The sequence below is a fragment of the Primulina eburnea genome, chromosome 5, assembly GCF_022965805.1.
Source record: "Primulina eburnea isolate SZY01 chromosome 5, ASM2296580v1, whole genome shotgun sequence".
Lineage (NCBI taxonomy): Eukaryota > Viridiplantae > Streptophyta > Magnoliopsida > Lamiales > Gesneriaceae > Primulina > Primulina eburnea.
In genome coordinates this window covers 10,601,947-10,746,125 of record NC_133105.1, presented here as the reverse complement: position 1 = coordinate 10,746,125, position 144,179 = coordinate 10,601,947, and the positions used below count along the sequence as shown (strand labels likewise).

The 144,179-nt window shown below is 35.1% G+C and overlaps 6 protein-coding genes and 1 long non-coding RNA gene across 17 annotated transcripts in view; 2 read left to right on the top strand and 5 right to left on the bottom strand.

Annotated features, from left to right (window-relative positions):
* LOC140832984 (auxin-responsive protein IAA14-like) overlaps positions 1–892 on the top strand; it is a 2,509-nt gene extending 1,617 nt beyond the window's left edge. The window contains exons 4-5 of one of the 2 annotated variants that reach the window (XM_073197334.1): positions 1–36; positions 307–687. The exon at positions 1–36 is cut by the window's left edge and continues 107 nt beyond it. In XM_073197334.1, coding sequence (XP_073053435.1) covers positions 1–36; positions 307–341 — 71 coding nt within the window. In that variant the 3' untranslated portion in view covers positions 342–687. Of the gene's footprint in view, positions 37–306 lie in introns of both variants that reach the window. The other variant, XM_073197335.1, reaches the window with a different exon arrangement.
* A 12,925-nt stretch (positions 893–13,817) lies between these two features.
* On the bottom strand, positions 13,818–16,347 carry LOC140832983 (DNA-directed RNA polymerase V subunit 7-like). 5 transcript variants are annotated; one of them, XM_073197328.1, is made up of 2 exons: positions 16,162–16,347; positions 13,818–14,540 (listed from the first exon to the last, which is right to left on the bottom strand). In XM_073197328.1, the coding sequence occupies exons 1-2, from the start codon at positions 16,315–16,317 to the stop codon at positions 13,977–13,979; spliced, it is 720 nt and encodes a 239-aa protein (XP_073053429.1). In that variant the 5' UTR covers positions 16,318–16,347; the 3' UTR covers positions 13,818–13,976. The 5 variants fall into 5 exon arrangements, with proteins under 5 accessions (XP_073053429.1, XP_073053430.1, XP_073053432.1 ...); XM_073197329.1 differs by having other exon boundaries at positions 16,192–16,347; XM_073197331.1 differs by having other exon boundaries at positions 16,214–16,334.
* Positions 16,348–34,725: 18,378 nt separating this feature from the next.
* On the bottom strand, positions 34,726–37,102 carry LOC140832982 (small ribosomal subunit protein uS19). Its single transcript, XM_073197327.1, has 4 exons — positions 36,969–37,102; positions 36,745–36,890; positions 36,206–36,263; positions 34,726–35,256 (listed from the first exon to the last, which is right to left on the bottom strand). Exons 1-4 carry the CDS (start codon positions 36,969–36,971, stop codon positions 35,008–35,010), a joined length of 456 nt encoding a protein of 151 aa, XP_073053428.1. The 5' UTR covers positions 36,972–37,102; the 3' UTR covers positions 34,726–35,007.
* Positions 37,103–49,488: 12,386 nt separating this feature from the next.
* LOC140831357 (uncharacterized) lies at positions 49,489–51,680 on the bottom strand. Its single transcript, XM_073195109.1, has 3 exons — positions 51,551–51,680; positions 50,340–50,960; positions 49,489–50,258 (listed from the first exon to the last, which is right to left on the bottom strand). Exons 1-3 carry the CDS (start codon positions 51,678–51,680, stop codon positions 49,489–49,491), a joined length of 1,521 nt encoding a protein of 506 aa, XP_073051210.1.
* Positions 51,681–68,405: 16,725 nt separating this feature from the next.
* Positions 68,406–77,333, bottom strand: LOC140832981 (TNF receptor-associated factor homolog 1a-like). Of its 4 annotated transcripts, none has more exons than XM_073197322.1 (13): positions 77,269–77,333; positions 76,276–76,497; positions 75,839–75,950; positions 74,582–74,670; positions 74,434–74,502; positions 74,218–74,347; positions 73,515–73,673; positions 72,487–72,835; positions 72,015–72,127; positions 71,261–71,408; positions 70,425–70,894; positions 70,141–70,342; positions 68,406–70,010 (listed from the first exon to the last, which is right to left on the bottom strand). In XM_073197322.1, the coding sequence occupies exons 2-13, from the start codon at positions 76,454–76,456 to the stop codon at positions 68,616–68,618; spliced, it is 3,417 nt and encodes a 1,138-aa protein (XP_073053423.1). In that variant the 5' UTR covers positions 76,457–76,497; positions 77,269–77,333; the 3' UTR covers positions 68,406–68,615. The 4 variants fall into 4 exon arrangements, with proteins under 4 accessions (XP_073053423.1, XP_073053426.1, XP_073053425.1 ...); XM_073197325.1 differs by having other exon boundaries at positions 70,150–70,342; XM_073197324.1 differs by having other exon boundaries at positions 77,211–77,276.
* An 18,495-nt stretch (positions 77,334–95,828) lies between these two features.
* LOC140831746 (uncharacterized) lies at positions 95,829–96,646 on the bottom strand. Its single transcript, XR_012117924.1, has 2 exons — positions 96,121–96,646; positions 95,829–95,963 (listed from the first exon to the last, which is right to left on the bottom strand). It is a non-coding gene; the product is annotated as an uncharacterized lncRNA (long non-coding RNA).
* Positions 96,647–126,687: 30,041 nt separating this feature from the next.
* On the top strand, positions 126,688–130,232 carry LOC140832980 (dual specificity protein phosphatase 1). 3 transcript variants are annotated; one of them, XM_073197321.1, is made up of 6 exons: positions 126,688–126,826; positions 128,289–128,441; positions 128,513–128,648; positions 128,927–128,987; positions 129,481–129,626; positions 129,826–130,232. In XM_073197321.1, exons 2-6 carry the CDS (start codon positions 128,340–128,342, stop codon positions 129,840–129,842), a joined length of 462 nt encoding a protein of 153 aa, XP_073053422.1. In that variant the 5' UTR covers positions 126,688–126,826; positions 128,289–128,339; the 3' UTR covers positions 129,843–130,232. The 3 variants fall into 3 exon arrangements, with proteins under 3 accessions (XP_073053422.1, XP_073053420.1, XP_073053421.1); XM_073197319.1 differs by having other exon boundaries at positions 128,867–128,987; XM_073197320.1 differs by lacking the exon at positions 126,688–126,826 and adding an exon at positions 128,099–128,122 and having other exon boundaries at positions 128,867–128,987.
* The last annotated feature ends 13,947 nt before the right edge of the window (positions 130,233–144,179 follow it).

Sequence of the window (144,179 nt, the reverse complement as noted above, 5' to 3'; positions counted from 1 at the left end):
TGCATAATTCATATCATAAATTCGGAACAAATTTATGTGAAGATAATTACAAAAAATAATCGATTTAATTATATATATAAAAGATTATATCAAAATTTATTATTCAATTTATTTAAAAAAGTTCCGAGTTTCATTTCTTCCACTCGACTTAGTCTTATCTAGTAGCTTTTAGATTTTGTGTCATCCAAAGAATTTTATCATCAATTTAAATTAAACCCTCCCTTCCATTATATATGTGTTCAAAGATACATACTACTCAGCAATAATTATTTTGCAATACATTTCAAAAATTCGGAATTAGTTTAGTTTTAGGAAAATCTAGATACTTAATCTTCGCGTGACAAAGATTTCGACGTATGATTTCCTTAATTTCGGTTTAGTACGATGTTTTTATATGACATATATACTGATCAGTTCCTAAATAGTATATTACATACATGTAGGAGTATTGAAAATTAATGAACAAATAACTAATACTAGATGCAAGGCACACCTATCGTGTGTAACATAATAAATAATTTTTTTTTTTGGAATTTCAAAAAAATTTCATGAATATAGATGCATAACATATTAGGCTATTTTTTTAAAAAGTTTTTTTATTTTTGGAATTCAAATTCAGCACCAAGAGCCATGGAGAAATGCAAGAGCAGGTGCTGAAACTACTTGTTCAGCATGGTTTGATCGAGCTCGAGTTCGGTTCGATGTTGTTTTTGTTTTGTTTTTTTTTTTTATATATGTTGTTTTTGTTTTTCGGTACGTGTCCAAAAAACTTGTACTTTATTGTAGTAATTAAGTAAATAGTTTTGGGAATTGTGGAACGAACAAGAAACAATGCAGCACTGATCTATATTGCCTAGTTTGTTTTATTAAATTTCTTCCATTTTTCTTTTCTTTAAGTGCCTCTAATTTGATGTAAATTCACCCTCTTTAAGGGAATATTTTATGTGATATATTCAATTAAATATAGTATATATATATACATACACATATATATAATTAAATCGGTAGTTTTTACGAAACGAAACTTATAATTTCGAATAAAAGTGGAACAAATATGTTGTATTCATAAGAGTAGGGATCTTGTGAACGGAGACGGTCTCACGAATCTGTGAGATTAGTTAATCATACCGATATTCACAATAAAAAGTAATACTTTTGCATAAAAAATAATACTTTTTGATGGATGACTCAAATAAGAGATCCGTCTCACAAAATACGACTCGTATCTCACATAAGTTTTTGCAGAGAGAATATAAAATTTTGTGAAAACTAAAGATATTATTTTTTTAAAAAATTAAATAAATACGTAAAAAGTATTGATTTCCATTAATTATTAAGGTGACCAACTAGATCATTATTGGAGGGAACAAGGCCATGTGAATGTTCATGTGATTATTCCTTTCTTTGCATTTTTTTTAATTATTATTACTCATTTTTATTATTTAATTTTAATAAATTAAATATTGTAATTTTTTTTATTTAATTTTATATTTATTTTGGCTTGTTCAATATGCGATGGTGGCCGATGCTGATAAATGTAAGTCAAAATAGATGGGCCCTTTGATGCGATGTGATATGATTTTAATTTTATAATGCGTGATGGTGGGGAGCATGCATGTGCATTATGTATTTTCCAGATTCCTCGAGCTTCATTTATTTTTACAAATTAATTTATGAGTAGGTTTTTTGTGAGACGGTCTCACGAATTTTTATCTGTGAGACGAGCAATCTTACCAATATGCACAGCAAAAAGTAATACTTTTAGCATAAAAAGTAATATTTTTTTGATAGATGACTCAAATAAGAGATCTGTATCGCAAAATACGAATCGTGAGATCGTCTCACACAAGTTTTTGCCTTAATTTATTGGGCAGATTTTGTTTCTGGTTTTATTTTTATTTATTTTTAGTAAAGTTATGTGTGGATGAATATTTTTGGAAAATAAAAGTTATAGTTATTTTCTGAACGAAAGTTTTCACTACGGAATTCAAATAATATGAATCGACAAAAATGTCCCTCTGCGTTTCGAAGAATTTACCTTTCGTCGTTCGTCGGTGGATCTCTGGCTTCTTCTCACCCACGATTTTGTTTGTCGATAGCTGGGAAAGTAGCCACGATTTATTCTTATAAGAATCGGTTTATATATATATATTTCGAATTTTTCATATTTAAACGTTTATTATCCAAATACCATTATTATTTTTTATTAATCATGATAGTTAAAAAATTTACTAAAAGCGTATTCATACACATATATACATCGTCTTTTACTTTTCAAGAATTATGCATATTATTATTATTATTATTATTATTGATACAAAATAAAACTAAGTGGACCGCCACATATGCATCTTTCTTTATTTTTTATAAAACTGAATCAACATATATTTAAATATATGTAAAATAATTATTTTAGAAAGATAAAATGATTAAAACTTATTTTGAAGATATATTATAAAAATAAATAAATTTTGTAAAAAATATAATTTACCGATTCACCACAATTTTGAAATTGACGTAAACCCTAATGAGACAGTTTCACGGATCATTTTTGTGATATGGTTCTCCAATCTGATCCAATTTATGAAAAATTATTATTTTTATGTTAATTTATTTTCACTGTAAGTATGGACCTTTTCGACTAGCCTTACCAATAAATACTTTATTTGTCTTGCAAATTAGTAAATTCCACATGTTTGGCATGTGACCTCACATCTCAATTTATTAAATATATAAACACGGCATTAAGTAAAAGAAAAACAAAAAATAAAAAATAATAAGAATAAAATGTCGCAATGTTGCAGCGTCCGCTATTGGTGATGGTGTTTTGTAGCATGACTCCAAAACGCCACCACTTGCATTACTTTCGAAAAAAATATATTTTTAAATTATTATTAAAAAACTCGTGTTAGTGGTATGCAGTCGTTGAGCTACCAAACTTAAATTCTTATCCTCTAAGTAAAATGAGTTTAATGGTGAATATGATCGAATCCACAAAGAACAAGATGTTTATTTCTTTCGAGAAAAGACAATTAAAAGAGGGATTTTTTGATAAAAACTAAATAAAATTCTAGAACTAGTTTAACATGTAAGAATAAATAGCTAATCAAAAGAAATATTTAATGAAATGTAAAATTTAATATTACCAAGCTTTGATTCAAAGGAGTTTCACTATTCAATTGTATCATTGTTCACCAGCTAACATATTATTTATTCATGTAGTTACAAGTAATTTAAATTAGAATTATAGGGATAGCCGCTAAAATTCTTGTGTTTTCCTAATTTAATTGACCAAATCCAGCATCTAGTCAAAACTTATCAATAACCAAACGGGCACGATAACGTTCCATATTAATTAAAAATGACATTTTCGTTTTGTGAAAACAGTCAATCCTAAAATCTAACAACTGAGATAACTACAATTGATAGATCTGAGTTTCGTGACTTATTTGGATTACATATGTTATGGTAGCACAACACATTTCATCTATCGCTACCCACGTTCCAATCATTTATGACAATTATGGATCACGAAATTTATGGACATCGCTATAAAATTATATATCGAATTAAATTGTCAGATTAGTCAACATACAATTTCATATAAATAAATAATAAAGCAACAAATACTTGAACAAACAAGAATATTAAATTGAAGTGCAAAAGGTTTCACAGTGAAAAATTGAAATAATAAAAATATATATTGAATTAGAAATAAAACTTAGCTTAAAGTTGTAGAGAGAATATAAGAAATTCTTGCGTCTCCTGAAGAGAGAAAATGAAGAATGAGAGTGGAATTCTATTTCGATCGATCAATTGTATGTCTCCTTTTGTACGTGTAGTGCTTATTGGTTTATGGAGAAAAGCCTACCAAAATTAAGGAAAACCTAATGTACATAAAATTCTACCAAATATATGATAGAGTTTTTATAAAATAAAATTCTGTCTTATCTGTATTTCTCCCTATAAGAAAAACCTCTCTAATTATTTTTCATAAATCAAATATCATTATTACGAGTCTAAAACTTGATATTATCTTTACAGTTTCGAAATTCAGACTCAGTTGTGCCAGCAGCAGAGGAGTAGTTACAAAACGTGATCACGCTTTGCGGAAAGTCTTTTTCTGAAATTTTTCTGCTTCAAGTCCTCCACAAGGTTCATATTGACAACTTTAATTGTGATATAAAATCATTTTATTTAGCTCATATTTATCTCAAGAACAGAAAAATTCCTCAACAACAAAATAACACAAAAATGTATCAATTTATCACGTAGGAAGTAGCAACGATGAGAAATATGACAACAAAAATATAAATTATTACGAGCCTATCAAAATCTCCCACACCTAAATCGTGTTTGTCCTCAAGCATAAAAAAGTCGAATTCATTATCTCAATTCTTTATCATTCTTCTGCTTTCTCTACTTATCCGTAAAAATTATCATACATCAGAACAATTTAATCGTTGAGCATTTAACATACCAACATCATGAACAATTGCTTCCATCAGAATGTGTAGACATTAAAATGCATTGGATCCAAACACTTCTCACAAGATTCGCTCATTTCACTCATAAGTGTCTGGATATATATCAAAGAAACGCTCATGTCAAAACACTCAAGATTTTTTAGCATAAACTTGCAAATATATCACATTCTTCCACCAAATGAATTGATTAAAATGCACAAACAATGACGATAAATGAGTTGTACTATGGCTACAGACCAGGTCGGAAGAAAGGCACAACGGGTTTATGAAACTAAAGAAAACATACACTTTTCACAAAAACAATCGCATCTGATAACAACTTCTTCAATCTAATTATAACATCAAATAATGTAGAAGAATCATTTCATTTTTTTTCTTTGCTCAATTTTTTTCTTTTTTTTTTGTTATCTTTCTTCTTTTTCTCTTTTTATTTTTTGGATGCATTATAGTTTATGGAAGTTCTAACCATCGTTCCGTGACAATATTGTGGGGACCCAGACGCTAATCAAGTTCTTAATCATCATTGGGACTAATTAATCAATTAAAACAGGGTCTAAAATTTTTTTTTTAAAATGCGGAACGTAGTGACATACAAACCTATATACATCTCAGTATATAAAATACAATACAAGTCTTGTACTGCATACATTCAAACTAACTACGGTTTAAACAACTAATGTCAAGTGTCCAACCCTATCTACAATCCAAGTCCGGAGCCTCCACTCTAATCTCGATCTCTCCTCATTTCCTGGACCCTGATCCTGTTCCACCTGTTATCAAGTACACATACAGACAAGACAACAGCCGGATAACTCCGGTGAGAATAAATCCCAATATAAATCAATGAAACATGCAATCATATAAACAATATAAAGCATGTAATCAGGTAACATGAATATGAATCCAAATCTGAAACATAAACAATATTAAATCAAACTGTCGACACATAATTCAGACTAGACTCAATCCTAGTCTAGGGATCCCGGTTTCCAGATGTGGTATTCCTATATCGAATTCCGTAAAGGATGGAACCATAATTTCTATTACTCGATATAACCAGTGCCCTGGTATTCCTATATCGAATTCCGTAATAGAAGAATTCCAATACCCTTTACTCGATATAACCAAATATGGTGTTCCTATATCGAATTCCGTAATAGATTCCATTACTCGATATAACCACACATCCAGTGTCCTGACCTAACCGTCAAGGACTGTAACTCTATCGCTAATATCCTATCTTGAGACATCGTGCAATGTGCCGTGGCGATCCCACCACTATCCGGCACTTCTGTCACAAGATAACTAGTCTAATATCTGTCATCTAATTTCAAGAGAACAAGTACATTAATCAATGTAATGTAAATATCCATGCAATAAAATAAAGTATGTGATTTAGGGAAACCCAAGTCTAAACCGACTCAAGTCCATCTCCCAATACCACATTGACTTATACCTTTCGTTGCAGTCTCGGTTTCCTGCTCAGTCGAAGTCCTGAATTCACAGTCTGTCTGGTAATCACAATATCAATAATCTCATATCAATATACCTCCCAAATCGATAACAATCTGATCAATCTGAATTTAATTCAAAATCAATGGCATAACAGTATCATTTCACTATTCCCGTCAATACCATCTCAACATCTATCAATTACAATCTATAACCCATATCCAATATAAACTGTAATCGATTCATAATCCAAATCTGTCCGGTATAAATCAATATACCCTAAAAATTCATAACAATTCCATAATCAGTCCGTTTCTTAATCTGACTTCGATTCTATGATGTCTATGATGTCAAGAACGTCATATATGAATTCCATTCAATTCTGACAATAGCATAATTTCAAAGCATGTGAAAACGTAGTAAAACTTACGTCAAGTTGTAGCCTACGTTGCTAGGAACTCGATACTGAAGTCGGATTTAAAATCAGACGGACGGATTTCTCAGAAAAGGCGTAAGGATTTTTCACAACTCTACAGAGACTTTTCTCAAATCTATTCTCTCGTTTCTGAGGATTAAAACGTTGGTATATATATATATACTTCGCTCATGCATTTAGCCACCCGGCACAATTTCGCTTTGCATGCCTCGCGCTCGGGCGGTAGTAACTTACCGCTCGGGCGCGTGCTCGGCGCTCGGGCGGTTAAGACTTACCGCCCGGGCGCGAGGGGTTCTGCCCTCTCTTGATAGATGCTGGCACTCGGGCGGTCACAATTTACCGCCCGGGCGCCACACTTTCTGCCCGAGACATTTCCTATTGAACTTTGGCGCTCGGGCGGTCATTTCTTACCGCTCGGGCGCCACTTGTTCTGTCCAAAGCTTGCACCCTTCATATCTAATTTTATTCGTGTCCCGATTAATCCTTTCGTAATCATATCACATTATAATTCAATAATTCTAGATTACTAGGATTAAATTTCCGGGCATTACATTTCTCCCCCCCTAAGATACGATTTCGTCCTCGAAATCACAAACTGTCAATCGTATTAATAAGGAGTATATATACAAAAACTGTATAAATATTTACATCAGTGAAACAATGCTGGGAATTCTTGTCTCATATCCGATTCAGTCTCCCAAGTGGCTTCTTCAACACCATGACGAGTCCATTGAACTTTCACAAGAGGAATCATCTTTGTTCTGCGCTGTTTTTCTTTACGATCGATAATCCGGATCGGCTTCTCGACATAACTCAATGTCTCATCCAGCTCAGTCTCGTCTGGTTGAATAACATGGGAATCATCAGGGAGATATTTCCGCAGCATTGATACATGAAAAACATCATGTATTCCAGATAATGAAGGCGGTAATGCTAGTCGATAGGCACGGTCTCCTATCTTCTCGAGAATCTCATAAGGACCCACGTATCGTGGAGACAATTTCCCTTTCTTCCCAAATCGCACAACACCCCTGAAAGGAGAAATCTTCAGGAATACTCGGTCTCCTGCCTCAAATACCAACGGTCGTCGTCTGAGGTTGGCATATTTGGCTTGTCGGTCCTGAGCTGCCCTCATTTTCTTCTGAATCAACTTTACTTTTTCATTCATATCTCTGATCATGTCAGGTCCAGTCTCAGGAACTTCAGAGATATAATCCCAGTAAAGAGGCGATCGACATTTCTTTCCGTACAACGCTTCGAATGGAGCCATCTCAATACTTGTTTGATAGCTATTGTTGTACGAAAACTCGCAAAGAGGCAATGCATCTTGCCAATTAGTGCTAAAATCCAGCACTACAGCTCTCAGCATATCTTCTAATGTCTGGATTGTACGTTCTGACTGTCCGTCAGTTTGTGGATGATATGCGGTACTCAAATGCAACTTCGTACCGAGAGCTTGCTGCAAACTCTGCCAGAAGTGCGAAGTAAACCGAGAATCACGGTCTGAAACAATCGACTTCGGCACTCCGTGCAGTCTGACAACTTCCTTGACGTAGATATCGGCCATCTGATCGTATCTGTAGGTCATCTTGTATGGAATGAAACATGCCGATTTGGTCAATCGATCAATCACGACCCAAATCGCATCATAACCTCGGGAGGATCTCGGTAATTGTGTCACAAAATCCATGGAAATATGATCCCATTTCCATTCAGGAATAGACAAACTCTGTAACAATCCTCCTGGTTTCTTTCGTTCAGCCTTCACCTGTTGGCAATTCAGACACTTTGATACAAATGTAGCAATGTCTGCTTTCATTTGTTGCCACCAATATTGTGTCTTCAAATCATTATACATTTTCCTGCCACCAGGATGAATGCTAAATCGACTGTTGTGTGCTTCTGTCAGTATCCGCTGTCTCAACTCCGAAACATTCGGTACAACAAGACGATTATTCACATACAAAGTACCATTTTGGACCTGATATTCTGACCGATGTCCAGCTTTGACCAAAGCAATCGACTTCTGCACATTCTGATCAACTCTTTGAGCCGCTTTAATTTTCAAAATCAGCTCTGGTTCCGCTTGAATAGTATATAATCTCATTGGTCTCTGATCTGTCTCAAATACTAATCCAGACAAACAGCAGTTTTCAATCAAATTCGAAACACCTATCGTCGATAAGGATAGTGCACATACCTTTCGACTCAGCGCATCAGCTGCTGCGTTGGATTTCCCTGGATAGTATTTAATCTCACAATCAAAGTCTTTCAATAAATCCAGCCATCTTCGCTGTCTCATATTCAACTCTGATTGGGAAAACAGATATTTCAAGCTTTTATGATCAGAATAAATTTCGAATTTCTCACCGTACAGATAATGTCGCCATATCTTTAATGCAAAGACTATAGCTGCCAATTCAAGATCATGAATTGGATATCGAGTTCATGGGGTTTCAGCTGTCTCGAGGCATAAGCAATCACATGCCCCCGTTGCATCAATACACAACCCAATCCTCGGTGAGATGCATCGCAGTAAACAACAAATCCACCAGTGCTTGAAGGAATCGTCAACACATGAGCACTGGTCAATCTCTTCTTTAGCTCAAGAAAACTGGTCTCACATTCCTCAGACCAGACAAATGGAGCATTTTTCTGAGTTAGCTGAGTAATTGGTTTGGCAATACTCGAGAAATCTTGAATAAAGCGGCGATAATACCCCGCCAAACCCATAAAACTACGAATTTCTGGTACAGATGTCGGTCTTGGCCAAGAAATCACTGCCTCAACCTTACTGGGATCAACTGATATACCATCTCCGGATATAATATGTCCCAAAAATATCGCCTGTTTCAACCAGAACTCGCATTTCGACAATTTAGCATACAATTTCTCAGCCCTCAAAATTCTCAACACAGTCCTCAGATGATTAGCATGTTCAATCATATTCTTCGAATAAATCAATATATCATCAATGAATATGATAACAAAATCATCCAACTATTTCTGAAAGACGCGGTTCATCAATCCAATAAATACCGCTGGTGCATTCGTCAATCCAAATGGCATGACAAAAAATTCATAGTGTCCATACCTGGTTCCAAATGCAGTCTTTGAGATATCAGAGTCCCTGACTCTCAGTTGATGGTATCCCGATCTCAGATCGATCTTGGAATATACAGATGAACCCTGCAGCTGATCAAATAAATCATCAATACGAGGCAATGGGTATTTATTCTTTACCGTTGCTTTGTTCAGCTGCCGGTAGTCGATACAAAGTCTCATCGACCCGTCTTTCTTTCTCACGAACAGTACTGGAGCACCCCAAGGAGATACACTCGGTCTGATATATCCCTTGGCCAGTAAATCCTCCAACTGTTCTTTCAACTCCTTCAATTCGATTGGTGCCATCCGGTAAGGAGCCCTCGAAATCGGAACTGTTCCTGGCATCAATTCAATGCTGAAGTCTATTTCTCGAATCGGAGGTAATCCAGGAATCTCATCCGGGAAGACATCAGCAAATTCACACACCACTGGCAAATCCGCCAATGATGGACTCGGTTTCAGTAAATCAATTGAATATACCAGGAATCCTTCCGCTCCTTTCTGCAATAATCGTGTCATATTCATTGCAGATATCAAAGGAATTCTAGAACGAGAACCCTTACCATAAAATTTCCACTCTTCAGCCCTCTCAGGTCTGAATCGAACTATCTTGTGGAAACAATCGACTGTAGCCCTGTACTTGGTCAATGTATCAATACCGATAATACAGTCAAAGTCAGATATCCCAAGCACAATACAGTCCAACTCAATTGTATGCCCATCGTACTGCAGTTTACAAGATTTAACAGACTTCACTGATATTAATCCTGTCCCTAACGGAGAAGATATCGACACTACCGCAGACAATGACTCAATAGGTAATGCACGACTCAATGCAAACCTCTCAGAAATAAAAGTATGCGATGCACCAGTATCAATCAAAACATATGCAGGATAACCAGAAATAAAACAGTTACCTGCAACTACATCATCAGGTGCATCCTGTGCCTGCTCCTCAGTCAGGGCAAACACTCTGGCCTGCTGTCTCGGAGGCTGGCTCGCGCTCTGGCTTCCTCCGGGCCTCTGCTGTGACTGAGTAGACGGTGCTGGCTGAAAAGTATGGACAGCTGAGGGTCGTCTACCTGTCTGAACTGCTGATCCAGATGACTCAGCTGCCTGGGATCCCTGGGTACTCCTCTGTGGGCACACTCGAGCAAAGTGTCCCTGCTGTCTACAGATACGACAGCTGCCAACCACTCCTCGGCACTGATCTGTGGAATGCCTCCCTCCACAAGTACCACAGTACGGTCCTGTATAACTCTGGCCCTGACCGGTCTGTCTAGAGCCACTCGAACTAGACGAGCTAGTTCCTGATTTCTTGAATTGCTTTCCTCTGGCCTTCAAGAAATCCTTCTTCCCACTACCACTGCCGCTTTCAAATCGAGGAGCTGGTTGTTGCTGTCCCTGTACTGGAAGCACAAAAGAAGCCTCTCTCTGTCTCATCAGTCCTGCTTCGGCTCCCTTGGCTCTATTCAAGGCATCGGTGAAATTATTTGGCCTTCCGGTATTCACCAGGGTAAAGATTTCTGGATTCAGGCCATTTATGAACTGGTCTGCAACGGCCTCATCATGCTCAGCGACATGGGGAGCGAATCGAAGTAGTGTAGAGAACTTAGCCACGTAGTCCTCAATGTTTAATTGGCCCTGTTTCAAGTTTGCAAATTCGGCTCCCTTGTCCTTCCTATACGATACTGGGAAGAACCGCAGATAAAATTCAGTCTTAAACACATTCCAGGTAATGGCCGTACCTCGTTGTTCCAATGCCCGTTTCGTCGTGATCCACCAATGTTTAGCAACGTCATGCAATTGGTGTATTATCAGTTTTGCCCTCTTTTCCTCCGTATACTCCAACGAGTCAAACAGTGATTCAATGTCGTCCAACCAACTCTCACATTCCACGGAGTTCTCCGTACCTTTCAAGGTCGGTGGATGAAATGACTGAAACCTTTTCAGCAATTTCTCCATTGCTGTAGGTGTCACATCCATGGGAGGATTTGAGGTACTCCCCTGTTCTGGCATTCTTCTCGGAGGCATATCTGATAACCAAAAGGGTTAGCAATTCCAACAATAATCCTGTTTCAAGCCCCCTCGGATCATCTTACAGCTGATCCATTCCAATAATATACAATACCATATCAATAGCAGATAAGTCAGATAACATGTATTAAAACAGGAATCATGCTAGCAATCAAAAGCAGGAAAGAAAATCAATCTACCCCGCTCACTAGCTTCTATCTCAGTCTAAGGGATCTATGGCTCTGATACCACCTGTTGTGGGGACCCGGACGCTAATCAAGTTCTTAATCATCATTGGGACTAATTAATCAATTAAAACAGGGTCTAAAATTTTTTTTTTAAAATGCGGAACGTAGTGACATACAAACCTATATACATCTCAGTATATAAAATACAATACAAGTCCTGTACTGCATACATTCAAACTAACTACGGTTTAAACAACTAATGTCAAGTGTCCAACCCTATCTACAATCCAAGTCCGGAGCCTCCACTCTAATCTCGATCTCTCCTCATTTCCTGGACCCTGATCCTGTTCCACCTGTTGTCAAGTACACATACAGACAAGACAACAGCCGGATAACTCCGGTGAGAATAAATCCCAATATAAATCAATGAAACATGCAATCATATAAACAATATAAAGCATGTAATCAGGTAACATGAATATGAATCCAAATCTGAAACATAAACAATATTAAATCAAACTGTCAACACATAATTCAGACTAGACTCAATCCTAGTCTAGGGATCCCGGTTTCCAGATGTGGTATTCCTATATCGAATTCCGTAAAGGATGGAACCATAATTTCTATTACTCGATATAACCAGTGCCCTGGTATTCCTATATCGAATTCCGTAATAGAAGAATTCCAATACCCTTTACTCGATATAACCAAATATGGTGTTCCTATATCGAATTCCGTAATAGATTCCATTACTCGATATAACCACACATCCAGTGTCCTGACCTAACCGTCAAGGACTGTAACTCTATCGCTAATATCCTATCTTGAGACATCGTGCAATGTGCCGTGGCGATCCCACCACTATCCGGCACTTCTGTCACAAGATAACTAGTCTAATATCTGTCATCTAATTTCAAGAGAACAAGTACATTAATCAATGTAATGTAAATATCCATGCAATAAAATAAAGTATGTGATTTAGGGAAACCCAAGTCTAAACCGACTCAAGTCCATCTCCCAATACCACATTGACTTATACCTTTCGTTGCAGTCTCGGTTTCCTGCTCAGTCGAAGTCCTGAATTCACAGTCTGTCTGGTAATCACAATATCAATAATCTCATATCAATATACCTCCCAAATCGATAACAATCTGATCAATCTGAATTTAATTCAAAATCAACGGCATAACAGTATCATTTCACTATTCCCGTCAATACCATCTCAACATCTATCAATTACAATCTATAACCCATATCCAATATAAACTGTAATCGATTCATAATCCAAATCTGTCCGGTATAAATCAATATACCCTAAAAATTCATAACAATTCCATAATCAGTCCGTTTCTTAATCTGACTTCGATTCTATGATGTCTATGATGTCAAGAACGTCATATATGAATTCCATTCAATTCTGACAATAGCATAATTTCAAAGCATGTGAAAACGTAGTAAAACTTACGTCAAGTTGTAGCCTACGTTGCTAGGAACTCGGTACTGAAGTCGGATTTATAATCAGACGGACGGATTTCTCAGAAAAGGCGTAAGGATTTTTCACAACTCTACAGAGACTTTTCTCAAATCTATTCTCTCGTTTATGAGGATTAAAACGTTGGAATATATATATATATATATACTTCGCGCATGCATTTAGCCACCTGGCACAATTTCGCTTTGCATGCCTCGCGCTCGGGCGGTAGTAACTTACCGCTCGGGCGCGTGCTCGGCGCTCGGGCGGTTAAGACTTACCGCCCGGGCGCGAGGGGTTCTGCCCTCTCCTGATAGATGCTGGCGCTCGGGCGGTCACAATTTACCGCCCGGGCGCCACACTTTCTGCCCGAGACATTTCCTATTGAACTTTGGCGCTCGGGCGGTCATTTCTTACCGCTCGGGCGCCACTTGTTCTGTCCAAAGCTTGCACCCTTCATATCTAATTTTATTTCGTGTCCCGATTAATCCTTTCGTAATCATATCACATTATAATTCAATAATTCTAGATTACTAGGATTAAATTTCCGGGCATTACAAATATGCAGTTATTTACTAATTGAATATTTTTTTTGAAAATATTATGTAAAAGATTTACATATGAAAAAATCAAGCTACCAAATCAAAACAGAAAAAAAAATATATAAATGGGAAATTAAAATCGAAGTTAACGTGTTGATAATAAATATATCTTGCTGTGTTATGCATACAACCTTTGCTCTTTACAATATACGACATCAGTACAATATTCCAATACAATCTTAAAATATTAACTCAATCAACAATGGAGTAAACCCTGAATTACAAGTCTAAACCATCTAATCCATTCAACGAAACCGGCCCTAAACCATCACCTTTTAAAGTAGCTAGAACTCGAAAATCCCTCCACATATCCTCTATCCACCTCACAGCATAAATCATGAAACGAACCACAACACCATTCTCAATCTTGGATGAATCGTCCCTCTGGTAAAGGTTTTCCCCCGAAACATAGTGGTAATCCGGCATCAACTGAGCTGACAAATAAACTATGTTCATGGGTCCGCATTTTAGAAAGATACCATTATGTTGCACTGATCGAACGATCCCAGTCATTACTTCTCCTTGCACGGGTATGAAGGTCCGGCAGTGGAAATCTACCGGAAAAAGGACGTGCTGCGAAGAGAAATTAGTATCTTCTTGCCCTATGCTACGTAGTTTGGTTACTGCAAGAAAGTATCCATGTTCGGATGCCTTAATATTAGATAGCTGCTTTAAAAGGCGATTTACAATAACACTTACTAGAACCTCTCTGTTTTTGTCCAGGTTGTTAACTGGAACCGCCACTTTTAAGGTAAATATCCCTTCATGCAGCATACTGGTGACCTACATGAACAGATACTATAAATGAATAAAATCCCCGGGCGGTAATGTATTAAATGAATAATATTAGTCGACAACAAAGTTCGGATGCTTTGTTATGTAAAATCTTCCTATTCAAGTTGAAAAACATAGATATAGACACGGGCAAAAAAACACTGCTTGAAATAGTCATATTAAAAACAATGTGAATTCACGCAAGAACGTCGTCAAATTTCAAACATTTAAAAAAGTCACAAAAGTAATGATCCACTTTAAAAGAGTGCCGATAGATATGTGCTCCCAAGTCAGCTGTTAATCAAGGGAAGTAAATTTGTAGATTTGCAAGTGTAAACCCAATATTCTACTGATGTACCTACAGCTGTAAATATCATAATCGTGTAACTCAAACATCTTAAAGTGTACAATGGATCAAGTATTAGCTGAGAGCTTTAACATAGTCCGAGGGAAGAACATTAATTGGTCGTGTATTACGCTATTAGCCGATGATATATATATGGGCACACGGTGTATTGCTATTATAAATCAAGACATTGGGATTGGACTTGTAAATCGATTCATAACCTTTCGAGCACAACCATCAAAAACCATTGAAACTAGGACCTAACCAGTGATTTTGACTCAGGTTATCAACCATAAGGTAGGGTCGTGTCCATATAAAGAACATTACAGATTGAATTACCAGCGTAAAACAAATCTTTTATACCGTATAAGAGCTCAAACGCAAAGTTTTCATCGCTGTCACACTGACACATGTTCGATATTATTTATCATCACAACCCAATAAAAAAGGTGTGGTCATTTTGGGATCGTTCGAATTTGACTAAGAAAACTCCAAAAGATCAACAGCTATAACTAGTTAAACTGACTCATTAGAAGATATCAACTGCCAGAGGCTTATGATTCAAAATATAGAAACAACCAACTTATTCTATGAAATATATATGGCTGATCTGAACCAGGGAAAATTCGATGCTGCCCGTGCAGGCACTGCCTGCACGGGCAGATCCAAGGGCCAGAAAATTTCTGGCCCATTTTATTTTTTTTTTAAAAAAAATTCCACCCCCATGATTGAATCTTGACTGCCCCCACACCCAGGATCGACTCTACCCTGAACCAGATTTGATAAGCAAAAATTCGAAACACTGCACAATTTCTTGTTCATCTTCCTAGGAATCAATTTTTATTTTATTTTAGTTTTACTGATTCATAAAGCAGAAGAATTAAAATCCTCGATTTAAGCAATCACATAAACAGTGAAAACAAAATCAAAATTATATATGTATCCACACCAATATGAAACATAGTTCGAGACTAGAGCACAATTCACACGACCACATCAAAGGCAAATCAATACAGGGGATCCATGGATTTTGTTGAGAAAGATGAATTCACATCTTGAATCCACGATTTAATAGAAAATAATTGCTCAATAAAAAAAAACAAAATTGCAAGCAATTCCTCATAAATCTACATGCCAATTGAGAAACAAGATAAAATTATAGCCATAAATGAAAAATCATCGATCACCCACTAAACGGAATGAAGCAAAATCCATGAAAAAACAGACAGGAGATCTAAAATCTCAACGAAATCAGCATAAAAAAAATACTCGAAAGACGCATACTGAGCTACTCTTACACGTGTAAAATCTTACTCCGATGAAGAAACGACTGTACCTGAAATGGAAATGCGGCTGAATTTCTGACAACAGACTCAGACTCAGACCCGTTAATCTTTTGAAGGGCGTGTGGCTGCCCGACCCGTTAAAGTTTAAATTCATGCCCGACTCAAATAATTCCCAAAATTTAACGAGTTGAAACCATGTTTTCATAATCTTCAATCGATCGGACCAAAAATCATTATATTATATAAAATAACACTATAATATAATAAATAATATATTTAAATTTTAAATATTTTAAACATGTATATATAAATAATAATATTTATTTAAATTTAATATCTAAACCATGTACATATAATAAAATGTAATAAAAATCATATATTTTTATCAGATCTAAAACATTTATTTTTTAACTTCATATATTTTATCATAATTTTTAATATTTTGTACTGAATTTCGTCCGGAAAAATACACGTTGGCCCAAAGAATACATGAACATTTTTTAGAGCCTAGTACTGTAGAAAATAACATATTTAACTATTACGATGAGGATTTATTGATTATTTACAATACAACCGATTCTGATTTTCATTTTTGAAAAACGGAAGTTGTCCACACCCGGCGGTGTTTATATTTGGTGAAAAACAAGTTGTATATTGTTCATATTTGAATATAATATTAAACTTGTCAACTTAAAAATAAATGAGTAGGTCTCTTGTGAGACGGTCTCACGAATCTTTATCTGTGACACAGGTCAACCCTACCGATATTCACAATAAAAAGTAAAAAAATTTCATGGATGACCCAAATAAAATATTTGTCTCACAAAATACGATCCGTGAGACCGTTTCACACAAGTTTTTGTCAATACTAGTGGATATGCTACATAATCGAGAATATATTGTTCATAACAGGGCTAAAAAATTTGGAACACTAAGATTAAACTTGTCAAACTTAAAATAAATTAGGTTCGAAGTGTCCAGATTCAGAATCAATATAGAACAATTTCGGATATTTGCGACACAAATACATAGGGTTTTGGCCTTTGGGTACGAAAAACTCATTTTGCGCATACGCCGACAATGTTATACTGACATGGGGCAATGACTGTTGTCACAACATGTGATCTCATTGAATAATGAACAATGCATTATTTTCTTATATTTTTCAAAGTAGTGCAAATGACATTAGACGAACAAAATCAATGAAATTGACAAATAATTCACACGACAATGAGAACTCATTAGAAAAACCATATTGTTTGTTGTGCATCAAATCATAACATCTTTGTATCTGTGCGCAAAATGAGTTTCTTGTACCCTAAACCATGTGTTTGTGAAGCAAATATATGAAATTTTTCTGTGATGATTATGAATTTTTCCGAATCCGGAACACTTCGAACCTAATTTATTTTAGGTTGTCCATCTTAGTTGCCCAAAATTTTAACCCAAAACTCTAAAAATCGATGCTCAATTATGTAGCATATGTACTTGATATTGTTAATGTTGTTGGTTTCTCAAGCCGAATTTAAAAAAAAAATGATATTTTACGGAAGCTTGGCATAGATCGAATCGTATAAAACAACATTTTCCACCAAAATGTTGAACGATTAATACCTATATTAATTTAATAAATAATCAACAAGAGAAAAGATATATCTTTGTCGAATGATGTTGAAAATACTTTGAGTTAAAATACCGTAATTCTTCCACGCCTACTCTCTCGAACCAACGAACTGACGTGTAGAGGCCCGGAATTCGTATTTGAAAATTTGCGGAATAATTTAAAATTTTCTCTTTAAATAAATAAAATGTATCTGTTAGACTTAATTTTGTTGTGGAGATGCTAGTAAAAACCAATATATGCTGGCTTAAGTACAAAACCGTAGATGTAAATAAGCAGAACTAAAACCAGTAGCAGCACTTATCAAGTACTGCTTAATGTACTTAACAAATGACTTCTTAGCTAAAACCAAAACCAGAAGGAATACAAAACTCGAAATAAACACTAGCAGAATTTTGCGAATCTCAAGTCTTTAAATAGTACCGTTGATCTATTAACGTAATACTAGCATTTATTGCTTCATTAAATGCCATTAATTGTTGTATGAGAATATTTAAGACGGCTTACCATTTTTGGTATGAACTGAGACTCATTGCTTTAATGTATTCTGCAGGGTCCATTTTCAGCAATGAAGCTGAACCACTGAAAAGTCAAAAGAGCCGTTCAGATTTTAGAACGTTGGATAAAGCCTATATATGAAGGCGAAGGACTTTTCAAGAAACAGAAGTGAACGAATCTCAATCAGAAAAATTTCATTCTAGCATCGCTAGAACTTTCAGTTATCTCAAAAGCTCAACACGCAGCACACGCTTCATTGCATACATTTGATCATTTGAGATCATATTGTGCTATTTTGTTATCTCTTCTTAAGCTATTCACTTCACTATCTCATTAATAGAAGAATTTGTAACTGGAAAAGAGTCATTTCCAGAACTTAAGATCATTCAAGTAGTTGAGTTATAAAACTAAGAGGGTAAGTCCTGTTGAAGTGGGTGTGTACAACTGCTGTACTGTATTCACCAAATTCTTTTAGTGATACCTTCTGGAAACAGAAGAAGGGGAGATGTAGAAGATTCATCTTCGAACTTCCAGAAACAAATTATGTGCCATCTACTACTTTTCTGTTTCACTATTTTTCACCCACCAACCAACAGATCGTTTCCTCACATTATCTTGTGACCTGGTGGTCTTTAAACTTGAACAAAAATCTGCTAGTATCTCTAACAGGATTCTAGCATATTATTCTGAAAAATCGATTAAGTTTGTCGTTGAGTTTATTCAACCCCCCATCTAAACTCAACCCGATCCTCAACAAGTGGTATCAGAGTAGGATATTCTTGTTTAGAAAAATATTTAACAGACATGGCTCACTTCAGCAAAATTCCAATGTTCTCAAAAGAAGACTTTGATGACTGGAAAATAAGAATGCAAGCTCATCTTGCAGCTCAAGATGATGACATGTGGTATGTCATCACAGATGGTCCATTAAAGATCTTAAAGCCAAATCCAGCTGTTGCTATCACCGAAGGTGCACCTCAGATGCTGGAAAAACCAAGATATGAATGGACAAGTGAGGACAAGAAGAAAGCCAATCTTGACAACGTTGCAAAGGACATTCTGTACAAGACACTCGACAAAAATACCTTCAGCAAAATCAAGATGTGCCCTACTGCCAAGGAAATCTGGGAAAATTTGATTCAGATCTGTGAAGGAAACAAAGAAACTAAGGAAAACAAACTTTCTGTAGCCATGCAGAAGTTTGAGAATATGAAGATGAAGGCTGGAGAAACTATGAATGAGTTTGATGAACGCTTCAGTAGCCTTGTCAATGAACTCTCAGCTCTTGGGAAAGATTTTGGCAACAGGGAAGTTGCATTAAAGATAATGAGAGCCCTACCCAGAGAATGGGACGTCAAAACGATGGCAATGAGATCTTCCAGGGATCTAAACAAGTTATAACTACATGACTTGTTCTCAGATCTGAAGGCATATGAGTTTGAACTTGAAGTTCGAAGTGGAGAAGAGCCCTTAGCAATTCCACCAACCAAAGCTCTCGCAGCTACTGTTAACTCTACTGCTACAGTTGCCCCAAGTTCATCTTCTGCTACTGCTATAGAAATTATTTCTGAGAGAAGCGCTGAACAGATAAGCAATGATGCAATGTCATGATTTGTTAAGAAGTTTTCCAAATTCATGAGAAAGAATCACAGAACATTTCAAAGTCCCAATCACAATTTCAAAATGGAATCACCATCTGGTGATAACGGCATGCTTTAACTGCGGAAAAGTTGGACATTTCATTGCTGATTGTCCAAAAACAAAGAACGACGACCAGAAGAAGAAGGGTGTCAAATGCAATGATAAAAAAACCAGAAGAGACAGAAAGGCAATGATTGCAAAAGAAAGTTAGTCCAAATGGGCAGACTCAAGTTCCGAATCTTCTGGTTCTGAAAGCCATTCAAGTGACAGTGATGAAGATGAGATCAAATGTCTGATGACAAATACGGAATCAACCTCGACATCCGGAGAGGTATTTGACTTTGACTCTGATGAATTTACACGCACTGATTTAGTCAATGCATTACACGATATAGTAGAAGAGTATTCAAGACTTTCTCAATCATTCGAGGAAGTTAAGATTGAAAATCAGAACTTAAGAGATCAGAACAGTAAGTTAACTTGCTTGCAAGTAAACATATGTAATGATTTACAAGTTGAGATGAGTAAATTAAAAAACTGAGAATGAAAGAGTAAAATCAGATTACCAGACGATGCTTTCTGAAAACCAGAAGTTATCGATACTGGTGAATGCTTGGAACAAGTCCTCTATTTCACTCGAAAAGATGCAAGAGTTACAAAAACAATCTGGAGACAGGAGTGGTATCGGATTTTGTAACGATGAAGGCACTTATGAAACGAATACTAAGCCAAAAATGGATACGTGCAAATGGAAGTACATTCATTTTGTGAAATCCAGTATGATACAGAAATCAGAAGTACCTACTGCTTCAATTGAAAGGAACGTAAATCAGATGAACAAAATGATGCATTATGGTTTGGGTTATGTTGAACATAAGGAAATAGTTTACCAGAGTTCTAGATCCAGTAGAGGATTCAACTCAGGAAGACAACCTGCTATGAAGGTTAAAAACTAATAGTACTACAATTCTAGACTTGTTCAGAAGAGATACAGGCCAGACAACAGAAACAGAAAGGAAGAACAACATTCTAAGATGCATAATGTTAGAAATAACAGACCCTTTGTTGCACACACCTCCATGGATACCCGAAGTAGGGAAATTGTACAAATGTGGGTTCCAAAGGGACTAATAAGGCTTGGACCCAAGTAGATTGGGTACCAGATACTAAAATTTGTGTTTGCAGGTACATGTGAAGAAAGCCAAGATCAGTAGCTCAACATGGTATTTGGACAGCGGATGTTCCAAACGTATGACTGGACAGAAGAGTCTACTATCAGAAATAGTGAGTTGTGCTGGACCAGAGATAACCTTTGGGGACAACTCAAAAGGTAAAACCGTGGGTAAGGGTAAGATTATCCATGGTAACATCACTATTAAGGATGTGCTCTTAGTTGAACATCTTTGTTATAACTTGATCAGTATTAGTCAATTATGTGATAATGGATTTTCAGTAGCTTTCCAGAAGCACACTTGCACATTTAAAAATGCTGATGACTCTAATGTTTTAACCGGAGTTAGAAAAGGCAACAACTATAAAATTTCATGGAACATAGATCATATCATTGCTCCTACATGTTTAGTTGCATCTCTAAGTGATAAACACTGGCTGGGGCACAAGAGATTGAATCACCTGAATTTCAAGTCTATCAACAGTCTCAAAAAGCAGAACTTAGTCGATGGATTGCCAGACATAAATTTTGTTAAGAATCATGTATGCTCTGCATGTCAACTTGGTAAGCAAGTAATATCTAGTTTCAAAAATAAAGGCAGCAAATCATCCTCAAGATGTTTAGAATTATTGCATATGGACTTATTTGATCCAATCCCTATCATGAGCTTAGGGGGAATGAGATACACCCTTGTTGTTGTTGATGATTTTTCTAGATTTACTTGGGTAATCTTTCTTGCTGGAAAAGATCAAACCAGTAGCCTCCTGATCAAAATTCTGAAAAAGATTCAAATTGAAAATTCAGTTTCTGTCATTAGATCAGAAGTGATCGAGGTACTGAATTTACTAACAAGACTCTTGAGATATATCTAGATGAATAGGGCATTCATCATGAATATTCAGCTGCCAGGACGCCCCAACAAAATGGAGTAACTGAGAGGAGAAACAGAACACTTAAAGAAGCTGCTAGAACAATTCTAGCAGAATCAGACATCTCTCAGCGCTTCTGGGCAGAAGCTATTAATACTGCTTGCTACACACAAAACAGAACAATGATCAACAAGAGGAATAATCCAGAACCAGACATTCTTATGGCAGAACCAGCAGCTGACATTCCAGAACCAGCAGCTGATATTCCAAAACAATCTAATGCTTTACATAAAGATAATCTAAATCCTTTTGTTTGAAGAAAATCTCATCCTATATCTTTGGTGATTGGAAATCCAACAGCTCCGCTAAGGACCAGAAGACAGATGATAAATGAATTCATGCATGCTGCTTTTATTTCTCAAGATGAACCAAAGAAGATTGAAGAAACTCTTCTAGATCCCAATTGGATAGAAGCTATGCAAGAAGAGCTGAATCAATTTGAGAGGAATAAAGTTTGGTTTCTAGTACCTAGACCATCTCACCAAGCTGACATTGGAACCCGGTGGGTATTCAGAAACAAACAAAATGAAGAAGGAACAGTTGTCAGAAACAAAACAAGATTGGTTGCACAAGGATTCAGACAAGAAGAAGGAATAGACTATGATGAAACCTTTGCACCAATAGCTAGGCTCGAAGCTATCAAAATATTTTTAGCCAGAACAATGATCAACAAGAGGAATAATCCAGAACACTTGCTTCTGCATCATCTGCACCATCTTCACTGAAACAAGCACCTAGGGCTTGGTACGACACACTTTCACAATTTCTTATTAATCATGATTTCACCGTTGGTACCGTGGACAAGACTTTATTTACCCTAGTAAAAAACAAACACATATTATTAGTTCAAATTTATGTTGATGATATTATATTTGGGTCAAATAACCCCAAATTATGTGCAAAGTTTGCTAAGTAAATGCAGGAACAGTTCGAGATGAGCATGATGGGAGAATTAACATTTTTCTTAGGACTTCAAATCAAGCAACTTGATACTAGAATCTTCATCAATCAAGCTAAGTATAGAAATGAACTTCTGAAAAAGTTTGGGATGGAAGCATGCTCTGTTGCTTCCACTCCTATGAGCTTGTCTACCAAACTTGATGAAGATGAAGGGGGAAATCCAGTAGAGGTAACTCAGTATCGTGGTCTTATTGGCTCATTGTTATATCTTATTGCCAGTAGACCCGATATTATGTTTGCTGTTTGCATATGTGCTAGATTCCAATCAAACCCTAAACAATCACATTTCATTGCTGGTAAAAGAATTTTAAAATATCTGAAGGGTACTCAAAATATAAGCCTCTGGTATCCCAAGGACTCATCGTTTAAACTTATTGGATACTCAGATGCTGATTATGCAGGATGTAAACTGGATAGGAAAAGCACAAATGGTTTTTGTCAATTTCTTGGTGACAAGTTGATTTCCTGGTTTAGAAAAATGCAGACTTCTATAGCCACGTCTACTGCAGAAGCAGAGTCTCTTGCTGCTGGAAGCTGTTGTTCTCAAATGCTTTGGATACAACAACAACTTAAAGACTATGGAATTCAAGCCTCTAAATCACCTATATTTTGTGACAATATCAGTGCAATTGCTATATCACATAATCCAGTACTCTATTCCAGAACGAAGCACATTGATATCAGACATCATTTCATTAGAGATCATGTGCAAAAGAAGAATATTCTTCTGGAATACATTCCTACTGATCAGCAAGCAGCAGACATATTTACCAAACCTCTTCCTGAGAATAAGTTTTCGTATTTTCGTAATGTTCTTGGATTAATTGATTTATCATAACTACGGTTTATTATCTTCTGTTTTAACGTGTCTTCTGTTTCTTTATTCTAATCCAGTAGAAATATTCAGAGATAAGAACAGCACAAGAGGTATGGAAAAACGAAATTTTTTATTCATATAATCAAATGCATTACATTACAAGGGGTACAATTGAAGATATCAGCAGAATGGTTACACAGATTATCCTACTAAGATTTTCAGTATCATCGATCCACTAGCACTCTCTTATTGCATTAGAATGCTTATGGAAGGGAATGATGTTGCAGCCCAATCCTAATAAGAGCAAACAATCTTTTTGATTGTTCAAATTACAACTCCAGGAGTTTAATCCAAGGATCATTATATAAAGAACGATATCTTCAAACATCTTCTTAGAAAACACAGCAAGTTGTCTTCTGAACATTCTTGCTTCGGATTCTGGATCAGATTCTGCTTCTTCATTCACATTAGTTTTCATTTGATCTTATGTACGCTTAACTTTGTTTAACTTGTGCATGTATTTATAGTGGTATTCAAAGGAGATAAATATCCTTGCGACTGTTCATTATCAATGTCTCAGATTGAAAGTTTGCCAAGAGTCGTTTGGAGTTTAATATCCTTTATTACTGCATTAATTGAGGGGGGACATTGTTATGGCATTTATATTAGAAACTGATTTTCCTTTTCGATAAAACAGTGTATCTACCAGAAGTTGTCGAAGTGCTGCATTTGTTTCAGCACTTTACCTTCTTCCAGTAGATATTATCATAAAACGACAAATCAGCTTCTGTTCTTTTAGCAACCACCTCGGACTGCCCGCCATTTTTTTAGAAAAACAAAATTTTGAAATGAGTAGAGTAACTGACACTTATGTTTTCTTTCTCTACCAACCATAAACATATCGACACGTGTCCCTATGTTTAATAACGGCTGTACATTTCATTCTTTTTAACCGCTCATTTTCTCTTTCATTGCACTTTACGAATTCAGATCATTACTTTACATCTACTGCTTTCTCGCATCTACTGCTAATCTACCTCTAATCTCTTTCAACGCAGAAATGACCGCAGCTTATACTTTGAATGCTTATCAGGTGAACTTTGCATCTGTTCTCAACATTAAGGATGAGAACCTCGTTAAGATGTTTAGATACTTGGAAAAATCTGGACTTCGCAAATTCTTGGAATCGCCTGCTATTTATTATCTACAAGCCTGCTCTTCTAGATTTCTATGCCAAAGCAGAAGTTGTCGAAGGAAAGATTAACTATACACATGGAGATGCATCAATCTCCATTGATGCTGCATTTTTCGGTTCCACTTTCTTTCTACCGATTTCTGGACCTTACGAGCTTTCGGATATCACAAAAGAAGAGATGTCTATTGTCTTGACAAAATTTTCAGCCATTGGAGAAGAGCTTTCACCTTCCTGCTTCAAGAAGCTATTGAAGATTGAGTACCAGGTACTTGCTGATATCGTGGCAAAAGCCTTGTTGGTCAAGGCTGGAACATTCGACAAACTGACCAAAGAGAATGTTCAAGTGATGATGGCCATCACTTCAGAAAAGAAAGTGGATTGGGGTCGCTTTTTGTTTTATGAAAGATATGATTATAAGGAAAGGTACTGGATTTGTTGATGCTGATTGTGTGCTTGCCTTAAGGCCCAAGCCAACAGTTGGTGAGTTTGTGGCTATAAAGAAGGAGATTGGGAAATCTCAGGCTGAGGGGCAGAAGAAACAAAAGAAAAAGAGGTTTAGTTTTGACTGATTCTAACAAAACGGAATCTGAAGAATCAGCAGCACCCACTCAACAAGCTTCACTGCCACCCACCCCATCCAAAAAGAAGCCTTGCACCACCATCCGCATTAAGAAAACAGCAGCTCTTGCTAAATTAGAGGATGTTCCTCTTCGACAAGTTTTTCCACCAGCTGTCTCATCCACCAAAGCAAAAGCCATTGAATCAGTACCTTCAACTGCTCAATTTTTCAGACCAACTTCTGGTGTGGTCATTAGAGAATCTGCTACTGGTTCTTCTGCTTTTAAACCAGTAGTCCCTGCTACTTCTGGAAAAGGGAAAGGCAAGATTACCGAGTTGTCTCAGTCACCGGTGGCCACATCAACTATTCAAACAACAATCGATCTTCATCTGGAAGAAATTAATAATTCAACCAAAGAAGACATGAAATTATTTGTGATTGGCTCAAGGCGAGAGTCTACCATCCAATCACTTTTTAAGGACTCTCGGTGTTTTTGCTCAAACTGTGAAAAATGAGAAAAAGGTTTTTGCTGCTGCCAAGACACAAAATGTGATAGAAGCCATCAATCGCAGAAACTACATTCTGGATCAAGCCAAACAGAAGAATATGGACACTGTTCTAAAAACGTTGAAGTCAAATTTTGACTCTACTGGCCCTACTACTTTTCATGATCAGAATGTCATTCAAATTTTGTCGGAGCAGCTGACAATTTTGTTTGAGCAAATTGTTACCAAAGAGAAGGCTTTTTCTCAGCCTCAAAAATTTAGTTTCAATACTATCACCGCCATATTGAAGACTCAGTCAGTTGAGGAACCGGCCAAAGCTTCTTTTGAAGTCAAGGTTTCTAGTGCTCCTGCACCTCAAGAAGCTCCTACTCAATCATCCTCACTTATTTCTATTCATGATCTGGCATCGGTGGATGAAGTGATCGAATCGATTGTGCATACTCAAGCAGCACAAGATGACTCAATGCCAGATATTGCTACTTCTGCTGATCCTCCTCCAGTCCAATACATTCCAGAAACTGCTACTGCTACTACAACTACTACTTCTTAATATCTTCCAGAGCTTGAACATTTTTCAGAAGCTCATTAAGCTGAAATGGCAACTTTGTTGCCTACTTCACATTCTGTTGTTGAGCCGAGAGCTATTAATGAACCTGCTGCTGATTTGCAACAACCAGAAACGAGGCCAACAGATCAAGCTACTGCTTCAGAAGGTCCTTCTGCTGAACCAGAACCTGATTTTATCACTCAAGCAGAAGCTGCACCTTCTACTGCTCTTATTGTTCCTTCTCAGCATTCTCCTGAGCACATCGCCAGAATGGAAGATATTAAGAAACAGGCTCTTGCAAAATCTCCTTCACCTTCTGAGACCTCTGCTCTTGAATATGCCATGGAAACTCTTCAAAGAGGACTTCATAATCTATCAGAGATGGTCAAACAGCTCTCTTATGAACACAGTGAGCATAGCGGTCACGTCAAATCTAGTCAAGAACGTATATCAAAAGAAGTCGCAAACACCAATGATTCTTTGACGAAATTTGCTATCGAATTCAGTTTGTTCAAGAAGAATATTTTCCACAATCAAGGTCTCATTTTGATTGGTCAAAGTGATCTCATCAAGACCGTATCTGATCATCACTCCTCAATTTCAGCAGTTTCTACCAAAGTCGAAGCCTTGGATTCGAAGCTGGAACTCCTTGATACCAAGATTGAATCTCAATTTCAATCTCTTACAAATATGTCAGAAAACGTTTCGAGCCAAGCGCCATACTTGGAAATGCTGAATGCAGGAATCCAAACCCTCACAGGCCGAGTTGATGATCTAATCACTCAATTTAAAGAAAGTGATGCCAAAAAAGGGGAAGATGATAGAGTTGGAGATAGAACTGGAGCAAGTAGCAGCAGACCTCATTCTTCTGGAAGGGATCAAGATCCAGATGAAGCTATTTTCAGAGATATTGGAACAAATTAGTTTTATTTTCTTGTCTTATTTAACTAATTTGTGCTTTACGTGATTTCTGGATACTAATTGTTTTTATCTGCTTCTTAATCTGTTTTCTCAATTCTACTAACGTTTAAGGAACATCTAGGTTTTGGCATCACCACAAAGGGGGAAATTGTTAGACTTAATTTTTTTGTGGAGATACTAGTAAAAAGCAGTAGTTGCTGGCTTAAGTACAAAACCAGTAGATGTAAATAAGCAGAAAACCAGAAGCTCTTGTATCGCGATAAAACCAGTAGCAGCAATTATCAAGTACTGCTTAATCTACTTAACAAGTGACTTCTTAGCTATAACCAGAACTAGAAGGAATACAAAACTCGAAATAAACACTAGCAGAATTTTGCGAACCTCAAGTCTTTAAATATTACCGTTGATCTATTAACGTGATACTAGCATTTATTGCTTTATTAAATGCCATTAAATGTTGTACGAGAACATTTAAGACGGCTTACCATTTTTTGTATGAACTGAAACTGATTGCTTTAATGTATTCTGCAGGGTCCATTTTCAGCAATAAAACTGAACCACTGAAAAGTCAAAAGAACCGATCATTTTTTAGAACGTTGGAGAAAGCCTATATATGGAGACGAAGGACATTTCAAGAAATAAAAAAGTGAACGAATCTCAATTAGAAAATTATCATTCGAGCATCGCTAGAACTTTCAGTTATCTTAAAAGCTCAACACTGAAAAAGCAGCACACGCTTCATTTCATACTTTAGATCATTCGAGATCATATTGTGCTAGCTGTTTTCATTATCTCTTCTTAAGCTATTCACTTCACTATCTCATTAATAGAAGAATTTGTAACTGGAAAAGAGTCATTTCCAGAACTTAAGATCATTCAAGTAGTTGAGTTGTAAAACTAAGAGTTTCAGTAGGCGAAGGTTAAGTCCTGTTGAAGTGGGTGTGTACAACTGTTGTACTGTATTCACCAAAGTCTTTTAACGATATCTTATGGAAACAGAAGAAGGGGAGACGTAGAAGATTCATCTTCGAACTTCCAGAAACAAACCCCGTGCCATCTACTGCTTTTCTGTTTTACTATTTTTCACCCACTAACCAACAGATCGTTTCCGCACATTATTTTGTGATCTGCTGGTCGTTAAACTTGAACAAAGAACCGCTAGCATATCTGACAGGATTCTAGCACATCATTCTGAAAAATCTATTAAGTTTGCTGTTGAGTTCGTTCACCCCCTCTAAACTCAACCCGATCCTCAACAGCGTCCATTACCAAATAAAAGAGATCTATTAAATAGATTATTTAAAGAAAAAGTGTTTTCTTCTTTTGATTTAAAATCAGGATTTTATCAAATCCTTCTAAAAGAAGAAAATAAGTATAAAACAGCTTTTACTGCACCATTTAGACATTACGAATGAAATGTAATTCCATTTGGATTAAAAAAATGCTCCAATGAAATTTCAAAATATAATGAATGAAATTTAAAATTCATATATAGATTATATCATAGTCTATATAAACGATGTCCATATATATTCTGATAATATTCATCAACATTTTAAACATTTAAATATATTTATTCAAGCTACTAAAAAAGCTGGATTGACAGTAAATCAGAAAAAAGTAAAACTTTTTCAAACTAAGATAAAATTCTTAGAACATTACATTGAATACGGAATAATGATTCATATTGAAAGAGCAATTGTTTTTGCTGATAAATTTCTTGATAAAATCACTGATGTAAATCAATTACAAAGATTTCTAGGTAGTCTTAATTATATAGGAGAGTTTTATAATGATCTCGCTCAAGACTGTAAATTATTATTTCAAAGGTTGAAGAAAAATCCTCAACCATGGACTAATAGTCATACTTTAGCAATACAAAAAATAAAAAAAAGAGTTAAAATAACTCCCTTGTTTATCTATTGCTAATCCTGAAGCATCCAAAATAGTTGAAACAGACACTTCTGATATTAGATATGGAGGAATACTTAAACAAAAAATAGATAATACATCTAAAGAAATTCTTGCCATATATACTTATGGAACTTGTAATAATACTCAAAAGAATTATTCCACCATAAAGAAAGAAATTATTTCAATTGTTAAATGTATTACAAATTAAATAAGAAGTTTTATTAAGAGTTGATTGCAAATCTGCCAAAGATATTCTTTGAAAAGATGTTAAAGTAATTACATCTTATAAAATATTTGCTAGATGACAAGCTATATTAGCATGTTTTGATTTTTATATTGAACATATCTATGGAAAATTTAATTCTTTACTAGATTTTCTACCCATAGAATTTTTGCAGGGATCAACCTTGGAAGACAGTCATAAAGAGGCCAACAACAGGAAAAAAGCCAATGAATAAACGACCTTTTAAAATAGGGCAACTACTATTCCTCAGCCTAATATGGCTACTAAAAAAAAAATTCGATCCTATTAAAGAATTTGGAGAAGATCTTACTGCCTAAGAAATTCATTATTATCATAATGCAATATTTGCCTTAAAAAGATCTAAGGAGGAATTAAAATATCCTTACTTAATTTCTGGATATCTTAATTGTTGTCCAGTAGACAAAGACCTAAAAGGTCTATCACCAATTCATATAGCCCAAACTATTTAATCAAAGATTTACAGTCCATATTGGGACGAAAACTAGAGACTATTTTGAAACAATTTTATTCGAAACCGGTTCCGTTGAAATTCAACAAATGGATCGCAATCGCGATTTTGTTTTTTCTAAAATGATTATAAAGAAAATTATTCCACCAGCTAATTAGGGTTTACCTCTTGGTCAGGCCAGACAATTGAACACCTTTCAAACAATGCCTAATATGTTCCATTATCATGATTATATCATGGCATCTGCTACTATTTTGATATATGAAAATTCTCAAAGAAAACACTCCTGGTGGATAAAATTTCAACTAGATGATATTCATCAGTTTATACCAACTTGGTTTAAACCCTTCTTTTTTTTTTTCATGGGGGGTAATGCCCTCCATTCTTTCTCGAAATGTTAAAAACATATAGACTAAGTTTCAACAAGACAACCCCCAATTTGATGGATTAACAGCCATGATCCAGTTTGCCATTAATTATGTTCCCTGGATAATCAGATGAGAATATGGGTTACAAGATCAAACTAAAGAAAAACTGGAAATAAAATTTGCTCCTACCATATTGGTTAGAAAAATTTTAATAAAGTGGTGGGGAAAAGAAGACTCTTTTGCCGAAGGAAAATTTTATGATCAACAAGGAGTTATTGCCCTTGGACTAGCCAGGGAAACCATGAGCAATCTTAATCATGATACTCCTACACAGACCACACTACTCAAAAAATTATTCCAATATTTGGACAAAAATACCATTACTTCCATGTTCACAGAAGTATTTGGTGAAAAATCCAATTTATCTACTCAAGCTTCAACTTCCTCAAAAGGGAAAGAGAAAACTGAAGAAGACACACCTGTGGCAGACCAGGATGATCAAGATCAAGATGCACATGACCCTTATGATGGGGATGATATTTTTGCATTATTGAACGAATAAATAAGTGGAGAATGACCTGGACGTCACAACTACTAAGTCTATAGAATGAATTATTGTTGTAAATTATTGAGTCTGTAATCTTATCTTTTATTGTGTATGTGTCAAGATTCTAGTGGAAGTACTGTTTATTGTTTTAGTCTATTTAAGAAGTGGTTTCTCTTTGTGAACCACACCGAAAATTTCTACAACTTCTCTCATATTAATAGAAGTTTGATATTTCGAAGTTTTCTCTCCAGCTTTCCAGTTTCATCAGAATTATGTAATATATCTCTTACGATTATATTTATGATCCACTTTTTGATTATATTATGTCATCGGCCAATTATCTGTTAAAATTAAAAAGGAAGATTAAATTAATAAAATCTCAAATTGAGAATCTTGAAAATCAATTAAGAGATCGAGAAATAAATAATGTTTATAAACAGTGGTTTACATATCCGAGTTTGGAAAGATCCAAACTGACCTTAAAGGCATACGAGAAGCAAAGTTCACAGCTAGCAGCTTAAAATTGAAGATTTGAAGAAAATTAATTACTTTGAACCTTTATTAAGGTTGTTTGTTGTAATAAACCTTAAAGGCATTTGTATTAGTGGTTTCAGAGCTATTTTGTGAAGATATTCTTCAATAATTAATAAAAATTATTCTTCTATAACGATCTTATTCTTTTACTCCAAAAAAGAAGAAGGTAGCTCTACTCAGGAGAAATCCTCAAGTCAGGTACCGTAAAGCCTGTAAAGCCAAAGAGTAAGGTATGTGTAAATCCTTGACAATATCTACTTAATTGCAGCATGGATAAAATAATATGATCGTTTACGAAAATAGATCTTCAAGTAGTAACACTAAGAATAAAGAATTAATTATTTCTTAAAATTTCGAAAGAATATTCAAAACTGGAAATTGTCAGTATCTTCTGATATGAAGATATATGCATCTAATGGATTTAATTTTAAATCTGATTATATAATTAAAACCACAGAAGAAGCAATTCCTCTAAAAAAGGATATGACTCTTTTAGTTTATTATCTAAAAACCTTATTAATATTTACAAGCAATCTTATAAATTTATGCATCTGGGTATGATTCAAGTAGGTTTAAAACCTCTTACCAGATTAGGCTTAAATACTTCAGCCTTAACTATTGTATGTGATCAAAGACATAATAAATTCGAAGATTCCTTATTAGGAATTGTAGAGTCCTCATTATGTGAAAGACCTATATATTTTATTTGTTTTCCCAATTTTCCGATATCTCTTTCTGATCCAAATATCATGAAAGCCCCCACTTTAAATATAAAGACTGAAGGTTTTGACATGATAAGTAGAACAAAAAATGTTGTTCTATTATATAGAATCTGTTACAAAGTAATGAATTCAACTATTTCCAATTTTAGAATTAATACTAATAAAATTAGTTCAAAAAGAGGAGAAACTACTCTTTTATAACTGATATCAATAAAAGTAATATTATGATTCCAAAGACAATTAATTGGAATCAAGTTACTCTCCCAGAAATCTGGAAAATGGAAAATATTGCTCTGCCTCTTAAAGAGAAATATAGAAAACCAGAAAGTATATCATTCATTATGTTGATGGAAATGTTGAAATAAAATTTTCATCCCAACGACATTTAAGAATTAAACTTCCCGAAGAAAGTAGAAATTCTACTTCTTCTATATCTGATTTTGAAAAAATCATAATATCTGGTATTCAAAAAAGAAATGATAATATATTTTAACCTGAATATAAGGTTGATTTACCTCATTCTAGTACTTCTAGATTTCAAAGAATTATTCTGTTAATAATAATAGAACTTCAAATTCTCCTGCTTTTTCTGATATGGGTTATAATGTTATGGTTATTAGACACCATAATCTTATTCAAGAAAGTCTTGAAAAAGGTAAAAATAAAAATAAGAAAAAGAAGGTTTTTAAGTTGTTTAAATTCAAAACAACAAATTCTATATTCTTAGGGTGTATTCAATCTAAACTTTTAATGACTTTTAATGACTTTTTTTAAAAGGTGGACTTTTGTGGAGTTGGTGGATTTTGATTGATTTTTATAGAATCTCATGGAATTGTAAAACAAATTTCATAGACTTTTATAGACTTTTTTTTCAAGATTTTTGTAGACTTTTGTAAACTTTTATAATTGTGATTTATTTTTTTATTAATTTCTTTTAAATAATTATTGGATATGTATAACCTATTAAATTTTAAATTTTTTTTTATTATGAAAATGTAAATAAATTTTACTTATTTAAAGGTTAAATAAATTTAATTTGTGAAAAACGACAAATGAACTGTCCAATTTATTGAAATCAAAATTTCAATTCTTTATGTCAATTCAACATATTAATGAACAATTATAAGTTCATAATAAAATTTTATTAAAATGAACAATTTATGAAATACAATAATCATAATGATTCAAGAAAAAAACAACAATTTATCTATTTTTACACATAAATATTGGCAATATAATAAATTCAAGATTGACCAATCATACCTTTGAATAGAAGAAATTTTGAGAGAGAGAAGAACTCTAGAGATGGCTTGAGATAGAAGAGAGATAGCGTATTTTTTTTTAAAAAAAAGTCCATTAAAATCTTTGGTATAGGTGGAAGAATATTTTAGATTTTCTGCAATTGTACATAAGGCTTCAAGGTTTGTACATGAATAATAAAATAAGAATCCTTGAAAATCTATGGATTTTTTGGATACCTCTTGACTTTTGTAGAGTTTTAAAAAGTCAAGTTTGAATACCACATGACTTTTTAAAACTCTACCAAAATCCATATTGAATACCACTAAACATATATAGAGTCATTAAAAGTTTAGATTGAATACCTCTAGATTTTAAAATTCCATAAAAGTCATTAAAAGTTTAGATTGAATACTTAAATATACATTTATTGGATTGAAGAAATTAAATTAAATTTAGATTTTTTCAAATGGTTAAAAAATTTATATTTTCCAATAAAAATAAAATATTTCCAAATTTTACGGATAAAACTTTTATAAATACTCTTGAATCTACTTATAAATTATATGTTCATGAAACAGGGAAAAATCTTTAGAGATTCATCCTCCTTTCACAACTTTACAAATTAAATAAGGAAATAAAGATATTTATGCCTCTCTTATAAAATCTGAGTTAGGAAATAGTAATTTTGACCATATTATTCAACAAAATAATTTTACTAATCTTACCCTACATTCTTTAAGAAATCAACTACTAGAATAAAAGAGATTTTATCAAAATCTAAAAAAGACATTTCTAAGAGAGAATGTTCAAAAACTCTAATGATAAAACTTCCTCCTAATCTTAAACAAGAAAATTTTATTTTCAACTCTAAAAAAAAATGAAGATTTTATGGAAGATCTAATACACCGTCATGTCACGAGTTCGATGGACTAAACTAAAATCCGGACAAGAAACCAACCTAATTTTGAGCAATCATAGTTTGGATCATTTCCAGGTTTTTTTCTTGAATACTTGGGGAGTGGAATCTTAAAGGTCTCAAACTCAACACCTTATCGCATACTGGGATACCGGATGCCAGTGGGCCAAGAGCCCTGTGGCGGTTTCTACAAGTTTCCCGCGCACACCATTAGAACAAAACTATATAGTTCGGGAAATGATAAAGATACGAACCCAAATGAAAATAAAAAGCACAAGACAGTAATTGCAATCTTTTTCCAGAATCAAAAATCAAAAACTTAACAAACATCCTCAAATATCGAGCGAAAATTGAAACCAGTCTGAAACGGTACTAAGAAATAATATCGATTAACCACAAAGTGACCGAAGTAAATCTTTTCATTTAATAATTAAGAAATCTTTCATTCCAATTCTTTTTCCTACCGGAGGCCCATATTCCCTTCGTTCTCCTGTTGTATGGATGCCATTTGATGGAGAAGAGTCTATTTAAGAGGAATGAACCTCGAAGAGTGGGTGGCACCAATACCAGGTCTTCCATGCTTCACTGGCTTGTATGAAATCGAGAATTCTGCAAGATAGTGGCCAATCATTTCAGGCTTGATTTCAACAGGATTGAAGGTCTTGCCATTGTATACTCCAAGGACACTCCCGATCATCTCAGGTACGATTATCATGTTTCGTAGGTGGGTTCTCACCAATGTGGGCTTCTCACCAGGTGGTGCCTCACGTTTCTGAAATGTTTCATTTTAAATATCAGATTATATGAAATACTGAAACTGTGCAACATTTCACGAGTAAGATTTTCCAATAATTGTTTATAATAACTTCATCATATAAAAACCTAACCAGGACTATTAACCCAACTCAACATACTGTAGGCTCATGGTAGAGCAATCAAATGTGGCCTGTCAAGAGTAGCTGGGAGGGAAAAAATGACTAGTTACCTAATATGCACCCAGGGAATAAAACGAGAGACAAAAAGTTTAAAACAAAGAACATGACAAGGTAGGTTGATGATATAGTATTTATTTTGTAAAAAGAAATATCAAAGGTGGTGGTTCCTTTTAAGCCAAAGGCACGAGCCTGCAAAGTATGCTAGACCAGACTAGTAAATATTAAAATGACTACTATTAGATGACATACGATAAACTAGCTCCATGTAAGTGCCATTCACTTGCAAGACGAGAGACATTATGTTTCTGTTTTTTAGTAAAGAGAAATCATGCTCGCATCTCAACGGATTTGAATTGCCAAGGTAAGTGAATAACTACATATCCTGATAGCACCATTTTGCTTACACCTGAGAATTTTGTGGACATTCATAGCATACAGAGGCGGAGACACATGCCCTAGTCCGGGTGGCCCAATTTTTTTTAAAAAAAATTATATGTAAATTTTGGAATAATATGATATTAGCCTCGGATAGATCAATTTAAAATATTAAAAGATTCTAGAGTTTAAACTGATAGCATTAGAGCAATAGCAGATTTTGTCACAAATATTCATGCTATACCTCATTCCCAAGTACAACTTGTTCTTTGAGATTCTATTATATAAAAGCCCAAAAGCACCACAATCTAAAGCACAACAAAACCAGGACATAATTTTTTATTTTTTATTTACAAAAAACTAGAGTAATTAACATCGATAAAGTTCTAAAGTAAAGTAAAAATGACTCACAGCCTTGCGAAGTTTCTTGATCAAAGCCATTGGTTTCCTCTTCAAACCCCTCTGAAACCTACAATAAAGTTACATAAATAAGGGTATGTACCCAAAAATCAAAACGGTCCAGAATTTCACATGATAGGATAGTACTTGCAGTAGAAAACGGGCATGCTCATTCATGAAACCACGAGTGTCATGCCCCGGATCATTGTTGCAAGCTAAACCTACTTCAAATTCCAATTATAACATTATGTATAGTTCATGAACCAGACACGAAATGGCACGAGCCGAGCTGTACGAGTAGTTTTATACAAAGCTTATAGACTTTCCAACCAGAAAAATATTATAACCTCAAGGTCAAAATAGCCAGCCGCTTGAACGTGAGCTCAAGCTGAAGATTCATTCTTTTAGTAAATCCGAAACTCGAGAAGTATACATTCGATTGCTACTGCGCGTTAATCAACTACCAAACTAAATTCCAATCGAACTAGATTGCACAAAAATAGCACATACACACACCACAAAGTAACACAATTCACATCGAAAATACGTACCTTCTACGAGCACGAGCACTGAAAAGCTTCACGAGTTCATCAGTGGACATGTCAAGAAGAGCATCGAGGTCGACTCCCCTAAAGCTGAACTTCTTGAACGTTCTCTTCTTCGGCTGCCCCGCCGCCACCTCCGTTTCCACATCCGCCTGCAGAAACACAAATATAATCATAAAACGCACAAGCGGAGGATTCTTCGCGTATTAACGATAGAGGTTGAAATCTACCATTGTTGCTCGGGAAATTTCTTCGCTGAGGCTCTCCGAAGTTTGAAGCAACGCCGCTAGGGTTTCTATGGAAATGGATAATAGAGTGATTTTAAATAGTGAGCTGATGAGCAAACAGGCAAATGATGGTAATGGGCTAACATCAAATATGATAATTTGGGCTTAAAGTCCAGGCTATGAGTATAAATCAGCCCAAACATTATTTATTTTTATTTTTTAAACTTTTTTTTTTTGCTTCTAATATATATTTAAAAAAATTAAATGAAATTAAAACAATAGATATTTTAAAATTTATAGTTTGATGATTTAAAATTGAAAATTTTAATTTAGAAATTAAAAAAAGATTTCAAATTTTGAACCAAAATCCTAGTTTTTCTTGTATCTCATAATGGACTATCCAACTCAATATATTGATGTTATTTGATTTTTCATTCTTAAAAATACAAGATTGTTATCATTATTCGGTATTGTTAGAGCAAAATTCTGTCATCCAAAGAAAGTTATGGCCCAATAGGTTAAAGTCCATTAAGTCAGGAGAATTTAGTGGTTTGACATATTGGTCAGCACATGATCGATGAAGTTTAGACACGTCACTTGTCGTGGAATATGAGAGAGACGTTTAGAAGAATGAACAAGGATGGAATGGGATGAGACGAGGGCGGATTTGTCATCATTGTAAGTCGTACCCGTTTCGATCTTCGTTTTTTCGGTTTCGGAGAATCTCTGAACCCGAAATCTCGGAGATCAATTTTTCATTCTCGTCCCCATCCTCGTTTCAAAAATATTAATGGGACAAGACTAAGGTGGGTTCGGGATTTTCTCAAACCAAAAATTATTTTATATTTATATATTATTATTAGTGATAATATTAATATTGATATCAATAATAATAATAATATTAATATTAATATTTTTAAAAATAATAATATTATTATATTATTAATATTAATAATATTATTATTGATATTACTTTCAGGACGGGTTCGGAGATGAAGATAATAATCTCATATCTGTCTTGGGTTTTTCCCATGGAGCCCCAAACCCGTGAGGAAAGTTTCCATACTTAGGAATGAACACAAAAAATGGACAGAATTATCAAAAACTCTCGGCAATTTCATCAACCAAATCAAAATTACGGTAAAAAGTTTTCTGTAAATTTAATGAATTTTAGCTTAATTATGACGCATGTTTCGAGTAGATTTTTTTTTGTTTCCTTCAAGTTTTATTATATTCCTTCGGTTTCCCAATTCTAGTGGTAAAAAATGTTATTCCAATTCATAAAAGCATAATTTAATTTCATGTTGTTCCTGGATTTCTTCCACAAATTTAATCAGATTTTTTGTTTAAATTATTAGATTTGTGGCAACCGAGTGAGTTAGAGCTAACAACCAAATCAAGATTCACAACTCTTGATTCAGATTATTAAAAAAAAAGTATTTTGGCACAATTTTGTGTAAGCCCTCGTAAATTTTTTATGTGCGATTATATTTTTGGCAAACCCGGTGGGACCTAATGCATCCAAAGCTTATAGAGAAACATGAAAGAATTCTTTAATCAAAAGGGAAGAACCATAGTTCACTGGAAGAAGAAATTAATGCTGGCGGAAGATCAGTCGAGCAACTAGTACAAAAGTTCGAAGAAAAGGCTGTGAAAGGAGTGAGTTGCATTTTTTGTTGATCAGGAAGTTCTCGTTAGTATCGTGATGTCTCTGGAGAAAATAAAATATGTAGTGAACTCAAAGAAATGATCAATATCTTTGTCGTTGTCATGATGGATTTTTATGGCATAAATGAGAGAGTGGAGGAGATATCCGAAAATGGAGAATAAATTATCAGTGGATGACAAACTCAAAGACACTAAAACAAGCAGTTTGTGGATCAAGGACAAGGATCGAGAAGTTCTTAAGTAGGAGAAGCTCGTCGCTTGGTGGAATTACCGATTTTTGTGTCTACTGGGGAAGGTAAGTATTCTCCTCCACACAAGAGGGGGGATGAGTCATGGACGAGGTTCCAAAACTGTAATAATTGTAAACAAATGGACAGTCAAGTTTTTTATTGTGACTTTTCCTAATATGCAATCGGAGATATATGAAGATAGATGAATGCTAGGAATATAAATGCCAAATCTACAGAGTAATGCTCGGGGGGCAGGGTATCCCCACACGTGTTAAGGCAGAATCCGATCTTAGATTTTGAAACTGTGTGATGTTGTTCGAGAGTTGCATGACCCAGGGTGAGGCCAATCAAACGAAAAGAATTTCATAAACCATATCTTGATGTTGTTGCTGAGTACAATGAACATTTTTATTGCTTATCTTCGCTAATATCAGCAATATTATGTGTGATCATGTCTGATTTTCATTGCTGAAAAACGGAAGTTGTACACACCCGATGATGTAATGAAAAGATGTTCACAAACCATATCTTGATGTTGCTGCTGAGTACAATGAAGGTTTTCATTCAATGAATATCTTCGAGTGTGCACAACTTCTATTTTTTAGCAATGAAATTCTGACATGATCACATGAACAAAAAATACCTTCATTGTACTCAGCGACAAATGCTATGTTGATGTATTATTAAACTGTCGTGAAATTTAAATTAGCAACTCTTTTGTGACATCTGAAACATTCACAAATTGACACGTGATAATTATGATGAATTTGAAATACATCCAAAATGAGTGTCATTTCAATTCATCATTGAAATTTTTCTCCAAATCAAATACTTATTTCCAAATCAAATCCTCGAATCCAAACCTAACCTGATATACTATAATTCATTATGTTTTCTAATTTTTTTTTTTGCTCTTTTCAAATAAAAATTTTTGTAAAAGAAATTTAGAAAATATTTTTGATGTGAAAAATACAAAATATATAATATTTAAGTGACAGTATAGACTTTTTTTTTGTTTTTTATTTGTTCATTTGACATTATATGTTATTTGATATTTTTATTTATATTTTACATCTTTTCTTTTACAAAAAATATATCATTGATAAATAAATGAACATATCTTATGGTTTAAGAGGACATAATTTTTTAAATTCGTCTCAGACCCAAGAAATGTCATGTAAGGAAATGCCTAACTTCTTGTTCTATTTGAGCTCCAACATCTTTTGATTGTGCAAGACTGGCTTAGCCATGTGGGAGTTCTGCTTACTTTCTATCTACTCAACACTATATTTTCGGGATACAATATATCCGATCCCTCATCATACGACTTCTCGATACATTTCCGACTGCCTGTACTTTTTCTTGTTGTCGGAACAAAAACCCTTGACTTTGCGTGTAGTGCTCAAATTCAGTACACATATAACATATGCATTAATTAAATGGTTAAATATTTTACTTAAGTTTAAAATGATTTTAGTGATGCATGATTTATTTAAATTTCATTATTTTAATGTTTATGTGATGCACGTTGAAATGTTTTTCAAGTTTCATATTTCAGGCGATTACTCGAGGCGGAATCGAGGAGAAGACCGGAGACGATTTTGGCAATTTTAGTGAGGTAATTTATTTTAAGTTGAGGATGGGGCAATTTAATGATTTATTTAGTTTTAGCATCTTTGAGCCTAAATCATTTAGTTGGTAACTTTAAGAGTTTAAAACTTTTAAAATTAGCATTTTGGTGGGTGTTATTTTAATTTAAAAGTCTTGTTAAAATTAGTGTGGGTTAACCTTTATTAGTATTTTTATCAATTAAATTAGCACTAATTTCTCCTAATCAAAAACCCCCACACAAGTATACACACTCACACACACTTACACGTTTTTACACACACTAAAACACACAATACACCTACACATTCATTTTCAAATTTTTAAAGAAAGAAAATTTAGGGTTTTCGAGAGAACAAGCAGCCGCCTCCTTCCCCTCTATTTTTCCAGCAAGTTTTCGGCGATTTTATTGCAAGTTAATCGAGCCACCATCATCCCGGATCAACCTCGCTTCTTTCTCCGCTTCGGTATCGCCGTGTCGGTAAAGTTTATCATCAAAAGGCACACATATTTTGTTCTTTCTGCATCGATCTTGTCGTATTATGCGTTGTGTTGATTATTGTGCGTAAAAAATATATGTGTGATGTAGAAGTTTGAGAGGAAGATGCATCGAATGCGTTTTGGAATATTTTTAGATCTGAAATTTCGTAACTTGTTATTCTGTTGAAAATTGCGATTTTTCGATCGTGAATCTGAGAAAAATGTCAACGTGAAAATTGTATAAATTTTTGATATCTTCGCTTTGATATAAAATTCGAAATATTTGGATAAAAATTGAGTGAGTTGTGACATTTTTCGTGGGACTGCTCAAACTGCATTTTCAGAAAATTATGTATTGATGTATTCTCGAGATTTTATTGTTGCAGGCTTCGTTGGAGATCGACGGGTGATCGCTGCTACGTATAGGTATATTGTTATTGATGTGGGGATGGGTATCGACATTTCGTTTCGTGCCGGTAGGCACTTGGGAGATTGAATAGTCGTTTATAACCGTTTTGTCGTCAAAGATCGTGTTTACGGGTTATTGTGTACTTGTAATTGCGTGGTTGTTTGGGAGGCTAGGTAGGGTCGAGTCAGTGCCATAGTACCCTAGTATGGGCCTCAAAGCGTTGTTCACTGTCGGTGTAATCGAATTTGGGGAGATTAAGTTTCTAAGTCGTGGAGCACAGTACACTCGGCGTCCGAGCGGTAATTTCTTACCGCCCGAGCGCCACTCCTTCTGTCCAATGTAGGCGTCCAGTAGACCTGGCGCTCGAGCGGTAATATATTACGGCCCGAGCGCGGCCCATTCTGTGGGGATGTTTCGTTCTTCCCTTCTTTTCAAGTTCTAGTAGTGAGTTCATGTCTTTTATGGTTGGGAAATGTTCACACGGAATCTTAGAGTTTGTTTCGGGGTTTGATATCATGGTTAGTATGATTGAACGAGGTCAAGTTCCGAGTGATCTAGAATGTCATAAGCTATTTATGCACTTCGGTGGTGAGCTCGAGTACCTACGTCTAAGTTATACAAGTTAGGTGTTGATATTCATGTTAGTATGTTGCAGCAGTGACCCCAAACGAGTTCCAACGAATCCATCAACACCAAGTAAGTATGTTGACGTGCAAGAAAACATTTTTAAAGTTTTTGGAAGTATGTTAATTGTCTTGTGACCAATGTATGTATGGGGTTGGAAAGCGTTAAATCATGAACGGGGACCAACCCACCCCGTTAAAGTATGAACATGTGTAGATCAGGATTAGAAAGCGTTAAAGCATGAACGGGGACCAATCCACCCGTTAAAGCATGAACGGGGATCTCATGTATGTGGCAGTGGATATGTCCATGTCATCTCAGTACTGTGGTTTAGTCTGTTCAGGCAAATTATGTTATGGGTCACTTGCTTTGAAACATCCTCTACGCAAAATAATGAAGTTTATGTATGTTTATATATGTACAAGTATGCAAGCATGTTTATGAAAGTTTTTAATTTATGACACGTCTATGTTATATATGTATGTTCAAGTTTATGGCAAGTTCAAGTTTCAAGTATGTATGTCCTATTTTAAAAGTTGCATGTGGTTTTATTATGTATTATTCGTTATCCCCAGTTTATGCGTGTTGAGTCTTTAGACTCACTAGACTTGATCGATGCAAGTGAGGATGGCCCAAGGAGCAGGCTTGGACTGAGCAGAAGGCTAGACCCGAGGACCGCCCACGTTATTTTTAATATTTTTATGCAAGTTTATTACTCTGATTTTATGTTTTGATACGAGATGTTTTGAGCAAGCTTTCTTTTAGCAAAATTTTATTGCTGAGGAATGATTTCAAAGATATTTTTGTGCACAATGAGTTGACGATCATATGGATGATTCTATTTAAGAAAATTTTAAATTTTTCCGCAAATTTTAAGTAGTAAAAAGTATGGTACGTTATATTGCGTACATATTGAACATCATTTGATGACAATAGAATGGAAAAACCATTAATTTTGTGGTTCTTTTAAAATGTATGTTTGGATGCTTTTATAATTTTTAGTCAAGTCGTTAAAAAGCATTTTGAACAGGCAAAAAGAAAACCATCTTCTATTTCATAATCCCTTTACTAATCATAACATATTAGACTTTGCCCCCATCTATTTCTTTTGAAACTTGATTTAACACACAATCTCCAAAAAATATACCAAATAAATCTTTGTAATTTGGTCAGACCTTCCCACGATTGTCAGCAACCGAACCGGAACTATCTCTAAAAAACCGTTCAAAACTGGAAGATAAACCTCGGTTGTTCCTAATTAATCTCCATTTTTTAAGATTTTGTAGTATGCATAAATATCAAAAATTATATAATAAACTATTTCTTTTTAATTAAAAAGAAAACATTTTAGAAATTCATTACAAATTCTTACTTTATAATATATATTTAAAACTTTCACTTTGTAACAATAGTAAAAGCACTAACTAATATATATTATGATGACAGTCTTATGGAATTTATAAGATGGTATTATAATATATATTTTTTAACTTTTTAATGAATAAAAACTTTTTAATGAAAAAAAAGCCATATATTCTTTACTAACCACCACAAGTAAAGTAAGATTCAACCTGTAAAAGACGAAAAACGATGTCTTGACTTGTTCCAAGAGATTTTGCTTGTAGTCGTGTTTTCACATCAACACTTTACTGGTTTTGTAGACGAATTTGGGGCCTCTTTCTATGCTACACCGACAGTGTTAGTATCGTTATATTTTTATACAAGATGTTCGCGTGATAACTGAATTCGAAACAAATAAGGTAAGACCGATCAGTACTATTTGTTTTGAACTCATATGTTCACGCAAACATCTTGCATAAAATGCATCGAGATGAACACTCCCGATATAGCATATACCAAACTCGAATTTGGTTATTACATAAACATACATGAATAGTACTTCTGAGAAAACGTTTTTCTCTATATGAGACTTGTATTCACATTCATTTTGCATTAAAAAAATTTGTATAAGATTATTTTCCAACTTCAATTCTTGCATTCTTTACTCACTAAGTATTGTAACCAATAATAGTGAAAATATGCAACAAATGTAAACTAAGAGAACATACAGAATGTAAATCAAACACTACGGATAAAGGAAATAATTCATTCACTACATTGAAATTGAGCACACGGGATCCTGCAGAATCATAGACCCCCAAAAAACTATCATAGCCAGATTGCACCACATCATGGGGCCGTGCTGCGAATTTTTCGGGTCCGGACCAGCAGAATTCAGGTCACAAACTATAACAAATTCCTGCAAAAACTAGTACTCGTAATACCATATATAGAATTTGCACGACTGTTTACCGGTCATGAGTTAAGTGTATAATGTATCATATTAATAACAAGAAGTTTGGAGAAACAATAACCAAGTATGAGATAATGATGAAAGCTTAATTTAAGATACATTAATCAAGAAAACACACCTTATGAATCATGATACATTCATCAACTTGCAGCCAAAAGTTGAGGATATATATACATATAAGTCACCTTAGTCGGTAGAGAAGTTCGTCGAGTTGAGGGGAATGAAGCCTGGTCCGAGAACATTCGATTGAATATTTATGTATATATATGGGCGCGTATACGCGAGTTTATTCATATAAGAATGGTCTCAAACCAGACAACATTCCCCTTAACATTTCATCACATAGTATGAAGCAATCTCAATTGAATTGAAAGAAAAGGGGTGGGGTGGATAGTTTGTCTATTGGTTTGATTTGGCCAAGAACTGATTTTTCAGGGCTTTTTATGCATACATGAGAGGTAGAATGTCTTTTTGAATAGTAGTTACACTTTTTCTAGCTTTATCATACTTTTTTCACACTCAAAACCTCATTCAGCTGAGAATTTGGAAAAGAAACCACATTGACAACCAATATATACGATATGTGAGACACGAGTTGATGTTAGGGCCGAAATCAAGGAGCTTGACCCACTTCTAGACTATTTCAAAACGAACTTTACGTGTAAATTAGTTACCCAATTGGGTGGTTCGGATACCCAACAATCAACATATATGAAACGAGTAGGTCTCTTGTGAGACGGTCTCACAAATCTTTATCTGTGAAACGAGTCAACCCTATCGATATTCACAATAAAAAATAATACCCTTAACATAAAAAGTAATACTTTTTTCATGGATGACCCAAATAAGAGATCCGTCGACTCACAAAATACGGCCATTGAGACCGTCTCACACAAGTTTTTACTTATATGAAACACTTTATTTTAGGTTTCAGATTTTTATGTAGTTAATAATTAAAAAAAATATTACTGAAAAAATATATAAGGAAATACTCAAAAATTTTAATTCGAATCGCATCTTCATTTACTGAATTCATTGTAAAATTTTAGATTATCATATGTAGTTTTCTAGTTTCTTTCAAAATTTCCTACTTTTATCTTATCTTAGTTGTAAATTTACGTGCATTTTCGACCATAATGACAAAGTTAATTATATAAGGAATACGTTATTTTATGAATAATATCTATGACATTGTCTAGATATTCCCAAATATGTGCCGATGAAATGCAACATCAGCACATTACGAGTACTAGTCTTGAGCAAGTAAGTCATTATCATTTTTTTTTAATGAAATTTAACATTCATTACATGATAAAGAAGGTTGTTAAAGTACAAATACACTGCGCATCCTCAGGAGATACCATACAGGCATAAACATAGTAAAATCACACAAACTAAATAATGTATCTAGGACATCACTAATTCCCGGAATACACATGAATATGTTGGATTTTGATTTATTGATAATTCTATCCACGTGAATATCTTCCTCTTCAAACAAGACTTTGTTCCTGAAGTTTTATATGTGATAAACCGCAACAGCTAGTGCCACACATCGCATCTTCGATATTGTAGAGTTGCCTCTATATACCGTTCTGAACGCTCGAAGAATTGCTGAAGGTGATCCCATAAGTTTCTTCATGTCTAACCACTCACGGATAGCGTTCCAAATGCATTTCGACACTGAGCAACTGAAGTACATGTGTAAGATGGATTCATCCTCGGCATGACAGAGTACACAAGATTTATCACTCACAAAATTCAATCTGTCTCGAGTAAGCATTTTAAGGTGTGCTAATAACCAAAGCATAAAACGATGCTTTGGGAGGATACTAGATTTCCCCAAAAGTGGTTTCCAAGACCATCCACCAATGGTGCCCATAAAGAATTTATATGCCGAAGATAAGTTGTGTTTACCACTAAACCATCCCTCCAAACAACTAATAGCTGCATCGACCGAGCCATTAACTCGAACAAGCTCATCACGAATGGATATGATTTGCTTGATTAGTGATGATTCATTCTTGTTCCATCCCCAATGCCACACTCACAAACCTATTGTAAGTGTGGTTGACCCATTTTATCCAAAATCTATCCATTCGTCCTCAAGTGAATTTTCCAAAGTTTTTTGGCAATTAGAGATGTGTTCCACGCTCTAAGGTTCTTCGGTCCCATACCTTCGTCCTCAAAAGGCTTAAAAACTGTATCCCAAGCAATGATCAGATGTTTTGTTGGTCACACAAATTTACGACACAAGGATTGAATAATATTGATAACACAGATAGGGATGGGCAAAATAGTCAACCATAAACATTCTATCACCTGAATAAATGACCTGATGAGCTCTATTTTACTAGCATAGGAAAGAGATTGGCGAGGCCAAGAGCTAATCTTCGCTGCAACTGCGTCAACAAGCAGATTGTACTCAGAAGATCTCAATTTTCTAGATGCTAATGGGATTCCAAGGTACCGAAAGGGGAGAGTACCATGTGCAAAAGCAACTATGCCTAGAATATGTTGTCTCGTATAATCATCAATGCTGGCCATATAGATGCAAGATTTGAGGAAGTTAACCCTCAATCCAGACATATCTCCAAATTCATTCAAACACTTCAAAAGTAGAGAAACACTACGACCATCACCACGAGACAATAATAACAAATCATCCGCATAAGAAAGGTGAGTGATATGAAGACTACCGCATTTCGGGTGGAACCCAAAGTTAGTTAACCGAGACATGCAAAATAGAGATCTAGACAGTACCTCGAGACATAGAGAGAATAAGAATGGGGATAGTGGATCCCCTTGCTGAAGTCCTCTCTTACCAACAAAGAATAGGTGGTATGTTCCATTAGTGCTATAGAATATGAGCTAGAAGAGACACATTCCATTATTCATCGAATAAACATGTTCGGAAAATTCAAAGCAGTGAGCACATCGAGCAGGAACTCCCAATCCATTGTGTAAGATTTTTGCAAATTCACTTTCAGAATACATCGAGGAGACCTTCTCTTCCTAGCATATTTACAAAACATTTCTTGTGCCAAGTGAAAGTTATCCACAATTGATCGACCATGAGTAAACGTAGTTTGGGCCCCATCAATGAGATTTTCGATGACTTTTTGTAGACTATTAACAAGGATTTTAGAAATGATTTTGTAGAATACCGTACAACACGAGATAGGTCGATAGTCTGTAACGAACGAAGCATTTGTTGTTTTTTGAATAAGGGCAATCATAAAGTGATTCTACTGCTTCAGCATACAACCATTACGGAAGAATTCCTATACTGAATCAAATACGTCATCACAAATAATATCCCAAGAACGTTTGAAGAAGAAAGAACTCAACCCATCTGATCCCGGGGACTTTTTGTTGTCTATGTCAAAAAAGGCCTCTCGAATTTCTTCCAGATTTACCTCAGCTGTCAAATTGCTCCATTCACCAATAGGAAAACAAGGGCCTACCAAGATTGTATCTGCATTCAAGGCCAATCTATTCTCTTTCTGTCCCAATAGCCATAAATAATACTCAACAAAACACCATGCAATGGCCATTAGATTCAGTCAAAGTAACGACGTCTGTTTTTTTGATAGATACAATGGAATTTCTCTTATTATGTCTCTTGATACAGTCATGAAAGAACTTAGTGCATCTGTTTCCTTGTTTTTTTTTAATTGAACTATATCATTATAAAACTAGGGTAAAAAAAAGTTTGGTTACAACAAGATTGGTATCCCAGTAGGGGCCCTAAAAGAAACAAGAGAAAACCACTAGTACATTACACACTAAAATACATCAATAGAGCTAGGAATACAACGGAAAACATTAATCTTAACCCTACGAACTAAGTCATCCGTTTGTTGTGTGTCATCATCGAACATCTTCTTGTTTCGTGCATTCCATATGTAGTAAATCGTAGAAGCAAGGGCCGTAATCCTCATCCTCGATAGCATTGAATTACCTCTGTAGCAGGTTCGGAAAGCTCTCAGAATTGCCGCAGGTGATCCCATAATTTTGCGCTTACCCAACCATTCTCTCACTTCTATCCAAATTGCCGCCGAGAAAGAACATTCAAAGAACATGTGATTAATGGACTCGAGATTGGAATTGCAAAGAACACATGACTTATCTGTAGCGAATGGCAGTCGATCTCTAGTGAGGAGCTTTGAATGTGCCATAAACCAGAGAGTAACTTTGTGTTTCGGTAGAATGAATGGGCGATTAATCAGTGGTTTCCATGGCCATCTTCCAACAGAATTTGCAAACCAGATGTAAGCGCGATTTAGCCCTTTCCTATCATGAAACCAAGAATGCAAGATGCCAGTAGCATCTTCAACTGAGCCCATTCTCTGTATCAAAACATCCCTTATAGATAAGATTTGCTTGATCATCGGTGAATCATCTTTATGCCATCTCCACTTCCAAATATCTCCGAAAGACCTATAGAAATGATTAAGCCATTTGATCCATAAACTGTCCTTCCTCATATGTATCTTCCAAAGATTTTTAGCAATCAATGCCAGATTCCAAGATCTCAAGTTTTTCAATCCCAATCCACCATCTGATAGAGGTTTACATAGTGTCTCCCACGCTATAGGGGGCGCTTCGATGGCCAAACAAATTTGCGGCACAATGAGTGAATTGAGTCAATGACACAGTTTGGAACCGGAAGGATCGATAGCCAAAAACATTCAATACTTTGTATGTCAGATCTGATCAACTCAAGCTTACCAGTGTAAGAAAGAAAATGTCTAGGCCATGAGTTATTCTTAGCAGCAATAGCATCAACAATCTTGCAATAATCTGATGATTTCAATTGTTTCGCAGCTAGGGGTATACCAAAGTAGCGAAAAGGTAACGTACCTTGTGTGAATCCAGAGATACGTACAATATCATGTTTTGTTCTTTCATCAATCCCTGCCATGTAAATATTAGACTTCAACAAATTAACTCGCAATCCAGCTGTGTCCCCAAAATTGTTCAAGCAATTAACCATCATCGTGACACTAGTAATATCACCACGTGAAAGTAGCAACAAGTCATCGGCGTAAGCCAAATGTGTTATGCGAAGATCTATGCATTTCTGGTGGAAGCCGTACCTCGAGGATCTGGACATTCGTTTGATCGAGCGAGAAAGCACTTCAATACAAAGAGTAAATAAGAAAGGGGATAAAGGATCACCTTGTCTTAATCCCCGTTTACCCTTGAAATGACCGTGGTAATTACCATTGATTGCAACCGAATAAGAGGTTGTTGAGACACACTCCATGATCCAGCACACAAATATTGGCGGAAAATTGAAGCCACTAAAGCCTTTTCCAAGAACGACCAATCCACCGTGTCATATGCTTTTTGGACATCTACTTTGAGGATGCATCTAGGTGAAATTCGCTTGCGTGCATATTTCCTCAATAGCTCTTGTGCCAAATGAATGTTGTCAACAATAGAATGACCTCGAATGAATGCAGCCTGAGCACCATCAACTAAGTGCCCCACAACAGCAGCTAGTCTATTGGATAGTATTTTTGCAATCACTTTGTAGAACACAGTGCAACAAGAGATCGGCCGATAGTCATTCACCGAAGATGCTTCATTAGACTTAGGAATCAATGCGATTATAGCGTGATTCCATTTTTTAAGTAATATGCCCGCACTAAAAAATTCAGAAGTAGCGCCAATAACATCTTCCTTAATGATATCCCAAGAATTCTTGAAGAAAAATGAACCAAAACCATCAGGACCCGGGGATTTTTCATTGTCTATGTCGAACACAACAGCTTTGATCTCTTCACAAGACACTTTCATAGTCATCGAGTCCCATTTATCAGGAGAAATTAGAGGGCCATCAAGCAACGTTTCCTTGTCTATATGATGTCTATGAACTTTCTGCCCGAGTAAGCTTTTGTAATGCGCAACAAATAACTCCGCAATTTCCATTGGATCGGCCGTGACAACACCTGCATTCTATATAGCAACAATAGCATTCTTTTTGTTATTCCTTTTAATTAGATCGTGAAAGAATTTTGTGCACCTGTCACCTTGTTGTAGATACGTGAGCTTTGCTTTTTGTACAATGAATGATCTTTCCGCCTCAAATAATAATTCCGCTTGTCTCTTGCATTCTTTATAGCCTTGTGGAATATTGCGTGTTCGTAGCATATCATCTTGTAATATATCAAGCTTCTGTTTTGCATTTGCAGCCCGAGAAGAAATATGGCTAAAGTGTCTTTTGTTTAACTTTTTAAGAGGCTGCTTCAAATTCTTGAGCTTCTCTTTAAGTCTAAACTGAGTTGTACCATGGCCGGAGAATCTCCAATTTTCCCTCACAATTTCCAAGAACCGACCGCTAGTTGCCCACATATTGGGAAATTTAAACGGTTTCTGTCTCGTATCTCTGGAATTTAGTAAAGACACAACAGAAATAGTATGATCCGATATGCAACCCGGAGCAACAAATTCAGCAATACCATTAAGATTCGAAGATAACCAACTATGATTACTACAAACTATGGGACTGCTCCACGTAAACAAACACCCAATTTGTTGCATATTCACCAAATCAATAGAAGTAACACAATCAACGGAATCTTTCGTGTCATAATTTCTCACTGCCAATCCACCCAATTTATCATCCGGAGATAACACTATATTAAAATCACCTAAAGTAATCCAAGGCAGTAAGCAAGAGTTACTAAACAATTTCAAATCATCCCAAAGTGGTCTCCTTTGCACAATCGAATTCAAGCCATAAACAAAAGACATATTTAGATTGATATTAGATTTCACGCAAGCAATATGAACATGTATCAATTGATCAGTCATACTAAGAGTGGTTAAAACCACTGATAACAGATTCCAAATCACAAAAATCCGACCTTTATTGCTTAATTGGAAATTATGTACAGCTTGCATACTTGGAAAGCGAATTCTCATCATATTATGGAGAGCTTTTTCGTCAAACTTCGATTCTAGAATACCCATTACATCCAACCTACGAGAGTGTATTAAGTTTTGAACACTCTTTTGTTTTAGAGGCTTATGCAAGCCTCTAATATTCCAATAAGCGAAAATCATTGAGAACCGGAAGCAATGACGGGTTGCCGCCCCTTCTCCATAGTCCCAAAATATCTGATGTTCTTATTTTTGTTTTTCAAATTAACCAATTCAGTGTCCCACGAACTATCCCCTTCCAAGTCCTCGAAAAATTCTGTCATTTCTTTATTATTTCCTTGGTACTTTGCTACTGTACCTTTCCCTTTCTTCTTTTTCTTATTTTTATTCTTATTAGCCACTGTTTGAAATCCATCCGAGTCCTCATCAATGACTTCAGTCGAGCCCTTGTCTTGATTATCATTATTATCCATGATTTTTTTTTCCATTATCTCTTACCTGTGTCACATCAATTTCTTCAATAATAACTTCATTAGAAACATTTTCTTGGGGAGTTACCTTGATAATTGATGTTTTTGCCACATACGTATCTTTCGTATGCTCCTCAATGACAGTAGCAGCAGACTTGTTCCGGGCTGGTGCATGAGAGTAAAGTTTCCCATATCTCGATCTTCCCCTAGAATTTCTGTTGTTCCAAGCAACACTTCGAGATCTTTGTCTGGTATGAGTATTGTTTGGATACACTTCCGCTTGAGCATCATCAATGTTAATAGCTGATAAGTGCAATTTATTGTACTTTTATTACTTGTTTTTAACTTAGAATTTTGTGATTCTTGAGCAGGTTTTATTTGATTTGTTGTTGTTTTTGTTATTGTAGTTTGGAAGCTTAGAAATGAGAATTTGGACTGGTATAACGATGAATTAGAAGGTGCAAGAGACAAAGTTTGACGAAGCAGGACTGCACCCGCACTCCCTAACATGACCGCACCTGTGCTACATGCCGAAGCATGACCGCACCCGCGGTCATGCTAGGACCGCACCCGCGGTCTCACACGCCGAACAGGAGGAATTTTGCCGAACAGACACCGCACCCGCGGTCCTTCCATTGCCGCACCCGCGGTCGTGCACCAACATCATTCCGGAAATTGTGAAACTTTGTGGACTTTGAATAAAAGTAGAGGAAAATGGTGTGCTACGGGGGGAATCTTGTCTAGACTATAAAATGATCTCTTTTTCATCATCTAGGTCATATTGAGGAGCAAGGAAAAGAGTGGAGGCTACAAGGAAAGGATTGAAGATCAAGCTCATCTTCTTCAACAAGTTCTTGCTCACTTTTGGACAAAAACTTCATACAATCCAAAACTCTTGTTCTAAGTTCTTCTTTCTTTATTTTTACTTTTATTTGATATGTCTTGTTTAAGATTTATGTGTTGTTGTGTTATTTGTATTATTATGAACTAAATCTTAATTTTAGAGGAATGATGGAACAAAACTAGAAACTATGTGTTGAGATTTATGATTTATGCTATATAAGTTTCTTTTCTTGTTCATTTGTATTTTTCCAATCTTAATGCTTTCATTTTACTGGCCATATCTTGAATGATTTGTATGTTTATAAATTATCACTTGGAAAAGGAAATTTATAAAAAGAAAGGGAAAAATACATTGATAGTATTTATATAGTTCGGTAGGACATCTATTGCTATTAAAGCCATTAAAAGAAGTTAGTGCTTATTGTGTTATTTAATTTTAGATTGTTGACATGGATGTTACAATCTTTTGTTAGATAATTAGTATGTACTTAGCACTCGGGAGAGGGAGTAGATAATTATAGAATTCTTGGTTAATGAATAAGAAGGACATTTATAATATAGCTGCACAAAATAGCACATGGTGGATAGTTGCGTGAAATCGGACCTCTAGATCTTTTATTCCATTGTTCAACTCTGTTTGGTACTACAAGTAAATTTATTTTCAATTCAGTTATTGAAACGAACAAATCTGTCAGTTGATTATTCTAAATAAATTCGAGACTAATTTAATTACAAGGATTAATATAAATTTAGAAATACATTCCTCGTGGGATCGACACTTGTACTCAAAAATTACATTTTACTATAACTTGACGTCGTGCGCTTGCGAGCAATCAAGAAAACACGCAACAAGTTTTTGGCGCCGTTGCCGGGGATTGTCAAATTTGAATTTATATTAGTATTGTTACCAATTAGTCTAGATTTTAATTTAGAGCTGGTTTTATTGTACTACATTGAACATTGATTTGTTTATTGTCTTTGTTTGACAGTGCATGCAAAGATCGCAAAATCTTGACGTGCTTATCTTTGATCCTGAGATCGAAAGAACCGCAAGAAGATTAAGAAAGGCAAGAAGAGAAGAAATTAGAGCAATGGCTGAAACAGAGATAATGAAAATCCTCCCCCTGCAATACCCATCAGAGATCATTTTAGGCCGGTACTGAATGCTCATTATTCGGGCATAGCACGAGGAACTATTAATGCAAATAACTTTGAGCTCAAGCCTGCATTGATAAACTTGGTTCAACATAATCAGTTTGGAGGAGTCGCCACTGCAGATCCTCATTTACATCTTAGAACATTCCTTGAAATTACTGACACAGTAAAAATAAATGGTGTTTCTGATGATATAATTTGATTGCGTTTGTTTCCTTTTTCTCTTAGGGATCAAGCAAGAGGATGGCTCCAATCGCTTCCTTTGGGGAGTATTACTACATGGCAGGATTTAGCAACCAAGTTTCTTGCAAAATATTTCCCACCTGCGAAGTCTGCACAGTTGAAAATTGAGATAAGTACTTTTAGGCAGACTGATTTTGAGCAATTATATGAAGCATGGGAAAGGTATAAGGAGTTGTTGAGGAGATGTCCAAACCATGGTTTTGAAGATTGGGTACAGATTGAATTATTTTACAATGGTTTGAATGGACAAACAAGAGGCACTGTTGATGCAGCAGCTGGTGGCACAATATTTGCCAAATCACCCGATCAAGCATATGACTTGCTTGAACAGATGACCATTAACAGTTATCAGTGGCCGTTGAAAGGTCAGGAGTAAAGAAGCAAGCTGGAATTTATTCCATAGATCCTATTACATCACTCACCACTCAAGTTTCAGCTTTAACAACTCAAATTGCAGCAATGAATAAAGCTAGTACATCAGAGGTTGAAAATGCATCTGTTGTTACTGAAGAACCACATATTCCTGATGAAGCTCATTATATCAACAATAGGAATTTTGGTGGTTATGGAGGATATCGAGGTAACCCTCCCCCTAACATTTATCATCCTGGTTTGAGAAATCACGAAAATTTTTCATATGCTAATAATAAGAATGTGTTGAATCCTCCACCGGGGTTCAATGCATCAAAGGGAGAAGGAAAACCTTCACTTGAGGATCTTGTTGGAACATTTGTTGTTGAATCGAGTAAAAGGATGGCTAGGACTGAATCTCGTCTTGATGGCATGGAAACTCACATGGGAAATATGGGAGCCACAATGAAATCATTGGAGACACAGATTGGTCAGTTGGCTAATGCATTGAAAGATCAAAATAAAGGTCAATTCCCAAGTAACACTGAAGTGACTCCAAAGGAGCAATGCAAAGCTGTAACTTTGAGAAGTGGAAGAGAACTTGAGGGTAAAAATTCCAATGAGAAGGATGAGAAAGAGATGACTGTTGAAGAAGTTGAAACTGAGGGATCCAAAGTTGAAGTTGAAGTCGAACAACCTCCTGTATTCAAGCCAATTCTTCCATATCCACAGAGGTTTAAAAAGAAGAAATTGGATGAGCAATTTGCCAAATTTTTGGAAATTTTCAAGAAGATTCACATCAACATTCCATTTGCTGATGCTTTAGAGCAAATGCCAAACTATGCAAAGTTCATCAAAGATGTGATGTCAAAGAAGAGGAAGTTGCATGAGTTTGAGACAGTGAAGTTGACAGAAGAGTGTAGCGCCATACTCCAAAGGTAACTACCACAGAAACTCAAAGATCCAGGGAGTTTTACTATTCCTTGTGTTATTGGTGGTTCTAGAATAAATAAAGCTTTATGTGATTTAGGTGCCAGTATTAATTTAATGACTTTTTCTATTTACAGGACTTTAGTGCTTGGCGAGGTGAAGCCTAGCACTATTACCCTGCAGCTGGCGGACAGATCACTTACATATCCACGGGGTATAGTGGAGGATGTTCTGGTAAAGGTAGACAAATTTATATTTCCTGCTGATTTTGTCATTCTAGATATGGAAGAAGATTGGGACACTCCGCTTATCTTTGGAAGGCCATTCTTGGCCACCGGAAAAGCTTTGATTGATGTGCACAAGGGTGAGCTTACATTGAGAGTAGGTGGAGAAGAAGTCATGTTCAACATCTACAACACAATCAAAGAACCAAATGAGGTAAGTACTTGTAATAGCATTGATGTAATTGATTCATGTGTATCTCATGTTAGTGCAGGTAGATTGACAAAAGATTCCTTGGAAAGATGCTTGTTGGAATCGGTGTCTACACTGGATGAAGATGATTGGGATGTTCAGGAAGAGTTACTTACTCTCAATACAATGCCTAAAGAAAAGATTGATGTGCATCATGTAGAAATGCTTGAAGATGCAAGTAAAGAAGTACCAAAAGCATCTCCTGAATTGAAGGAACTTCCAAGTCACCTTTGTTATGCATTTTTAGGTGAAAATTCAACATATCCGGTAATCATCTCTTCTTTTCTTACTTGTACTGAAAAAGAGAAATTGTTGAGAGTGTTGAGGGAATTTAAATCTGCTTTAGGATGGACAATTGCAGATATAAAGGGGATTATCCCTACAGTTTGTATGCATAAAATCTTGATGCAGGAATCATATTCACCATATGTTGATCATCAGAGAAGGCTTAATCTAGCAATGAAAGAAGTTGTGAGGGCTGAGGTATTAAAATTGCTAAATGCTGGTGTTATTTATGCTATATCTGATAGCTCGTGGGTTTCACCAGTACAAGTAGTGCCTAAGAAGAGAGGAATAACTGTAGTGAGAAATGATAACAATGAATTGATTTCAACTCGTCCAGTGACTGGTTGGCGAGAATGCATAGACTACAGGAAACTGAATGATGCGACTAGGAAAGATCATTTTCCTCTTCCCTTTATTGACCAAATGCTTGATAGAGTTGGTGGTTATCATTATTATTGCTTTCTAGATGGTTATTCAGGTTACAATCAGATTGTCATAGCACCGGAGGATCAGGAGAAGACTACCTTCACTTGCCCTTACGGTACATTTGCTTTCAGGAGAATGCCATTTGGACTGTGCAATGCACCTGCTACTTTTCAGAGGTGTATGATGGCCATATTTTCTGACATGGTTGAGGAAATAATGGAGGTTTTTATGGATGATATTTCTGTGTTCGGTTCATCTTTTGATCACTGTTTGCAAAATCTAATGCTTGTTTTGCAGAGATGTCAGGCGAAGAATCTAGTTTTGAATTGGGAAAAATGTCACTTCATGGTTCCAGAAGGTATTGTGCTTGGCCATAAAATTTCGGCTAAAGGAATAGAAGTTGACAGGGCCAAAGTTGTGGCAATTGAAAATCTTCCACCGCCGAAGAATGTGAAAGGGATCAGAAGTTTCTTGGGACATGCCGGGTTTTATCGTCGTTATATTAAAGATTTCTCTAAAATTACTAGACCTTTATGTAATTTGTTAGAGAAAGATTCGACATTTATTTTTGTTGATGACTGTTTGCAGGCATTTAACAGGATCAAGAAAGCACTGATTTCTGCTCCCATTATGATAGTGCCTGATTGGAAGGAGCCATTTGAGCTCATGTGCGATGCTAGCGACTATGTTGTGGGAGCAGCATTGGGACAGAGGCGAGACAAGATGTTCAAGGCTATCTACTATGCAAGTCGTACACTTAATGCAGCCCAACAGAACTATACAACTACTGAAAAAGAGATGCTAGCAGTGGTGTTTGCATTTGACAAGTTCAGAACATATCTCATATGCACCAAGGTAACCGTTTTTACTGATCATGCAGCTCTTCGCTATTTGTTTGCCAAAAAGGATGCCAAGCCCAGGTTGATATGATGGATACTTTTACTTCAAGAATTTGATTTTGAAGTCAAAGACAAGAAAGGTTGTGAGAACCAGGTGGCAGATCATTTGTCACGACTAGAGCTTGAAGAAAGAACTGATGGTGAAGTCATTAATGAGTCGTTCCCAGACGAACAGCTATTTGAGGTAAATTCTAAACTCACTTGGTTTGCCGATATAGCTAACTTTTTGTCTTGTGGTACTTTTCCTCCAGATCTGAATCATCACCAGAAAAAGAAGTTCTTCCATGATATCAAATTTTTCTTCTGGGATGATCATTGTGTGTATAAGAGATGTGCTGACCAAGTGATTAGGAGATGTGTTGATGGAGAAGATGCACACAAAATTCTGGAACAATGTCATTCATCACCTTATGGTGGACATTTTGGAGCTACACGAACAACAGCTAAGGTATTGCAATCAGGTTTTTTCTGGCCTACTTTGTTTAAGGATAGCTATACCTTAGTGAAATCATGTGATAAGTGTCAAAGGTTAGGAAACATTTCGAGGCGTCACGAAATGCCACTGACAAATATTTTGGAAGTGGAACTTTTTGATGTCTGGGGCATAGATTTCATGGGACCTTTTCCCCCTTCTTTTGGTCAATCTTACATATTATTAGCTGTGGATTATGTTTCGAAATGGGTGGAAGCAATCGCCACCAGTACTAACGATGCTCTTGTTGTAGTTAAATTTGTGCACAAGAACATTTTCACCAGGTTTGGAACACCGAAAGCCATCATAAGTGACGAAGGTACGCATTTTTGCAATAGAATTTTCAACTCACTGATGGCTAAATACAATGTGAAGCACAGAGTGGCACTAGCATATCATCCTCAGTCGAATGGACAAGCTGAAATATCCAACCGGGAAATCAAACAAATATTAGAAAAGACTGTCAATAAAAACCGGAAGGATTGGGCTATAAAATTGGATGATGCACTGTGGGCTTATAGGACAGCGTTCAAGACGCCAATAGGGATGTCTCCCTATAGGTTGGTTTTTGGTAAAGCCTGTCACTTGCCACTGGAATTGGAGCATCGAGCATTCTGGGCAGTTAAGAAGTTGAACTTTGACTTGAAAGCAGCTGGTGATGAAAGAAAACTACAGTTAACTGAAATGGAGGAGTTCCGCAATGAAGCCTACGAAAATGCCAAGATTTATAAAGAACAGACCAAAAAGTGGCACGATAAGCTCATTGTACGAAAGGAAATAAAACCAGGACAGCAAGTACTCTTGTTCAATTCCCGTCTAAAGTTGTTTCCTGGTAAGTTGAAATCGCGTTGGTCAGGTCCATTTTTGGTGGAGACAGTGTACCCTCATGGAGCGATTGAGCTAAAATGCAGTGATGGGAGGACTTTCAAGGTGAACGGGCAAAGAGTTAAGCCATACTATGGAAATGAAGTAAGGCACCTTGACAAAATTCCTTTGGGCAGATCAACTTGATATAAACTGATGGTAGTCAGGCTGATGACGTTAAACCAAGCGCTTATTGGGAGGCAACCAAAATTTTTTGTTTCTTGTTTCCATTGTTGATTTCGGTTTTGAATTTATTTTTTTATCATGTTATTTTTGGTTGTATATTTTTAATATAGTGTGTGCTTAAATCTTCCCAAATTTAATGAATCCCAATTGTTTTCTTTTCAGGACTGAAAATTTGAGAAGAAAATATTTTGACGAAACAGGAGTGCCCCTGCAGTCTCATGTGCACTGCACCCGTGCTTGAGGTGCATTCAAAATACAAGAAAATTCGAAGCAGGAGTGCACCCGCAGTACAAAGATACCGCCCCCGCGCTAGGTGTGCCGAAGCACTACCGCACCCGCGGTGCTAACAATACCGCATCCGCGGTCTTGCAGTGTCGAACAAATGCATGAAATGCCGAGAGATCACCGCACCCGCGGTAACCATCACACCGCACCCGCGCTAAAGCCCCGAAGAAGCACCGTACCCGCGGTTTTAAGTATACTGCACCCGCGGTCATGCAAGGCAGGATTATCAAACACAGCCGAAACCATACCGCACCCGCGGTCTCCCAAATACCGCACCCGCGGTCGCTCTTTTTAAAGACTGAATCGGACATTCAACACACACAACCGAAGAACAACACTCAAGAACACCCATCTCCATTTCGAAATCCCTACACAAGAACACCATTTTCCCACTAAATTTTTTTTATTCCTTCAACAAATTCACCACTACAACCTATATAGCTTCACTCATTCCATCAAATATCACATTCCTTTCCACCAAATTCAACATCCAACCTAGGGTTGAAAAGGGGCTCGAAAATTTCTTCAAGAATTTGAACAAAACTTTGTTTTTGTTCTTTAAGAAACAATTCAACACACCCAAGGTGAGCAAATTCATTGCAAATTTGTTGATATATTCGAAAATTGTTGGAGTTAGTTGCTATGGAAAGGAAAATTCATTTGGTGAAGCACATTCTTGATTTTGGGGATATTGTTGCTTGATTGTTGTGTACATTGTTGAGGTGTGGATATTGTGAATATTAGTTTGGGGGAGTGCAATAATACTTGAATTTTGAGAATTGGGTTGAAGTAAAGTTGGTGTTTGAAAGGTGTTCGACACAATGCCTCCACGAAGAAAACAATCTAAGGGTGCATCATCCTCATCAACTGTGAATTACGATGCAAGTCGGTTTTATGATGAGAAGGCGGAGGAGCAATATGGCAAGATTTTGAATAGAAGCATTATAAAAGAAAGGTAATTTGATCTTAGTGCCCCTCATACTGAAATTGGACAAATGCTTAGGGCTCGGCAGTGGGAAGAATTTGGCAGGCAGCCACAAGATGCTGTCATTTCATTGGTGAGAGAGTTCTATGCTAACCTCAAGGTTAGTAATGATCGGTTGACGGTGTTTGTGCGAGGAAAATGGGTAGCATTTGATGCACATACAATTAACACGTTATATGGTATCCCTGCAATCATGCACGACGAATATGAAGAATACAGGAACGAGCATGTTGATTATAATAGTATTCTTCAAACAATTTGTATACAGGGAGCTGAGTGGAGAATGAGGGACGATGTGCACATCAGCCTAGCGAAGTCTGATCTGAAGACTGTTTCGAAACATTGGTATTCATTCATTTCTGCTAGGATCAAGCCTACCGAACACACCACTACCGTCATCAAGGAGAGGGCTATCCTCACATTTTGCATTATGACAGGGAAGGCAATTGATTTAGGTCAATTGCTTCAGCATTCGATACTTGATTATGCAAGAGGTAACTCTCCGAGTGGACTTCTCCACCCCTCTCTCATCACTGTTTTATGCCAACATGCGGGAGTGACTTGGGCAGCGAACGAAGAATTGTTCAAGCTAAAGAATGAAATTTTGGTTATTCAACCATTTGTGGGAGTCAGAGGTGATCAAGCTGCAGTACGTAGAGCCGAAAGGGAATTCAATAGGAGAGCTGCAGAGAGACGTGCCCAAGCCCAGGCTCAAGAACCACCACCGCAACACAGGCAGAGGAGAGATAGATTGACTCAGTTGGAAGAGGATATGCGAGTTCAACGTCAAGAGATGGATGCGTTTCGGTTTAGGACCGATACATTCATGGGGTATATGATGGATTTCACATCGGTCTTGGCTCAGCAATTTCCATCTGCTTCCACTTCTGGCCATCCATTTTCACCTCCTCCACAGTGGCCACCCGTTTACCACCCGCCGGAGTTCCAACCACCCCAGGACGACGAAGGTGAGGATGATGGCAATGACCACTGACGGTCGTTGCCCAGTGTATGTGTATTCTCATCATGCTTATTTACATCGAGGAGGATGCACATGTTTAAGTTTGGGGGAGATTTAGTTTATTTTATTTGGTGTGTTTAAATTTTTTGTGTTTTATTTTATTTTATTTGGTGTGTTTATTTATTTAGGTTATTTTGTGTGTTTTTAGTCATGAAATTTTTTATTTCGAATTGGCCAATGATGAAAATATTTTTTTTGAATTGAAAAGAAAGGTCATGCATTATATTCATGTTAATCGATCAATTTGAAAAATTTAGAGAATAATCATGAGAATTGGTAAGTTTGAGACTTATAATTTCTATAAAACTTTGTGATTTTCATTGGATATTGAAATAAATTTTTTGCAAACACATAAATGATTGAGGCAATCTTTGATTTTATTTGGGCCATTTATATTGCCCATAAACATTCATTTGAAGCCCTTTTGAGCCTATATGAACAAAGAATTGTGTTTTTGAAATTCCTTAGAAGCCAAGCACTTTTCTTTTTGAATATATATGTATTTGGTTGATGCATTGAGACACCATTTTCACGATGATTAGATTCTACTTTGTGTTGGTGAATTGAGATTTTGTCTAGAACTATCCAAACATCATTCGAGGCGAAATACGGACAACTTATAATTTAGGAATGATTTAGGTGATTTTTGGATCGATTGAGCCTTTCAAGCTACCAAATAAAATTAATTTATCATTTGTCACCTCTTTGAGCTTATATGAATTTGAATGGCACACGTAAATATGTGTAAAAGACCCTCATTCGAATATTTTTTTCAAGTATCCCACAATTACCAACCTTTTGAATATCTTATACAATTATTTCCTACCTTCTCAAGGGAGTAAGAATTCAAAAGATTAAAGAAAGTGATATTCTCCTACAAAAGAAAACAAAATAAAAAAATGAATGATTATACATTGATGAAGTTGGAGAAAAAATGGGAGAAAAAGAGATGAAAAGAAATGTAAAAGAATTGGAGATCAAAAGAAATAGTGGAGTCTGCAAAAGAGATGAAATTCAATTTACTCCCTTATTTGAACTCCTAATCTTTATTTGTAGCCATGAACCAAGGCCTAACATTACAACCATTGAAAATCCTATTAACCTAGTCATAGTTGTCCAATATACTAGTGGAGAGTGATTGGGAGGATATAGCCTATGGACAAGTGATAAACACTTTCATTGAGTGAGAATCTTGATCAATTTTACACACACCTCATTGCATCAAATATTTATTGGGTATCCCTTTCTTGAATGAATATTGCTTTGAACCCAATCTTTACCGAAAAAGACCTTGTGATATGTGTTTGTAAAAATTTGAAATCAATTGAGAATGATTTGAAACATGGTTGAAGAGATTTGAAGTTAGAGAATTAACCGATCACATGATTTTATTTGGATGAACAAGTGGTTGAATTGATTTGAATTGTAAATGCATGAAGGGTTTTAAATTTATATTGAGGCCAAGTTCTTTAAAATATTTCATGACTTGTTTGTTCTTGTTGTTTTGTTTTGCTCGGGACTAGCAAAATCTTAAGTTTGGGGGAGTTTGATAAGTGCAATTTATTGTACTTTTATTACTTGTTTTTAAATTAGAATTTTGTGATTCTTGAGCAGGTTTTATTTGATTTGTTGTTGTTTTTGTTATTGTAGTTTGGAAGCTTAGAAATGAGAGTTTGGAGTGGTATAGTGATGAATTAGAAGGTGCAAGGGACAAAGTTTGACGAAGCAGGACTGCACCCGCACTCCCTAACATGACCGCACCCGCGGTCTCACACGCCGAACAGGAGGAATTCTGCCGAACAGACACCGCACCCGCGGTCCTTCCATTGCCGCACCCGCGGTCGTGCACCAACATCATTCCGGAAATTGTGAAACTTTGTGGACTTTGAATAAAAGTAGAGGAAAATGGTGTGCTACGGGGGGGAATCTTGTCTAGACTATAAAAAGATCTCTTTTTCATCATCTAGGTCATATTGAGGAGCAAGGAAAAGAGTGGAGGCTACAAGGAAAGGATTGAAGATCAAGCTCATCTTCTTCAACAAGTTCTTGCTCACTTTTGGACAAAAACTTCATACACTCCAAAACTCTTGTTCTAAGTTCTTCTTTCTTTATTTTTACTTTTATTTGATATGTCTTGTTTAAGATTTATGTGTTGTTGTGTTATTTTTATTATTATGAACTAAATTTTAATTCTAGAGGAATGAGAGAACAAAACTAGAAACCATGTGTTGAGATTTATGATTTATGCTATATAAGTTTCCTTTCTTGTTCATTTGTATTTTTCCAATCTTAATGCTTTCATTTTACTGGCCATATCTTGAATGATTTGTATGTTTATAAATTATCACTTGGAAAAGGAAATTTATAAACAAGAAAGGGAAAAATACATTGATAGTATTTATATAGTTCGGGAGGACATCTATTGCTATTAAAGCCATTAAAAGAAGTTAGTGCTTATTGTGTTATTTAATTTTAGATTGTTGACAGGGATGTTACAATCTTTTGTTAGATAATTAGTATGTACTTAGCACTTGGGAGAGTGAGTAGATAATTATAGAATTCTTGGTTAATGAATAAGAAGGACATTTATAATATAGCTACACAAAATAGCACATGGTGGATAGTTGCGTGAAATCGGACCTCTAGATCTTTTATTCCATTGTTCAACTCTGTTTGGTACTACAAGTAAATTTATTTTCAATTCAGTTATTGATACGAACAAATCTGTCAGTTGATTATTCTAAATAAAGTCGAGACTAATTAATTACAAGCATTAATATAAATTTAGAAATACATTCCTCGTGGGATCGACACTTGTACTCAAAAATTACATTTTACTATAACTTGACGTCGTGCGCTTGCGAGCAATCAAAAAAACACGCAACAATAGCGCTCTTACAATCATCTGTCGCATGCCCTGCCATCTTGCATTTAGCACAGAATTTGACTTCATGTTCAAAGAAAAACTTCACTGCCACTTTACCTATAGGCAAATCAACATTAACTTCAGTGAATTTAGGCTTTGATGCTTCCACTTCAACTAGTACTCTCGCATACTTGACTCTTTTACGATCGTGAGTAAGCATGTCCATATAAATCGGGTGTCCAACCCTAGATGTTAGCTTTCTAAGAATATTAAAATTCCAGCAATCTGGGGGAAGGCCATGAATTTGAACCCACGACGGTATGTAGTTCATATCCTCTTCTCGAAACCTAAAGCATCTTGGCATTTCTTTAAGAAACAAGTGAAAACCAAACACCAAATATGGTCCTCCATTCAGAATACGATCTCTCATTTCAGTGTTTGGAAAAGTGAACACAATCCATCCACTATCATGAGTTTGAAAGCGAATATCCGATCCCCATCGACGAACCAAATCAAATAAAGCGGCTGTGGGAGGTTTACCACTGATGATATATCCCAACAAACAAATGCCGTAAGTCTTTTCAATAGAATCAATATCCTCCATTTCGAATTTCAGATCACCAGTACCTGTTTCCATAAATTCCAGCTTATAGCTAGCATTAGCCATACGATTTTTCTTGAATAAGCTTGCATATGGCACACGATTATCTTTGTTGTGCACTCCATAGGCCTTTAAATCAGTAGATTTGATATTGTTCGTTGAATCAATTGGAGTAGCCGATGTATTATTGTGCTAACCAGAATTATTTTCAAGCACTGCCGAAGTTTTATCTTGCACCTTATCATTCTGGGATTCAGAAACAGCAGGAAGCATAGTAGATTCTGTGCCCTCGTTGTTTACCAACTGACCAAGCGAAGAAGAGCTTGCATCATTACCACGTTTAGTCATTGTGGCAAATAATCAAACACTTGGTCTGCACTACAACACTCAGTAGCGAAAAAAATAAGAAGGAGATACCAACTACCACCAAAGCTCAAAAACAGAAACAAAGAACGCCCAAATAGAGAAGCAGCAGAACTGAATCACAGAGCGAGAAAGAACAAGAACCTAAATCCCCACGCGATCCTAACAGCAGCGAGAATCAAGTGCCAAAAAGAGCGAAAATCAGCAGGGCCATAACTTAAAACAGATGAGATAAAAAGATAATGAAAATAGCTCCGAGATCAGCGAAGAAAACAAAGCAAAACACTAGAGTGATTAAAAACAAAATCACGAAACCAGCGAAGAGCTCAAGAAGCGAAACAAGTCATTTTCCCTAGAGAGAGGGGAGAGCACAACTCTCTAAAAATGACTTGCATCTGTTTCCTTGTTGAACACACTGGGGTTGGGCTACAAACAACATTTCAGCTTCTAGCAAAAGTCGCGCTTTCTTTTTCAGCTCCTTGTACTGATCTGTCATAACCCCCGATTCCAACATTGAATATTGCATGTCGTGAAGCTCTTGTTTAGCAGTGTTTGAGAAATATGACTGAACTTATTGAGGTTAATATTCTTCAAAGGTTGTTTTAATCCCTTTACTAGTTGTTTAAGTCTGTATTGTGAAGTGTCATGCCTTTGAAAAACCCAGAATAGTTTAACAAAATCCATAAACTCATCACTTAGAGCCCACATGTTAAATAACTTGAAAGGTCTGTTTATTCATGTATTTGGCTCTAGTAAAGTCACCAAAATCATAGCATGATCCGACACACAACCCGGGGCAACAAATTCTGCTATGCCATGTAAATTCCAAGTGTTCCAACAATGGTTTACTAGAACTCGATCCAATTTACTACAAACTTTAGGGCTCATCCAAGTAAAGTAACAACCAATAGATCTAAGATCCACCAAGTCAAGTGATGTCACACAATCTACAAAATCTTTAGTCTCATAATTCTTTACTACCAAGCATCCTTCGATAGGTTTTGTGTAATTGATTGTAATATTTTATAAAATAAATATGTACTAATATTTACAGTTATCGAATATGAATGACACCAATTTTTTCTATAAGATCAGTGTCTTAAAAAGCTTAAAAGAAGGAAAAAAAAAAAACAATTTAGTGATTATATTAGTATGTAATGCTAGCAATGTACGTACAATAGTGCTCAATGCGCTTAAGTGCAAGAAGAAGATAAACATGAATTAAAAATTTTAGTAGCAAATAATGCTAGCAACGTACAATCTTGGATAATTAAGTGTAGTGATGATGGACATGAAATATATATAGGCACTTCACAACCTACAAGGGATATTGATGCCAATGTTCTTAAGTTATAGTCCGATTAAATTATGTTTGTATTTGATATGGAAAAGAATATTTTATTCCTAAATATTGCTTAATAAATTTCTTTCTTGTTGATAATATTTATATATTTAAATATGAACTTTTTTTTCTTTCTAAAGTAATTAATTTTCCTTAATGATAATATTGTGATAATATTATTGATATTAATGATAAGTTCTCTAGATATTTTATTATTATTCAAAAGAATTTTTTCTTAATGAAATTCTTTGTTTCCTATGTGTGTAGGACTTTACACAAGGAATAAAATCTAGGGGAAAATTTAAAAAAAGGAGAGAGACTAACAGAGCGGCAGTACATAGAAAGAGGAGTGGGTAATATTTGTTGTTGATTGTCGTGGCGTGTAGCAAAACTTAGAAGTGAAGATTTCGCGATATTAACTTACGCTGTTTTGCTCCAAAACTCGTGTTAAGTGTTACTCGAAGAGTTAATTGTGACTCCGAGTTTTTGGCAATACAATCAGTGCATATGTGATTTTGAAATTGGTTATTTGGGATGCGTTATATTTCCTTGACCTGTTAAGGTAAATCATTTTTTCGTAGTTTCACTAGTATTATTTTTGTAAACTATGTACAATTTTTTACTGAATATTTTGACCTGATGCACTGCACAAGTTTTATATTTGTGCATGTTTTATTTTTTCTTGTTTTAGTCTTAAAACTCTATTTGTGTGATTAACTAATTTATTATGCTGCATGTTATAGATAAGTATTACAACACCTGTATACAACACCTAAAATCTGATACACACAATCTAAATATTTTATGTACTTTTATGTTAAACAAATAAACTTTCAGATACCAAAGATGAAATGGATGACATAATAGATTGAATTAGAATCTGACAAAAAATAAATGCATTGTACTTAATTATATACATTATTTACTTTATTTATTTGTTTGAGACAATTAAAATTATAGTTTAATTTAAATTATAAAAAAAGAATTTATGCTTAAACTCGTACTAATCTTGTTTAATTTTATAAACTCTGAAGCTTGGCTCCCACCACACTTCCACGTACTTCATGCTAAGTCGTGATTGGTTGGATTTGACTGAACTTTCATAATAGTTTGAACATCATGTTTTAATAAATAAATGGATTCCAAATTCTTTTTACGTAAATTCATATGATAAAATCAGGGCAAGCTACTGAAAGTTACATCGACCTAGATATCGTGCTTTATAGTCATATCATATACATTGATTCTAATTAATAAAATTATTAGGAGGTGGTTGGAGTTTGCCTAAGGTCCAATTCAGTGCAAGTGCAATCAGCTCCAGCGTTGAGTTTACCATACCCTAAGACATAGTTTGGTACATATGATAGGATAAACATGTGATATATAATATAAGGATAAGTTAAGGATAAATAATATGTAAGATATCATATTTATTGTTTGGTATGATTTTAATAAGAGTGATTAAATTTATATATTAGATTGTAATGACAAAATTAACCTTATCATAATAAATTTTATAATCTCAAAGTTGTTGCTTGACTTCATATTTTTTATTTGTTCATGCGTCGATAGTGCTTGCATGATTTATTTATTTTTATCTAATTTTATATATTATATAATATGATAATTGAGCATTTGATTTTGTAAGTCAAGTCAAATATCAATTTTTAAGGTTAATCGGGTGATACTAATAATTTTATTGAGATTTATAATAACTATTTATATAATTATCATTTTATATAATATATAAAAATAAATAAAAATATTTATTTGATTTTAATTTCTACCTACTAGCATAGATTTATAAAAATCATTTATAAATTGAGGATAATTAAGTCATTTGTAGTATATTTTATCCTTAAATTATAACTATCACACCTAATAGAAGAGATATTTTATCATTCAAAAAATTATTTATCAAGGACACATGATATTATCATGAGCTTTTTAAAAATGTACCAAACATAAGATAAGGAGGATTATTTATCAATCACTCCCTTATCCCATGTACCAAACTATGCCTAAGGATATAGCCCCAAATGTGAGTGTGTGTTTTTTTTTATTTATATGGAATTCACATATTAGATGTGATATCCTAAAGACAGCACCTCATCAACCCAACTCTAGGGAATGCATGATATAAAACACTGAAGACATCAAATATTAAAAAATAACATTAGCATCTCAAAATATATCCCAACATTTAAGAAAATGTAAGTAGAGCAAAAAAAGCAGAATCACTCTTTGAAAAATGGAAATTATAACCCCCACTGATGCAAATCCAAGACCAAGGCTTCCATAGAATACTGTTACAATGGAGCATATAGACCATTTCCATGATAAACCGAATCATAAAAAGCTTTCAAAGCCCGTTCGAAGGCCGGAAAACTGAATAACCATTGATACCAACGGCGTGGTTGGGAAAATCCAGTACATGATGAGGATATCCATCAATTTCTCCATTGCTGATGGTTGAACAGGGCATTTCACCGGATATTTGCCACTGATTGCGTGTCAAACCATCAATATGTCCATTTAAATATGGTCTTGGACCAGTATGGAGCCGTATATCCTGGATTGGATCATACGGATTCCCAGCAGTCGAACCATATACATGCTGGAACCCATCATCAAGATAGCTCCGTGTCCTCTCAAGCCTACACAAGCCCGATGAGAGGAGCTGGCTGCTTGACATGCCATGGTGGTAACTGGGGAAGCTAAATTGCCGGTTTATACTGTGAGGCCCACGTTTGTAACTCTGATGGCCCATCCCAATTCCATGTTCATCATCAAGCAAGTCATTGATGATATCTATGTGCGGAAACTCATCCAGCGACACATGATTTTGCCGACCAGACGTTGAGGCTGGAAGCTCGAATAGATGGTCTTGGGATCTCCTGGGCGCGGGACCTGTATACAAATCATATTGTGGCATTTCATTAAGTAGCGGAGCATGATCCCCGGTTAAGTTCCCACTGTTATCCACTTGGGGGTTTTCCATCCATGGTGGTCTATTCTGTAATCTATCATGATGATTCACTGTTCCAAATGGAAATCTTGGTCTGATTGAATTTGAATCCATTATGTCAGAACTGTGAGATAAAAATAATGGTGCATTTGTCACTGAACTTGCTGAATGATTCTGCCAGTACGCAGATGAATTTCCAGTAACTTGGCTACCGATGATTGCATTTCGATAGAATTGAGGGATATAACTATGGGTTGGAGATGCAGTAGCCTCTGGACCAAGCCTACCAGTTGCATTAACCAAACGTGCCAATGTGGAAGTCGTTTGAACAACAGAAACCATTGAAACAGCAGGCCTAGGGGCAGGGACAATAGGAGCGCTCAAGGGCCTGGACATAACTGGCACTTGTGCCATTGAGGGCTTATCAGCTGCAACTCGCACATGCTGCATATGAGCTTTTTCAATTACAACAGAAACTTGATTTCGTGAAGGATTTTCAGCATGCTTTGGAGTTGCAAATTTCTGAGTATCACTCTGCGATGTGGTTGCCCTTTCATCAGAATTTGATATGCTACTTGTTCTGTCCACTTGTTTTTCACTCTCCGAAGATCGCTTCTTAGCCACAATAGGATTAGTCGTAACTCGCAACTTTGACTCCAACTTTGAAGTAGTAATAGAAGGAGTGCTTATGGAAGGGCTCCTGGGAGGTGACACGGCATATGCTGTCCGGTCACCATCAACTTCTACTCTACACGAGTTTTTGTCACCAAAATTGTTGTTTACTTCCTCCTATAAGAAACATAAAGGAACTAAGCAACGCGTCAAGGGTCCAGACTAGAATCCTAAGAAAACCATATAAGAACCTAGCATTCCTCAAAACATATATAATTCAGAATTCAACACAAAGTAATAAAACCACCTTCCCAACCTTTTGCCCAGTCAAGTGTACATGATCTGGCAATGATCGAACAGGAGCCTTATAATTAGATTCAAATGTCTTGGAATTTTGGGAAGCAACATCCAACTGTACTCCATCCGGAACCCTCTCAGATGGTTGACTAAGTTCTTCATCAACCCAATGAGCTGTATAGGGAGTAATCTTCCGTCGATGGTTCCTGGCACTGTGACGTTGAAGTAACTAGTAGCATTAATCAGAATATCAATTCAAAAATCCTTAGTTAAGAATAAAGGAAAATTGCTTACCCAATTGAATCCTTTTGGATTTTGTTATTGTGAGAATTGCCATAATGAGGCAGACTAGTTACAGTGGAAGGAATTGACTCGGTGGAACATGTTGATGAGCTATCATCCACCATAGATAGAATACTTCCTTCTATTCCATTCTGTGCACGTGAAAGCCTACCATGCTCGCTGCTACTTCCTTCTGAGGGAGGGTGCACCCCAGAAATATTGGCCTCCCAATTGACAGCACTAGCTTCTCTATCTGCTGAATCTAGTCGAAGTAATTCAGGAACATAATCAACTGAATCAGACACATCAGAAATATCTTCCGCTGCATCAAGTGTTTCAAGTGTCGTTGCTGGATCAGAATTTAAGATGTCCTTTTTTTCAGCAGTAGGATCATCTTCCTCAGCCTTCTCTAGGGCATTAGGTTCAGGCTTGTCGTCTTTTACCTTGTCCTTTCCTTTACGAGTGTTCCGTTTCTGTTTGCCCTGAAAATACAATTTCAGGAGACGTCTTATTTAAGTTAATGATAGATCTATTTCGAACCCCGTCCTCATTGTCCATTTATAGAACAAAAGCGGGGGAAAAAGAAGGATGAGATGGGTAAGACCCTTCAATCAATCCAAGTGCCAAAAGAGTACAAAATGAAAGACATTGGGGAATTAAGACACAATTTCAACATAAAAGTTTGCATTCAAAGGGCATTCTAAAACTGCCTGTAAAAGGAGTGGACTTGTTCTCGTTTAAGCATCCAAGTTCGACTATCACAAGGCAAAACTAGAATATCCAGCATCTGTAACCCAGAGTGGGAACACGTTGTTGACTTTTCAAGATATAAAGTGCTTTTGACAAACCTGCTTTTTTTTAGATTTTTTTTCCTTATCCAGTGCTCCACATTTCATTTTCTGCTCAATATCAGCAAGCCAAGCTGCTTCCTCTTCACGAATGAGCTCTTCTTGCCTCTTTAAAGAAACTGCCTCCTGGTATGCAACTTCAATTTTACTGTTTAAAAAATAATGAAAGTCAAGAATTTGGAGCAGCATAATAAAACCGACCAGCCAAAAATTTTGTGCAATATGTAGTGGGGAGAAAAACAACGATGCTTTTTATGCATCTGGAAAAGAAAGTGATTATAAGTAAAAATAAACTTTTGAACTTCAACCAGTTTGAACATTTTCTTATTCCTCATCTTCTCACCGGATGATTAGAATAAAAATTTTAAGGCAACACTTGACAAAATATCAATCACCCAGAAGAATTCGCAGATCCAAGTGACTTCTATTTACAAGTAAACTGGCGAATCAGGAAACATAATGAGTAACCACCAAACAGTGTTGACCAGAAAACAGGATTCAACACGAATGATATTCCGTAAAACATGTGTTATTATACTACCTGCATCACAATTGACAACTATGGAAGTCAAAAATAGTGTACACGAAAGACCAATGTTGATGTAGTACTATTAGCAGTTAACGACAGTTCAAGGAAAGCTACATCATTACCAATTTTGATGTAGTACTATTAGCAGTCAACGATAGTTCAAGGACAGCTACATCATTTGCAATACAAAACCAACCAGCAATTGGCAATTAGAAATGAAAATACCTAAAAATATGTGTCAACACAAATATCTCAATAGTCCGACGTCCCAATTCAGTCAATCGCCTCTCACCACGTTCAATAGAATCCTTGTTGAACTCCTCTCCAGCAGCCACATCCTAAAACAAGATTAGCAGAATTATTCCAAGTCAAACCCAAACTTATCTTCTTTGTTTTTTCGAATGAGTGACATCCAAACAAATTCAAAATATTGTGAAATTTGGTTTGAGGTTGTTATAAAATAATGAGGTCGATTTTCCAGTCAAACCAAGATCTAGCTTCCGATAATGTCGTACTATATCGCAAATCGCAATGTTGAAGATATTCTCAGGAAAGTGCTTGGAGTACTGATTCAGAGTCCTTTCAGTATATTATCGAGGTCCAACTCGCTCTTAAAAACTGAGTAATGACATTCTTTTTTAAAGCAGTAACGACGAATTCTGGATAAAGATTATAAGTAGTATATGATAGTACTCACCTTTGTACGATTTTGAGGACCTTTCTCATCCTTTGAAGGCAAAGGTTCCATGGCAGCCCTCTCCAGAATTGGCAAAACATCGTCCACCAATGCAAGCATTTCTTTCTCAATGCAAATAAAAGGAACTGGTGAATCTTCCATTTCCAAATATTTTCCCTTGATTTTCTTCCCCTTGGTCTGGCCTTTTAGAGCCTTCAGACCACTGTATAACGAATCCATGACCAGGGTGGATGTGACTTCTTTTTCTATGAAAAAATGCTTCACGATTACTTTTAGTATTGTGTCTGTTTTTTCTTGAGACATGCAGCACCTGGAACTTTGGTCCATACCCAACCAGAAAGCACAGAAGCTGAAAATTTATCACAGATTGCATACAATAAATTTTGCCGTTATATAATCGATTTGAGGACTACTAACTTTCAAAATTTAAAGCTTGAAGAAATCTATTCTGAATAATAAGGGCCAAGAAAAAAGAAGTGCAACATAAATCAACACAAAAAAGATGTGACTGAATTCTTTAAGTTGTGTTTAACCATGGAGGAATATAATTGTTCAATACATTAAGTTCTATAAGCTCTTCAAATTTGCTCTCCAATACACGAGGACAGCCCATTTGAAAACCTCTCCACTGTTAATTTTAAAAAATAACCACTGCACCACACAGACAACACGTTTGAAAAACTTTTTCATTTCAAAATAATAATAATAATAAATTCCAACCGCACTCTAGAAGTGAAAAAGCTTGATTTGCATGCTCCAAGTACTGAATTGAAACACATTTAATTTGCCATGTTTGGTCATGTTGATACTCTATTAGTGCTGATTTTTTTCCTTGCCTCAGGTTTAGCTATTACGTCACTGGTCACACATGAAACACGTGCTCTGACTGCTATTTTTAATTAAGCATTCAAAATATTTTCATCAGTTTCCAATAAAGAAGTAAGAGGTGGAAAAGAAATTCAAAAGGCTGTAAACTGTTGCCCTGAGGTGGAAAGAAATTAAATTTGAAAAAAAAAGGTATAAAGTACCTAGACCATCTAGCTTTATCCTCTATTAGATTCACAAGCTTTCCCCGACATTCTTCCACAAAACGCCTGCAAATTGTTTCTACGTTTGTCAAATATACACGAACAAGTTCCCTCCTATACTGACAGTCAAGGCAACGGAATGGACGGTCTGCTCTCTCCCTGCAAACCAACAGTTAAGGTTCAAAATTGGTAAAAATAGATTAAATAACTAAAGAAAATCAATGACACAGTCAGAAAGAACCCAAATAAGTATTAAACAATAAATTTCAAGAAATCAGATATAAGTAATTTATATGTGCCTTCAGTTGTTAATGGGGTTTTGTGCATTTTATTATCATAATTCATATTACGATTTAAGATTAACAGATTTTATACATCATATACTAAAAGTTTTGAGTGGATACTATGATTGCAAATAACAAAAAGTCTGCAATATATGTGACACTTGCAAGTTACATCAATGCGGTAGCTCTGTCAGCTATGAACATAATCCCTCTTTTTAGAAAGAAATGAATTTGCTTTGTCAGCTATCAACATAATCTCCCTTTTTAAAAAGAAATGAATTTATTAATATTAATATAATAACTTTAAAACGTACAGGTGAAGGATAAGATATCCTTCCAATTAATCTTACAAAAAACAAAACAAAATAGCAATCCAAATTCGATGCCTAAACAATGAACCACAGTTATTAAAAAATTACCTTATGACTTGAACTTGAGCTTTAATTACCAAAGTGTCAGCATCAATAAACCCATCCATGACCTTTGATAGCTCCATGAACTTCTTCCATCCCCAGTCGTGCTCCTTCTTCCTGAAACGATGCAATGTATCTACAAGTGTTTCAAGGACATTTTACAGTTGGTCACGTTGGGATTGAAACGCCAACTTTAAAAAAGAGAAATGATTATACAACTACCAGAATATTTGGATTTTTTAGGATCTTTATTCACCACAGCAATAGTGAATTGTGCAAAATGGCTCCACCCTGTTGATATGGAGACATTGCATTATTCAAACTCTTAATTGCATATTGATTAGGGAGAAATATAGCATCATCAACCAACCTGGAAGAAGCTTGTCATGATTGGCAACACAAAGAAACAATGAGAGGTGATTGCAGACATCACAGCCTTGAGGGTAAATCAAGATGTACCTTTCAAAAAAGTTGGAAGGATATATTGTTAGGATTAGATTTTCAAATTAAAAATTTCACTGAATGCTATATTTACATACATATAATATACCACTTTCATAAATACACACAAGAAAACCACAGCATTCAATGAAATATATGAAGAACATAAGAACATATTTTTATGGCATATATACTAGAGGTAAGATTGAAATAAACAACCAACCATTAATGAGGAACATAATTAAATTTAATATAAAGCAGACTTATTCATTACACAACAAGCATTACAGATAGTAAAAAACCAAACCAGGTCTCATGTATGTCGAGCCAACTGTGGCGAGGATTTTCTTTCATTCAACAGTTTGAAATCATATCTAGAGGGATTTAAAGAGTTTTAAGAAAGAGTTCTAAAAACAAACATAGGCATCCACAAATAAATAGGTATATTATGACCTTAACAAATTACAAGCATTCTCTTCAACCAATTCTACGTAGGCATTCCACAAATATATAGAACCCTCGTAACAAGCAACTTACATTCGTCCTATCACCAATCTAAAAAATATTATGTAGCATAAAAGGTTCAAGAGAATATAATTTGAATACCGTAAGCTAGTATGATACAAACAATATAGTCTGTAATAATGAACAGAATTTATGAACTTTGGATATAAATTAGTCATAAAAGGCGAGAGGCGCCACCAAGCGAAACCCACGCCTGGGTGCAGGTGAGTAAACCAGGAGTGGACAAATTAATGGAGTTAATTACAAGATACTAAACATAAGATCTCAATAATCTAGATCAGAAAAATATAATAACGAAGAAATAAACCAGTGATAAAAGATTCCCTTAATTACTGCATACTAAAAATATAGTTTTCCATGAAATGGCAGTAGGTTAATATATTTTCCAAAAACATTAATAATAGCATTTTTCCATATAACAGTAGTAGATAAATATATTTTTGCGCTCGCTCGATAATAGTGTTTTGTCATATAACAGTAGTAAATAAAGATATATATTTTAAAAATCAATAGTGCGCCTTGCTTCGATAAAGCTCGCGACTCAGGCTCCGGGACCCCTTTGCGCCTTATTGTGCCTTGTGCCTTTAACAACTATAGATATATAATAATGACTTGTCAGCTTTGTGCCTAGCCAGGCGGAAGCATGTGATGGATATCATACCATTTGTATCCCCCAATCTCAAATGCATTGCTCCGAATTTCTCTTTTGTTCACTTGCGAAAACTTATCAATTTTCCAAGTGTGTTTTCCATATAACCCAGAAGGTTTTGGTCCTGAAAATATCAAGAGTAAAATATGAATAACCGTGAAGTTAGAGTGGTTCTATATTGGCAGACATTAGACAAGCCAAGTATAAACACTGAGCTATTAGTGAGAAGGTAAATTTATACATACAGAATAGAAATAAAGAACCAAATCTCATGCATTTTATAAGACACAATTTTTATAGACATAATCAAGTACAGATCTAAATAGAAAGAGAAAGCATATTATAGATGCACAGCATCGTGTCTTTTATTCAACTGGGAGCACGTCAACTTGCAAATTAACAGCCATGAGAGAGATATACAAGTAACTTAAACAGAATAAGTGCCATACCTCCATCATCGTCGTCGTCGCTATCCCAGTAAGGTGGTGAAATAGATGGAGTTCCAATTTCAATATTCTCTGAAGACCTCCATTCTACCAATGCTTCCCCTGATCGACATAGCTGCTGTCCATTTGTTGCCTCTTCCAATGACCTTATCACTCCAAATTCATCAGCTGCAACCCCAGCCATTTCCGACTCCTCAACTCTCACCACACTTATCCTGAACCAGCCTGATCCAACACAAAGCAAACTTTGTATAAAATGCCACACAAATTTAGTAACATAATTACCTTTTAACCATGCAAAAAGATATCAAACAGTTAATTAGATGGCCAAAAAAGACTCTGCTCTGAACAAGATTTATGTATCAAAATCCGAACATCTTGTAATGTTTGCATTAATACAACATCTTGTAATGTTTCGGATTAATACATAAAAGCTAGTATCTTTTACGGTAAAACAGCTTAAAAATCACTTCAATCAGACATAAAACAAAATTTAACGAGTTCACAAATTGGAAAAGAAAATGCAAGCCGATTGACGAAATAAACACCAACACCACCAAGTCCTGTAACTCAAAAATTCACGAGGAAAGAAAGAAAATTTCTATAAACCAATTACAAAATTGATCAAAACAATTGGAAGATAAAAATTCAACTCAAACGCCATTAATCAGAACAAATAGCAACCAAATAAGTCATAAACTTGACATGATCGATAAATTTCATAAACTGTTCGATTTTCAAACTGTCAAACAAATCAAATTACAAACCAAATCAGAATATAAATCATGAGAAATCCAAGAAAACCCAAAACCATACACCTAAACCTAACTCAAAAATCCAATATAAAAAAATCAAAAGAGAACCAATAAACCCATTATATTTTATGCAATAAAAAAGAAAAAATATCTCTACAGATCGAGAGACATAACTAAACGGACCTGAAGAAAAAAAAGAATGAAGCTTTATTCGCGAAATTGACAAATTAGAAATACATACTCGCGTTAGAGATTTGAGGAGTTGAAAAGGGAGAGTAGAATGAAAATAACAGAGGCGGAGGCCATAAATAATATGTGCAATACTTCTAGTGTGTGTGTTACCGGACATAACTACAAGGCAAAAATTTGTGTGAGACGATCTCAGGGGTTGTATTTGTGAGAAGGATCTTTTATTTGAGTCATCTATGAAAAATATTACTTTTTATGCTAAGAGTATTACTTTTTATTGTGAATATGAGTAGGGTTGACTCGTCTCACGGATTATGATCCGTGATACGGTCTCACATGAGATTTACTCTAATTACAAATATTGGAAAACATATTATGAAATTTAGATAATATTTAAAATCATGATAATGTTTGAAATTATTTGAATAATATTTTAATCGTAAATCAATCTATTCTATTCAATGTATGAGATTTATCGATTTTTAATGACTTTTATATGTTTTAAAAGTCTAGATATATTCAATTTAGACTAGTACATACTCTATAGAAGTCTAGTGATATTCAAAATAGACTTTCCTAGAGTTTTAAGAAGTCGAATAATATTCAACACTGACTTTAAAAACTCTATAAAAGTCTAGAAGTATTCAAATTTCAATAAAATTTTATAACTTCAATCCAAAGATTAGATGAATTTTTAAACCTTCTAACTCATACACAAACTATTTATTTCTTTCTCTTTCGCTTCACATCACTTCTCTTCTTATCTTTTTTCCTCTCATCTATTTCTATCACTCTCTCAAATTTTCGAAGTGTATCTCTATATATATTTTCATTTTTCCTTTTCAAAATTTTCATTTTTTTACTGATTTTTCATTTAATAATTTTTTATTTTAATACTATAAGAAATTTTGAATTCTAAAATTGATTTTGTTATTTTTAATTTATGACTTATACAAATTAATGTAATTGTTAGGTCCAAATTGTGTCAACCCAAATAATTTGAAGGCCCATGAAATTAAAGTCCATCAAGTCAAAATATTTGAGCGGTTGAGGGCTTGGTCCACCAATGATCGAGGAAGTTGAGGAAGATGAGCCACGATCCATGTCCAGTGATCATGGAAGATTGCAAAACTGCTCTGGACAACTAAACAAAAAGAAGACAGAAACATCAGAATGGACCCCCGACAAAAATCAACAGCATAATTTCTGCAGAATTCCATCAATTCTATGTTCATTTATTTCGATTTCCAATAGTCAGTATTTGAATTTTGCTGTATTCCTCCGACTTTCTTGTAAAAGTGTCGATCAAATTCATGGCAGCATAATGAATGTTGATGTTGTTTATGAATTTCACCTTTAATTTCAGTATATTCTTCATTTTATGTTCTTATTTTTGGAGACATTTCGAGGGAATTAGAACGAACGGTCGAATCGAGAAACACAACGCTTGGTAAACGAAGTCAGATTAATTCACATTTTGGCACGAACACGTGTCTGGCACGCCTCGCAAATTTTCGTGACAAACAAGTTGGCACGCCCGGTGGGACCAATGCCTCCAAAGCGTACTGAGAAGAGTGAAGGAATTCCCCCATCACATGGGAAAAGTCATCGCTCACAAGAAGATTTTCAGGAAACTGATGCAGATGGAAGGATTGTTGAAAGGCTTGTACACCAGTTCGAGGAAGAGACTATGAAAGAAGGAATTGTTGTTTCTGGTGGTGATGGGTCTCCACTGAACTTTATGTTGGCCATGGAGAAAAATATCTGCAGTGATCTTAGAGAAATGACCCAAACTTTCTCTACTATTATGATGGAATTTGTGACAGAAATGAAGGAATGGAGGAAGTCTGCAAAAGGAGAGGCTGTTACACCAGAAAATGTTGAACTTCTAGAAACTGACGTTAATTTGCTAAAAGATCAAGGCCAAGGATCAGGAGTTTCCCAAGCAGGTGAAAGTCGCCGCTTGAGGGAGGCACTGATTCTTAAATCTGCCAAGGAAGGAAGATATACTCCTCCGCACAAAAGGGACGATGAGTTGTGGTTGAAATTCTAGAATTGCAATAACAGTAAACAAATGGCTGCTAATATGTTCTCTGTGACATCTTCTAACTCACATCCAGGGATGTATGGTGATGGGAGAATGCGTGGATTTCCAGCGCCGGGTTCAGGGAATAACACTCGGGGGGCAATCTATCCTCCTTACCAGTTACGACAAACTCCAGTGGTGGATTTTGAGATGGTACGTGATGTTATTCAAGAGTTGTATGGCCCAGGAGTGAGGCCAATCAACCGACCAGAATTCCATAAACCGTATCCTAATGTTGTGGATCGTGACAACCCTTATCCAAGAGGATTCCGCATTCCAGACTTCACGTTATACTCCGGGGAAGACGGTCAGTCCAGCGTGGAACATGTGGCCAGGTTTACAATTCAGTGTGGGGAATTGGAAATTTTGGAGAACTTTTCTAATTACAAGTTACGTTTGTTCCCCAATTCCTTGACCAGCACTGCTTTTCACATGGTATGCAACGCTGCCTCGGAACTCTATTATGACTTGGCATGATATGGAACGTCAGTTCCATACACAATTCTTCAGAACAATGCCGGAGATCAGTATAGCGAAATTGTCAAGGGTGGTCCAAAAACCGGGGGAATCTGCTAATGATTTTATTTGCGAATTCAAGAAGGTGAGAAGCAGATGCCGAGTTTTCCTCCCTGAATCAGAATACGTGAAGATGGCACAACGAGGGCTTGATTTTGAGCTTAGAAAGAAATTCCAAGGAATGGAATTCTGCGATTTTTATGAACTTGCTGCCAAAGTATCAGAGTATGAGGAATTGTTACGAGAGGAGAGTCATAAAAGAAAGTCTACAGTGGGCTCTTATTTCCAGGAATTGGAGGAAATTGCATTGGCAGAAGTAGCAAAATTCGGATAACGTATTGTCCCTTTCTTGAAACGCAAAAGTGAAGAACTTTCCAAGAAAAATATTCCTCCAGTGCAAACACTGATGCATTGAAGACGGAAGAAATTTTTGATCACTTGGTGAAGGAGAAGTTTATAACATTCCCCTCAGACCACAAGCTGCCCACTAGGGAGGAATTGAAAGGAAAAGATTACTGTAAGTACCACAATTCCTTCAACCATGATACTAATGCTTGTTGGGCTTTCAAGAATGTCTTGCAGGAAAGAATCAACAAGGGGATCCTGAAATTCCCCGAGAAAAAAAGAAGCAATGATAGTGGATGAAGATCCTTTTCCCCCGATAGCCAATGTGAACATGAGCAGTACTGATTTGCGCTCCTTGATCAATGAGAGGAGAAGGAGTGGAAACAGGGACATGTCCATTAGGCCAGGAATTACTATAAAGAAGTGTTGGGTGCCTCGAAAAATGATGTTTGAGGTTAGGGAGAAGAAAACAGAAACTTTTCATGGGAAAGATCGCTATTACAGTGGGGAGGATCTGCATCATACTGGAAGGAATATGAGGTATGACAGGGAATCCATGGCCAAAAGGCCGGAGAACCAGTACCTCAGAAGGAGCCCATATTCTTGGTCGATGAATAACGAGAGAAGAAGTGGCCAGCAGTCATTTCATAAGATAATACAGAGGCCATCTCTTCTGAGCACCGATAAAAAAACATGAGAGGAATTCCCGCTTTGTTGTTCCTCCCAGAGCAATCCCTGATGGTGTATGGAGGCGAGTAGAACATCCAAAATTCCCAAAGCCTCTTTCTAGAACCTAAAAACGACGTTTGTTGAGAGAAAAAGCTGCTGAACGTAGGTCTGGGGTAGATGAGTCATTTAAAGAGAAGAAAACATTTGGGAGGAAGGCTACTGAAGATAATGAGGAGGAAGATGATGACTTGTTATCAGAGGAAGACAGTGAACCAGTCAAGAGGGCTACTTTCAAGGTGGGGCAGATTCTCGTTTCATTTGAGTGTGCCACTGGCTCGTTAATGCTGCCAAAGGAATTTAAGTGCAAAAGGGTGTTTGAGTCTGATGTATCCACTAGAAACAAAAGTATTATGAAATCCATTCAGGCTGACATTTTGAATGTTTGCGTTGGTGTTCTTGTGGATGAAGAGAAAAGAGTGTTGATGAAGCGACCTACCAGTGAGATGACTAAACATATCAAACCACTCCATATTATAGCACATGTTAATGGAAAGCTGTTGTCTAGGGTACTGATAGATAATGGGTCAGCTGTGAATATTCTAATCTACAGTATCCTTCAGAAGTTGGGGAAGAATGTGGAAGACTTGATTCCTACAGAAGTATTTATGGCAGCTTGTAACGGAGAATCCACCAAAACCTTGAGAGTTTTACCAGCAAATGTCACTGTAGGGTCTTGATCCTCTCTGTCAACCTTCTTCGTTGTCAATTCCAGTGTTAGCTTCCATACTTTGTTAGGGAAGGATTGGATTCACACCAATCATTGTGTGTCATCCTCCATGCACCAGTTATTGTTAATGTATAAGGAAGTTGAGGTTGAAGTGGTACAGGCTGATTCACAGTCGTATCAATATAATTCCAATGTCGTGGAAGCTAGATATTATGATGGAGCTTTTGGTCTAATTATGTTTCGTAACTACAGGGTGTATGGGCAATCGGGAGCAGTATACATGGACTTTCAAAAAGTTAATGAAGCAGTTGAGAAGGTACTCCAACCTACTGCCATGGTCTCTCCTAGACCCATGGTCCGACCTATTATCGAGGAGGTCGATGACTAAGTTCACTAAAGAAGAGATGGAGTCGCTGCAACTTCCAAGTGGAAAGACAAAATGCAGCAGCTGGTGAATGAAGAGTTGTGGGATATCGATGGAGCTAAAGTAATATTTGAGGAGGAATGTGGAGGTAGTGAGGAAGAAAATTTACATATGGAGGATTTAATCTTAGCTCTGGCTCAGATGGAAGATCGACAGCCGAATACAGGTGGTTCATAAAGATGGAAAAGATGGGAAGTATTGTACAAAGTAGGCTGGATGGCCACTTTGGTTAATTTTGTCATATTGGCTTATAAGAAGTTTATGTAAATATCTGAGGAATAGGCTTTTAAGCCATTCCTTGCTGAAGTTGTTTGTAAATAATGATGGAGCATCTGTGAATAAATAAAAATAAGTGCTCATGGAATCCGCTGTAGTTGATAAATTTTGGGGAGGAATATTTGTTGTGTTAGTTGGTCAAATTGATGAAAAAATGAATTTCGTTCAGTGCATGTCTTGGAACCTTGGGGAGCATTATTTGAAAAATGTTGTTCAACTGTTGGTCGGTAACAAACAGAGTTGACCCGCAATGTTGGCGTCAATGTTGAAGAAAACAGGCTTTTGGCCTTTTTTTTTTAGTTTTTAGAAAAGATTTGGCAGAGTTTCCTTTAGAAATGTGATATGCCAAAATTGTAAACACCTGCAAATATATCCCAAGCAACATACACAAGAACAACAATGCATTTTACCAACAAAGTTTGGCTTTCAAGCCACTTTCTCAACTCTATACATCGGAAAAGACACTTGCCAAATTACGGCAAACAAGTGTAAAAACGTACACCTACTGTCCCTAGCCTACATATTTTATTTCCTTTCAATGTGTATTACACTTCATACATATATGCTCAGTCAGTTGCAGAGATATTCATCCAATCTTGAAAATTTATTTTGGATTGGTCGGCGGCACTCCCAAGAGGTAATATTTTCCATCTCCATTGGTATTTAAGATACTGCTTGCATTGGCTTTTGGGATAAATCTTCAATTCCTCCAACTATGTTCCTGTGAAATAAATGGGATCTCATCTGGAGCATCACAATTCCTTGTACTGGTGCATTCCTTTTAAGCACGTGGAAGATTACAGAAGTTATACCAGCTATAGGCCAAGCTCTGAATATGCACACCAAGGGAGCCACCCTGTTGAGATGCAAGCAGTGGATGTTGCAAGGTGTGACTCATAAAAAACTTATTCAAACATATGCACAAACACCTTGAGTGCAGCATGAAATGTGGCAAATTCTACCGTGTTTTTGTGATAGAGGATTGGGAAAAATGGTGAAATCTACCTATCTTGAGGAGGTGTGGCTTGATGTAAAGAAATTTGATGATGACAATTTTCAGAAACTTGGATGGCATTACGGTTTCTTCGGGAATATCGGTGGGTGCTGATGGAGATTTGGATGAATGGAATGAGGAAAAAAGATAAGGAAGGGTTAGGGAAGCACACTCGGATCTAATCTGTTGGAGGAAGAACATGCATTCTAGCTGCCAATTCTTCTTCAGATCCATAGAACCAATCCTTTCAAAATCATGTGACTTTACGCTCAGCTTTGAATAGTGAGAAGACCAAACAAAGTAGTCAAATGGCCCACTGTACCAAATTGGTCAAATTAACTAAATAGCCAAAATGGGCCAAATTGACCATTGGCCCAAATTGGCTAGGGGGGCATTTGTTAGGCCCAAATTGTGTCAACCCAAATAATTTGAAGGCCCATGAAATTAAAGTCCATCAAGTCAAAATATTTGAGCGGTTGAGGGTTTGGTCCACCAATGATCGAGGAAGTTGAGGAAGATGAGCCACGATCCATGTCCAGTGATCATGGAAGATTGCAAAACTGCTCTGGACAACTAAACAAAAAGAAGACAGAAACATCAGAATGGACCCCCGACAAAAATCAACAAAAAATCTACAGTATAATTTCTGCAGAATTCCATCAATTCTATGTTCATTTATTTCGATTTCCAATAGTCAGTATTTGAATTTTGATGTATTCCTCCGACTTTCTTGTAAAAGTGTCGATCAAATTCATGGCAACATAATGAATGTTGATGTTGTTTATGAATTACACCTTTAATTTCAGTATATTCTTCATTTTATGTTCTTATTTTTGGAGACATTTCGAGGGAATTAGAACGAACGGTCGAATCGAGAAACACAACGCTTGGTAAACGAAGTCAGATTAATTCACATTTTGGCACGAACACGTGTCTGGCACGCCTCGAAAATTTTCGTGACAAACAGTAATATTAAATAAGAATATCCAAAAAAATATCGCTTAATTCTTAATAATTGAATAGGCTCGCAACAACCATGTTTTTTAAAATTTTTTTTAGCATTTTGAATTAATATATAAGCTATGATATTTTTTTATACAAAATTATATCCACACAATACTAAATAATTTTATTTTTACATGTATATTATCAATTCAAAAACAAGGTTACAGATTAATTATTGATGTATTTTAAAAGTGTACAAACGTGCATACAAACCCACATATATACACATGTAAGGATTAAATGATTTACCTTTTAAATAAGGAAATTTATTTATTAATATAAATATTGAAAAATTATTTCAAACTAAATATGTTATGTATGTTAAATTATTGGTTCAAAGAAATTAATAAAAAATAATATGTTATAATTAAGTACAAAATTTATAAAATAATATAATAAAAAAAATTCATAAAAGTCTGTAAAAATCTTGCAAAAAGTCTATATGAATCCATATAAATCTGTTTATAAATTTGTAAGATTCTGTCGAAGTCAATAAAAATCTATCAAATCCATGAAAGTCTATCATTTGAAAAAATCATTAAAAGTTATCAAAACTCTGAATTGAATACACTCCACTAAATTATCAAAACACAATAGATAAAAAAAATTGACAATAAATCAAATTTATTTACTTATTTATATATCACTTTTCAATTCGCTTAATTATAACATAACGACAATTCTCTCAAATTAACAAAGATATCTTTCATCCAAATATCATTCACAATAGAAAAAAATAAAAATAACAAATAATGAATTTTACTAAAATCAAAACCACGATGTACTTAAATGGTATACACATATCGATTGTCACATAAAATTCTCTTAATTAAATAAATTATCATAATGATGTTAAGATAAAACCACTAAACTTGTTAAAGTAGGTCTCATGTGAGACCGTCTCACGGATCATAATCTGTGAGACGGGTCAATCCTACCCATATTCACAATAAAAAGTAATACTTTTAGCATAAAAATTAATACTTTTGCATGGGTGACCCAAATAAGAGATCTGTTTCACAGATACGACCCGTAAGACCGTCTCACACAAGTTTTTGCCAACTTGTTATTAAGTCAAATATCAATTGTGGTTTTGCTAACTTTTAACCAGTTTCAGATTTTTTTTAAATTTCTTTGTATATTTTAGAATATATATTATAGATAGTTAATTTTATATCAGAATGAATCATCTGTAAATTAATATTAATGATTAATAATTTTATGCGAAATAAAATGTTAAAATAATAACATTCAAATAAATATGTGTAGTAAAACACATATATAAATAAAATAATATGTAATACTTAGTTAAAAAATATCACATATAAAAAATTTAATTTCTGACAAATACTAATAAATCATCACTATAAGTCATATTTATCATAAAAATTATCTTGGTTAAATAAATTATAAAGATTATCTATAAATTTAATTTAAAAGTAGAAAGTAATTTCTATTTTTTTATTAATTTATCTTTCTATTAATAAAGTTGAAATAAATCAAATTAATAAAATTATATTACAAATAAAATATTAGAAAAATTTGCAAAGGAACATATAGAACTAACATGCTCTCAATGTCCATTTTTATTAGAAAAATACAATGAGAAAAATAGTATTTACTGATAATTGTAAAAAGGTGTAAGCTTGATATATAAATATATATATACATATATATATATATATATATATATATATATATATATATATTGAGACATTAATTAAATATCACAATTTAGTATATTAAAAATAAAATTGAATATCATATTAAGGTATTTTGTAATATTTTTTTGTCAATTCAACTAAAATAATGAATAAAGTTACTCTCATTTTTAATCTCTATCTTTAAACATAGACAAATATATTGAGACATTAATTAAATATCACAATTTAGTATATTAAAAATAAAATTGAATATCATATTAAGGTATTTTGTAATATTTTTTTGTCAATTCAACTAAAATAATGAAATAAAGTTACTCTCATTTTTAATCTCTATCTTTAAACATAGACTAATATAAGAGGAGAGTTCAAAATGACTATCAAAATAAATCTATGATGACTAATATAATCTCATAATTTTGTGAAAAATTGATAAGTATATTATATAGATTAACCGAAACATAAAAAAAAAAGATGAAGAAAAAGAAATGAAAATAAAACATGAACTATCGATAAATTAAAATAATTAAATCAAAGAAACCAACGTAGAGTCAAATAATTAAGTAAAAAACTAATAGAAAGGGGAAAATAAATAATCACTATATAAAATGAAAGCCTAAAAAATCAAATGTATTAAACAAATTAATGTAATAAAACTAAAATAAAATATAGATTAATATATAGTTTGGATGAGGAAGCTTAAAATAATCATCAAAATAAATTTTTGGAGACGGAGAAGCAATCTTACTAATTAATTTATTGAACTCTAGAAAAATATCTTGTAGAACTGCTAAGGGGAAAAGTAAGAATAAATTCAATGTATAAAATGAATATTAATGCTCATACATTAATAATTAGTCATTAGTTATTTAAGATAATTAAAAAAATTACAAATTAACACGAGAACATACTACTTACTAAGCTAAATAAAGAAGAACAAACATGGATATTCATAATTAGAACGGTATATTTATTTGTAAGTAGATTTATGTTGATCTATCTCAATATTAAATATGTGATTTTTTATTAATTTAGAATTAGAATTAGAGAATATTTTATTAAACTTTAAATAGTTATAGGTTCATATAATATTAACACAAAAATTTCCGTGATATAATCTCACAAATTAATTTTATAATATGAATATTTTATTTAAGTCACTCATGAAAAAAATATTACTTTTTATGTCAAAGTATTATTTTTTATTGTAAATATGAGCATGGTTGGCTCATCTCACAAATAAAGATCTGTGAGACCGTATTACAAGAGACCTATTCAAATATTCAAGTTATAGGTTCTTATATATTATAAGTAGGGATGTAAACGAACAAAGTCGAACCGAAATAAGCAATATTAGGTTTGATCTGGACTCGTTTAAGATAGAGCTCGAGCTCGAATCGAGTTTTTATCATAAGGTTGGAGCTCAGGTCGTTTTGAAATTACTAAGATCATGAATAGCTCGAGCTGGCTTGTTAATAACCTGTTTATCATGTTTAACGAGTTTTGCTTGAGCTCAGATCTTTAAGTAAGCTCATTTTCAAACTCGTTAAGCGGGCTCGTTTTTGAGCTGTTCAAACATACAATTGAGCTCGAGTTTGAATTCGATTCAAGCTCGTTAAAGATAGAATCGAGCTCGAGCACATTAGAAAGAATGTATATTTATAAACTAATTTTAAACTAAGACATAAAATAGTAAATTCATTCGTAAATAATTAACACTTAAAAAAACATAAATGATATTTTTCTTTTTGTTGGTTTTTGCAGTTATATCTGAATAATGAACATTCTCGATCTAATTCTTATTTTCATAATTTTGTTCGTGAAAAATTTAAAAATATTAAATAAATTGTTTCAGTTTGTTTTTAGTACTTTAGTTTTTTTGATTAGATAATTTTAATTTTATTTACCAAAATAATCATTTATCGTATATAAATCTAATTATTTTTTGTATATTTTAAATTAAATTGCTATTTCATTCATAAATAATGATATAAGTACGATCTTAGTAATTAAGCTTTAATAAATTAACAAGTATCATTTAGATAATTTCATTTAACTAAAAGTCTAAAATATCTTTCATCATGTAAAAACATTTAAGTTTTGGTAATAAGCTCTATTCGAAAAAAATTAACTCATAATTATTAAATTCAACACTGTGAAATAATTCAGTATTCAATAACTGATAAACTGTTATATAATCAGAGTACACCGAATATAATGTACAAGTAATTACTGGACATCCACTATCTATTGAATCTTGACAACGGTCATTTATAAGCATTGAAAATATCCTCGTACTTATTGAAGCATAAAAGCATAAAATCAGAAGAAATAACATTCAAAAAATGTTTAGCATTCTAGTTATAGAGGAGTTTTTTGACTGATTTGACAACCAATGTCATGGATTTAATGTCTCTTTCTTCTTTCGGAGGAGGTCAAATTATATTTGATATATTGAACAAATATATTAATGATCTTGATACGACCAATTTATAGCCGTTCAGAGCTGACCGTTTGAAAATCAGCTATATAAAGTCAAATCATATTTTCACAAGATATAACACTCAATGCGAACATTTCATATTATTCAGAAGCATTACTGGAAATAAATCAGAAGCACACTCGTATAATCTGTATCAGATCTTCTAAGAGATCATAATGTGTCATATTCTACTCTCGTAATCTCATTACTATATTATCATTTTGAGTAGATCTTTTTACCATACATAAACTTTTTTTGCTGATCAGACATTAGTACGTAATTTGTTAATAAGTTAATAGTAAGAGTTTTAGTTGGCAGTGTTAGATCCTAATGAAGTGAATGTTTACAGAAGATGTAAATATCAACGTTCTTTTGTGAATACCTTCTGGAAACAGAAGAATTAGAAACATAGAAGGCTTTTATCATTCGAACTTCCAGAAACAATCACTATATCTTTTCATTACATCTATTATTGTTAATAGATTTCAGTAGACTCGTTCGGAATTACTCATCAATTGCCTACTGTCATTTGAAGGTTGAGATCAGATTTATGGTGTTAATATTAGTAGAGGCCATCCGAAGATAAGAAAGTTCAATTTTGTAGAGTTCTTTATTCACCCCCTCTGAAGCATCATCAATGATCCTAACAACTGGCAACAGAAAAGGTTTTCTCGACCTTTGAACTCATATATCCATAAGTGATGATATCTTTCAGTAAAATCCAAAGAAGAGTTTGATTATTGGAAAATCAAAATACAAGCTAATATGGTAGCCCAAGATGATAACTTGTGGTACGTCATTTCTGATGGACCAATCAAAATCATAATGATAAACTATGTAGTAAGCATTATGCACGATACACTACAAATTCTAGAAAAACCGCTATTAGAATGAACTACTGATGATAAAAAGAAGGTAAATCTGTATAGTGTGGCAAAAGATATATTATATAAATACTCTTGACAAAAGCACATTCAGCGGGATCAAGATGTGTGCTACTGCAAAATAAAAATGGACAAGATGATTCAACTCTGTGAGGGAAATGATCAGACAAATGAGAACAATATCACATAGCCATGCATAAATTCAAAAACATCAAGATGATGTCCGGAAAATTTCTGAATGACTTTTATGAGAGATTCAGTAGAATTATAATCGATTTGGCTGCTCTTAGAAGAAGTACACCAATAGAGAAGTTGTATTGAAAGTTATGATATCCCTTCTAGGGATGGCAATCTTCCCCATGGGTCTGGAGCCCCGTGGGGAAAACCCGAAACGAGGATGAGAATCCCCGATTTTTTTGGTTCGGGTTCGGGAAACTTTTTTAAATCCCTGATGTAGTTCGGGACGGGTATGAAATTACTATCCTCATCCTCATCCCCAAACCCACCCCGAAATAATATCAATAATAAAATAATAGTATTATTAATATAATAATATTATTAATATTGTTGATAATATTAATATTAATATTATCACTAATAATAATAGATAATAGTAAGTTTTGGTTTGAGAAAATTTTTCCGAATCTATTATCGTCTTATTATATTAATATTTTTGAAACAGGGATGAGAAGTAGATCCCCGAAGTTTCGGGTTTGGGGATTCTCCGTACCCGAAAAAACGGGGATCAGGGTGTGGATGAAATTCGGGGACGGGGATGGGGATGACAAACCTGCGTCCCATTGCCATCCCTAATCCCTTCCAAGGGAATGAGACATGAAAACAATTTCTATGAGATAAAAGGATCTAAAAAATGGAATTGCATGACTTGTTTGTTGATCTAAAAGCATATGAGTTTAAATTGGAAATCATGACGGGGAAGAATCTATCGCAAACCATCCAACCAAGACCTTTGCAGTGACCATTGATGACCCAATACAGGAGAAGACTGTTGAGAAAATTAGCAATGATGTTATGTAACTGTTTGTGAGGAAATTATCAAAATAAATGATTATCAAAATCCAACAGGAACTTCAAGAAGTAGTCACAATCTGGTGACATGACTTGTTTCGATTGTAGGAAGACTAATCACTTCATTATTGATTGTTTTAAGTCCAAAAAAGACAATTACAAGAAGAAAGGACATAAGCGTAATGACAAGAAGCCCCAAAAATATCATTGGCAATGGTTACTGAAGAAAGCAATAGTAAGTGGGCAGAATCTAGTTTTGAATCCTCTGATTCAGGAAGCAAGTCTAGTGAAAGAAATTTTGAACAAATTCAGTGTCTGACTGCTGATGTTAATTTAGACATAACTACTGATGAGGTATTTGAGTTTGAATCAGATGAATTTACATGGGCTAATTTAGTTGAGCATTGCATGACATGGTTGAGGAGTACTTGAAGCTTTCTCAATCATTCGAGGAAGTCAAAGTTGAAAACTAGAGTTTAATTGATCAATCAATAAGTCCACTTGTTCACAAAAGGACAATTCAAATGATCTTGAATTCAAGGTAATTAAGCTAAAGACTGAGAATGAAGGAGCAAATGCTAATTACTAGGGATTGCTGATTGAGAACAAAAGTTATCTTTACTGGTAAATGCATATATAAGTCTTCTGTTTATTAGAGAAGGTGCAAGAACTACATAAGCAATCTGTAGACAGAACTAGTCTCAGATTCAGTAGTCATGTCATCGATTCAGACTCTTATGACCATATGACATGTATTTCCTTGCTATTGTCATCATATTCTCCTTGCCTTGGCAATCTGAAAGTTAAATTGTACGTGGATGTAAAATTGTTCATTGTTCCTAGTAAAAGTTTAGTTTGCATTTAAGATTCATTCGCCCTTCACTATGTTTTACATTTCCCAAATCTGACTTGCAATTTGTTATAAGTTTGCAAACTAACCACTGATCAAAATGCACAACTAAATTCTCTCAGTCTTGTAAACTGATGGGGTGTGGGGCGTGGGGTTTGAAGGGTTACGGGAGGGTTTTTGTATATTATATAGTTTAATTAATACATTAATCAAGCCTTGGCCCATTAAGAAGGTTAATTAGGCTCATTAGTGCTTAATTAAAATATAAAAATTCTTTTGAGTAGAAAAGTTTGTGAATTTATTAGCCGGGTTGCCAACACGCTCGTATTTTTTTGTTAAAAAGCCAACACTGATAAAATTTACGTCCCGACATATAAAAGCACCTCAAAACTCCTTATTTTCAAAAATATGAAAAAGCATCAATCATTTTCTAAATAATTAAAAAAAATTATTTAATAAAAACATTTTCTATTTTTTTTCAGTCATCGGTCTCCGTTCCTCTATCGCAACTCGAATAACCCTTAAAAATACATATTAATGCAACCATGAAGAAAAGTATATTTTAAATGTGTCAACATGAACAACATAATTAATTTATGCAATTACAACAATTAATTGAAATACAAAAGGAATTTAGTAACTCGTATGCATGTGGTTCGCGTAGACCTTCAAATTTTCGGGATGTTACAAGTTTTGTGCATGTATAGCCATAAAAACGAAAATATAAAAAGTGTATCATGTTTTTCAGGCAATTATGTATCAAACACATAATATGGTGTGAAAGATGAGAAAATGAGATTAAGGCGTGCCTTTGTGTATATTACGCATGAAAAACGGCTTCTGATGCGAGGACTTCGATGTGGAGAAGAACCTATGCTGAATTTTCTTCAAAACTGTGGCTTTCTTCTCAACTTTCACGTGTGGTGTGCGTGCCTTGGGTGCTAGGAAAGTTCTAGTGAAATTTAGGGTGTGGGGCGTGAGGCTTTTAGGGTTTTGGGGAGGGCTCCTTGGCTTTTATTTTAATTAAAACACATAGTGCAAGCTTAAGCCCATTAACATGCATACTAGGCCTATTAGGCCCAATAGTCCATATTTAAACTATTTTGTTTAGAAAAAAAGTTTGTGAAAATATTAGCCGAGTTCTCAAAAAGTCTATATTTTGATCGAAAATCGAAAATCGGTATAAAATATGACTCGTCGTGTGAAAACACCCCAAAAGTTGTCATTTTCGAAAATATCATTTAAACTATACCATACATTAAACAATTTAAAATAATTATTTAATAAAAATATTTTTACCTCATATGGCCCCTGGTTTACGTTTCTCAATCAAATCTCGAATAACATTTAAAACACAATTTTATACATTCTAGTTGAAAATCATATTTTAAACATGTAAGCATGCATACCATATTTAATACATATTTACTAGATGCAATTAAAATACATAAGAATAATGACAATATTGCATGCACGTGGTTCACGTGGACCTTCAAATTTTCAGGACGTTACATCCCTCATTAATTAAAAAAATTCAAAAAAATATTTTCTGATGTGGAAGATCAGTATAGGCTGCAACCACATAGCATACTCAGAATTTTAAGAAATTTTAAACCAAGACTCTGATATCATTTTTTGGTCCTATGTACGGCAACTTGAGATAATAAATATAAAATAAAAAATAAATTGGACACCGAGATTTACGTGGAAAACCCCTAAAAATTATTAAGGTAAAAACCACGAGCAAGACGAAAAGAATTCCACTGTAATATTTTATAGTGTACAACTCAGACACTGTATTTTCAAAGAGAACACACACTCTATTCATGTAAGAGAATAAAACATCTGAAAAATATTATAGAACTAAGCACTCAAACATTATAAGATGAGAGAAAATTCGAAGAATGGATGCTTTCAGAATGAGAGGGGGAGCTCTATTTATACAGTCTCTTGTCCGTGTGAAGATGCGTATAAAACATGTCGTCTGAAAATTCCGTCAAATTTACCAACCTCAACATTAAATGATGTCTCCTCATTTAATGCAATTTGCCAACATTATTTGACTAGATATTTTGCCGACCCACCGCCACCATATCTTCCGACGGGGACATGATCGAGCTGCTGAACACTCCCATCAACTTTCTATAACGTGAACGATAGATTTTTTTTCTATTGGTGGGTTACATCAGAGAGAAGGTGACGGAAGAGATGTAGGAGAAGAGGTGCTTTGGATTTATATGAAGAAGCTGAGGGTACATTCGTCATTTGATAATATATTTTTTTTATTATTTCTCTTAATTTTTTTTTGGGAAATTGGGTCCCGGGGACGTTATTTATGTGCAAGGTGTTTTGGAACTGTCGTGTGGGTCCTACTTGTTTCGGCTTTTTTATGACACGTCACGCACTGAAGCTGAGGAATTCAGATATCATTGATAACAAAAACTTGTGCGAGACGATCTCACGGATCGTATTTGTGAGACAGATCTCTTATTTGGGTCATCCATTAAAAAATATTATTTTTTATGCTAAGAATATTACTTTTTATTGTGAATATGGTAGGATTTACCCGTCTCACAGATTATGATCCGTGAGACGGTCTCACATGAGACCCACTCATAATTGATTCATCCGAGGGTAATTTAGGCTAAAACTTTCATTTAATTTTTTGGTTAGAAATATTTATTAAAAGTTTTTTAGTTTTATTTTTATTTTATGAGTCAATCCCTATATCAAGTTTTCATATTAAGAGCTCCCCATCATCCGAGAGATACAAGGCATGATTGATGCAAAATGGATCTTCACCATTAAGTATAAAGTAAATGGGAGCATTGAGAGATACAAGGCAATATTGATGGCTAAAAGATTTATTCAAACCTTTGGCATAGTCTATCAAGAAACTTTTTCTTTTGTAGCCAAACTAAACAATGTAAGAGTTTTATTATCATTATTTATTAATCTTGATTGGCCATTGCATGTGAAGAATGTGTTCTTGAATGGACCTCAATGAAGAGGTGTATATGGATTTTCCTCTTGGATTTGAAGAAAAATATGGAATTAACCTAGTGTGAAGACTAAAGAAAACTCTATATGAACTCGAACAATCTCATTGGATGTGGTTTTGAGAGGTTTACTAGATCCATCAAAAGTTTTGCATATATTTAAGCAAAAATCTGATCATACTCTATTTTTAAGATATTCCAATGATGAAAGAATCACTATGTTTTAATAGTCTACGTAGATGTCATCATTGTTACTGGAGATTATCTTGAAGAGGCAAATGAATTTAAGAAGTTTTGGGCCACTGAGTTTGAAATCAAAGACCTTGGGAAACTTAGATATTTCTTAGGGATGGAAGTAGCGCGAAAAAACTAGGAATCACCATATCCCAAAGGAAATACACTCTAGATCTGCTAAAAGATATAGGCATGTTGGGTTGCAAGCCAACTTGAGTTACCTAAGGTGCAGAATTTGAAACTTGGACCAGGAGATGATAAGAGTAAAGTTGATCGAGAAAGATGTCAATGGCTGGTTGGAAAACTAATTTATTTATCTAACACTAGGTGTGACATTACCTTTGTTGTGACTTGTGAATGTGGTTAACCAATTCATGCACTCTCCATGCAGCAAACACTTGGAGGCAGTACGAAAAATTCTAAGGTATCTCAAAGACACACCTAGAAAAGGTCTCTTCTTTGGAAAAAATGAACCATAATGAATAGAAGTTTACACAGATGTTTTTTTGGTATGGTCAGTGGATGGATAGAAGATCCACTACAAGTTATGGTACATCTGTTTGGAGTAATCTTCTGACATGGAAAAATAAAAAACTATCAATAGTGACTCGGAGTCGTACAAAGGTTGAATTGAGGGTTGTTGCTCAATGATCATGTAAAGGCATATGATTAAAATGTACTTGAATAATTGAGAATACTCAACAAGGAACGTATGAGGTTTTATTGTGACAACAAAGTAGATGTAAATATCGCCTGCAGTCCCTTTCACCACGATAGAACAAATCATGTTGAGGTCGATAGGCATTTCATCAAAGAAAACGTAGAAGATAAGAGTGTGCGCATAACTTATATTCCTTCACGACAGCAAATGGCAAACATCTTGCAAAGTGCATGTCGAAAACAATATTTGAACAATTGATTAACTGGCTAGGAATGATAAATATTCATTCACTGACTTGAGAAGAGTGTTGGAGACGTGAATATCACATTAAATCTTGAGTATTCATATCTTATAATTTATTATATAAGATTAGAAGATAACATATCTAGTTCAATGACAATACTTAAAATAGGGATATCAGATTATTAGTCCTAGCTTTTCTTCTATTTATATATTGTACTAGACTAGTTAATAAAGCATACGAGAAACAATATTTCTCTTCTTTCTCTCGTTATTTATATTTTTAGCAAACCATTAAAGAACAACTTCACGAAACAAAATAATCCATGAAAATACAAATAAAGATGCAAACGAAGTGCATTGGTAAATAATGATGCAAACTTTCACTTCTTAAACTTTAATCTAGGCTAATTTACAAGTCATGAATTGCAGCCTCTCCACTGAAAATCATCACTCACTAACACGATGAATAGCGAAAGTTGTGGTCATGGGTAAGGGTTGATGAAAAAGGAAAAGATAGATCGTAAAAGGATTTCTTTTCCTCATTGAGTGCTCAGGATTTCATTATCTGCTGAATATCAGCAAGTCCAGCTGCTACCTCTTCACGAATGAGCTTATCTTGCCTCTTCAAAGAAACAGCCTCCTGGTATGCAACTTCAATTTTACTGCTTAAAAACATAACAAAATTCAAGAATTTGGAGAAGTATAATGGAATTGACAACCCGAAATTATTGGGGTGCAAAATGTAGATGGGAGAAAAAAACGAAGAAAATGAAAATGTCTCTTTATGCATTTGGAAAAGAATGTGGTAGTTAAAAATACCTTTTTTACTTTTATCCAGTTGGAACCTTCTCTTCTCCCTCATTCGTTTACCAGAAAAGAGGATAAAATATTTAAGCAACACTTCAGAAAATATCAATCACTCAAAAGACTATTGCAGATACTAATTCAGTCAATCTCCTCTCATGTGTTCGATACAATCTTTGTTAAACTCCTTTCCAGCAGCCACATCATAAAACAAGAACAGAAAAATCAGCTCACGCTAACAATTTAATAAATAGTCATCAACCAAGAAATAAAAATTCGAGTATAATCATGTAATTAAATAACGCAAAACATCAACAAGAAGCAGTCAGCTCCCAAGAGACTTCCAACCAACCAACACCCCCTTCCCCCAAATGTTTGGTTGCACTTACTCATAAACTCTGATGCGCCTCTCCACTATCAATGTAGATAATAATGGATAGAAATTAGGGTATTCCACGGTCGACAATTGGACACATTTAAGTTTGATGAAGATTACTTCAGGGTAACACAAGAAGTGGAAACATAATGCTTGAAACTTTAAAATGGGGGTCAACAGAAAATGTCACGACCAAGCATACTAGTGATATTGACCGCTTTGGCGGCATACAGACCACACGGCTTTCAAACACATCACTAGGGGTTGTCACATGCTCACTTAAATAACCAACATCTCTCTTGTGTTTTGCCGCTGCAGGATTGCGCATAAGCGTGCTCCTTCACCTCTTTTTGACATCTTTGCTGAGGTTTGCCCCACCTTCGCAAGAACATGCTAACCATTCTGATATCATTTGTCAGACCAAACTCACTGGTGATATTGCCCGCTTTAGCCTAAGGGTTCGCAGCTTAGAAACTCATCACTAAGGTTGCCATACTCGTTTTTGCTCACTTTTTCTTACGTTATGATATATGTCTCTATTTGATTGTGGTGATTTATGTTGTCAAATTTTACTCTTGATATGCTATCTTTGTTATTTTTTAAATTTTAATTTTTTTCCTATGTGGCAACTATGCATTGACTACATGGCTTCGATATGACGCTCATGTTTGCAATGTCACGTTAGTACTTTCGATGAAAAATGACAAAAATCGAAAAATGCATGACTGAGACTAAAATTGGACGACATAGAGGACTGAAATCAAAAATAAACAAACATATAAGACCAAAATAAAAAGAAGAAGAAAATATACAAATCCATTTTGGTCTAACTTTGGTATTAACAGGCAGGGATGAAAAATGTGTCAGCTCCCCGCCAAATTTCCAAATTTCTACAATCATTTTTAATAACAAATAAAACTAAAAGTGAAACAAAGCCATTAATTTACCATGAATTTGGCTACACATATTTCTTCATTGGTGGTAGGAATAGATGTGATCTTATTTTTGGGATTTTCATAGTTTCTTAGCTCCCCAATTGCAGTGGAAAAGAAGCACCCTGAAACAACAAAACTATAACGATTAAATAGGCGCAACGATTGAGTTAATGTTTTTGTGGTGGACTGTATTTAGCGGGAATGATTAGATAGCATGTGGGAACGAAGCAAGAGATTTCCCACAAGCTCCCTTGAGCAAATCGGCATCATCAGAAAATGAAACGTATTCATCAGCAGTGATTCCTCAGTAGAGAGAAACCTTAGCCTTTTGGTCCTGCCATCATACAAACTTAAATGAAACCTAAAGTAATTGATAATGTATTCGGTATTTGTTGGTGGTTTCAATTACTCACAGTAGCCACAAATAACGTATAAGTTAACTTGTCGAAAACTATGAATGCGAAACTTCCTTCGAGGTGGCCAACAACGTGGCTCGGAGGGTAAGGTGCTCAATCACGAAGTGCTTTGTATGCTTCAATCACCAAAAACACTTCATTTGCAGATTTTCCAAGCCTATACTGTTGCCTTCAGACTCCCCAAGTTGTTGAGTGTGTTGAATATTAAAGACAGATAAACCAACAATTTGGTGAAAACAATGATACGTTTATTTGAGTAGAACATGGCTATAAATAGCCTTACAAGAAAACAGAAAACCAGTACTAAGCAAGCTTAGTCAACAACTTAGTCAACAACTAGAAGAGAAAATGGTGGAAACAACCTATCCTAACAAACTACAGAGGAATAGGTATTTTATTTGACTTAATCAACTGAACAATCCCTCCCTTGAACTATTAGTTCAATATTGAAACAGAACATATTCCCAACTTCTCACGAATCCTTTGGAAGTCTTCTAATTTGAGAGGCTTAGTCATTGAGTCTACAAGCTGATCCCTTGTGCCAATCCAAACCAACTGAACAGCTCATTCTTTTGTAAGATCCCTAAGGAAATGAAACCTTACTCGTATGTGTTTGGATCGACCATGTAGCATTGTATTTTTAGACAACTTTATAGTAGGATGTGTTGTCACACATTAATACCATACCATCATCTTGCACATGACCAATTTCTTTAGAACTCTTCTCATCCAAATGGCTTGGCAAGCACACGTAGCAGCAGCCACAAATTCAGCCTCGGTAGTTGATAGGGTAACAATGGGCTGCTTCCTTGAAGACCATGCTACGGCTCCTCCACACATCATAAACACATATCCTGAAGTACTCTTATTGTCCACTATATCTCCAGCATAGTCACTATCAGTGAATGCCACTAAGTCACTAGTTCTTCCCCTTCTATAGAACACACCATGATCCACAGTGCCTTTTAAATACCTAATGGTCCTTTTTGTTATAGCGAACTGTAGTTGTGTAGGTCTTGCCATGAAGCGACTGATGAGACTCACAGCGAACATAAGATCAGGTCGAGTAGCTGTCAAGTACATTAAGCTTCCTACCATCTGTTTGTATTGAGTTGCATCTATCAAAGTCCCATCTTCATCTTTATCAACCTTCTGCCTTGGAACAATTGGATTTCGGACAGAATTGTTCTCCTCCATACCAAATCGACTCAACACTTCAGCTGTATATTTTCTTTGACATATAAAAATGCCATTAGACTGTTGTAGGACCTCAATTCCAAGAAAGAATCTCATCTTTCCTAAATCAGTCATATCAAACTCCCTTTTCATAGAGCTTTTGAAATCACACGCCATTTCTTTATCATTGCTAGTGAACAACAGGTCATCAACATAGATGCTAACAATAAGAATGTTTACCTCCTTTTTTCTTGACAAAGAGTGTATGTTCACTTGGATTCCTGTCAAAGCCTTCGTTGATAAAATAGGACGCAATTCGACTAAACCAAGCTCTAGGTGCTTGTTTTAGACCGTAGAGAGCCTTTTGTAATCTATATACCATGTGCTCACTCCCTTTCTTCTCATATCCTTTTGGTTGTTCTACAAAAATAGCTTCCTGCAATTCCCCGTGCAAGAATGCAGATTTTACATCTAATTGATATATCTTCCAACCTCTGTGTGCTTGCCGAAGCTATGATCATCCTTACGGTGCCCATCCTGGCCACATGAGAATATACCTCTGTGTAGTCAATTCCATATTGTTGAGTGTAGCCTTTCACCACTAGTTTGGCTTTGTACTTGTCCACGTCTCCATGTTCATTTAGTTTGGTTTTATAAACCCATTTCACTCCTAATTTATTAGCTCCAATAGGTAGTTCAACTAGCTCCCATGTTTGGTTTTTTTCAATGGACTTGATTTCCTCATCCATGGCCAGCTTCCATTTCTTGCTTCTAACTGCTTCTTCAAAATTTGTAGGATCAGATGACGCCATAAGTGCCAAGGCTGCTTCATCTTCTTCAGATATGCCTTCTCCAGCTGTATAATCTGACATCCAAATTGGAGGATGTCTGTGTCTGCCCTCCCTAGCTATTGGTCCTTCTTCAGTCGCTGGTGAAGTATCAGCTGGTACCAAATCTTCTTCATCTTCTGATGAGCTTCCAGCTCCATCAACACTTTGTTCTGCAACATCCCCACATACGATCTTCATCAAAGACTACATCAGGGCTCACAATAATTTTCTTGGCAGTTGGATCAAACATTCTATAGCCTTTCGTTTCATCACTAACTCCAAGTAATACACAACTTAAACTTTTATTGTCAAGCTTGATTCTCCTAGCATCTGGTATATGGACATGTCCCATGCAACCGAACACTCGAAAATGCTCCACTGATAGCTTTTTCTTGCTCCATGCTTCCTCTGGGTCATGTCTTTTACAAGCAATGGTGGGTGATCGATTTAAGTAATGATTTATCCATCGAACAGCTTTTGGCCAAAAAGTTTTGGGCACTTGTCTCTCTGATAGTATGGCTCTTACCTAATTCAACACAGTGCGATTCTTGCGTTCGACCACTCCGTTTTGTTGTGGAGTGTAAGCTGTTGTCAATTGCCTTTTTACCCCATGTTGCTTACAAAAATCATTGAATTCTGTAGAATTAAACTCTTTTCCTCTATCTGTTCTCAAAAACTTGATAGGCATTCCGGTTTCCTTTTCAACTAGCATTTTGAAACATTTGAACAGATAGAAAGCCTCTGATTTTTCTACCAAAAAATAGATCCAAGCTTTACTTGAAAAATCATCAATAAGACATAGTAAATACCTCTTATGGTTGTTTGATGCTGGAGAGATAGGGCCACAGAGGTCTGCATAAACTAGCTGTAATCTCTCATTTGCTCTCCAATGACTCCTTTTGGGATAGGAACACGATGTTGTTTTCCTTTCAAACAAGCATCACAAGTGATATTGGAAACTATGATTTTTGGCAATCCACTCACCATCTGGTTGGAATGTAGAGATTGAAGTCCTTTGTAACTGAGATGTCCATAACGATGATGCCGAAGCTGAGACTAATCTTTAGTATTGATGATCAGACATCTGTCCTCAGAGACTTTTCCAGAAGTTTCATTTAACAGAACAAACATTCTGTTTATGCTAATGAAGCATTCTACTATTGTGCCTCTCTGGGATAGGTAATGTTGCATGTACCATCTTTGAATATTACCGTCAATCCCTTCTCTTGAAGTTGCCCAACACTTAAGAGGTTATTCTTGAGATCAGGTACATAGTATACATCACCAATGACATAGTTAATTCCTTTCAATTTCAATTTGATAACTCGTTTCCAAGAACTTTCATGCTGGTGTTGTTACCAAGCTTAACAGTATGGCAAAAAGTGGTATCCAAGCTGGAAAACATACCTTCATTAGCACACATATGGTTTGAACAACCAGAGTTTATGAACCACGCATCACTTCTCTTGGCTTCATGTAAGTCTACATAAGCCATCAATAATAATTCATCTTCCTCTTCTATTTCTGCATAATGCGCCTTCTTGTTCAATTCTGGGCATTCATACTAGAAATGACCCAAGTTGTGACATTTATAGCATTTAACAGCCGCTTTGTTAAACTGCATCCTTCCTCTTCCTCGACCCCTGCCACTGGAAGGTGCCCTTCCTCTGCTTCTCGACCCAGACCAGTCTTCTACCTTCAGAACTTGATCCTCATTCTCGTTGTTCAACCGTCGAAACTTTTGCTCATGTACCACCAATGAACTTTGTAATTCATCGATGGATATGTTGTCAGTATCTTTGGCTTCCTCGATAGACACCACAACATAGGTAAACTTCTTAGTGAGGGTCCGTAGAATCTTCTCCACGATCTTTGAGTCGGGCATTTCTTCTCCATTGCTACGCATTTTGTTAGAGACAGTCATGACTCTTGCAAAATAATCTGTGATTGTTTCATCTCTTTTCATAGCCAGAACTTCGAATTCTCTTCTGAGGGAGTTGAGAAGAGATTTCTTCACCTTGGGATTGCCTCAAAGCTTGAGCTTCATGGAATCCCAAATAATCTTGGATGTACGATGGTCCAAGATTTGTTCAAAGACAGTGTGATCCAAAGCCTCGAAGAGATAGTGTTTGACCTTGTGATCATTGATTCTAGCCTCCGCAAGTTGCCTCTACTGAGATTCAGTTAATTGAACTCTTGGTTTAGGTTCGTTGAACCCTTTCTCCACCAAGATCCATAAATCCTTGGCTCTGAGCAAATTTTCCATCAGCTCACTCCAATGATCATAATAACCATGAAAATGAGGAATTGTTGTCAAAGTCTTGTCGTCTCTCATTCTCTCCATGATCACTCAAATCCTACTGCACAACAGATTAAACAACCTGTAAAGCTCTGATACCAATTGTTGAATATTAAAACAGATAAACTAACAATTTGGTGAAAACAATGATACGTTTATTTGAGTAGAACATGGCTATAAATAGCCTTACAAGAAAATAGAAAACCAGTACTAAGCAAGCTTAGTCAACAACTAGAAGAGAAAATGGTGGAAACAACCTATCCTAACAAACTACAGAGGAATACATATTTTATTTGACTTAATCAACTTAACAGAGTGAGCTTCAAATAAGCAGAATTTTTCATCCTTAATGGCGAAATATCTGCCATTTTCGATCAAAGTTTCATGATGGATAAATACTTGCGTAAATTCAAAGTTTTATACTTATCTATTCACTTATATAAATTATGAGAAAGGTGAAGTTTGATTAGCAATGAGAGCCTTCATGATAGATAAATACTCAATCTACATCCAAAGTTTTGAACTTATTGCTTCACTTAGATAAACTACGAGAAAGGTAAAGTTTGATCACCAATGTTTAAGTCTTATTCCCTTTTCTAGTTTTCAGCCACAAATTCAACAAGACAACGTTTTCACCTTAAAACTAAGTTAAATTTTAGGGATATTCCAAAATAAATCTTTGAAGATGATAGCTTGGTCAAAATTTGGTTTAAGTGTAATAAATTGTGTTTCTTCCTTTACGTTAGTTTAATTTTCACCAAACCATTGACATGCCACTTAATATCGCTACAACGACAACATACATTGAAAACATCTCTCGCCGAAATTCGTAAATCAGATGATCTGGGTGAAAAGACAAATTTATTATAATAAAATAAAATTTTTGATCCTTCAATCATAGACTAAAAATCTACATAGACCAGCTTGTGGAATCATAGATGAAAAGCTGAATTCCTTGCGAAATTCCCATACAAAGTGAAATTGGACTCCATTGTTATCACTTTGTATGCTAGACCACTACTACTATTTCCCATACAAAGTGAAATTAGGCTCCAATGTATTTCGTCCTGGAATGAAAGGCTGGATTCTTTGCGATGTGCAATGCACTTTGACTGTCACAAAACTAAGGAATATTCTCTTGTTTGTGCCCGATCTTCTCTAATAACCTTTTATTCCATATAACCTCCTTGCAAGATTGAGTTCCTACCATGTATTCTGCATCCATTGTAGATAATTCCACAAATTTTTGCAGTTTTGAAACACAGCTTACAGCTCTCCCTGCAAGTGTAAAACATATAACCAGTAGTAGTCTCTTATCAGGATCACCTATATAATCTGAATCGAAATAGATCCTGATTGTAAAATTTGATCCTCAATAACATAATGCAGCATTTGTGGTACCCTTAATGTATCTAAGGATTCTCTTGACAGTGCTCAAATGTTCTCATCTAGGATTCGCCATTTACCGACTAACTGCTCCCACTGTTTGAGCAATGTCTGTTCTTGTACAGATCATGGCGAATATCAAAATTTCCATTGCTGATGCATATGGTACTCGAGACTTCTCCATCCTCTCTACTTCAGTGCTAGGATGCATCTCGAAGGATAACTTGAAGTTAACAGGAAGAGGGGTCGATATTGGCTTACTATCTTGCATGTTGAAGCGTTGCAAGATTTTCTTCAAATAAGTTTTTTAGGAAAGCCAAATATTTCTGTTTCACCTATCTCGGTGAATTTACATCCCTAGAATCTTGTTTGCTAATTCAAGTCCTTCATATCAAATTCTCTAGCCAACTGTGCCTCAATCCTTGGACCCGATCTTTGTTGGGGCTTGCTACCAACATATCGTCCATATACAACAGCAAAATGATACAATCATCACTTGACCTCTTGAAATATGTACAAGGGTTTGCGCTCAATCTATTGTATCCAAGGCTCATGATATAGAAATCAAATCTCTTGTACCAACACCTTGGCACATGTTTGAGACCGTACAGAGATTTGTCCGACCTACAAACCAAGTTCTCTTTGCCTTTTTCCGCAAAACCTTCTGGCAGGAGCATATAGATATCTTCTTCAAGATCTCCATGAAGAAATGTATTTTTCACATCTAGCTATTCTAGATGTAGGTCAAACACTGCACACAGTGCCAACATTACTCTGACTGTTGTGAGCCGAACCACATGAGAAAATATCTCATTGAAGTCAATGCTTTCTTTCTGAGCATACCCTTTTACTAGCAATCTAGCACGATACCGCTCCACTTGGTTATTGCCATCATGCTTGATCTTACAGACCCATTTGTTATCAATGGCTTTCCTCTCTCGTGGTAGTGTAACAAAATCCCAAGTTTATTCTTGTCTAATGGCTCCAGTTCTTTTTGCATTGCTATCATCCACAAGGATAGATCTGAGCTTTGAGTAGCCTCATGGAAACTCGAGGGCTCATCATCCTCTAATAATAAACAATATGCAATATTGATTGCAGTGACATAATCTGAAAGACAACTTGGTGGTCTTCTGTCTCGAGTTGACTGCCTTACATTGGAAATATTGGACTCAACATGTTCTTGTTGTTCGTGTTCTGGTATTGCTTCACAAGAAATTTGACCTTCGTCAATCTTATTTTCCACCTAAAATATAGTAGTTTCTGAATTCATTGTGCCTTTGTCTCCCTTTACTTTATCTTCCTCGAAGATAACATTCCTGTTGATGACAAGCTTGTGAACAGTAGGATCCCATAAGCGAAACCCCTTAACTCCATCAGCATAACATAAAAAGATACATTTTCTGGATTTCGAATCCAACTTCGATCTGTCTTGTTCATTGTACAGAACGTACACATGACTTCCAAATGTATGCAAATGAGAATAATATGTCGGCTTCTCACTCCACATCTCTATCGGAGTCTTCAGATCAATCGCCACTGATGGAGAATGACTGATAATATAAGCTGTTTTGACTGTTTCCGCCCAAAATGATTTGCCTAGACCCGTAGCACAATTCTCACAAAAGGGTAATGACACTATTGTAAGTCCTGGCAGCAGTTTTCGTTCTGAGAGAATTTTCAACCATCATTCTGACATATGCCTGGGCTTTCTATGCCATAGCATTGTTAATTCAACTCCAGAATCAATTGATGCAACAGCTAGTTCTGCCTCTTTGTCTGTTTCTCCCAAAAATACATATAGATTTGCAGCAAATTTTTCCGCCTTCATAACCACAAGTGCATCCTCCACAATTTTCATGATCTTTTTCTCGATATAGGTTTTGCACCCGATGTCATCCAATTTCCCCAAGGATGAAAGATTTTTCTTCAGTCCTTTCACATATCGTACCTCCTGTATGGTGTGAATGGTGCCATCAAATATTTTTATTTTGATAGTACTGACCACAACGATTTCCAATGCATGATCATTTTCATGAAAACAGATCCTCCTGAGACTGGTTCATAATGATCAAACCATTCTCTTCGAGACGTCATGTACCACGTCGCTCCTGAATTGATAATCCATATGTCAAAATTTGTGCCTGCCTTCTGCAAGTGTTGCTGCTTCGCTGAATAATATTTCATCACTGCCTGAAGTACTGTCCACATTTCCTTGAGAATTTTTTTCGATACTCGTACACTTTTTCTTGAAGTGCCTTTTACCACCACATTTAAAGAAGTAAATATATTTTTTTCTTACTTCTCGAGTTTGATCTACCTCGACTTTGGCTCCCACTAGAGTCACGGTTCAAAAATCTTCATCTTATCATCGGTAATGCCTTTGCCATCTTCGATGTTACCAACCTATTTTCCTTATTCTTACGTCGGCTTTCATTTGCGAGAACCGCAGTTAAGACACCGTCAAATTTTAGAAAGCTCATAAGAATATTGTTGGTTATATTGATGATAAGTTGATCATATAAATCTGGTAGACTTTGAAGTAGAAGTTCCGCACGTTCATTTTCATCTATTTTATGCCCAATAGAAGTGAGTTGGACAAATAGAATATTTAGTGTGTTGATATGGTCGATCATCGATGAGGATTCCGCCACCCGAAAAGTATAAAGCCTTCTCTTTAGGAAAATCATGTTATGTAGCAACTTGACATCGTAAATCTTTATCAGAGTATCTCGGATAAATTTTGATGTTTTTATATCAGAGATACTTGTTAATATTTAATCTGTTATAGCCAAGTGTAGATTGACAACAACATTATCATTCATCTCATCCCACTTTCCATCGTCCGTAATTTCCATCGGTCAATCTCCAATAGCTGCCAAGCAATACTCCTTTTCTTAAAACTGCTTGTATCTTTATTTTCCACAACATAAAATTTCTTCCATTGAACTTTGTTATCTCGTACATGCCCGTCATTATGTTTACAACAATTTAGTAGAGTGGACAAAATAATCCCGTGAAACGTCTACTACTTGTTTTTCTTTAAATATCCTAGAAATTTTTTTTCCTTCCTATGCTACTCTCGGCTGCATATACATATATAAATATTATTTTGACGCCATTTAAAATAAAACTTACCAAGTAAATACTTCAAAAGTCATAAGTAAGCATTCAAAACATAAAATCGTAAATCGTCAACCAAACATAACTTAGTATTTTTCAAAATATAGCATAAACTCTTTAATCCTCTCAAAAGCTCTCAAAAAAATATAAAAGTCGAGAAATCTTTAAAGTAAACATAAAGCATAGCAAAAGTGCGGAAAAACTAGCGATTGTTCTCGGGTCATGTGCACATTCAGTCCAGCTAGTTCAACCCATCAAGATCTCCATCAACATCATGCTCACCTGCATCGATTATAACTAGTGAGTATATTTACTCAGCAAACCATAATCTTGATAACGAGTAATACATATACATTTACATACAACAGTGAAAATAATTTTACTTAAAATAGCTTTTCATAAACATATATTTTAAAAATTTCATCATAAACATGTCCTTTTTTATCATATACTTTTTCATATCATCATATACGTATACATATCCCCTTTTTCATTGAATTCAGATCTTTGATTTTTACTTTCATATCAGCTAAAGGTGGATGGATCCATCTACATATAACCATGGTACCAGACGGCAGGGACATCAGCGAAACTCTCACCCGTCAATTGAGCCTTAGCCTTACATATATATCATCATATCAATGTATCATCATATCATCGTATTAGTCACAATTAATTCACCCCCTTCAACTTATCGTATTTCCATCACTTATAAAAATTCATACATATACATATCATTTTCCTTTCGAAACAAATCATGCAACACATCTTTTAGCATTAACGTTTCACCATAAAATTTCATAAAAATTTGAAATAAAAATTTTAACACGTATTCAGGGCACTGCCAGGACGTCTAACATTTTTCAGGTGTAAAATTATTGTTTTGTCCTTGAAACCCTAACTTTCCATATTTGTCCTTAGACCTCTAAACGACGACCCAAATCATTCCAAACTTAACATATAACCTTAAAATACACCCATAAATATTTCTTGGACGTAAACTTAAGCCCCCCAACTAATTTCCCAATTCATATTTAAAGTTTAGACGTAAGCCCGGTTTTAACCCGAATAGACTCGAAACTTAACCAAAACTTACCAAATTTGAATCATAGCTTATTGACACATAATCATACCATATACAACCCAAATCAAGCCAATTATAACCCTTAAACAAGCCTTATTCCTTGCTGGAATTTTTTGCACTTAATATCCTAAACCCTAGCTTGCTTGACCCTTAAGCCCTTTCATCCCTAGCCCTTGGCCGCCCCAACCAGCCCCTACCACACCTTCTTAATACCATGATCGAAGCCTTAGAACTCTACTGGACCAGCCTCTACAGTCCATGCAAGGCCAACCCCCCCAAACCCACGACTTCAAGCCATGCACGACCCCTCACTACAACAAAAACGCCAAACGACAACGGATAAAATCCGTTGTCGTAGGCCATTTAAAACTGTTGTAACTGAGGGTGTTGTTGAAAGTGTCTTCAACGACAACGGTTTTAAACCGTTGTCTTTTCTATCAACGACAACGGTTTTGCAACGGTGTTAAACCGTTGTAATTTCTACCAACGACAACGGTTTTGCAAGGGTTTTAAACCGTTGTTTTTAATCGTTGTCGTAGCTATTTTAAAACTGTTGTTAAATTCAGTGTTGTTAAATGGTCCGCTCAAAGACAACGGTTTTTGACTGTTGTCGTAGCTACAATTTGCGACGGTTTTTAAAATCGTCGCAAAATAAAAAGTGTTGTCGAAACTACAATTTGCGACGGTTTTGACAACTGTCGCAAAAGATATTTGCGACGGTCTGTATATAACAACCGTCGCTACTTAGCGACAGTTCAAAATCCCGTCGCTAAATTTAGCAACGGTTTAATTTTTATCGTCGCTACATTTAGCGACGGTATTCATGTGCAAAACAGTCTCTATTTAGCAACGGTTTATTGATTCCGTCGCTAATATTTTAGGTAAAATAAAAAAAATTAATAATTTAATAAATCTGTGTTTTCAATTGATACAATCGTGTAAGAGATCAAAAATTTAAAAGTCATGAAGTGATAAAATCGTGTAAGAGATAAAAATTTTAATCGTTTTGAAGTGGTAAAAAAATCGTGTAAGAGATAAAAATTTTAAGTGTTGTAAAGTGGTAAAATCGTGTAAGAGATAAAAAATTTAAGTGTTGTGAAGTTGTAAAATCGTGAAAAGACAAAAATTTAAGTGTTGTGAAGTTGTAAAATCGTGTAAATGAGAAAAATTTTAATTGTTGTGAAGTATAGTGGAAGAAATTGAAGCAAATTTGCATGTATTTATAGAGAGAGGTGAAAGAAAATGGGGGGAAGTTTAGGCGGGAAGGAATTTTTTTGAAAATGGCAACGGTTTTAGTTAAACCGTCGCGAAATTATAAATCGGCGACGGTTATTTCTAAACTGTCGCTAAATGTTGCGACGGTTTTTATTTAACGGTCGCCAACTTTAGCAACGGGTTTGGCAAATCCGTCGCTATGTTTAAACATGCGACAGTTTTTATTAACTGTCGCTAAATTTAGCGACGGTGTAGATTAAACCGTCGCAAAATTCTAAATCGGAGATAGTTTAAGTAAAACCGTCGCTACATTTAGCAACGGTTAAAGAAAAAACCGTCGCTAAATAGTTGTCGAATGTCTCAAAAATACACTTATACAAATGTCGTTTATCATTTTTCTTGTGGTGAGTATCCAAAACTGTTGTCTTTAATAATTTTTTTCATTAGGTAAAATTTTATAATAATTAAACCAAAAATAACAATCGAAAACAAAATATTTACCATGTTAAATCCGTGACTATGTTATGTTCAAAATCCATCTTCCAAAATATGCCAACGATAAACAAAAATTTTACAAATTTAAATTTAGTATTGCAATTGACCTTGATACATGTTCGTCATCAACGTGGCAATGTGGAAGTAGAGTCCCACAATATCAACATTTTCCAAACAAAAAATACGCATATACTGCAATCTTTTGTCATCATCGGCCTCGATCTCCTCAAACTCATCAACATTTATGCATCAAAACCTTCCCCTGCCATTTCATCCTTGGCATATAATCCACACATAGAAAGCCCATTAAAAACCCATTTTCGTACTTACAGAGTTGGATTCCAAAATGGCGATTCCTTATCCAGCAACATTCATGGTTACTCGTACCTTGTGTTTACTATTTTCCGGTTCATCTTTTTACCTTATGTTTTAACCAAGAACCCTTATATTACATTAAATTCCCAAATTCAAATAAATTTATTATTATCTCAATTGTTCTCCACGCTACAAATAAATATAGATCATATCATAGTAAGGTTATGATTTAACACGAGTAGTTTAGCCCGTCATTCAGGCTATTCTCTTGAAATATAAAAATAAAACAGTAAAAAAAACAAAATAAATAAAAAAAACTTACAAAGTTGTATTCAAAACTTGAAGCTTTTATTTAATTCGTAAGAAGGGTTGTTTACAGAGAGGAAATAGAGGGGAGCAAACTTGACCGTTGTAACGTCCCGAAAATCAGACTACGTATAAGCCATGTATAATTATTGTTATTTAAATTAAAATGATTTTTATGCATGAGAGTTTAAATTCATTCTTTTAAATTTATTGAGTCATGATTATTTATTTTTAAAAAAAAATAGATGTTTAGTTTTATCTTTTCAGGACAAATACGCGAGGCCGGACCGGAGTTTGGAGATTAATATAAGATTAATAATAAGAAAAATATTCCTAAATTTAAATTAAGTCAATGAATAATTTAATTTACAGAAAAAGAATGTTTTAGGATTTATTAAATTAATTGGAGTCAAGTTAGTAAATAAATTCTATTAGGTTCAATATTTAATTAAAGCTTAAATTAAAATATATAAACAAACGGGGGATGAATTAATCTAAGTATAATATATATTCAAGAAATTAATTATAGCATTTAAATATTTAAATTTGAAATCATGCAATACCATGCAAGAGTTTATTCTAAATTCTCTAAAGTGTATAATGGGTATTTAAAATCTTAAGAATTTAAAATGCAAGGTTTCAATAATAATACATCATACAAATTAGTAATAATGTTGGGACAACATTTAAAATATTTCAAAGGTTTAATAAATTTCCATTCAAACCATCCTCAATGACCCTTAAGGTGGATTTAATTCCTCATAGTTAAATCACTAATTAATAGTAATTCAAATACTATGATACACATCATTCCTCCTCAACTTATTACATGGTAATTAAATGAAAATATACAGCAGGTTGAAGAAAAGAATCGGCCAACTCAAGGAGAGGAAGAAACAATTTGATAACCATTCACCTCCTTGACTAGTAACCCCCAACTTAATGTGTATTATAGCCCCTTTAACACCTCCTTTATCATACACCTTCACCCCTAACATCATATACACCCATATGCTCGAAAACATCAGTAAGAACAGCAGCCTAAGTCGTGAGAATAGCAGCAAATCAGTAGGAGAACAAGAGGAGAAATCCAACTCGGTTCCGCCTCTCGTCTTCGTCGTATTGATTTGTTTTGTGTCAAAACAAATTCAAGGCATGTATATGTTGTTTCTTTTCTCTTCAATCAAGTCCTATAGTGTAGTGCCCAAATTCAGTACACGTATAACCCATGCATTTACTTAACTATTAGATCATCTATTTATTTTAAATGAGTTTTAGCCATGCATAATTTATTTAAATGCATTATTTTAATAATAGCCATGTTTATGTAATGCACGTTAAAATGTTCTTTCAAGTTTCATATTTCAGGCGGTTATTCGAAGCGGGATCGAGGAAAAGACCGGTGACGATTTTGGCAATTTAAAATGCGGTATTTGGTTTAAGTTGGGAATGGGGCAATTTAAATGATTTATTTAGTTTTAGCATGTTTAAGCCTAAATCATTTTTGTTAGTAATTTTAAGAGTTTAAAACTTTTAAAATTACTCACTTGTGTGTTTTAATAAATGTAGTGATGCTAGTATTTTGGTGTATTTTAGTGGGGTGTTAGCATGTTATTTAAGGAGTTATCAAGTTATTTGGTATTTTAATTAACATTTTTAATTAGCATGTTATTAGCATTTTAATTGAGTGAATAAACAATTTTTATCCTTAATTAACTCTAAACTCACGCTCACACACAATAACACGCACACACGTTTACACGACTCACACACACACACAACTTCACAATTTTATTTTTCAAGCTTTTGAGAGAAGGTTAGGGTTCTTTGCATAGGAGAGCAGCCGCCCCTCCCCTTCAATTTCCAGCAGATTTTTTCGTGTGAGTTCTTCAGAAATTTTAGCGCCACAATCGCCCCGGATCAACCTCGCTTCCATCTCCGCTTCGGTGACGCCGTTTCGGTAACGTTTATTATCAAAAGGCATGTATATTCTGTTCTTTCTGCATCGATCTTGTCATAGTATGCGTTGTGTTATTTTATGCGTGAAAATTCGTGTGTGACGTTCGTCGTTTGAGCGAAAAATGATTTGAATGCGTTTGAAACACTTTTTAGATCTGAAATCTCGTAACTCACTGTTCTGTTGAAAACTGCGATTTTTCTGTCGAGATTTTGAGAAAACTTTCAACTACAAAATTGTAGAACTTTTCGATACCTTCGATTTGATATAAAATTTGAGATTTTTGGATGAAAATTGAGTGAGTTATGATGTTTTTCGTGGGACTGCTCAAACTGCGTTTTCAGAAAAGTTACGATATTGATGTAATCTTGAAGTTTCAGTGTTGCAGGCTTCGTTGGAGATCGACGGGCGATTGTTGCTGCGTACGGGTATGTTAGTAATGATGTTAAGAGTGTTTTTGAGGTTTCGTTTCATGTCGATAGGCACTCGAATTATTTAGAAGTCGTAGGAAACGGTTTGATGTCTTTTGTCGGATTTTGGGTCGTAGGTGTCGTAGAGCAAACGCTGTTGCTTTGGAACGTTTGTACAACTTGGATTGATGTTATGGAATGATAGGATGGGTCTCGAGGTGTCGGTGCATGGTCCGTATAATCAAGTCTAGAAGGATAAACATTGAGTGTTCAGAATTTTCGTAAGTTTGCGATCACAGTGGGTACACGGACCCGTACCCGGACCCTGACACGGGGTCCGTGCCTTTGTTTTCCTTCAGTGTCTTTTTCCAGCATCTACACGGACCCCTACACGGATGAGGGCACGGGGTCCGTGCCTTTGAGTCTCACTTAGTGTATTCTTCCAGTACCTGCACGGACCCTCACCCGGACCCTGACACGGGGTCCGTGCCTTTGCTTTCCTTCGGTGTCAATTTCTAGAGCCTACACGGACCCCTACACGGATGTAGGTACGGGGTCCGTGTCCTTCATTTTTGGGGAAAAATAATTTAGTATGCTTTGAGGTTAGACGTCATGGGTTAGTACAATGATTTATAAAGTCGAGTCATGGGAATTGTAGAACGTCCTAAGGAATTGAATGAACTCGTAAGTGAGCATGATTACCTACGTCTAAGTATGCAAGCTAAGCATGTCAATTCATGATCAGTATGTGCAGCAACGGCCCCGATCGAAGTCCAAGAATCCCTCAACGCCAAGAAAGTATGTATGACGTGCAAAGAAAATATGTTTAAGTTTTTGAGGTATGCTAATTGACTTGTGACCAAATTATGAATGGGTTTGGAAGTCGGTGAACGTGGCCGAGGACCTCTCCGCCCCGTTAAATTATGAACGGGTTAGATCGTGGTTGGAAAGCGTTAAATTATGAACGGGGACCAACCAGCCCGTTAAATTATGAACGGGGATCTCATGTATGCGACAGTGGATACGTCCCTGTCAGCCCAGTATTGTGGTGTGTCTGATCAGGCGTTTATTATGTATGGGTCACTTGCTTTGAAACATCCTCTATGCAAAATGAAGTCATGTATGTTTTAGTATGCTCAAGTATGCAGTTATGATCATGAAAGTTTCACGTTATGGCACGTCTATATATGTATGCAATTTCAAGTTATTATGCAAGCTCAAGTTTCAAATTATGTACGTTCTATTTTTAAGATGCATGCGATTTTATTATATAGTACTCGTTATCCCAGTTTATACGTGTTGAGTCTTTAGACTCACTAGACTTGATCGATGCAGGTGACTATGTTGATGAGGAGACGAGAGGTGGTGACCAAGGGGCAGGCTTGGACTGAGTGGGAGGCTAGACCCGAGGACCGCCTACGTTATTTTAAGATTTTAAGCATGAAAACATTTATACTCTGATTTTATGTTTTGGATGTGAGACAGCTTTTCTTTTAGCAAATTTTAATTGTGATGGTTGATTTTAAAGATATTTTATGAATGATGGGTGACGACCGTGTGGATGTTTTTATTTAAGAAAATTTTTAATTTTTCCGCAAATTTGAAGTATGAGAAGTACGGTTCGTTACATATAGATATTTTAAAATCATTATATATGCATGCTTCAAGCAATAAACCGAAATGGACAGCAACATTCCAAGCAATAAGTTGTACAGAATTTTCGGCTCCCTTGTTTTCCACTTCACGGTTTGCTGATCTTTGTTGCTTACAGGAGGTTGCTCGATTCCAGGCACTAAAGTCTGCTTCTAGGCATAATTTAGAGTGTGTTAGGGTGTTATTGGTCCATTGGTTTACATCCATACACCCACAAATAATGAAATGACAGCAACTTTTCCAAAAATGCAGAATTGAACCACGTTTTGTTATTCTTAGTTGATTAAGGAGTGAGTTCGAATTATGGCTGTTCAAAGGACCGTAGCCATGGTTAGAACCCTCCCTTAACATGTTCAAGGGGTGACCAAATCGGTATTTACAAGCTTGGTTCAAGGAGCCATCAGATTTTTACATCAACAATGCAAGAGTCATTCGGTTTTTTTTTTCCTTTTCAAATTCTGTGTGAGGGTGATTTCGGTTTTTGTGTGTTGGATGAATTGTGGTTCGCTCATAGCCTGTGGCCATGGTTCATAAAACTCTCCATCATGTCTAAATTGAGTCATGGTCACTCAAATGGCCATTGGAACGATACAAGACAACAAAACAATGCAATACATCACACTATACAGAAATTGGCTCTCTCGGTTTTGGAGCTGTGATGTCCTAGGTATTGGCTCGGTTTGTGGTTGGCTTTTAGCCCTTAGCCATGGTCCAAGCCATGCCTTAGGATGTTGGTAAGAGTCCTTGGGCAGAGGTTTAAGCCCATAGTCATTTATTTCAGGATTTTTACCACAAACAAGTAAACTGCTACTGCTGCGTTTTTCCAGCAGCTGTGACCTTCGGTTGTGGTACTTGTTTGAGTTCTTGGTTGGCTTTTACCCATGGCCTTGGACTGGACAATACCTTAATGAGTTAGGAAAGTCATGTTTTTGGCCGTTCGTGATTTGGTCGAGTTGAGAGGTCGTACGAGAATTTACGGTGAAAGGTGCCAAAATGAATCTCCAAAGAGCGTTTTATATTTTTGGACTCCTTTCACCTATTTTCGTGTTTTACAGTTAGTATGCATATTTTTCAGTATGTTTGGGGTATTTTTAATCGTAATTAAATGTCGGTTTAATGTTGGTTCGGGTTGGTACGAAGCCATGGTTAAAAATCAAGTTGTTAGTCCGAATCGTCTCGTTTTTTGTTCTATTGTTAAAATTTTGTCAAAGATAAGATTTATTGCATGTGTCACATATTAGAAGTAAGTCGCAGCAAGCCTGGGAACGATCCAACTCATCCGGTAAAAATAAGGTTATAATTATATTACGTGCATAAAAATATAAAATGTTTATATTTTAGATATATGCTATATGTCTTGTGGCCACCTTATGTTTATGGGTTTGGAAGTCGGTAGGCGCAACCGAGGACCTCTCCGCCCGGTGACCTACGACCGGTTTATGATTATGTATGGGTACGGACGTCCAGTCCAAGGGCTGTGATTGATCTCTACCGCCCAGTATACTGTAGTTTAGTCTGATCAGGCGCTTACGCTATGTTATGGGCCACTTGCTTAGAAACATTATCTCTACCAGAAAATTATGATATGTTATGACAGAGCTCTATTGAGCAAAGCTTTTACGTATGAATTTTCAGATATGCACGTAGTTATAATTATTCATGATACGATTTTCACCGTACGCTCTACGATATTTTATTTTTATGATGCATGCGATTTTATGTTATATTTACTTGTTATTCACGATATATACATGTTGAGTCTTTAGACTCACTAGACTTGATTGTTGTAGGTATTGACAAGGTCGAGACCGCGGGCGGAGACCAGTGAGCGATCTTGGGACAGCAGTAGTAAACCCGAGGGCCTCATGATTTAGTTTTACTTTTTATTATTCAAACTCACTTTTAATACGTTGGATTATTTAAAATTGATGTTTACGTTGGTTTATTTTTAAATTGTTGGTTGAAAACATTATTCGCTTCCGCTATTATTTTAAAGTTAAAAATTATTTACATGTTTATTTTAATTAAATGAGACAAGATAATTATTTATTTAGAAAACTTTAATAATTTCGCAAAATTATGAATACGAAATACGGGCCTTTACAACCGTATTCTTCTAAAAAAACAATACAACCTATAAATAGATGGAAGAGCCGGACATCAAACCCAGGATTCCAACTAAAAATATAAACAATACAATGCTTTATAAAAGAAAATAGTAACATGGTTACAAAATTCAAAAGGTCTATAGTGATATTCCACCAACTTTATTAAAGATGAATATCTTAATCATCTTTAATATTTTCTTTTAATGAATTTATATAATTTTCAAAAATATGACTAATATGGGAAGGAATATCTTCCTTTGGGTCTTGAGCATTTTGCATCTGCATTAGATGGATAAATTGGTTTTCACTTGATTCGGATACCATAGATTTATCTGATTTGGAGTCAGAACATGCAATGTTCTTATAAAGATCTTTCTTCAGTTTTTCAATGTAGACTTCAATCATCTTTTATTTAGAATAAATATCAGAATATTTCGGAGTAAGAAGCTTGAAAGGACTCATTGAATCCTACTCTTTTTCTTGTTGTTTATTAAAATCTTTCTGATATAAAGAAATTTTTTCTTCCATATGTTGAAGAATTTCAGAGCCATAGAGCTTTCATGTATCAGGGTCTTCTCTTAATAATTTGTCCCAAAATTTTGTGAACTAACCCTCCATAAGCAAGGAAATTCTGGTTGTAACCTCCACATCCATGGAATTCCGAATTCCATAAAGAACAGACATAAAATCTTACCATCGATTCAATATTGTTCTGAAAATGATTTTTTAATACTTGAGGAAATTTTTAACCAAGGCAAATGAGCGACAGTTTAGTTGTATCATCGCTACATTTAGCGACGACATTAGTTACACCGTCGCTAAAATAGCCACAGTGTTTAACTAAATTGTCGCTACGTTTAAATCGACGACAGTTTACAAAACCGTTGCTAGTTTTGAATCGGCGACGGTTTTCAAAAACCTGTCGCTATTTTAAATCGGCGACGGAATATTCTAAAACCGTTGCCGATTTAAATTTAGCGACGGTTTATAATTCGTCGCTAAATTAAATTTTTTGACGGTTTTAGTAAACCCGTCGCTAATAGCGACCGTTTTTTGTTTAAACTGTCGCTATTTTTAACAACGGCTCTCTAATACCGTTGTAATTTCTCCGAAAAAATACGCTAATCCGCAACAGTTCACGAAAACCGTTGTCTTTTCCCTAAAAAAACGCTAATCTACAACGGTTCACGAAAACTGTTGTCGTTTCTCCAAAAAAACACGCTAATAGACAACGGTTCACAAAAACCGTTGTCGTTTCCCAAAAAAAAAAACGCTAATCCACAACGGTTCACGAAAACCGTTGTCGTTTCCAAAAAAAACGCTAATCCACAACGGTTCACGAAAACCGTTGTCCTTTCCCAAAAAAAAAACGTTAATCCGCAACGGTTCACGAAAACCGTTGTCGTTTCTCCGAAAAAACACGCTAATCCACAACAGTTCACAAAAACCGTTGTCTTTTGTCCTCAAAAACACGCTTATAGACAACAGTTTTATAAACCGTTGTCTTTGACCCTAAAAACACGCTAAAAGACAACGGTTTTTAAAAAACCGTTGTCTTTTTGCGTGTTTTTGAGGGTCGATGACAACGGTTTTTACAAAACCGTTGTCGTGTGCTGCTTTTTAACAACGGTCATTAAAACCGTTGTTAAAAAGCAAAAAACAACGGTTTTTTAAAAAAACCGTTGTCTTTTGAGTGTGGTTGAATGCATATTTTGTTGTAGTGCCTAAAAGACTAGCACCCTTCAGCCTTCCCTTCCAGCCCTTGCACAGCCCGTCTTGGGCCATGACTAGCTCTCTTAGGTCCCTTGAACACAACCCAATAGCAACTAAGAGCCATGTCCTCCTAGGAAGCAAACATATTTTCGTTTAGCTTTGTAACCCTACTGTCCAGCCCCTTTAACATGCCTCTATGGACCCTTAAACATGTGGAAAAGCATCCCTTCAAGTTTCTTTACCATGACAGCCCCTTTGTGCATTATTAGGAGGAATTTTAAAAGATGAAAACACTAGTTTTGTGCATGTATAGCCATAAAAACGAAAATATATAAATGTATCATGTTTTTCATGCAATCATGTATCAAGCACATAATGTGTTGTGAAAGATGGGAAAAGGATATTAAGGCATGCCTTTGCGTATATTACGCATAAAAAACGGCTTCCAATGCGAGGACTTTTATGTGGAGGAGACCATATGCTGAATTTTCTTCAAAACTGTGGCTTTCTTCTCAAATTTCACGTGTGGTGTGCGTGCCTTGGCTGCTAGGAGAGTTCTAGTGAAATTTAGGGTGAGAGGCGTGAGTCCTGTATGGTTTTGGGGAGGGTTCCTTGGTTATTTTAATTAAAACACATAGTGCAAGTTTAAGCTCATTAACATGGCATAATAGGCCAAATAGTTGATATTTAAAATATATTTTTTAGAAAATTTTGTGAAAATATTATCCGAGTTATCAAAAAGTCCATATTTTTATCGAAAATCGAATACCGGTATAAAATACGACTCGACGTGTAAAAACATCCCAAAAGTTGTCATTTTCGAAAATACCATTTATAATATACCATACATTAAAAAAATTTAAAATAATTATTTAATAAAAATATTTTTCCCTCATATGGCCCACTGTCTCCGTTCCTCGATCGCATCTCGAATAACTTTTAAAACACAGTTTATGCATTCTAGTTGAAAATCATATTTTAAACATGTAAACATGCCTACCATATTTACTAGATACAATTAAAACAATTTAATTAAATTACATAAGAAATTTGACAATCTTGCATGCACGTGGTTCACGTGGACCTTCAAATTTTCGGGACGTTACATCTCGCCTTAATAAAAAATTTCAAATTTTTTTTTCTGATGTGGAAGATCAGTCTAGGCTGCAACCACGTAGTATACTCAGAATTTTAAGAAATTTTAAACCAAGGCTCTGATACTACTTGTTGGTCCCATGTACGATCAACTTGAGATAATAAATATGAAAATAAAAAATAAATTGGACACCGAGATTTACGTGGAAAACCCCTAAAAATTATTAGTGTAAAAATCACGGGAAAAATGAAAATAATTTCACTATAATATTTTATGGTGTACAACTCACACACTGTGTTTCCAAAGAGAACACCCACTCTCTTAATACAAGAGAACAAAACATCTGACAAATATTATAGAACTAAGCACTCAAACATTATAAGATGAGAGAAAATTCGAAGAATGGATGCTTTCAGAATGAGAGGGGGAGCTCAATTTATACAGCCTCTTGTCCGTGTGAAGATGCGTATAAAACATGTCGTCTGAAAATTCCGTCAAATTTGTCAACTTCAACATTAAATGATGTCTGCTCATTTAATGTAGTTTGCCAACATTATTTGACTAGATATTTTGCCGACACCCGCCGCCACCATATCTTCCAACGTGGACATGATCGAGCTGCTGAACACTCCCAGCATCTTTCTATAATGTGAACGATAGATTTTTTTTTCTATTGGTGGGTTACATCAGAGAGAAGGTGATGGAAGAGATGTAGGAGAAGAGGTGCTTTGGATTTATATGAAGAAGTTGATGGTACACTCGTCATTTGATAATATATTTTTTTATTATTTCTCTTTAATTTTTTTTTGGGGAAATTGTGTCCCGGGGACGTTATTTATGTTCACGGTGTTTGGGAACTGTCGTGTGGCCCTACTTGTTTCGGCTTTTTTATGACACGTCACGCACTAAAGCTGAGGAATTTAGATATCATTGATAACAAAAACTTGTGCGAGACGATCTACAGATCTCTTATTTGGGTCATCCATGAAAAAATATTATTTTTTATGCTAAGAGTATTACTTTTTATTGTAAATATGAGTATGTTTTACCTCTCTCACAGATTATGATCCGTGAGACGGTCTCACATGAGACTCACTCATAATTGATTCATTCGAGGGTAATTTAGGCTAAAACTCTCATTTAATTTTTTGGTTAGAAATATTTATTAAAAGTTTTTTAGTTTTATTTTTGTTTTATAAGTCATCCCTATGTCAAGTTTTCATATTAAGAGCTCCCCAAAAAAATTCTAGCTCTTCATCAATTAAATTATTCATTAAGACTTTGATCTGAAAGCACCGAGGCCACCTAATTAAAAGCTGTGCTAATCTGACTTAAACATATCAGGCAAAATCACACAACCAGTTACACAGTCAATTGTCAAACTTACTCTTGTTTTGGATCGGAGCCCCAAATTTTGCTATTCTTGTTGTTTTTTCCTCTCCAGAGTCTCCTAAACTTCTTGTATCGTGCTATGTGCCACTTCACATCAATTTCCACCCCAAGAGGAACAACAAACCTTTGCCTGCCATAAAATTGTATGTTGTATTGTGGGTTCCCTTCTCTTAAAGTATTAGTTCCCCAAGTGAAAATAATGATTCCTTGGCCCATGGACCATGGTTTCTCGAGGTTTTTTGAATGGTTTCTATATGATGCAACTCCTTGGTGATAAGAAGAGTTCCTTGGCCCTCGGCCATGATTCCTCCAATCATTAATCTGGTTCCTCGTCACATGGCTATTGGTTCCCTGGTAACCATGATTCCCACTTTTATTTATATGTACACAAACTGAGCCAACATACCTCTACTAGGTTCCTTTTTCACCTCATACATCATGTCTTTAGACACCCAACATTTCCTTATAATTTGTTTAGGACTCTTGGACCTATCCATTAACAGGATACAAATTTATGGTGTTAAAATTAAAATATTTTATTGGGGAAAACCGGTCCTTATCAACTACCATTGTATCTTTTTTTCTCAGGTAACTTCTAAACGCCTGTGTTATCCTATCTTAGATGATTTATCCTATCTTAAATGATATTCTTAAATTTATATCATGAATTTGTAGCATGGTTAAAAGAGTTATGGTACTTACAATATTCATCGATTTTGGAATTTGGTTATCGGCGAGAAAACTTCTTTTGCACGAGAAATAAAAAATCTCCTCTGTTTTGGCCACATCAAATGTGAACTTCTTGTGATTTTGGCTCTCAGATAACAAGGAACTCACTTTGACCTTATCACTGGCCTTGCACTTCAACAATGGACATATAAATGACCCTATTTTCCCTACTTCAGCCATCTCTACATCCTACGTATCTTGAAAATAGTAGCCAATTGTAGACTTCCTCCTGTATGATTCTTCTTTCAATAGTTCCTCATACTATGATATCTTTGTTGCCATTTCATAGAAGTAACGGAACTTGGTTCCTTTGAATTTATTCCTTAACTCAAATTCCTATCCCCTTTGGACCATCTTTGCAAACTCGGATTCTGGGAGGAACACTATGCATATACTTTTAATCCTTTTGAACCTCTCAATGAACAAGCCAACAGTTTCCCATACTTTTCTGTCAACCTGGACAATTCACCAATGCATACCTTGGGTTCATTCCTGAAGAACTGAGTGTGGAACTACCTCTCCATTTCCTGCCATGTGAAAATGGAGTTCCTTGGTAATTGGGCATACCACGTGAAAGTTGCTTGCTACAACTTTGATTGTTGTACAATAAGAGCAAGTTGTTCGCAAGTAGTATAACTTCATAAGTTCGAATATCGTATCCACAAAGAAGATAAAGAAAGTACAAATATATTAAAATTATATTACTATTATGTTATTATTATTATTATTTTGGCTTCCATAATCTTGATAGGTCTTCAGTAATGACATACATATAGTCATCTCGTGTAGCTAAATGAGACTGGATCTTGATCTTTCAATAATTGAATTCCTCTTTGGTGAACATGGTAATCTTGTTAAACGATGTCATTGATATATATAGGTTCAGAGTTTGAGAAAATCCTCTTTGATACACTTTTTTGGATCGGTGGAGGTGTTTAAAGGAAAGTTGAATAAAAAACTAACAAAATCTTCTATTTAAATCTTAATAGTTTAATCTCAACTGAAAAAAATCAACCTACGTAAACCACAGTGCATGAAAAATTGTTACTTAATTGTTTTATTTAATTGATTTTAAATGCTTACTTGATGCTTATTAAATGATTAATTGGAGGGTTTTACCCGAATATTCGATAATAGGCAGGGGAAAGGAGATCGAGAATGATCAAGACATGAATATTTATTTTTCATTAAATGTTTGCAAGGCTTCCTAATATGATTAAAAATGATGTAATTTTTCTAAAAATGCTAGAGTTCGAATTATTTTACGAGTCGAGCTCGTTTTTTACCGGAAAGTCGGTTTTGGGCAAACAAAGAGTTTTTAAAATATCAAAAATATTATTTTTGGGAAACTAATTTTATAAAATAATTGTTTGAATTAAATAAGAGTTATTGAGTCCAATTTAACTATATTGAGTAGGCCCAATTGCTCATATACTTGGAGGCCCAAAACCAAAGCTCATTAACATGCAAAATTAAATCTATAAATAAGTCACCTAGGTATTTTGGGAGCCACAATTCAGCCGAAATACACACATCAGCACACACATTATTTTCGAGAATATCAATAGGAGAAAAGCTAGGGTTCTTCGTCCTCCAGTTTTCCATCTTCGCACACTCGCCAACGATTGAATATTCGAGCGTTTTAAACATAGACGCACATTTTATAAACCCTTTTACGAATCATTCAAATCATAATATGCATGTTTCAATTGTTTTGCATGAAAAATATTTACGTTCGATGGTTTAACGTTGTTTCAAATATTTTCAAAAGTTTTCAACGTTTTTACGTATATGTGATCATGATATGATTTCCAACAAGTACGTTGCCAACGTAGGATGACATATGATTAGAACATGAATAATTCAAGGGAAGATACTTGCTGGAATCACGCTTGATCAAGGGAAGAACACCTAGGGTTTCCTAGCAATTTATGTGGGAAGGTGGCTCGGCTAGTAGCTTGGCTCGGTGCATGGCTGTGCATGGCTCGGCTAGGAGGCTGGGTTGGACATGGTCAAGGGTAGGGAAGATTCCTATGGGAGCTAGGGATCGAGTCTTTGGCTGGGGAAGAGTCCACGCGATGAGGGACTCATCCCCATGCTCGTGCTTAGGAATCTGCATCCAAGGGGGATCGCGGATAGGGTTGGGTGGCTCATGGTTGGTCCAATAGGGTCTAGGGAGGATGGTCAGGGTCAGCTCAGGGGGCTGTTCAGGGTGCCTCGACCTGGGCTCGAGCAAAACGTGGAAGAGCAACCCATGCGACTTGTTTGTGTACAGCTGGCTTGCAGTGTGATTCAAGGGCTTGGGCTGGGCTTGGTTGGGTCTGGCCATGGTCCAGGGTCGGTGAGGGTCATAGGTGATCGATGGTTAAGTAGCTATAGGAGTCCTAGTTTGATCAAGAGTCCTAGTGAAGAAGCAACCTGTGCGCAGCTCTTGTATCTTATGTGCATGGCTCCTGCGGCTTGTATGGGCTGGTTCTATGGGTCAAGGATGGTCAGTAGGGTACCTAGGTGGGTTGTCTAGGGTCTGGCTTGAGGTGGCTCGACAATGGCTCGACAAATTAGGAGATGGCTCGGTGAGTTCTTGCTTGGGTCAAAATCTCGAAATTAATAAGAAAAACTCGAACCATGGGTCCACGGGGATGGTTCATGGCTCACAAGGGTAGTTTAAGTAATTAAAAAGTTTATGTTTAAAGTTTGGGAAGAAAATATTCAAGTTTGAATTTATTCGAGATTTAAACACATCACGAATTATTAAGTAAAGGATTAAATGAAGAGCCTCGAAATAAGCTGAATAAAATTGTGAAAATTATATTTAAGAATAAATAATTATGGGGATAAGCACATGTCATTAAAAGTATGAAAAAGTTAAAATCGAGAATTTTTATGTCTAGAAGAAAAACGATCATTTTACACTTGGGAATTACGTAAAATCTTGGCAGCGTCCCGAAGGATCATAATACATGTTAAATGATATTTTGTGATGTTTAAAATGAAAATATGATATTTTATGATTTATGATAAAGTTGTGCAATTTTTACTGTTAAAATGATATTTTTGTAAAATTACGATATTTTATACTTTTAAAAAGAAAAGGAAAAAATATTTTTGAGGGATGTGAATTGACTGTGACAAATGATATATGATATGTGGGGGATCCGTTTTAAGAAGGAATGGAGAACTTACAATTTTGTGGAGATGTCTTGAGGGAAAAGACCCTAGAGAGAGCCTATTTACGAGAGAAAGCCTCAGAGGGAGCCCGACGATCGTATTTTCATGACGGAGCCTAGTTTTCGCTCCCTTGGGTCATGTAGAGCTGAAGACTGATCAGTCGATCGGAGGATAAAAGATAATCACTTTCAAAGATCAAACTTCACCCAAAATGATAAGGATTAAAAGCTTTACGATTAAAATGATTTTAAGATATATGATTTATGCTTAAATTAGTTTAAATGGTTTATTATGCTTAAAAGCTATTTTAAATAAAAATATGATTTCTAAATGCATGTGAATATATATGTATTATTTTTTACTTATGTTTAGAACGTGCTGAGTCATTAGACTCACTAGGTTTGTATGATGCATGATTTGATGATTTAAGGAGGCGCTGACGCTCGAGTAGATCGAATGCTGCAGTACACTCTCGAGGGACATTTATTTTCTGTACTAGCTTGTTAAATGAAAGATTTAAAAGATTTGTTGTTAATGATTTTAATAAAAAAATTATGCTTTATTTTATTGTTAGTTGATTTTTTTAAATGTCGATGTATGATTTTTGATTAGGACGATTTAGATAATTATTGTATGCACTTGAGGTTCAAATGTTAAATTATTATGATTTAGAGATATGTTAAGTTATTTTATTTAATAATTTTCGAGTTTATGATTTTTAAAAAAGTAGTGGACATTATAGTAACAAAATTTTCTATTTAAATCTTAATAATTTTAATCTCAACCGATATTTGCAATTGAAATCATATCTAAACCTTCAAATTTTCGGTAGAAAACTTAAATAATAGCGTTGAATGATTCGAGTAGAATTTCGTGAAACAAAATGACAATCATTATACTTATATCAATAGAGCGACAAAGTAAAGTGTAACAAAAGATCATAAAAGATTTGTTTATGGAAGTTTGAAGACTGAATTCTTCTACGACTCTCCTTCTTCTGTATCCAAAAGATTTTCATTAAAAGATTTTGATTTACAACTTTTGTAAACATCCATAATACTTATATAATTCCTACTGAAACTCTTAGCAATAACTTCTAAAGGAACTCTACAAGATTTTTGAGCAGAAAGACTCTTTCTGTCAGTTACAAAACTCAAACCGATATAAGATGTAAAATTGAACAATTTTGAGTCTTAGTTCAGCACAAATGATTCTGAAAACATTGATTTATCGTTATGCATGTGCTTGAATATTCAGCAAAGCTTTGGATCTCTGAAAGAATAATAGATTGCAAAATGATCGAGAGTCTAGAATAATGGTTAAATCTTGAAATACCTTTTATAGATGATATATAACGTTCAGATTTGAACGACTATAATTCAATCTTACCAAAACTCTTGTAGAAATGATACTGGATATCACGTATCATTCATCGCATTCAAAAAATAGTTTTATAATAATTTTTATGTTATGATTATTTACTTTAAAAAGTTAAAATACAGGTAAAGATAAGAAGTATTTCATTAAGATATGGTAGGATAAGATACGAAATTTATTAAAATGAGTTTAATGAAATTTTTGTTAAACAAAAAATAAAATGTTTTGTAATTTAAAAAGTGATAAGTTTGGTGACACCAAGTTAGTTATTTTAGGTGTCTTCGTCCTCACATTTTCGCCTACCCTTGACGAGATTGCCAGCTTGGCTGGCTATGACTATCCTGGCTATGACTAGGGGTGATCACGGTTTGATTTAATGAATAAATTATAAGTAGGTCTTTTATGAGATGGTCTCACAAATCTTTATCTGTGAGACAGATCAATCCTACCGATATTCACAATAAAAAGTAATACTCTTAACATAAAAAGTAATACTTTTTCATGGATAACCCAAATAAGAGATCTGTCTAACAAAATACGACCTTTTTTTTTTATCCTAACCCTAACCAACGAGTCACACACTAAGCATAGTAATTATATCAAAAGGTCCAGGTCTTGTCACCAAAAACCTTCCCCGATTGGATGGAATGAGATAGTTCCCATTCTTGAGTGAGCTACCCCTATTCTTCGTTTCCATTGAAATGAATAGGGTGGGTGAGAAAGATAGGTTCGGAAATTATCGGATTAACAGTGACCGTGAGACCATCTCACATAAGTTTTTGTCATAATTATATAATAGTCTAATACAAATATAAATACAACGATACAATTTGTTAAAAACCGCGTACGATGAATCATAGACAAGTAAAAAAATACCACTTCAAATCCTTAAAAACAGTAAATGGATTTTTGGGATTTTCTTTTAATATATATATATATATATATATATATATATATATATATTGGATTTTTGGGATTTTCTTTTAAATATATATATAATTAAATTAGGTATAAATTCAAGAAAAAGAAACGGTTAGAAGAAAGGAAAATTTTTATTTGGAGAGAATATTTAAAGCGAAATTTGATCTCCCAATCAATTAATGCTAACAAGTGGGAAAATCATTTCTTGCTCAGAAATTCCAGTTCCAATTGTTCCTTTAAGGTATTTTTCCGAATATTGATTTTTTTTTCTTTGCTTTTTATTCACTATCTAAAATGCTGAAGAAAGATCCCTTTGGAATACCTGATTGTTTTACCTGTCAAAAAATTGACGGAATATTTCGGTCTTTCTGTTGTTTTAGTGGCAATCTTGAATGTAAAATTGGCGTGTTCTTCGAATTTCAGGGTTTCTTTTGAATTATAAAGAACGTAAAAAATTGTTCGATGTTTGTGCTTCTGTTTGAAAATTAGTATATTTTAAAAATTTTAAGATCGTCAACTTAAAAAATGAAATAGTTTGCTTGATAGTAGATTGTTTCGATGCTTTCACCCTAGTGGAATTGTTGATTTTGTTGTTCTGGTTATAAAATTTGATGGGTGTTTTCGATTTTAAATTTATGCACCGATTTGGATTGTTCAATATCTTCAAAACTTCTTCATTTTATTAGTAAGTGTAGTAGTTGATTGTTGTTATGTCCAACCCAGATTGAATATTTTGTTTTTTTTTTTTTTTAAGTTTTAGCCGCATGAATGTTCTTTTTATGATTGCATCTTGTCATTTTAAATAGGTGAAACTTAGCCGTATGGTTTATGAGTTTTTATTGAATATTTGTAAATTTTTTCTTAAGACCATCAGTTGACTATGTTGTTGATTTGATGCTGACAATTTAAAGGATTTGTCTTCTATGAAATTCTTGATTTTTTTCGAACTTTTTGGCCGGAAAGTATTGATGGGCATTTTAGAAATGTTTGATCTATGTATATTTGAAGCATTTTCTTGACTGATTATGAGACATACTACTTGATCTGACACAACCCTCAATACAAAATCTAAGTATCAATTTTCGTTACCACAATTTCATGAAAATGTACCTAGGAACAATACAAACTGAGTTCTAGTTCGAATTTCTCTGTTTTATGCGTTTATTTCTTGTTTTATTCTTTTGTTATTAATTTGCATTGCTTAGTAGTATGAGATCTTTCAGGTAATAGCTTATGCCCAATGTGATTTGAAGTGATTTGTGTGACTTTTTTACTTGCAAGATGAATTGAGATTATCATGTGCTTTATAAGCATGCTTAGCTAAAGCTTGATTCGAGCCAAAATTTGTAAAGCTTGTTTAAAATATCTGTTATCTGAGTAGCAAGGTTTTATATTTGTATTATTATATGTCAAGTACTATAGTCGATAATTTTCTTTTAGAAATGCCAGCAGTGACATTTCCTCCAAAACAAAACGCGAGCAGTACTGAGATGAGGTTACACAGGCAATCTTTCTTGATATATGGCAAAAATATCAGGTTTCATCCAAATGCATTTTTGCATTATGGTTAATGAAATTTATCTGATGCCGTTCCTTGATATGTCGATAATATTAAGTATTTATGCGAGCTTGAGCTTGAAAATGTTTAGAAGGTCGGCTCAAGATTGACTTCTTTAGAGGCTTACATCTTACTTTTGTGGCAGGCATTTGGTGAATTCTGGTTAGCTCGCTAATCATACAAGTCCTTGATAGCAATGGAAGGTGGCATTTTTAGGGAACGATTAAAAGCTTTAGCACAAATCATGCAAGCACTTAAAATTGTTAAAGAAGACAATGTTCCTAGTGAAATCGAAGAGGTAATCGAGGCTAAACTTGTACACTTTTTCCTCTTTTAACCATTTAAATATTTTTTATCATAATGTCTCAGGGTATTTACTTAGGCTCGCTTGGAGCTGCCAATGATAAGATCACTTTGAAAAGCTTGAACATCACGCATGTATTGACAGTTGCTAGCTCTTTATCCCCGGCTCATCCTAATGATTTTATATACAAAACTATTCCAGGTTTGGAATTCTGACATTATTTTCCACTTAGATTTCATAGCCTTGGTTTTGCACTTTACAATTTTTTTAATGAATCTGTATATTTATGCAATTGAATATCCTACGGTAGGCTCTTTGATGGAATAACGGGGCATTGCCGGTCTTTCTTTATTTGTTTGATAATATAAAAATGATTTGGCTAAAGAGATTCTTTGATATTTTTCTGTGCAATGTAACAGTACTTGATAAAGAAGATGTACTTATATCACAGTACTTTGATGAGTGTTTCGCATTTATAGAAGAAGCAAGAATCACAGGTGGTGGGGTGTTGGTTCACTGCTTTGCTGGAAGATCACGAAGGTGTGTTTTTTTGTTTTACATTTTTTCTTTTCCACAAATGATAATTTTGTTAATATTTGAAGTGGTATGTTAGGGATGATGCAAGATGATAAATTAGTCTTATTTTTCGCTTAAATACACCTGACTTATATTTTAAGCGAGTTGACAACTTACTGATACTAGAAGTTGAATTTTTGAAAGAGTTTTATTTTGTAAATTCGACAACACTCAAAAATACCCTAAGCCTTTCATAATTTGCTTCCCTCTTGGAAACGTTATGGTCATGAAAACATATCTGAAGTGGTACGGGATCCAGCAAAGTATGATTCAATCTCATCGTTTCCTGTCTAGCCCTTTGTCCAAAATTCTCAGGGTCAGTGCTGGATCTAAGATGGATTTAATCCCATCTTTCCCTGTCTAGCCCTCCGTCCAAAATTTTTAGGGTTGGGGTCAACCCATATTCATTTGTCATCCATGCCATTTCTTTTTTATAATTTTTTTGGCTTCTTTGCAGCGTGACGGTTGTTGTAGCTTATCTGATGTTTAAAAATGGCATGCCCTTATTGGAAGCACTCGAGCATGTGAAGATATTACGACCAGTGGCATCGCCTAACTTAGGCTTTATGTCACAGCTCCATGGGTTTGAGCGATCTCTTCAAGGTAATTTTTATGTTTAAAAAAGTAAAACCTGCTATTTTTTCAAAAAATACAAAAGAAAACGATAGTGTATGCATGAACAATAACTAGTTTAAACTTGTAACATGTGACAGTGTTAAAGTTTCATTAGTCAATACCAGCTAGTTTTACATTATGATGATCATAATTCCGGTTTTGCTTCAAATAAATTCTTGAAATGCAGGAGCCAACACTGACTGATAGGGTGCTTCAAGTTTAGACGCTTATACGTTACCTCTGGTTTCGACTTCGTTAGGCACGAAGATACTTGTTCTAGTTTCTTCTTGATTTGACTGTGTATATTGATATAGTTGGTAAGAAATATTTCATGTGTAACACATATCATTAGATACGTCAAAACATATACGGGTCCTTCGTGACATGCTTGTGGCATTCATGCATACATCCAATCAATTCAAATTCATGGGAACTTTTCTAATTGATTGAATGCTCAATTTCTCACCGTGATCAAGATGGAGTGATGTGCTTACAGCATTTTGTATTTGTGTATGTCTAGCTGGAAATGTAACAGGAACAACTATCGCATGTTCAAATGAGCTGAGATATATATTGCTGGTATTTTATGCCCGAGCTAGGTTCGAAGTTGGGAAATATTATTACACAAAACTCCTATGAGAATGTCTCATATAACAATTTACTAGACTGGACCTATGAAAACATTATTTTTATACAAAAACATTATTTTTTACGACGATATAGATCGAGTTGACTCATCTCATGAATAAAAATACGTGATATCATATCATAAGATACATAATCATATTATTATTATTATTACATAGGGGTGAGGTGTATCGCTGTCATCTAAGATCAATCTCATGTCTTTATCTAATTGAGAGAGGATTAGATCACTGCAACGATCAGTAAGGTGGTGAGATGAAACCATTTTTATGCCAAGTTATAGCTTGTTATATTATCATATATCACTTCTATTTTTATTTTTATTGAATTCTGGATTTTTTACGGCAAGATTTTGGGGCAAATTCAAGAATGAGAGTTGGAGTTGTCTAATTCTGAAACTGACATTTTTTCAAATTAAACCGAATTTCCAAATTAATCGAATCGGATTTCCAAAATAATTAGGGTAAATTCTTGATTTAGTCCCAAACCTTAAGTGTGTTTCCCGGTTTAGTCCCAAATCAATTTTTCGACCCAATTTAGTCCCAAATCTTCACATTAATTTACTTCATCGGTCTTTCCGTCAATTTGGAGTTGAAAGCAACGGAAAGAAGATATGCTTTTGCCTGGAACAAAAACTCAAATCAATTCAGTAGCCCTAATCAATCTTTTCTCTTCCAAGCAAGTCGGTCGCTGCCTGCTGCAACTATCCTCCTCCACGCACCGACACATGCTCGAGGTAATCATCTGTTCTTTCTTCGGTACTCGTTCAATTTCAAGTCGAATTTCCAGTCTTTAAAATCCATACTTTGCCATCCTATTGATTGAGAATTAAATGGAGTTTACTTGAGTTCCGATTCGCGTTGCATTTTATTACATGTACCATAGTGTTCTCATTTTTAACGAGGTTGCATTGAAATGTAGAAGGAAAAAATTGTTCTGGAAGAATTTATGATTTTAGGAAAATTTGAACAATTTGCTTATATATTTTGTGTGACGGATTTTTAGTCGTGTAGGTAGGAAATTAATTGGTAGATGAAAAGTATGATTTATATTTTCTTTATTTTGTTAAGAGTTCACGTATATATAGAACAATAAAATGTCTCGTCATGAAAAGGGAAACCAACTCTCAAAATAATGTAATCTTTTGGCTGTTAAAAATGTCGTTGTTGTAAAAAAAAAAATGAAATACAAAAAATATATTTTTCATGAAAACTCATATATATGATTTTCGATGATATTTTTCCGCAGATTATATATGAATTCGAGTCCTTCGGTATTTGAGTAATGCAAATGATATTGGTGAGTCATAATTTTTTGGTAAGTAAACTTATGTTTGTTTTTCATGTTTTATTATTCTATCATAGTTCCTATCAATTTTTTTTTTTTTACTTGCGAGTTTTGTTATTCCAGAAAATAGAGAATTTAGTAGGTATTCTACAAAACTTTATTTTGTCAAAAAAAATGATATCTCAGGGATGAACTCATCAAGATCCGGCCCAGGAGCCCATGGCATATCCCAACGGGCCCAGGTATTCTCCTATAAATACCAGGTTCGGGTGTATAACTCAGGCATTGAATTCAATATATTGTTCTCAGCAGCACCCTTAGCTGCTCCTCCCATACATCCTCAGTCTCTGACTTGAGCGTCGGAGGGGCTACGCCAGGACAACCTCCTGGCCCCCTCCTAACGATCTTATCTGTGATTTCAGGCTCATGGTAATTTCAAAACCTGCGTCTGAACCAGAGACACTTGTTGAGAGCGGACCCTGAATTTCCGATAGTTAGCATTGTTTATGCTACGTTGTTATTGTGAGCTTGCAAGAATATCATTTAAGCTTCTTCTGTTAACTATGTGATATACCGCTTAATTAATTGTATATAATATATATATATATATATATATATATATATATATATATATATATTTTCGGGAGAAGTGTAAGAGAGTCACTAATACGAAAAAAATTCATAATATTTTATGATATGTAAAAAAAAAAAAACTCGCGAATAATAAATTTTATAAAAGCTCGACAAAATATATACCCGAGTCGTGATAATTCTCAGGCCTCACAGGAACGGGCGCTTTTCCTTTGAAGTGACCAATAAAAAATTGGAAAATATAAGAAGTTATATTGGCATTTCTAATAAAAAGTGAAAATTGCAGATATATTTGTCTTTTTAGCATTTGGTCGTGCTGTAACTCTGATATGATGCAGATATACGATGAAAAATGACCAGAATTTTTTAAAAATGGAAAAAAAAATTCATCGAATTTTTAGCATGTGAAGTTTCTTGGCCTGTGATTGGTTTGTTTGGATTTCAAGGAAAATTGATGGGTGGCTACTGGATGGGATGAAGAGAGATGTGACTTACGAGACCTTTTTGCTTCTTGTTTACGAATTTGTGACTCCAGTGGAAAAGGGTTGACATTTTGTTATTTTTTGCCCTTGTGTATGTGTGTGTACAAATAACTTCCGTGCCCGGTTTCATACCAAGGCTATGTTTGGTGTGTAGGATAGGATAATTAATTGAATTGATGTCAAAACTCAATGTAAGGATATACAATTGGATTGTCAATCCCTCCAAAACAATGTGATATCTTTTCAAGCAAGTATGTTTTTTTTATCATGAACTTCTTGATTAATTGGACCCATAAAAAATGAGACAAACATGAGTTTAATAATCTATCCTTTACTTATCACACACACCAAACATATCCCAAGGGAAATTTCAGTACGCTCAAAGTGCTGCTTTAATTGAACCTGTCTTCCATGCAAAAAGGCATAATGAGTACTGATACTTTTTCATCAATAACCTCGTACATCTTTGTCAAAATATCATATATTACTTTTGTTGTTTTTATCTTAGAGATATTTGACAATACTTAGTCTGCTATAGCCAAGTATAAATTGACAACAACATTATTATTCATCTCATTCCACTTTTCATCATTCATAATTTTCACTGGTCTATCGCCAATAGCTGCCAAGCAATTCTCATTTCTTAAAGCTGTTTGTATATTTATTTTACACAGCATAAAATTGCTTCAATTGAACTTTGTTATCTCGTAGATGCTCGCCATTATGTCTACAACAATTTAATAAACTGAACAAAATAATCTCACCTTAAAAAAAATTTCAAAAAAATATTTTCTGATATGGAATATCAGTCTAGGCTGCAACCACATAGCATACTCATAATTTTTAAAAAAATTAAACTAAAGCTCTAATACTACTTGTTGGTCCCATGTACGGAAACTTGAGATAATAAATATGAAAATAAAAAATAAATTGGATACCGAGATTTACGTGGAAAACCTCTAAAAATTATTTGGGTAAAAACCACAGTTAAGATGAAAAGAATTTCATTATAATATTTTATGTTGTATACCCACTCACTGTGTTTCCAAAGAGAACACACTCTCTTTATACAAGAGAAAAGAAATCGAATTTATACATAACTGACTAAAACCAAACCAATTTAAAATTGATTAGTTTGGTCAGAAATCGAATTAGCCGATGTTTTTATAAAATATTAAAAATCCATTAAAACTTTTCCGACGGGTTCACACATGATTCATCTCCACGCGGCACCACTTCACCCAAATCAGCCGTATTGCCACCATCTCCAGCAAACAACTACAAATTCTTTTTTTTTACAATGAACCTTACACCCTTACTTGAAATCTGGATTTTTTACGGCAAGATTTTGGGACAAATTCAAGAATGAGAGTTAGAGTTATCTAATTCTGAAACCGATATTTTTTCAAATTAAACTGAGTTTCCAAATTAATCGAACCGGATTTCCAAAATAATTACATTTGGTCGATTAATTCGTTTAATCAATTTAGTGCTCACCCCTGTGTATGAATCCATGTCTTGAAATGTGACTTATTATTATTATTATTATTATTATTATTATTATTATTATTATTATTATTATTAATAATATAATGAATTATGACTATTTTGTTTTTCAAAATTACATAAACTACTAGTTATTATTATTATTATTTTAAAAAAATGAATTATGACTATTTGTTTTTCAAAATTATATAAACTACTAGTTAATATATTAAAATTCGCGCGACTGCAATTGCGGTACCATGTAATTTTAGCTTAAAAATATGATTTCAATGAAGTCATAAATAATATATTACGTGAAATCAATAGACAAAATAACGATAAAAATTATTCGGCGTGATCAATAAAGACATTAATTTTATTCGGTGCAATAATTATTTCTGTTGAGTAGATTAATCAAAAAGTACGCTTGAGCTGTTGAACAGTTTAAAAAAACTTGAGTCTTAGCGTTGTCATAATAAATTTTGTTAAAATGACAAACACTCGATCTTACAATTGGCATCAGAGCCAAATTCACGTGTTCGATTTTTATTGATTGCAATGGGTGTAATTATTGAGGACGAGATTGTTAGGTACAATAATTATCCTTGTAGTGTGGAGTAATCGAAACGTGACATTTGAGCTACTGTACAATTTTAAAAAATTTAAAATACATCGTTATCATCAGCTATGGTTTTTGATAAAGTGAATAACACTTGATTTTACAAACCTTAGTAAAGTCATAATTCTCAAAACAACTGATTAACCTAAATATATACAAACATAATCCACAAAACCATTGATCAAAACAAATTATAAATATCCCACCACTAATCTCCATCTAGTTATAAAATTTCAATATAATTAAACAAAAATTTTCCAAACAAGTCTCAAACCCGGAAACTCATTCCAAACTCGGAATTCTCGATGTCAGATGGACTACAAATTATCTGCAAAATCAAGAGATTTCGTGTTGCACTTGAATTTTCTTGTACAAAACATTTCTCCATTCTCTTTTTCCTAAAAATAATTTGTTTTATAACAAAAGGAAAAATAAGTTTCTCATTTCTCTAACTTATCTAAAGGAAACAGTTCAAAGCCAATGCACGCCCTACAACGTACTTTAGCAAAATGAGATTTAAATTCAATCGTTACGCAATATTATAAAACAAACATATACACACTCAATATATCCTCATTAATTTGATTGATAATTATGTTTAATAAATTGGTAAAATAAATTTTTTGTTCATGTAACTTATTTAATTTTAGATTTTGATTTATTAAGTTTTCAAATTTTGTTTATAATACAAAAACTTATAATTTTCAACTATGCTATCGAGTGATTGGTTAGAAGGGAGCGTGGATTGAATAAACAATCACAATAGCTTGTCCAAAAATTCGGTTGGGTTAACAACTTTGAATTTTATTATTCTCACCAAGTTAATGTCAATTGGCTAATCAAATAAATTATGTGCGGAAATAAGCTAGACTGACATATTGAACACTAAAAAATGGCTAAGTAAGAAAGACATTTGGGTTATCAATGGTAAACTAACAATGTAAATAACACAAAGATCTTTCTGGATGTTCGGAGATATGAATAACTCCTACGTCATCCCTTTTTCCATATGGGAAGGATATTCACTAGAAGGCTTTGGAGATTACAACTTTTGTAACAATCCGATTCAGTAGGACTTTATCACTGCCTGACTGAATGTGGGGACCCGGACGCTAATCATCTTCTTAATCATCGTTGGGATTTAATTATCAGTTCTGATAAACAGGGTCTAAAAAAATTTTCTTTTTTAAAATGTAAATGCGGAAGGTAATGGAATCTAAATAATATACATCTCAGTATAAAATACTTTTCAGTATAAAAGTACAATACTGTACAATCTAAGTCTAAGGTTCAGTTACTAAGTTCAAGTAATAAACCAAGTCTACAGTAAGTCCGGAATCACCACGCTAACTCGTCTTCTCTCTTCATATTCTTGACCCTGATCCAGTCCCACCTGTTGTCATGCACACATACAAAACAAGACAACAGCCGGATAACTCCGGTGAGAATAAATCCCAGTATAAAACATGGTAAGCATGTATATAAACAATCTAAATCATAAAACATGCTATCATGAACATATTCAAAGTAATAGATTTCATAATCTATGAGATCTACTCAAAATAAGCATGCAACTCAATTCAGATAAACATGCAGTTTATATCAAATCATATAAACACAGGCTATCATGTCTTAAAGCACTAAACATGGGTTTCATAATCTATGAACCCACATTTCTAAACACATGCAGTTCTAGTCAAATCATGTCTAGACTCGACTCAACTATAACTCTAGGGATCCCGGTGGGAATAAGATGTCAATGGCTGTCACCTACCCTCCCACTCGGGGTGACTGTACGTCTTATTCCTAGACTTCGGTCTGAGCTGTATCAACGACTGCAATAGGAGTCATGGCTGCTCCTAAGCTGAGATACACCGAACATCTAGATATGTGACAATGGCTGTCAACGACTCTCCTATCTCAAATGCAATGTATAACAATTTGTAAACAAAGCATGCTCATTTCCAAAAGATTTGAATATAAAGTCTATAAACAAATCATAATCATATCAGAAGACAAACAATAATCAAGTATGTGATTTTATTGGAAAACTCAAATGAGATCTGATTTGAGTTATGTCTTTCCAAATATCACATAAATTATACCTTTGTCGTCCCGGTCTGACGAAGACGATGACCTGTATTCAAATCTGTCCATCTCGAATCTGAAATGACAATATCGAATACATTGTATCAGTGAATAACTCAATACACAATCTGTTCTGATCAATACTCAATTCAGTATACAATCTGATCAATATCTGAACAAGATACAATCTGAGTCATATCAATAATATCACAATCTAATCAAAATCATATCTGAATCTGATCAATCTAAATCAACTGATGTTTCGACGGCCTAACGATACTGTCTCGATAACCCCGTCAATCTCAACATCACAGTTATAATACCAGAATTCATAATCAGTATCATTACAGTTCATAATCTGAATAATAACACAACTCTGATATTGACTCTCAACTAACCCAACTCTGAAATTCATAACAATTTCATAAACAATCTGTTCTTCAGTCTAACTTCAATTATACGATATCTACGGTAGTAGAAACATCATATCTGATTCATATTCAGTTATGACAATATCATAAATTCAAAACATGTCTAAACGTAACAAAACTTACGTCCAGTTGTAGCCTGCGTTGATAGGAACACAGTACTATAATCAGATTGAAAATTGCACGGTTAGATTTCCCCAAAATCACGAATCCATGATTTAAAATCTGAGAATCCCTTTGGCCCTCGTTTCTTTCTTTCTTTCTTGTTTCTGATGGAGAGAATCGGTTGGTTCTTATATATACATGTACTTACACGTTGCATTATTTAAGCCAAATGTCGATTTTTCATGGTGCATGCCGCGCGCATATGCGCGCACAAAGCCGCGCATATGCGCCGGTAGTTCTGCCCGGCTGCCTGCAGTATAAATTTTCTCGCGCATATGCGCCACATTTCTCGCACATATGCGCGAGATGTTCTGTCTCGCACAAAATGCTTCTCGCGCATATGCGCCATTTAAGTCGCGCATATGCGCCGATGCCTCTGGACGTTACGCGCATGTGCGCGCAGTGGAGTCGCGTATGTGCGCGCAAGCTTCTGTCCTCCTCGCGCATGTGCGCCGATACATATCGCGCACATGCGCCATGTGCGCGGGGGCTCCTTTCTTGGCACATTGTCAATTCGTTTCACGACTCTTCCGGTCTAATCTGTTCCACCTATAATCATCTCGATTAATCCATAAATCATTCCAGATTAATCTCAGATTACGGTAATAAAATCTCGGGCATTACACTGAAACTCCTAGTTTAGCTTATTTACTTAAATAAAACTGAAAAATACACTAACTAACAGTTTACAAGTATTTTGAAACGAAAATACTAAGCACAAATTGATGCTCAATGATCTTATATAATACTTAAGCACATGGTAAGAAATCTTAAAAGTAATTGGGCTCTTGAAAGCTTGAACTTATGCGATGATTCTAGAGAGCCTAACTAATTGATAAGTCCATCTATTTATATATTTGGATTCGATGGTTAGTAAAATCAAATATTATATCTATTTCAAATATAGTAGCCGTTAATCCCATATTTTTCTACGGCATTGTCCTTTATGATAATCGTACACTGTAGGCAGTGGTCGTGGATTTCTGACAAATCATATATTGTTGGTAAGGAAGAATTTATCCAATAATTCATAATTGTAACTATGAGTAGTTGGACTGATTCTTAATACCCATTTACTCTACTATCTTTTAGTCTAGTTGGTCTTCAATTGTTAGTTATGTAGATCTTGATATCAGTTAAGCTCAATCAAATTTTGTTTTCTAATACTTTCAATTTAGTTCATTTTCACTTCAATTTGGCTTTGTTGTTAAATCACCAAAACTTAATTGATCCAATAATTTATCCTTTTTTGGTGTTTTAAATTTTTGCATAAATAACTAATTGCCATAGAAATGATAGTCGTAAGACTTAAATCTGAATTATAAATTTTAAAAGATCCTAATTCACGACAATTGTATGTATACCGATAAGCTAGCATTATCTTTTATGAAAGTCTCTATGACAACTCGAGTGCTTGCTTGACTAAGTTGATATCTAGGAGAGCTGTTCTTTGATGTATCTTTCTTCTGACTAACTCCCCCTTTCCGACTAACTTCCCCTTTTTGTCAACACCAATGGTCTTCAAAATTTCAAGAACTGAGATCAATTGGGTAGACACTGTATCAATCTTTGAGGAAAGATATTCATGAACTTTGTCTACTTAACTTTTAGCTTATGATTGGACGTAGAAAATTTTCCAGAGAGTATGAGCAGTATGAACTTGATCATATTTTCAAATTTTCTAGAGAGCTAAAAATTCCAATAACATCCTTGGACATGCGTGCTACTTCCATTTGTCGTTTGTTTCGAAAGCTGTCCATAGAGTTTTCAGTGTTGATCTGGATTCTCCGCAGATTGGTGAGACTCGAGGTGATGGAAGCCAGATTAGCAGTTACATTATCCAAAATGTGGTAGGCAGAGATGTTCAGTTATGGAGACAGAGCAACACTTGGAATATATTTGACTGGGATAGGTTGAGATACAACCATGGAAAGATTTGGATTTGAACTGGAGGATGATCCTTGTTCAATCAGCAGAGTCAGTTGAGCTTGAAAACTAGTCCAGTTTGCATAACAGACTGAATGACTGTATCTTCAATCCCTATCCGATTCACTAAATCCTGAACAATCTTAGCCATTAATGCCACATAATCATTGAATTCATCCATTAGTAAATCAATTTGATTCTGAACTGTCGATGTAGAATCATTCTCTAGAGCGTCAATCACTTTTTCCTTCTCTTTCCTTTCCCAAAAATTACTTTGTGTAAACTTGGAATCCATCCTTGTCTTGGTCTACTCAACCGTTCCTTTATCACTTCTTCTTTGAGTGGTTTGTTAGGTGGGAGAGAAGATGGCATGAGATTAATCCTTGTAGGGGCAAACAAAACTATCAGTTTCAATTCCTTTATTGGCTTGTTAGTTGGATTGTCATCAGTTTTCTCAATACTTGGTTCTCGGGAGGCAACAAGGATTTTTTGAGTGGAGTAGATGCAGGTCTGCATTTCAGAGTCCTTGATTTCTTCAGAGAAGGAGTAAGAATGTGAGTATCAAAGTCACTGGTTAGCAGAACCCGTTTTTTTTGTCTTTGGTGCCTCAGCCTGACTGATCTTATTTGATGCCTTCTTGGTGTCAGACAGTTCTTCTCCTATTTCTTTCTTAACAACCAATAGCCAAATTGTAGAGATATTTAGGGCTTGTCCCTTAGGCTTGAGAGATTCAATATTGGAGTCATTGAGAGCCTTGAACTTATGGGGGTGATTGGGTTACTGAGATTTATTCATGCATCTTCAAATAGTCTTGAATATGGAAATGAAAAACCAGGAGACAATTCTCTGATTGAATCATAGATTTCAGAGTCTGAAGGGAATGATTGACAAATTGACTTTTATTCCAATTGTAATTGTAGTCATGACATTTCTCAGCATCAATGACAACATATGAACCTACCTTGGCCAACAGAAACTTGCCCACTATGTCAGCAAGAAACTGATATTTCAGTTTCATCTCCTTCTTCGGTCTTGATGTCGTGATATCTATGTTTGAGGCGGAAAACTCATATTGCATTTCCTCAACTGAATTTTGAGACACTTCAAAGAAAGCAGAAATCCATTAATTGGTTAACTGAAATAGATAGAAAAAACCCTTGGTCAATAAGGAGACCCTGTTCTCCTCGAGACATGGCGATCTTTCCATAATCATTGACGACAACTCTGCCATATAAATTCTTGTGTTCTGGAACATAGATTTCCAGAGAAGAGATTAGAATGATTCCAGATGACTCGACTGACTTGAAAAATACAGTGATATCAGTGTCTTCCATTGATTAAATTGGCTTAAAATCGATGGCTAGGGCATTCATATTATAAGTAGGAGTAATATGTGCAACCATTTTTTTGATAATATCGACAAGAAAATGGTTAGAGATTCAAAAGTAAAAAAGAAAGCAAGAAACACAAATATAATTGAGAGATTTTGAAGACGATAAAAGGAAGAACAAGAGACTAACTGGTAGTTATAATGTGTGCCCTTTTGAATTTCACCGACAATACATGTGAAAGTCCGCCTGTGGAGAAATTTCTTTTAAAAAAATGTACGAACCAATAAATGAAGTTGATGAAATAAATAAGATTTTTAAAAGAATTAAATCAAGCAGTTAGGTAAACCTGACAATATTTATTAAGGAATAAAATAAGTAATTAAAGCTAACTGTTAAATGATTCAGTTTGGCTATAGAGCTAAACTGGCAATTATTAAGACTCAAAGAGTAACTGACTACAATCTTATCAGTAGGTCTTTGAGACTCAATTCCCCTTAATCAAAACAATAACACAGTTAAGATAAATCAATAATTCATAAAATGTTTCTAAAATAAAAAATTATCTGCAAGTGGTTTGGTGAAAATGTTGGGTGCAATAATTGTCCATCCTTAGTATAGCGATCAAACCGTGGTGCTTGAGCTGCTGTTCAATTTAAAAGATTTGAGTTGCACCATTACCACCAGCTATAGTTTTTGGTAAAGCAGCAATCGCTCGATCCTACAATTGGTATCAGAGCCAAGGTCACGGGTTCGATTCCCATTGATTGCAAGGAGTGCAATTATTGGGAGGGAGATTGTTGGGTGCAATAATTGTTCATGCTTGGTAGAGCAATCGAACCGTGGTGATTGATACATATTCCAGTCTAATGCCCTTCTTCAATACATCTCGGATGAAATGGTGACAAATGTCAATATACTTAATATTAGAGTGAAAAACTTGATTATAAGTGATAGCAATTGCACTATTGTTGTCACAGAAAATTGGTGACTCTTGAGCATTGATCCCATAGTCTCTTAGTTATTGTTCAATATAGAGCATATATGTGAGATCCCACCCTTCTGTGAGTTGTAACCACCAAATAATGATGATTAATGGGTGATAATGGATATTAAAGGCTGCATTATGTCATTTATTTTGTTGAATAATTCCTTCAAAAGAAGTTTAATGACCCGGAATAGGGGCTTTTCATAGGAGGTTAATGGTCATGAATTAGTTGCCTTTAAGAGAAGGTTAATGATCATGAATAATGACATTTAAGGTTAGATAAATGACAATTAATTGAGTGACTCTTCATCTCACCCTTGAAGGTCTACAAATATAGGTCCAACATTTTGTTGCTTTTCGCCATGGTAAGGTCCATATAACAAAAATTGATGTGTCGCTGAATTTAAGCTTATGTAATTTGAGTAGGTTAATGATAATGAATAATGACATTTAAGGTTAGATAAATGACAATTAATTGAGTGACCCTCATCTCACCCTTGGAGGTCTACAAATATACGTCCAACATCCAAGGAAATCAGACTCAAAAGCTTCAACCACTTCAAGCAAAGAGTAGAGGCTGCATTCAGCCATTGTAGTGTTGTCCAATTGTTGTCCCAATCGTGACCATATGCTGCTCAAGTTCGCCCGAAGTGTTGCCCCTGTTCAACCCAAGTTTTTCTTAAGTATCAGTTAAGTTCGAATCGTTTATTTGAAAATGCCCCAGAGAAAGCCTGTCAATGGGAGGAGGCCTTAGCGGTAGGCCAGATATGAGAAATGACCCAGAGAGAGCCCATTTACAGGAGAAGGTCTTAGAGGGAGCCCAAGATCAAGGATAGACCATGATCATTATACTGTGATTCGCTTCGATAAATCTGACAAGGTTCTGTTTTGATACGTTCTGATCTGATACAACTCTGTTCTGACATGTTTTGTTCGTCTAAAATGATAAGTCCCAAGTTCCGATTATTCCGTAGTTTTTGAATTTTGTTATGTATTATAATCCTTTGAAAGATATGTATATACTATATAATTTGTTTTTTTGGTATTCGATTGGTCTCTACTTACTGAATGTTTACCAAAACGTTCACCCCATTATGTCTCTCATCAGATAATAATAAAAAAAGGTGGAAGAGATAGAACATGATCAATTCTGGGGCTGGTGAAGAAGATCAAGTCCTTAATTTCAAGTTTATAATTTATTCGTATTAGCTTCTACATTTGTACTTTCTCTGTAAGAGCAAATTTCGTTTTATTCGCATTCTGCATATATAAAGACAAGCTTCTTTTATGAGTTAGATTGGTTTTGGCTATTTGCTACGAGACTTACTGTTTTCAATGTATATTGTTAAACAATGTTCGATGTCTTATATGCCTTGGCCCCCAGTGCGTGACAATTTTAGTGGAAATCATATGAAAAATTCTTTCTATCCCAAATTTTGTGCTTTTACGTGTGTGATGGTGTAACTTTGATTTTTACTAATATTATGATTCTATGACTTTTAATTCAATTTACCCTAAGAAATGACAGGAAGACCACCAAGAAACAATCGTAACCCTCGCTACACCAACCACAACAAAAATGAAAACAAATGAAAATGAAAACTCGCCTCCACCACCACCGGCGGTTAACCTTAGCCAAGAACACATCATGTTTATTGCCACCATCCTGGATGCAACAGTACAAGGGTTTGTAAAACCAAATGCGAATGCCAACCAGCCACCACCAGAACCCCAACAACGTGATATTAAGTACCATTATGAGTCTCTTGAAAGGAACCTGCATCACAACATTCAATGGAAAACCTGGCCCGAAAGTCGGTCATAATGGTTCAAGAACGTGGAAACACGATTCCATCTGCTAGAGATGCCGAAGCCCTCAAAGTGAATGTGGTGACCCTATTTCTCGAAGATTGAACATGCAAATGGTGGGAAACAATGTCACCAGCACTGGTGAATGCCGGATCAATCACATGGAAACTATTTCAAAGAGAATTTCTGATGCAATACTACCAACAGAATTTCAGTTACAAAAACTGAGTGAATTAGAAAGTTTTACCCAGACTCCTAACATGAAAATGATAGAATATACTTCTAAATTCAATTCTTTTGGAACCTATGTTCCAACCGTTCATGGTGAATGAAACTTTGAAGATGCATCGCTGTAAGAAAGGGTTGACCAACCGAATCCAGTCAGCCTCAACAGTATAAAAGCCTACCAGCTTTGTTGACTTAATAGGGGCAGCTATGAGAGCTGAACTGACATCAATAGTCGGTATGGCAAAAACAATCTCAAACGACCTTTTATAGGTCAATCAACCCAAGCCGAACAAAAATTCAAGCAGACCAGCTTTTCAGGTGATCAATCAAATGGACCCCTTTTCGCCACTAGCAACAAAGAAATAAAGACATGTCCCACTTGCAACTCGCGACACCTTGGGGAGTGCTACAAGAATTCGGGACCTTGAGTTATCGATTAGACTTGCCACCAGACATGTCAAGAGCTCACAAT

Excerpts from the sequence above, each read along its gene's own strand:
- LOC140832983 (XM_073197328.1), bottom strand. The coding sequence starts at position 16,317 with ATGAATTTAAACTTTAACGGGTCGGGCAGCCACACGCCCTTCAAAAGA. Across the intron at positions 14,541-16,161 it reads ACACGTGTAAGAGTAGCTCA|GTCACCAGTATGCTGCATGA; the intron begins GTATGCGTCTTT and ends CTGTTCATGTAG.
- LOC140832982 (XM_073197327.1), bottom strand. Across the intron at positions 36,264-36,744 it reads AGTGCTCGTGCTCGTAGAAG|GTTTCAGAGGGGTTTGAAGA; the intron begins GTACGTATTTTC and ends ACTTTATTGTAG. Across the intron at positions 35,257-36,205 it reads TCAAGAAACTTCGCAAGGCT|AAACGTGAGGCACCACCTGG; the intron begins GTGAGTCATTTT and ends GAAACATTTCAG.
- LOC140831357 (XM_073195109.1), bottom strand. The coding sequence starts at position 51,680 with ATGGAAAAAAAAATCATGGATAATAATGATAATCAAGACAAGGGCTCG. Across the intron at positions 50,961-51,550 it reads GAAAAAGAAGAAAGGGAAAG|GTGATTTTAATATAGTGTTA; the intron begins GTACAGTAGCAA and ends GGATTACTTTAG. Across the intron at positions 50,259-50,339 it reads GCTCACGTATCTACAACAAG|GTGTTGTCACGGCCGATCCA; the intron begins GTGACAGGTGCA and ends TATAGAATGCAG.
- LOC140832981 (XM_073197322.1), bottom strand. The coding sequence starts at position 76,456 with ATGGCTGGGGTTGCAGCTGATGAATTTGGAGTGATAAGGTCATTGGAA. Across the intron at positions 74,503-74,581 it reads TCATGACAAGCTTCTTCCAG|GGTGGAGCCATTTTGCACAA; the intron begins GTTGGTTGATGA and ends CCATATCAACAG. Across the intron at positions 72,836-73,514 it reads GATAAAGCTAGATGGTCTAG|CTTCTGTGCTTTCTGGTTGG; the intron begins GTACTTTATACC and ends ATAAATTTTCAG.
- LOC140832980 (XM_073197319.1), top strand. The coding sequence starts at position 128,340 with ATGGAAGGTGGCATTTTTAGGGAACGATTAAAAGCTTTAGCACAAATC. Across the intron at positions 128,649-128,866 it reads TATATACAAAACTATTCCAG|TACTTGATAAAGAAGATGTA; the intron begins GTTTGGAATTCT and ends GCAATGTAACAG. Across the intron at positions 128,988-129,480 it reads TTTGCTGGAAGATCACGAAG|CGTGACGGTTGTTGTAGCTT; the intron begins GTGTGTTTTTTT and ends GCTTCTTTGCAG.